Here is a 127,183-nt window from a genome sequence, read left to right on the forward strand (position 1 = left end):
GTTGTCGGGTTTGATCCACAACCAAGCACTAGTTGTGATATGACCGACACCTAGCTATCTGATCAGATCAGGATGGACCGGGTTGGAATGTTCATAACGTTACAATCGGCCTAATAAATGATCAATTTTAAAAAAAAATTAGGGGGTAGATAGAACTCTTATAATTAGTCAGTAAAATGGTAAAAATGGAATGAAGCGACAAGACCGGCTTAGATATGGTATGGATAAGCCCTCTAGATTGTGAATTATTACAATGGGACAAATAACGATTCAGGTTCGGTCATGTGTCACATTAGTTGACAGGACCCATGATGGTATTCTTGGGGTGATAGTGGCATTGGCTTTAATCTGACTTTTACTAAACTGGATCGCAAAAATTGGGAACCCATTAATGCATGATGCTGATTTGTCACATGTAGGCCTTTTAACCTGATCAATCTACCAAAGACTATCTAACAATACTAAAAGCAGGATATCAAGCCTTCTAAGCGCGTCCACGTAGGATTGGAAATTCAGACCAATAGTAAATAGCCAGCTGTCCCATCTCCAAAAGCCTCCTTCTTTCTTCAGTTTTTATCGCAGTAAAGTATACAACTTCTGGCCTTTTCGCTTCCTCCTTCGTCTCATCTCATTCCGTCTCTTTAATTGTTTCATCTACGTTTTTAATTCCCTTCTTTATTGTAACTGTATGTATATTGCATCTTCCTGGATCATCTATAAACCATCAAATTAATTTTTTTTCCCAAGCAAAACTCTTAGAATCACAAGCTCCGGAGAAGAGCTCCAAGATCTCGCCCGTGAATTTGTTCTCGGCTAAAGATAGATAATGTAGGCTTTTGAGCGGCAGTGACGGGATGTGTCAGACAACAAGGTTGCCGAAGATGATGGTGGCGAGATTAAGTATCTTTTCATATATTTGGTTTGGTTTATTGACTCTTTTTGACCTTTTGGATTTATGTTCATATTTTCTTTCATCAATTATATTGATCCTACATCTGCAAAGGTTACTTTCTCCGAACTACATCTGCATAGGTATGTAATCTTAGAAAACCTGTCTTGATGCGTTGTTCTTGCCTTCATTTTGTTAAACCAATCAGCCAAAAAAATCCTAAGAACACATGGTAAATATCTTATATATCTGATTGTTTAAATTAATTTTTCTTACATAAGTTTTACAGAATTGTGCCCAATTAGTTTTCGTTCATGCCCTATCATGGGGAAGGCCAACGGCTGAGTCTCTCAAAAAGGTTCATGAAAATGGCTTTTTTGAGATGAACAAACTGATCATTAAAGTGGAAGTAAAGATAGTTCAAGCATTTGATGAAAGAGATGTAAGTGGGAGGGAGATGGTAGATTCCAATGGTTTCCATGTTCTTTGCACTCAGGTATGGTTACGAGGGCGCCTCTTATTGCATTTATTTGGTGTTTTTTCCTTAAACTTTTACGTTATTGGATATATTTGAATATAGAACTCAAATTATTAAAAGTCTATGTCTTTATTGTTGACATGTTGTTTCAATAAACTCGCTTTACATGAAACCTCTGGTGTTCATATTGATAACTATTATCTCTCCTGCAGTGTTCATATTGGATAACTATTACCTTTCATGTGTTCACATCCTTGATACAGGTCCGAAAAGCATTCTTGAGTCACATCTTCTTTAACGTGTTCGTATCTATGTCTTCATATAGTTTCTGGTCATGTTTTCCAGATAGGTTTGTATGGAAGAAATTGGAAACTTCAGGGAAGCACCTCGATCTGGTCACGTCAGTGTTGCCAGAGCTAGCCTTGATCAAAGTGTGTTAACACGGAACTCTTAAGCCGGAATTGGAATCACTCAGTTGTTGTATATAGTTTTATTGCAGGAAAGAGAGAATATCCCTTTGAGCATAGGCTAGATTGATCAATGAAATTGATTTTCAAGCCATGGTTAGTGAGAACGTCGCTTTAGGTTGCACTATAGAAACCATCATTGATGGAAGGGTGCTACACGGTGTTTTACTTTCGAAAAGCCATATTCAAACGGTAGATCCAAGCGTTAGTTCTAGGCAAGTCTGGGTTATTGTTCTCTTTTTTTCAAAAAACAATTTCTTGATGTTAACGTGATGAAAAAAAATCACAAGAAAGTATCAAATCCGTCAATGCGTCTAATCTAGACATCTTCAGGAAATGCTTGCAGGTGCTGCATTTCTCTTTATTCTTCTGGGCGTTGTCCCATACAATTTCCATGTTTCAGTAATAGAGTCTGGCAAACAAATTTATTGGATGAGCTAATGGAGTTACAAATCAATCAAGAGATAGAGATAGTTGAAAAAAGGAAGCAATGAAACATCAACAAACGTGCTTCATCAGCAATTCTAAAGCTGTTAAAAAAGCGTAAGAGCATCACAATCACAGGTTCTTCATCTAAGAGGACCTAACAATAGTATATTTGTATAAAATATATACTTAAAATTTTAATATGTGTTAACTTTGAATCAATATAAGTTTTTTTTTGGAAAAACCAGTTGTAATCGTAAGATATATGTTTTGAGTTAACTCTTTTGTTTCAGAAATATATGTGTTTTTAGAAAAGTTTGTGTCAAAAGATACATATTTCAAGTTTTCTAAGCATTTTAATTAGCTAATAATAATATACTAGAGCTTGATCCGCACGGCCATTCTGATATTGGTTCTTACTTTTGTATACATTGATATTTGTTATTCACAACTGGTGTTATATATTGGTTCTTACTTTTGTATACATTGATATTTGTTATTCATAACTGGTGTTATATATTTTAAATGTATCGGCATATAACTAATTGTATTCAAAAGATCTGAATTAAATCAAGTAATATAGTTAGTTTTGATACAAATATCTAAACCCGTTTTAGATACATTGGTTATTTAAATATTTTTAAGTTTCTTCTATACATTAAAACCGAACTTATCCAGACCCGGAAGGACCCAACTGGAAACCACACATAAATTTAAAATATCCAAGCGGGATCTAATTCCAAATTAAAAAAACATACCGAGAAGGAATATCCCGTATCTGAATGGGTATCCAATGTTCATGCCTTACTGATTTGTAAACTAATAAAAAGATTTTTTATATGTTTCACTAAATTAAGTGAAATATAAAGAATTTTTTATTTAGTAAAATAGTTAATTGGAGTGAAAAATTAAGTGACAATAATTGTATTACATATTTATTACTTTTATTTAAGCTATTATTTTATTCACATAAACATGTGTTTGAGTTATGTAAACTAATAAAAATATTATAACCCTAGGGTTAACTAATCTAGACTTAGGTTTTAAAATGGAGGGGTGGGGTAGGATTTTTGGAATGTGAAATTTAGGATTCTAATAAATATATAAATAAATATTTAACAAATAAAAAAATTTAAAAAATAGTTTCAAAAATAATTTTTGATTTTCAAAAAGAAATTTTGAAAAATATCATTTTTTATATATAAAATTTGAATTTGAAAAAGTATAACTCGAAAATATTAAAAGTTTATTTTTATTATTATTTATTTAAATAATTATTTGTTAAATATATATATATATAAAACAAAGGTAGAAAAGTCTTTTGCTACTTAATGAAAAAAATATTTTAAAAAATGTCTATTTAGTGGTGGTAGCATGAATAATGATACCAAGAAAGTGGTAAACATGAAAATTCTTCTATAATTAATGAAATTATTAAACTGAGTGAAAAATAGAAATATAATTAATGTAATAGTTTGTTGAAAAGAAAGATAGTTCTATTTGTATTTCAGTTTTAATAGTATAAGTTACAAATTTTAAGAATATTTTTATTAAAATATTATTGTCAAAAGTTATTGGAAACTTGAAAAGTTATACGTTTATTATCAAAATAAAATATTTTTTACATGTGTAAAATATATAAATTAAGAGTGTAAACCGCGCGTAGCGCGGTTAAAAGACCTAGTAAATTATAATTAGATACGAATGTCTAAAACGAAACTAAACAATAAACCTTATTTGTAATTCGAAAAAAAAAAAAAAAAAAAAAAAAAAAAAAAAAAAAACCTTATTTGTAATTTAATATTTTGTATTGAACTCTATTTCTTATACTAGTTGTTAAAGTGTTCAGAGAACCTTCCTATGAGGTATTGAGGTCTATCGGATCCGAGTATATTGATTATGGTATCAAATCTAGAAATTTCATAGAAACATCATACAGAACTTTGAACACAATACATCTATCAAAGGGACGCTTTTGTACTTTTTTCTTCTTTTTTTTCTGGCTACTTTACTTTTTACACACGCAATCTCACTTTTTCTTCTTTCTGTTCTTTTATTTTTGCATATATTTTCTAGTAGCCTTTGTTTGTTTTGGGAGTGCAATTATTCCGATCCACTTTTACATGCATGTACTTTGAGTTTTATTTTAAGAGATGGTACGGATGGACCCCACCAAATGACAGGACACTTACAAGATTTGGTTGTTGAGTTACATTTTCTTAAATAATTCCCAACCGTGTGCATGCATATGTCCAGTCCATTTACGTTTCTTTAAATTATTGGAGAGTTTGTACCAGGCTAGCAGCAATGTGAACTCGACAGAATTAAATTGTTCAATCAATCACAAAATTTTACACCAACTTGATACGAACCATTTTTTACTATTCACTTGCTTTCTGATTTCTACCGAAGCAAAAATGTAAAGCCAAACATGAATCAGTCGCACATTTTTGCAACATAGAGTACTGATTTTACCAAAAAAACAAAAAAACATAAGAGTACTGTTTATTTACCTTCTCGGCGATGTGAATACTATACAGCAGGTAAGTGTAAACTCAATAGCGAAATCGATAAGAAAAGTTCTGCAAACTTGATAAAACTAATATTAGATCAGTACGATCACCCACAATCAAAATCTTGTGATATTATAAGAGTATCATAAAAGCTGATCGTTTCAGGCCACAATCAAACTCTTGTTGAGTTCATTTTGTTCGCCATTTTTAAGATCATTAGAATAGTTTTCATGCGTTTGATAATTGGTAGACTGCTGATGCCTTAGCAATGTTTCTCACAAATCTGGTGACACATTTGTAACATTATTTATCATCGTAACTTTGGGACTTAACCCTTTGTCAAAAAAAAAAACCTTTGGGACTTGTCTGTTTTTCTATTCCCATAGAAAGACTAATTAGTTTTTGAAAATTTATAATTAAATTTGTAACACTATATATATTCTGATATATTTCCGATGGTATATATGATTCTGGAAAACTAGTTTACATTTTGATCAAATTTTCTCAATATATTTGGAAAAAGAAATAATAAACTAGTTAGTAATTTGCTATAAAAGTTAGTTTTCAAAATATATAGAAAACATGTTGTAAATCAGCCATGAATAAAAGTACAAAATATATCAAAAATGTTCTAGCTATGAAACGAGTTTTTTAATAGTGAAAGTCATTATGTGCAATCTTCCCGAAAGAAAATCTTCCAGAAACTTGATTAATTATTAGCTGAATAACAAAATTTCGTATATTAATTATTAGGAACTAGATTAATAATTCAATTATTTTAAAACATCGCCATCTGGGTATCAAAATCAAATCCAGTACCTTTCAAAGTCAGATGGACCAACCATCTAATATGGGAACACACACAGACCTGATATTTGCTATTTTACTTATATTTGATATTTGACTTGTTTTAAACGAGTCATCAAAATTTTGATTTGTATTTTGTTTGTTAAAAACAATCATTTGTTATTTCAAGCACTTGCTTAATAATGATTTACTTGTACATTATGTCATGTTCTGTTACTTGCTTTGTAAATACTTGTCAGTTATTTAGAAGTATATAGAGTTTTTGAAAATTATTTGTTAAATAATACTATTAAAAAAATATGATTTTTTTTTGTTTACTCTACTATAAGAGTACAGGAATCACTCTAAAAGTAATATTTGTGCACATTACAGAAGATAATAATGAGCAAAAACATGGATGTTTCTATATATGAATATTATTTACTTTTCATAGCAATAATAATGTCTTCGAGTAATATATAGCCAGGTAGCAATTTTTTCATACTTGTTACTTGTTTTATATTTACAATTATTTTTAAATTATGCTATATTTAATAACAGATTTCACAACAAAGAGATTTAAAAAATCAAAACGGATAGGAAACAAAATAACTTAGCCGAATTCTTTACGAAGTCTCTTATCCTTAGAGCCTAAAATCAAATAATTGAAATAACTAGAAATACCTCTTTATTAAAATAAAATCAATTTGTAAAGTGTTTAATATACACAAAATTTAACACTTATATGCAAAATTTTAATTTCAAAAAATATTTAAGAATCCAAAATATAACTATATAATATTACTTGAATATGTAACAAAAATGCTAACCAATGGACAATAATGACTTACAATATATATTCACTTATATGTATCATAATTATTTATTCTTATTAACTTTCAATTTACATTATTTAGAATTTTTTATATTCACATGATTTCAATTTATTTCCAATCAAAGTATTTTTTTCTCAAAAATTTATAAAGTAATTATAATTAGATTTATAACTAGACTTCTCAGAAGATTTCATTGTCCCGTGCAAAATTTTCAAGACTATAATTTTAAAAGTCTTTATATATTTTTATTCATAAAAATAGTTGTAATTGCACTATTATTTTAGATTAATTTTACTTTTGATTGAATTTCAGGTATAGATTTTCATTTCTCAAAATTTGGATTATTTTTAATAAATTGTCCTAAACTTAAACGGTAACCCGGCCTATTGGTATAAATAAAAATACATAGACTTAAATCCGATCAAAATACCCCGGCCTAAGATAGTTTTTAATTGTCAACAGGAGTCCTATAGATATATGAATATTCATGCTCCAGAAAAAAGAAACGTCATCTTTCAATAAAAAATATCGTAAGATTTTTTCTAATAGTTTGACATTTACGTCACATTTTTAAAATTAGTTGTCTACGAATATTCTTGTTCCCACGCATGTATGATACATATGACCGAACTCCGAATGTGTATGGCTATTCCATAATAAGAAACATGTTAATGATAATTCAAAACTTGACTTATAATGTTCTTCGGTTGAAAAAAACCAAATTTATGCTTGTTCATTTTCCTTTCAACTCTTCTTTAAAAATGTGCCATCTGAGTTTCTTGTATGAAAAAAAAAACAAAAAAAAAGAGTCGTGGAACAAGGAAAATCAAAGGTAAGTGAACCAAGTGAATTGAAGTTCTGTAATTAATATTGACCTAATTATAAAGCGACATGGCTGAGTTAGGTTCACCACTAAATGGGTTGTTAATTTACACGTTAACCACATGTTTTTTTTGGTAATCAACGTTAACCACAAGTTAAAGGATTTAGCTTCAAAATCAAGCTGCATTTGCAAGAATTAAGACAGAGTTAGGTCTGCTTTCCAATTTCACACGAACTTCGCGTGAAATTTTATACTAAACAGTTTACACACTTTATGCGTGCATGTTGAATTTTGGTGAGAAAATGTAAGAAGAAAAGCAAGATTTATTCTAATTCAACCATACTATCAACAGATTCTCGTTATTAACCAAAAAGATGTAATTATTGTGCTTAAATATGTTTATTTGGAAATATTTTGTTGCCGACGTGTGGTATGCAAAAGATGGCATGATGCCGATAATATCTTGACTTGTCTATGCATAGCCGAGGGGCTTTCAGGTCCGTGGGTTCGGAAAATGAAGCTCATTTCATCTCTCCTGTGTGGACTATATATTGAAAGTATTTAGTCATAAGCTTTTGAAGGTTTGGTTTGACTTAGATGGGAAGAACCTTAGTGGGTGCAATTAATAGACCAAAAGCGTGGTCATCCTTTAGCTTCAAAGTGGTGGAGCTTAATCTCCTTTTGGAAAATTTGGATCAATGGAAGGTTGTATGCGAACATCATACTGCTAACAGAGAAGCTCATCTCATCGTTCAACATGTGATTTTTCAAAACCGAATGCAATCTTATGTTGCTCTCAGCCATCCTTCTGGGCACTCTTATCTTTTTGACAATGAGAGATCCTCCTCTGTTTTAGCTAGTTCTTTGTTTTGATGTTATGTTCCATTAGCCTTGATTATTCTTTTGTTGATATGCTAATTTTGCTGATGTATATTTCTTTCTAATCAATGAAATATTTTCAGAGATTTTTTTTTTGAATACTGGCAGCTGGATGAAGAACCCAAAAAAAGAATTATTGATGTCACCATTAAAATATTGACAAAGATATCTTTAATTAATAGTGACAACTTCTGTGTAATTTTTATATACATATATATATATATATAAATATTTATATATATATATAATGTAATATGCAATTTGCTTGGTTCTTATCTTAATGGTCCCAAGTTTTAGTGCACCAGATGGTTGTATCTCGACTCGAGGCATCGATTCTATTACGGTAGAAAAGCACAGAGTTAATTTTTATTTTTTATTTTTTCAAAAAAACATCAATACCAATTAACATATTCAAATATTCTAGTGTTCAAAAAATATTCTGTTTGTTTTAACGTCAAAAGTAACATATTCTAATTTATCACTGAATATAAACATAAGCATTGATCCATCAACAAAAAGAACTGTACTTGGGTATTTCAGAAGTAAGATTCAACTGACTGCTGTTTCAAATAATTTATGCATTTTAAGTTACTGTAGTTATGCAAATATTAAGACTTAGATGATTATACTATTGGTTTGCTTGAAGAATGGCAGATGAGTGATAGGATAAGTTATCTCTCTGAACGTGAACGAATTGGACTAGGATCCAATCTATCCATTTGATTTTCTCAATTGACTATTCAATTAAAAAATAGTTTTCTTGTCGTAAACGTACTGTGACCTGAGTTTTATGTAGATTAGATATAAGATAATAGAAGCGTCCATTCCAAGTTTTATAATCTAAAATACTTCTATCAAATTAGATATGTTTTGCAATAAAACTGATTCCATCCCATAACGGAAACCAAACTAATCCAAACAATATGAAATTTTATTTTTATATCTTAATAATACAATTTGAACCACCCATTTTTCACTAAAAAACTGTAAATGATAATGCGTAAAAACACTGACAGTTAAATGCAACAACTAGCAAAAAATTAACAATATTTATTTTTAAGTATTAAATCAAGGACTATTCTGAAAAAGAAGAAGAAGATGCATAACTATTTTAAATGATAAAAATTAGATTTATTTTCTTGGATGAACTTACCTATGTTTCCATATGCTAATTACTCATTCGTAGAAGTATACTGACTTTTCTTTGATGACAGAATCGAGATTTGAAAACCTATATTTGCATCTTCACTTGGATAAAAATTGAAGAATTCATCATTTAAGTTGACTGAACAATACATTGGGGACACTTATGTTTAGGGGCGGATCTAGGATCAAATGTAATTGGGGACACACATACATTTTCTCACTATACATATTTCTTAAATTGGGGGCACTTGTAAAATATTAAGCTAATTGTTAAGAAAATAAAAAAAAGCAAATGGGGGCACGTGTCCCCATAGGTCCTTTTCCCTGTCCGCCCATGTCTATGTTAGAGATCCGTAATTCAAATATGCTTGATGACTTTTTAAAAATATATAAAATAACCGGTTCTTGTCTCCTGCCCTAGAAAGAATTAGTCGGTCTATAAGGCCTGAATTACCTCTTGGTTCACAAAAGAAAAAAAAAAACATTTAGATATTTTACTGATTACTATGTTATCATCTATGTTATAATAGTAGACCTCTATACAATTGTGCGATAAATAAATTAAGACATTTATTTGTGAATAAATATCACGGTTAAGTAACGAAGATTACAGCCCACAATTAACTAGCCATCTTGTTACACAGCTAGGTGATGTAGTTAGGCTATTGAAGAGAATTGCTGTTCAAAATAGTTGTTTGCAACCTATGCTATATCATTAGAAAAATGATTATTAACTATACAAACAGTACTATCAGATGACTATATATAGATAAAATAATATATTAAAACTACATGAACTATATAAATTACACGACAATATCCAAGAATAATTATGTGTTATGTTGTTAACACCATCAACATAATTCTAAAAGCCATAAAATTATATTGGACTTATAATCCTATTATTTTCATGATGCTTAACATATTTTAACATATTATCTCATTTTTATGTATAAGATTATATTTTGAATATTTGATCTATGTATGTTTATTTTATTTTTGATTATATGGATATATGTTATGATTAGGTTTTCAAAGAAAATTTTATTGGGTGACAAACTTCAAATCCGACATAATTTATTGATATCAAAATTATATTTATGGTTTTAACAATATAACAAGAATTAGTTTATTGTTACTATCATGAAATACATATAGTTTATGTATTGTTTAATATAATATTTTTTCTAGATGTGTAACCATGTGGTTGTATATTGTTCGTGTAATTAGCAATCTTTTTATTTTTGAATCTGATTGGAAATTTCAAGCTTTTATGTATTTTTATTTTTATCACATTATTATTATTATTTTTTAATTTGGGGTATTCCATATTTATAAAATGATTTAGACTAATTTCTAAAAGAAAATGTAACCCACGGATGGACCTTCTTTTCAGATATTCAAATGATTCTAAGCAATGAAACTACATCTACGTGGTTATTTGATGAAGTATAATGGGGTCTATTCGAATATAGATTGCTTATCAATCCGAAACTCACATGCCATTAAACCATTATTACATGATTATTTTTACTTTATTTATTTTTTGAAGTGTAAATGTTAAATTTTATACTAAATTGTTTCTACAAAAATATAGAAATAATACGAGGAATACAAAATAAAACAAACTACAATGCTACAAATTAAGAAAAACTACAACAAAAAACCATAACTGAACCAAAAAATAGATACATTGTGGATAGATGAAACAACCATTCTAAAAACATGGCCAAAGGATGAAGTGTTTATGTCACAGCCCGAATCGTCGAACAAGCTGGAGACCTCATCATTATCGCCATCAGCAACCGCTGGCTAGATCATCCCTCAAAACTTCAATCCAGCAATACCTACAGCTTTTCCGACAACAAGCCCAAACAAACTCTTCAAACACAATCAAAATACGAAAACCAATAGAAGAGTTCACATGTCGGCAAGAAAGTAAATTGCTGATAACCTATTCACAGTTATATCAATTTAAAACATGTAAATATTTTCCTCATACATAAAACTAGCTAATAAATTAGCCAAAGAAAAAAAATGTTATAATTAACAGGTGTAAGTTACCAAAAAAACTTATTTATTTTCTGTCTAGCATTCAATAAAATATTTCTTAAGAGAATATTAGATATTACTATTTAGATAAAGTTTGTTACAAAAAAAAATATTTATTAGATAAAGTTTATCAACACATAATAATTTAAAGTTAAAAAAAAACTAATAAAAATATGTTTTTATTTATTTCGAAAATACTACAAAAAAGGAGAAAGAACAAAGCAGTAAATGAAAACCTGCAAAGTTTCTTCTTTGCACCAAAAACACACCACTCTTCCCCTCTCTTTCCTCACTCGCTTGCTTCTTTCTCTCTCTCTTCACATTATTATATTCTCTCTGTTTCTCCAAATTTCTCCTCAGAAACTAAAACTGAAAATATCAGTTTCCTTACGGCAATGAACCAATCACCCACTGTAATCGAACAGGGAATTACCCGACAGGTCAGTTTTTTCTTTTGTTGGGTTTCTCAGTGTCCTCTGCTTTTCATGTTCTGTCTTTACTCTGTTTTGATTCCTTCATTCATCAAAAACTGTTCTGTTTCTTTCTTTAAAAAAAAAGTTTTCTTCTGGATTTTTCATTTTCTGGACAATGCGAATTTAATTTAACTATTCATCTGCTTGAGATTAGGTTTCGTTTTTGGAAGATGAAACAAGTGAAAGCAAAGGGCTTTAAATGTTTTCTCTGTTTTTTTTTTCTTATGATTTTTGATTGTTTCCCAAGTAGGGCTGGGGTAGGTTCTTCTGGTTAACCTTATCGACTTTGTAATTACCAAAAATAAATAAAATCAAGACGTGAACGCTTAATTAGATAAGCACTTGTTACAAACTTGTGAAATTAAAAAATATCTAATTATGAATGTAAATGTAGAATTTATTTTGAAATAAAAGTCGGTATGTTTCAGGAAATATATTGACTTTAGATGAAAAATAAAACTCGTAATGGAACAGAACTCTTTCATGTGTATATAAAAAAGGAAGGTTCTAACTTTTATGCAATCTTTGTTAAAATGGTTCAGCACTTGAAGACTGTTTCTTGTGCCAATGTTCTCACTTTGGCTTACCAAAGCCTTGGTGTAATCTATGGTGATCTCAGCACATCACCTCTCTATGTTTACAAAACCACTTTCTCTGGTAAACTAAGCCTCCACGAAGACGATGAAGAGATCTTTGGAGTGTTCTCTTTCATCTTCTGGACATTCACACTCATCGCTCTTTTCAAATACGTTTTCATTGTTCTATCAGCTGATGACAATGGAGAAGGTAAAAAAAGAACTAAGCCTTTATTTTTTTCCAATATATATATGAAGTGTTTACTTATGTGCTCCGAATTTTTTTTTTTTGAAGGTGGGACATTTGCGTTGTACTCGCTTCTATGCAGGTATGCAAAGCTAAGCGTTTTACCAAATCATCAAGAAATGGATGAGAAACTATCAACTTATGCAACGGGAAGCCCTGGAGAGACTAGACAGAGCACAGCGGTTAAATCTTTCTTTGAGACGCACCCAAAATCTCAAAAGTGCTTGTTGATCTTTGTGCTTTTAGGGACATGTATGGCTATTGGTGATAGTGTCCTCACTCCAACAATCTCAGGTGCATCCATGAAACCTTAAGGCAGAGTCTTCTTCTTTAGATTCAATATCAGTTCTAAATTCTCTGTTTCTTGCAGTTCTTTCTGCTGTTTCTGGAGTCAAGCTCAAGATTCCTGAACTTCACGAGAGTATGTCTGAATCTGTTTAGCTTATTTACACAACATATATCAAAAGCTAATGTCTAGTTTTGTTTATTTTGTTCTTGTTTCCAGATTATGTTGTCATCATCTCTTGTATCATCTTGGTGGCGATATTCTCAGTGCAGCGTTATGGTACGCATAGAGTGGCCTTCATTTTCGCACCAATCTCCACTGCTTGGCTTCTCTCGATCAGCAGCATTGGAGTCTACAATACTATCAAATGGAACCCTCGTATAGTCTCTGCCCTTTCACCGGTTTACATGTATAAGTTCCTCAGAAGCACTGGCATAGAAGGGTGGGTTTCACTTGGAGGAGTTGTTCTTTCAATCACTGGTAAAAAAAATTAGTTATTTATCTTATTAAAACATTTATCTTATATGAAACTAACATTTAATTACCCTAAATAACGATTTGTGCCATTAGAACTATTTTTTAGATATTTATTAAAGATAATTTCGTCATATTAAATTTTGTCAAAAATATTTAAATATTTTTAAAATAAAATAAAAAAAGATATTTTAAAATATTGCTTTTCCATAAAATAAATAAATATCTTTTTTTTATTTAAATCTAAATGTATATTTCGTTTTTACTATAGTAAAATTGTATCATTTTCTAAATAACTGAATATTTTCGTCATAATTATCAATACTATTAAAAGGGAAGGAGTCTAAAAAAAATCTACCTATGAAAGTTGTTTGGGCCCTTTCATTTAACTCATTATTTTTTTGTCTAACCATAAATTTAGACTAACAATATGTTACCATATATTTTTCTAACAATAATTTATTCAATTCTTTTATTTATTCAAATCTCACTCCTAAATCATAATCATTACTATTACTATATTTACCATTTTGATTTTTAATCGTAAAAGTATTGAAACTAATGTTTTATAGTATCACTTTTATCATATAATATATGATTTAAAGCAACAGAAGTTACACGACATATATGTGTACATTCTAACTTCCTTTTTCGTTTACAATAAAATAATCATATCGTATATAAACTTTCCCACTAAAATCTCATATCATATACTAAACTTTCAACCGTCTATAGTTTGATAGGTATTTTCATATTTAAAAATGAGTTTTCTGAATATTCATGTTAACTTCACAAAAATGTAGAAATTCATTGGTTTTGTTAAAGCTACACCGACTTCACGATATCAATATTGATTATTCACGATTTTGAAAATTATTGGTTTAGATATTATACTTTTATATACTTTTCACTTAAAAAGAATCAATACTATTAAAAGGGAAAGAGTTTAAAAAAAATATAATATAAAAAAGTTGTTGGAGTCATGTATAACTATTTATTATTTTTCTGATAATACCATTAATCATTCTAAACATATAATATTTTAAATATTTTTAACAGATCCTAATATTATTTCTTATGATAGCTTTATTCAGAAAAATATATCAATCTTTTTTTTGTACAATAACGTTAAAAATCTATATCAAAAGGTTGTTGGACCTGATATGGACGTAATGGGTCCACATCTGTTCGGGTATTTAGAATCCTAAAAAAATTCAAAATATCTAAAAAATTTGAAAAATATCCGAAACACGAAAAGTATTTGAAACTCCAAACAAATATCCAAAAAATTCAAATACCTAAAAATTCAAAATCTGACACAATGAACTGAAAAATACCCAAAATTTTATCCAAACCAATTTTTTTAATTTGAAAAATTTACCTGAAATCAAAAACTATAATCGTAAATCAAAAACTTAAGAAAAAAATATTCATAATACTGGAAACATATTCGAAATATCCAAATATACCTAATAAACACATATTTATGATCGGATCTAGGGTAGGACCCGAACTCAAACAAAGAAATACGGGTCCAAAAAAAACCAAATAGGTTATCTTCTCTGGACCTGAACTAAACCTATATTTGTGGGTCGGTTCGGTTTGTTTTTTTGATCCGGATATAATTCTCATGCCTAAAAGAAATTTACGTAAAAATGTACATATAAAATCTTAAATAAACAAATTTGTAGATTATATAACTGTTAAAAATTTGTTTTTCGATATAATAAGACTTTGTATTATAATATAATCCAACAACTCCGCGCTTTCCAAGCGCGGGTCAAAATCTAGTTACATATTATTATAACTTAATTTTATACGAAAATATAATTGTTAATATATCTTAAAATTAGTAACTATATAATATATTTATAAAAGAATAAAATTGTTAATATATATTAAACTTTTACATCTACAATTATATAGTATCTAAAATAACTAAATAACTAAACATAAATAAAAATTGTTAAAAATATTCCCGCATTTTTAAAAAGCAGGTTAGAATCTAGTTAAACTGTTATAACATCATCATAGATTATCTTCCTCATTCTTCTATTGTGTTTATTCTTCTTAGGTGTTGAGACCATGTTTGCTGACTTAGGTCACTTCTCTTCCTTGTCCATAAAGGTAAGACCCTTAACTTTATTAGATATGGTTTCAAATGAAAAGCTTCCTCTTTTAGTAACACAAAGTGAGTTCAGGTGGCTTTCTCCTTCTTTGTATACCCATGTTTGATTCTTGCATATATGGGTGAGGCTGCATTTCTCTCTAAACACCACGAAGACATCCAGAGAAGCTTCTACGAGGCGATACCCGGTAAACAACAGAACAAAACGGTTTAGTGTGTGATTATAGTCAATTAGCTGATAACCCACAAGTTATGTTTTGCAGAGCCTGTGTTCTGGCCAGTGTTCATCATAGCTACATTCGCAGCTGTGATTGGAAGCCAAGCTGTCATATCCGCAACGTTTTCAATCATAAGTCAATGTTGTGCGCTTGATTGCTTTCCTAGGGTCAAGATCATTCACACTTCAAGCAAAATCCATGGACAAATCTACATCCCTGAAGTAAATTGGATGTTAATGTGCCTTTGCTTGGCGGTCACGGTAGGGTTAAGAGACACTAACATGATCGGTCACGCATACGGTAAAACATCATGATCATTAATATAAACTTCTTATTTCGTATATATATTATATAAACAACTCAAAAACGAGAATAAAGATCCAATCACAAGCCGACTCGAACAAAATTACTCAATTTAAAAGTTCATATTAACGTTTTTTAAATAATCTCTATTGTTTGTGCAGGGCTTGCTGTGACATCCGTGATGCTTGTAACCACATGTTTGATGACATTAGTAATGATAATCGTGTGGAAACAGAGAACCATTACAGTTCTTGCTTTCTTGCTCTGTTTCGGTTCCATAGAGCTTCTCTACTTCACGTCATGTGTCTACAAAATACCCGAAGGAGGATGGATCCCTATTCTCCTCTCCTTAACATTCATGGCTGTAATGTACATCTGGAACTACGGAACTACAAAGAAACATGAGTTCGACGTTGAGAATAAGGTCTCAATAGACCGGATCATCGCTTTAGGACCGAGTATTGGGATGGTGAGGGTTCCAGGGATAGGATTGGTCTACACTAATCTAGTGACAGGAGTTCCAGCTGTGTTCGGACACTTCGTGACGAACCTGCCTGCCTTTCACCGGATCCTTGTCTTTGTATGCGTGAAGTCGGTTCAGGTTCCGTACGTTGGAGAAGAAGAGAGGTTTGTGATAAGCAGAGTGGGGCCAAAGGAGTATGGGATGTTTAGAAGTGTGGTTAGGTATGGATACAGAGATGTTCCAAGGGAAGTGTATGATTTTGAGAGCCGGTTAGTGTCAGCTATTGTGGAGTTCGTTGAAACCGAACCGGGAGGTGGAGAAGGGTCTGAGTTGAGGAGGAGGAGAAAGGAGGAGACTTTGGAGATAATGGAAGCGAAAGAGGCAGGAGTAGCGTATATATTGGGACAGTCTTACGCAAAGGCGAAGCAGTCTTCTTCCGTGTTGAAGAAGTTAGCGGTGAATGTTGTGTTTGCGTTTATGAGCACGAATTGCAGAGGAACAGATGTTGTTCTTAATGTTCCTCATACTTCTCTGCTTGAAGTTGGGATGGTTTATTATGTTTAGAAGAGAGAAAGATGTTTAGGTTTAACATAAATTAGATCAATACAGTACAGTGTAGCGGAGAGACAGGAGAGTTCTAACAGAGAGGTCAGTGTGTTGCATTTGCTAGTGTTTAATGTGTAAATATACTTACAAGTAATGAATGAAATATGTTTGTCAATTGTGATAGTTAACAAAAGACTGAGGAAAAATTGGAATATATAATAATCATAACATTATAAAGTAAACTGAATTCTAATATGTTTAAAACCATATATTTATATCATAATGCTTCTTATGGTCAAATTGGTGTATAACATCTTCATTACGTCTCTGAGCACATAGTGGAGATGTGTTATATAACAATTTGGCCATAGAAAATATGGTTTTAAACTTATTTGAATTTGGTTTAAAATTTAAATTTATTTTTACATTTTCGTTTCAACTTTCCAATATATTATAAAAGTTCATAAAAATATTACTATTTTACATAAGAGTATTTTATAACCTTCGTATTAATATTTTGGTATAATTTATAGTTTAATATCCAACATACTACTTAATTACCATCTAACATATAGTAGAAACGATAAGAAAATGTGTTATATGTTATTAGATATTTTAGATATTATTATATTAACATTCTAAAAGCGTTGTCAACAAAAAAAACATTCTAAAAACCAAAAACCATTAATTTATATTTTCATATATTAGCCTATATATTATACAATTGTTTTTTTCATTGAGAAACCCACCTACACCTATCCTACTTGCACACCTATAATATCAAAAGAGGATCATACATCTCTACGCTCTCAGCTTGACATAAAACAAAGGCATTATTGAAGGTCACAGTGAATTTGCTACATAAAATATGAGTTTTAAGTGTATATGTATATTTACATAATGCCTTTGTTTTATGTACACAGTTCGCTTCATCAAGCAAAATTGGTGTCAGCATTCTTGCAATGTTTCCTTGTACCTCTTTCATTACAAGTTAATGATATTTACAATTATCTAGACATGTATTTCGACTTTTGTGAAACCAAAATATCTCCTCTCCCTTATATGCTTTATCCCACTCCTTTTTCAAAAATAAAACCCACTCGGTTGTGACATTATTCAAACTCATACCATGATCTAGTTTTGGCCCAACTTTCCTTCAGACCTCGTGTTATGGCAAGTAAACTATGTGAACCTTGAAGGTTTCTCAACCTCTCGCACTTGGGAAACAATCAGATTCCTCAGCCTGTAAACGACGGGACGTATTATGCCTGGTTCAAAGGAGGTGTTCCCAAACATGCATTCACTTTTCGGATTGCATATCATGATACATTGGTGACAACAGCTAGACTTGCAGTATAGGGACTAAATATCTAAACTGACTGTTGCCTGTTGCCTATGCAACTATGTTTTCCTCACAGGCGTGGCAATCAACATCAATCCATACTTGTGCTGCACTTATCGAACGGCTTGCCATCAATGCCTCCTCAACACTTATCTTACGCTTAGCAAAAAGGTTTATTATCGGAACTAGGGTTAAACCCGCCCGTACACAAATATACAAATAATTTAAATATATTTAAAATGTTTAATTCATTTTTAGCTAAACATTAATTTACTTTTTATATATTTATCATGTTAAACTTGTCTATCTATTTTACAAATCATAAATTTAATTATCTCTTAAAATCATAAAATAGATTTTTTGTTTAAGTTTACGATATGTCACCTCAATTATTTTTAACAAAACAACATCTTTTTTTTTCTGAACAATAACAAAAGAACATCTAACAAATAGTTGTAGACTTAATCTAAATCGAATATTAAATTTTCTAAGTTGCTCTCACTTTTATATACAGTCACATACAAAAAGTATTATCGTAAACTAAGTTTGCCATCATCTACTTTTATCGTGGAAAATCATCATCTGTCGACTTAAAAGAACCGTTTCTTATGTGTTTGCCTCTTAAAATTTTCCGACAAACAATAATGTTTTTTTTATTTTAATATATATGAAGATGTTTACTTATTATGTATTGTATATTTACTTATTCATATATACAAAATAAGAAACAAAAATGTTTACCTTATTCTCTAAATTAGCACATCTCATTTAATTTTCGATGATCCTAGACTGCTTTTGTTACAATGAAACAATAATGTGATAAAGACCAAACGAATATTATTAAAATTAATCACATGTTTTGACCGAGCTACGATTCATTAAAATAAAGCAAGTTTACCCACCACAAAGAAATATCAAGTTTAGAGATAAGAGAGTTGATTTTGCCACTGCATCAGCCTCTTTATTACATAATATAGGGATACGATGGAAACAGCAAGCTTTAAAGAAGCTGCTGAAATGGTCAATATCAAAGAGAATGCCATTACTCTCCTTGATGAGTCTGTAGCTTGGAGCAAATTAGACAACATGGATGCCTTAAAATCGAAGAAAAAATATGAACAATAGTTTGTCATATACTTGTGCAATAAGTTGATCATGCTAAGCGTTATCCCTATATACCTATAGATATTATATATTAAAATTTGTTTAACTTTATATATAATTTGATAGTAAATGTGACGTAACGTTTTACAATAATACAATGTTTTCTAAATTAAATTATTATCCTAAAAAATGTGTAAATAAGAATTATGATGTTAATATCTGAATGATGAAAATCAACTGATAAAATAAATCTTTATTAGTAAAGAAGAGTAAGCCAAACCGATGGTTATGTTTTTATACATGCAATAAAAACATATATTATAAAAGAAAAGTAAAACATATTTATGGATATTAATTATTAAGTAATCGATTAAAGTTAAACTTGTGATCACTCTAAAGTCTAATGCAATTGTGCTCACTCTAATTATTAATTATTAAATTATAAAAGAAAAATATATTTATGGATATTAATTATTAAGTAGTGCCATTGTGATTACTCTAATTAAATGGATGGTATATATTTTACATTCAGAAATTTCTTACTCACCTTTGTGAATAGTAACATATTTTGTAATTATTAGTGGTTGTGATAATGCTTATTAAGAGTCGGCTGCTATTCCGGATGAGTTTTAGTTTTGATTTACTTGCATGAGAAGTAAGGAAGAATATGTGTTTTAATTTTGTAACCATATATGAGAGTGAATAAAATAACATTAGAGAGGATGAGTTTAACATTTTCACCGAAGCAACATATAAACTATCCCTCCACAGCTTTAAAGTGATTTGTTGTCGTTCACGCATGATGTTATGTGTCATTCTTTTTTTTTTGCTTAATGTTATGTGTCATTCTTGCACTCCTAATGTTTTGTTTTCAATATATCTCGTGGAATGTTGTTATTATGTAGATTTAATGAACCATATGTAACTTGTTTGAGATGTTAATGATGGTATCGGAAGTGTGGTGTTGCAGGAATAAATTATTCATTTAGATAATAATGCTTTCGATGTGCAGACGATTTGAAGTGAAGTGTGGTGCTTATTTCTTAACAAATAGAGCTAAAGAAATAGATGTGCTGACGATTTGAAGTCATATGACTTTGTAGTGATTTGAAACTAAATTAAAAACTATAAGTCGTTGGGAGTGTAAGCCGGTAAGGTAAACTGGATAAGGCCAGTCTGGGTGGAAGTGCAAATTTATTAACTTGCAAATGTCTGAGCGGTGGAAATTTAGAAAATATAGAGCAACAAAACATAATCTATGAAAGACTTGAAGTGCTCTGACTTCGTTGAACTTGGAAATAAAATAAAAAAACTAATGCAACGGACAGTCCACATGTCTTGCAACTTCAGCTCCCTTTGTTCTTCTAAATTACTTATTGTGTTGTTTCTTTCCAGAGGACTCAGCTTTCTTCTCTTGTCATCATCGCTTCTGTTCCTATAAAGACAATGCTTTAATTAGATAATAACTTGCTTTTGAAATCGAACATATCAGACGAACAAAAGATCATAGAATGAGAGAACCACACAAAAATCCATTTTTAGAATGAGAGTTCAGAAGCCTGAAGTTTATAAAAAGTGACTCTTGGCTACCAAAAAAGTTTTGCAGAGAAGGTGAAAAAAGAAACATCAATCAATTGAGCAGACTCTTGGAAAGGAAAACACTTCAGAAGAGATTTTTCAGTGAGTAAACGCCTCCCTGTCAACCGAGTAACCGAGTAGTCGGTCGTCTTGAACGGTCGATCAATTATTTCAAGGTGAAGTAAGAGCTATCATCCTCATCTCAACACCATCTCCTCACATAGCCACGTATCTAAACACAGATAAAGAGCAGAAAAATATATTTTTGGCATCAAAAACACATATGGATTCAAACACTAAATTTCTCTCAAACAGAGCCACAAAACAATGTTGCGCTTGTGGTTAAACACAAACAATCCAAGACCTAAACTTTCTATGTTAAATAGACAAAACAATAAGCCTTACAGACAATCAAGCAATATTCAGGACATCAAGGATACACTTTCATTTCGAAGACGAACTAAAACTCCATAATCCATAATCCAATATCAAAGTTTAATTTCAAAGCCGATTCAAATCATAAGAAGAAGAAGAAGAAGAGAGTGACCATGATGACCGAGATCTCGAGAGAAGGAATGAGAGGTACAGAATCAGAGATCTCCACGACTCCTTCGTGCTTAGGGCTGATTCGAACCGATGAGGACTCTCCGTTCATTGCAGTTTCTTGTGTTGCAGCGAGAAGCCACTAAAGAAGAAGGATTGATTAGTTAGCCATTCACAGAATAAAATTAACTTAGGCGTTATCACGGATTGAGAGGATATGTTCAAGGAAAGAGAGCTTACCTTTTATAGGTGCAGAGAGACCAACTTGGAGAGCATCAATCTCAGATCATGTTCGACGCGGGTTGATGGTATTAAGAGGTTTGTTAAAGCGACGAATTAATAACCTCTTAACGTTTCGAAGGATTAGAAAGAAAGGCTTAAAGACGCAACCGAAGCTTCTTATAGACAGGCCGAAAACAATATATGATTGGGCCCATAAACAATGTCCAATTCGATGATCCAACATTCGGTGGTGATGTGGAGAGATGAAGCTATATGATTGGTTAGAATTAATAGTCCTACGTGGATAGGCTAAATGGGGTTTATATTTGGCTTTTAGTATTGTTAGATGGTAGGATTTGTGACTAAACGACCTGAACAAAAAAAAAACTATCTGAAATTAATGATTTAAATTAAATATATAAATCTAATTAATATCTATATATATAATTTTAAATTCTATATTTAATATAAAATCATTTTCATCTTAATTTATATATGAATTACATATAACCATATTAATTTAATATAAAATGATCTAGGTAGCATTAAATATATATATTAAAAATAATATTATATATCTATATATATATGGTAGATGCTAAATCTATTACAATAGTGGATAAATCTTATTAAACCGGACTACCCGAGCTACAAGGGAACTACCGAACTAGGGTTTTGGGCTTTTTCTCTCTATTTATGAGGGTTTTGTGTTCTTCTTTCTATAGATGTCTTCTTCCACAACTATGGCAAAGGAAGAGCAATCCTCGAAACCATTGTCTCTGATTACGTCACTTCCCCAAGACGTCATCGTTGACATCTTAGCCCGTATATCGAGATTCGACTATCCAACACTCTCCCTAGTTTGCAAGCACTTCCAGTCAATAGTAACGTCGCCAGAGATATTCACAAGACGAGCCTTGTTGGGACGCACGGAGCACTGTCTCTATGTTGTTCTATGTTTGCAGAACCATACGCGTATTTATATTCTCCGCAAGAACAAAACAAACGGCGATACCCCTTTGGTCTTGATCCCGTCGCTTCCTGCTATGCCTTTGTATCTAAACTTCGTAGCAGCTGGGTCGAGGATATACGCGTTTGCTCGGAAGAGCGATTACGAAATGATGACATTAAGCATTGACTGTGGATCTCACAGCGTGCAACCCTTCCCTAGTATACCTACACACCTGAATCTTATAGTGGCTGGCGTCATAGAGGGGAGAATCTACGGAGTTGGATGTCGCTTTTCGGAGGAGTGGGAGAAGGTGATGGTGGTGTTCGATACAAAAACACAAGTGTGGGAGCCTGGGATGATATCAGTAATGAAGGAGGGTTTTATGTGTGGTTGTGTGGTGATGGCTGACAAGATGTACACGAGGGATTATGCTAACAGCTTTGTTTACGATCCAAAAGAGAATAAATGGGAAAAGGACGAGATGCTGAATCTTCACAAGTGGGAAAATGCGTGTGTTATTGATGACGTGTTGTACTACTTAGATTGTAATGAGAAAGAGTTAAGGGCGTATGATAGAAAGCGGAGGTGTTGGCAAGTGGTGAAAGGTTTGGAAGCATTGTTGCCCGAGACGAGAAGAAGAAAAGAGTGGTCACAGACTGTGAATTACGATGGGAAACTGGCTTTGTTTTATCCTAAAGAAAACTGTGAAATTTGGTGCGCGGAGATTTCGCTAGAAACACGTCAAGGAGGGGAGATTTGGGGTACTGTTGAGTGTTGCCGTCATCTCGTGACTTCGCAATCATGCTTTATGAAAGCTCTAGATGTTGTTGTCTGATACCACACCTCTCCATATAATAAACTTGTGCTTAGTTCCTTTTTATAAAAGTTTCCTTGTCCTGCTTCACCTTAGACCCCGCCTAGGCGGCGTCTAGGCCCCGCCTAGGCGGCAACTCGGTCTTATCCGAAACGATTTTCTTAAAATCCGATTTATACAATTCAAATTGGTTTAAACTATCTTAAATTAATTAAAATCGATTTAAATTTGTCTAAATATGTGAAATTAAGAAATAATATTATTACAAATCTACAAATTTGTCTATTTCTTATTTTTTGTATATCTAATTTTCACAATTCTTCATAATAATTTTATAATTGAACACAAAAGCTAAAATATGTCATATAAATGTATAATATAAATAAAATAAATCAATAGTTTCCTAAAGGCCTAGGCTCCGAATAATCCGCCTAGTCGCTAATCCTCTATAAAGCGCCTACTAACCGCCTAGCGAATTTTAGAACATTGGTCTATAGTGTACTGTATCCCTCTCAATAAAAAAATATATAATGGGTATCTAGGGTTAGATGCTCAGTCCATTATAATATTAGAGAGGCCTTATCAAGCCATTCTATCCGAGCCAAAAGTAAACTAGGGTTTCCTGTATCTATTAGTGTTATATGCTCTTGTCCTCTTAGATTGGTTGTGCTTTCTAGAGATGTCTTCCAAAAAAACAATGGCAAAGGAGGAACAATCGTCTCCGATTATGTTACTGCCCCATGACGTCATCGTTGACATATTAGCCCGTGTATCGAGATTCGACTATCCAATACTTTCCCTAGTTTGCAAGCACTTCCAGTCAATAGTAACATCGCCTGAGATATTCACAAGACGATCCTTGTTGGGACGCACGGAGCACTGTCTATATGTTTTCCTCGTTGATGAAGACGAACCTGTTTGGAGGAAGCGTTTATATATTCTCTGCCCGAAAGCTAACGGGGAACACCGCTTGGTACTTATCCGGTCGCTTCCTGATATGCCTACATATATAAGCCAAACAGCAATGGGATCGAGGATATATGTGTTTAGCTGGAGTAACAAACACCATATGATTACATTAAGCATTGATTGTGGATCTCACACTGTTCAACCCCTCCCTGATGTGCCTGTACTCATGTCTCCAAGAATGGCTGACATCATCAAGGGGAGAATCTACGTAATTGGATATGATAATGGCTGGGAGAGGGTGATGGTGGTGTTCAATACAGAAACACAAATGTGGGAGCCTAGGATGATAAGACTAGACAAGGAGGGAAATAAGTGCACTGATGGTTGTGCGGTGATGGGTGATAAGATGTATATGAGGAATCTTTCTAAGACTCTTGTTTACGATCCAAAGGAGAGTAAATGGGAAAGGGACGAGATGATGAATCTTCACAAGTGGAAAAACGCATGTGTGGTTGATGACGTATTGTACTTTTACAATTCATGTGACTTTTATGATAGGGAAGGAGGGTTAAGAGCATATGATCAAAAACAGAGGCGTTGGCGAGTGGTGAAAGGTTTGGAAGCATTGTTGCCTGAGACAACAAGTTCAGCGTGGCCACACGTTGTGAATTATGGTGGGAAACTGGCTTTGTTTTATCTCAAAAGAAATGAAATTTGGTGTGAGGAGATTTCGCTGGAAACACGCCAAGACGGGGAGATTTGGGGTAAAGTGGAATGGTGCGAGCGTCTAGTGACTGGGAATTTTGACTTTATGAAAGCTCTAGACGTTGTTGTTTGATTTCTCCTTCATATAAACTAACTAGTGCTTTGTTTTCTTCAATGCTAGATTGACAAAAGAATTAACTAAATTGAAAATCCCAGTGTCCGAACGATAACATGTTAGAAGGAAGTTGAATCAGAAGGACGAGAACATATGTTTTGATAAGAAACATGGTTGACGTGTGCTTAAAACCACACCAGAAACTGTAACATTAACATAACAGAAGTAGAACTGAAATGATAAAAGTAGATTGGGTCTCTCTCTATCCCCAAGTAAACATCAGTCATCAGAAAAGTGACACAAACACACATAAAAAGAGTTTCTTCTTCGATAAATTCTCACCTGAAGTAGATGGAGACGAGAGGAATATCGACGTCATTGTCATCTTCATCCTCACAAGCCACCACTACATCAAGATGGTGGCGGTAAGGAGGCAACTCCACTTTAGCTATATCCCTAGCGAGATCAACTACCTTCTTGTCCATCCTCTCCTTGTGCCTCGGGAACATACTGTTGAATAGAAGACAGCTTCCACAAGATATGCTGTACGCGCTAAGCCCTTTCTCCTCCAGCCACTTCAACACCTCGCGCAGTGTCGGGTTTCCTTTTAGCACCCATCTGTCCCAAACGGTCCAAGCCGTGTCGCGGTGCTTCACCACCTTTGGCGGAACCGGCTCGGCCATTGAGAAGAGCGGAAGCGCCAGGTTGGCAAACGTGTTCCTGTAGGCTTCCACTTTGTGTCCTCCGTCGAGAACCTTGTACAGCTCGAGGCAGACCAGACCAGTTGCCATGGCTGTTGAGGTCGCAATGGCTGGGATGATTCTCCCTGCAATGAACTTGGCTTTCAGCTTGTCTACTTCAGGTATGCTGTAGTTCCTCGCCCTCATGTTGGCTAGACCCGCTATCACGTCCATGTGATAGTTTGTATCATCGTCCTACACAACACATCAGATTGGTTAACAAGATCTTTTGGCTAAGAACATTTTGACATGTTACTTTCAATAACAATTAGATCAAAGAGTCAAATCATTGAGAGAATAATTACCTTTTCGAACTGAATTGGTTTCATCCTAAAATCAGGAGACAAGTTCTGCCTACACTGCTCAAGCTTAGCAATGAGGTCGTTGATGACTGCAGCGTCATCCACCGAAGCAGTGGTTAGAGTGGTGGCTTTCTCATCAGTTACAATTTTTGCATCTTTTCTTGGCTCAAAGTCTGGGACTATCACTCTGTCGATAGCTTCAGCTGCTTCCTTTGGGCTTTTGGTCCACTCAGGCACAGGGATCCCAAATGTCTCTGCTCTTAAAATAGCAGTCGCCGTGATGAAGTTAAGGAGGCTTGGGTCGGACGAGGAGTACTGAAGCGGACGTGGGAATCTTTTTGGAGCAGACCAGAATGGAGCTCCGGTACTTGTCGCAGCATCTTCAGGAAATGTGTATATCAATTGCTTCACACGGTTAACAAAGTAATCCTCAAACCTGGTCACATAAAATAAACACACAGTAATGAGACTCCACAAAGGATAATGTTCTTCACACGTCACAAGCACAAAAAATAAACTATGGAAGCACTTAAGTAAGATACCAAACACTCTTTCGTTCCATCATTACCACTTGACTACTCTTAACCTAAGTACGACTTGTACTAATTAAGAGCGTTTCATTACCTGAGTCGAGCCCAGGTTAAGCAGTCTTGGAAGTCCTCACACTTCTCCTTTTCAAGGCACTCAACAATCCTCTCCAATGTGTCCCTTGCCTGAGCATCCCCAGCACTCATCATCGAGTTAGTGTACTCAACCGGGCTAGAGAGATACGCATTCACTTCAGCGGGAGTCTTCTCAAGCAGACCCTCAAACTCAGAGCGAGCCCAAGTTAAACAGTGATCAATGTTATGCGGAAACGAGTGCACTGTACACATGGGGGCCTGTTTCTCTGGTGGGTCCCTAGAGGCACCGTAATTTTCAGTTAGATGTGGAATAACCATCTGCGTGTTGCACTTTGCCCCAAGAGTCCCGGACTCAAGGAGAGGCTTCTGGAAATACAAGCACCTAGAGTCAACATAGAGCCTCGCATTGACATTATCCAGTGCATTGACGACAACAGTTAAGTTCTCCCAGAAGGCATCATCAAATACATTCTCAGTCTCAGCGCCAACACGGTTTTGCAGGGCCTCAATGTTGAACTTGGGATTTATAGCTGCAGCAGCGGAAGCAGCAACTGTGGATTTAGCCTGTCCAATGTTCCAGTCACGGAATAAGAATTGGCGACTGAGGTTACTCTTCTCGATTATATCATCATCTGTCACTGTTAGTTTCCCTTCGCTTCCACATGAAACTCCCATCAAAGCCATATTTTTCAAGAACTCGCAGCCAAGAGCACCAGACCCTACTGTGAAAACTTTAGCATCTTCGAGTTTCTGTTGGAACTTAGCCCCAAATACAGATATTTGGGCATCGTACCGGCTGTTCCTTGGTGCAACGTCACTGGAATCCAGAGGTTCAGAGGGGAGTGACTCCACTGAATCAAAGTAGAAAAACTGAAAAAGAAAATAAGAAGATCAACATCAGATCCCATTATGAAAGGAGAAACAACACTCATGTGTCAAAAATAGAGTAAGCAGGTGTATCTTCTTACGAAATAAACATTAGAAAAGGGGGAATGATCTTAGTGTTCCTTTAACATTAGGATTTCTAATTATTTTATTCAAACTTCCAAAACTGCTTCTTAGGGTTTTAATATATAGGAACGAAGGCTTGTGAGAGTCTGGAAGCTCACACTCTGGCTTGGAAGATTTTGTTCAATATTTATTATTTGTTTAGTTTTAGTTTTTATTTCTTGTATTCACAGTTCCTAGCATGGCATAAAAAAAAATAAAAATGTGTTCCCCAAGTATATGGAAAAGAAATATTACCTGAAAGAGGGGATGGAATTTTCCAGAGCAAGCTTTGACAACCTCCTGTCCAACAATACCGCCGAACATTGCAGCCATGGGATTAAGGACAGCCTTGGCTCCAAAGGAGAAGTGTCGCAGAAGCTTATGGTCGACATTCTCCACCTTTAAATCACCCTGCCCAGTATTGATGGATGTGGCAATGGATATAAGCTGCTGAGCGTCCTCTTCTGAGCCAGCAACAGGAAATCTGCCAGCTTCAGATGTAAACCGATCAAGTGCCTGGAATGCTAAGTGAAGGAGTGGAGGCCGGTCAAACTTGGCGAAATCACTAAATAGAAAATCCCCTGGATCTTTAAGAGCTTCCCTCAATGGCTTGAAATTCAGCAACTTCGGCTGTTTGACCTGAGTGACAATCCCACCCTTCACATATGTTCCATACTCTGTCGTGTCCTCTTCAAGGGTGAACGAATATGGCCTCGCACTTTTTATCTTCCTTAGTTTTCCATCGTTCAGTTCCGTCATACCCTCAACTTCAGAGAAAACGACTAGGTCACCATCTTCAAATTCAAGTCTCTCATCGTCAACACAGGAAATAAACGCTTGGTTCTCATTAGAGATGGAGGCAATGATGCCCGTGTGTGGTTCCTCTCCATCAACATCGAGAACTGCAAATTCAGGCCCAAAATCACAGAAGACGGAGCCAAAAAGACCCCTGACATCAGCCTTAACAAAAGCAATAGGAGGCTGATGGCTGTGGCAGTAGTCATTAAACTCGATTGCTTTTTCCAAGCTTATGTCAGAGAAAACAACAACCTGTTTCACACGAAAGTAGATGATTCAGCCAACAAGAACCACCCATAGAAAAAGTTGCACATCAATCTTCTACTTCAATATGTATAAACAATAGAACCACACTAACACCTAAGAACGATTTCCATTCCTATTTAGTTTAATTGATTTTCGTTTCAAAATAAGTGTCATTTTAGAATTTTAATGCAAAACTTATTAGTATTCTCCGGTTTATTTTTCTATTGGTCGAAATATGGTTAGTTATAATTATTGATATTTTTATTTTGGAAATATGCAAAAATAAGTATTTTTTAATCTAAAGTATAAGCCATCATAAAACTCACAAGTTCTCTAACTAACAATCCACTACACAAAAGATATAGAACCAAAGAGACGGAAAACGAGTTCCTCAACCAACCTCAAAACCAGAGAGCTGCTCTTTCGTCAAGCCTGTGGTCAAGCTAGAGACAGCCACAGCATTGTTAAGATCCTGCAACTTGTTTACAGAAGCATCAGCCCTATTCTTGCCAATATCACCCTCAGAGAAAACGAAGTTGCTAGACAAGTCCCACAGCTCCACCACACTCTCATCATGCAGCGTCACAGACTTCACACCAGCAAGAATCAGATTCTTCGCTGCAAACAAACCCCAAAAAAGCGTCAGTAACAACATCTGGACAAGAATCTAATCTCAGAAAACGCATACCGATCTCAGCGCCGAGGCCGTGCATCCCGGAGATGAGAACGTTGGAAGCGAAGAGACGCCTCATGGTCTCGCGTCCGTAGACGGCGAGCTGCCTGCTGTGGAGATCTTCATCGATCTCGTGACGGTTCGAATTACCAAACGCCATGTGGACGACGGCTCTATCGCCGGGAGCTGGAATCGGAGCGGCGTTTCTTGATCGGTGCTGAATCGGAAGTGATGGTTTGAATTTGATCGGTGTTTTCGTTAGCAACGAATCGCTTGTGAAGCTAAACCCTAATCTAGAATTGATTCTTCGGAGACGAAGAGGAAGAGAGAGAAGAGATCTGAATGATTTGACGGTTGGGATCTTGAAATGTCTAAGCGACGTCGTTCTCTGGGTTAAGGTTTGTTTTTTTTCTTCCTTCTTCACTGACGGTTGACGGATACGCGGATGTTCACAATTTCGGTTCAGTTAAGTCAACTCTATATTTATATAATGTGAACCGGAAACGTGGAAATATTGGGCAATTTCTTATTTAAGTTGCAAAACTTTAATAATATGTTATCATTTTCTTTTTAAATAACTATATAATCTACTTCTATAAATTAGTATTTTTAAGTTACAACTGATTTTTGGAGAAATTTTCCAACTACAGTTTAGTCCAAAACTCCAAAAAAATTTTAGATAGTGTGTTTGATGGGATGAATAATTCTATAAATTTTGTATTTTGTCTTATAAATATCGTTTCTTATAACTCTACAAACTATCCCTAACCTAATCAGTGCAAATGGACCAGAAATAACGCAAATGATTAAATTAGGCCCATATTTCCAAATGTAAATATAATGTCACTTCTCACATGAATATGATTTTGGGCCTAAACTTATCAGAGATATATCTTGCAATATGACCCAGTTTCCAAATAAAATTTTGTAGGCGTCGGCTCAATTCTGGTCCTAGTTTCCTCGCGTTCTAATTTCAAAAGTTTCAAAATGTATTTTGGGTTTTGCAATTCCATTAAATCGGTGTCTTACGCGGAAAGTGATTATTAGTTTCGTTATTTTTAATAAAAAGACATTAAATTTATTTAATTTGGATATTAGTTCGGTTTTAAGTTTTTTATTTTAGCTTTTAATCTTCTAAAATATAACTATTGTTTTAAATTAATATTATTCGGTTAAAATGTTTGATTTTTTGTTTTTCGGGTAAAAACAAAAAAATAATATTATTTATTTATTTTCAAGTTATGAATTTTAGATAGTTGAACTAATAGTTTCATATTATAGTTTCTAAACAGATAATTGTTTAAGAAAAAAAACTTATTAAGACAAATCATTTCACTACAATTTTACAATTTGGTCGGTAGTGAAAAAAGCATTAAGGAAAAAATATTTCAACTTTCAAAAAAATTAGATATTTCAGTTGTGGTGAATACTTAGTTACAAGGTGTTCACATCAAGATGTACATGTATGTGTATGTAAAAAATATATAAAAATAGTTGACAAATATATAAAGATATTGTTACTTAACATTAAATGAATTTTTTGTTCAAAATAATACATAAAATATAAAATTAAAATTAATTTAAAATAATAAAAAAGCTTTGATGTTAGTCATTTTTCATATAAAGAAAATAAAATTGTATTCGTAAATAGGGGTGGACACAGATCGAATATTTGGGTATTTGGAAGCGTTCGTGTCGATTTGATCTTTAGCCACCTAGATATTCGGTGATTCGGATATCCGAAATGTATATCTTTCTTTGCACCCAACCATCTCACCCTCCTCTGTTTTATTTATATAACTTAGAAAAGAGAGAAGATTGAGACATCGAGAAGCTAATAATTTTTCTTTACAAATTTTATACTAAAAACAATGAATAAAGATAATGTTAGGAAATATCAATGAATAAAGAAAGATAAGATGTTAGAGTAGTAATACGACTGTCGTGTGTTTAAGAAAAAGGAGAAGAGTCAAAGAACAACGTGGGGAAACTTCTCAAACTGCTTCGAACGCCAACCTATCACGCGCCTTTGCTGTGTCATCGCAGACGTCGCCATTTATAATTACCGTGTAATGTGTCTGTATACCCCTCTTACAGTCCAAATTGTGGATCTATTTACATGTTAAGAGGGAAAATACAAAGGATTTTACCAAAAGATAAATAATATAAAGAATATTCAGACTCTTCAAGAATCAGCAAAATGTTACGGCTAGATGTATAAATACATTTCCAATTAAACAAAGAACGGGATAACCACACAGTTGCCAACGGGAGCAAATGAATGAGCTAGCTGAAACCCAACTTTTATATATTCAAAGTTAGTTTCAATTAATATTTAATAATGATGAAATAATATGCAAAATAAATTTTAATCCAAGTAATACTAATTAGTTTTAAATTGCAATTTTATAATAAACTTAAACATTACATGGTATTAAAGTCACCCGATTGTTGGATCACTTGATATTAATTTTACAATTGTTCATAAATAAATATAATGAGATTTAAATAAAATAAATTTTCATAAGGATAGTAAGTGTAAATTCTCTCATTATCAAATGATCAATTAGTGATCAATTAGTTTTGAGTTGAACACTTATAATAAACTCAAATTTAACAACCAGTATTTGAATATTGGGACACAGTTGTGAAATATAATACTAATAAATAAGTGTTATGGAATTAGGTGAACTAATGTTTATAACAACTCAGACAGAATGCTTAATAGTAACAATTTAACAAACTAATGTAATTATTAAAGGAAACCCCCAACAATTTTAATTTAAGAAAAATACAGAAGAATACTGGTGAAATTTTTTGGCTAACTGGATTCAAGAAAAGCAATATGACTTTGTCTTTAAAAAAATCCAAAAAAGAACTAAGGATGGACGTTGTTTTCATAATAATCAAGTCAAGAATATATCTTCTTAGTTCGAGTTTATAAGCCTTCAAAAACCTATTATAAATACACACCTCTCAAACGATTAGTCAGGATTAAATGAACACATGTGAACACCAACCTAGCTCGTTCTCCACAAAGCCTTCAAAAACCTATTATAAATACACACCTCTCAAACTCTCTCCCTTCAACTCTAAGCTTTGCTTTCTTCCTTCTATATTCTCAAACTTCCAGAAAACCTCAAACTTCGAGACGTACGGTGAGATCGTGATCAAAGTAGACATGGGAGGTCCAGGATCATCACCATGTGCTTCGTGTAAGCTTCTTCGAAGACGCTGTGCCAAGGAATGTATCTTTGCACCTTATTTCCCTCCTGATGATCCTCATAAATTCGCCATTGTTCATAAGGTCTTCGGGGCAAGCAACGTCAGCAAAATGTTGCAGGTTCTACTTCGTTCCCATTTTGTTTTATTTTGTTCGGTTCAAAGCTTTCAAAGATGTACACGATCACTTGATATCTATCTAAAACACTTTACTAATATAAACGTATTTTACTCCCAGAATTCACTTTGATACTCTTTTTAATTATGCTTCCAAAAATTATATGAACATATACAAGAAGTAGTAATTAATGGCAACTTCCTTTATATATATAATAAATGGTTACATTACATGGTTGGTATGAATTGTCACAGGAGCTACCGGTTCATCAAAGAGCTGACGCGGTGAATAGTCTGGTTTTCGAAGCAAACGCACGAGTTAGAGATCCGGTATATGGCTGCGTAGGAGCAATCTCCTACTTACAAAATCAAGTCACCCAGCTTCAAATGCAACTAGCAGTGGCTCAAACCGAGATTCTCTGCATCCAAATGCAACACGAGCCAACTTTACAATCTCATCACGAAGTATTTGAACTAGACCAAGACGACAAAGCTCACTTGCTACACAGCAACAATAACAGCATCAATAACTGCAACAACAACTATAACTTGGCCTATGCAATGTCTTCTGGGCAGTTGAACTCTAATTTTGCTTCTCCAAGCAGTATAATACAGATGCAAATGCAAGACCCTCTTAAGCAAGAATCTCTTTGGACTTGACTTAAGCCATTGTTATAAAATTAATATTTGTTGATTGGAAAACTCAGTGAAGGCTCGACAAGTTTGCTTCGTGGCTATGTTGAAAAAGAAAATTTCTTTTTTTGAGCAACGTTGAAAAAGAAACTACGGGAACAAGTTTCGTGTAAGAAAAGTAATATATAAGTCAAAAGCTTAAATGCATGCATGTGATGGTGATGAGATGTAGTTAGAAGCTTTGAGAAGTAGAGATCTGTTTATTTCTCTTTTAATTTTGTTTCTTACTTTTGTTCCTTTTCGCATCGTCTGAACAATGAAACTTTAGATCTAATTCCAATCCTAATTTAATCTTTTTTAGTCTTCTAGTTTTTTTCTTTACCAACTATACACTTCTTTCCCAAAAAAACCAAAAATTTTGTCGCTTTCAAACTATGAGAAAATTGCATGGGTTAATATAAATACTTAATAATTTTTAATAAAGTTATCGTAGAAAACAAAAGCAAGTTTGCTTTTGCGGAATATATATTCTTATGTATCCTAAAAATGTAGATTTAGTTTCTACTTGCGATAAAGTGAAGTTGAAATCCACTTTTTATACAAAAACAAATCTACATGATTCAACCTTTAAAATTTGTTTGACTTACTATATATATTAATTCGACCGACCTCATTTGATTAATCATAGCAACACGTTAGAACGTAAAGTCGCATGTACTGTTGCCTTTGTACTAGACCTTTTCTTAAAAAGAAAATATAATTTTTAATTGATCAAACTCAATTAGAAAAGAGGAGGAGGTGACGTTGAATTTGATTATGATATCTCCATGACTCCATCGCTAGTGTTCATGTGATCGGTAGACGAAAAAAATTCAAAAATATTGCCTGTCGACAAGGGAAAGAATCTTATGACTAAAAACAATCGATCATGTTCTTACAAAAATTATTATATCATTTTCTAATGCTCTTAACTTGTTTCTAACGATCGTTCCAAGCGAGAGAACTTTTTTTTTTTGATCAACAGCGAGAGAACTTATAACTGTCTTATTCATATCATAAAATTATTGGGATGATATAAATAATATATCTTCAACTTTACGTAACATTTTTTAATAAGGAAAATAATTATATTTGTCTGTTTGTTGAAACTCTCTTAACTTTTAGTATATTATATAGTACATTACACTCATGTATACATCTAGTTAATTATGCATGTCTAAATTTATAAAAAACAAAAACATCAAATTTGGTTAAAAAGAAACAAAATTTATGAAATATATATATTGGCCATGTGTTATCTAGTTTCTTTAATCTGCCAAACTTAAGTTAATTAAAAAGCAGAAGAGAGAATCCAGATAAATGATTTGATTACAATGACAGAATAACACTAAGCTTTTTTGGACTAATAATAACACTAAACTTTACACACATACTTTCAAAGTTGTTGTCGCTTAATTAATTTATGCAGACCTCAACAAACTTTCTGTTGAGGGCTAACATATTCAGATTATGAAATTTAAAGCGTATAAGTACGTGGAAATCAAATTATATAGAGCTTCACATTATCACATACTCGCTCTTCAAATGTACTTATGACAGAAGGATGCTAACAAAATAGAATATTGTACGAATGACATGAGAATGCTAATTAATTAGTCTAGTGGCATCTTTTTTTTATATAAATAGAGTCTAGTGGCATCTTCAATAATTATATATCTTTATTTTTTCAAAATGAAATATTATAAGTATATTATGTTATTATTATTATTATTATTTTAATCATGGGTTATAAAATTTTAATTTTATTATATTTTCTAAAAGATGCAAAAGATTATAATTTTATCTTAATTAAAATATCATTATATAAATAAATATAAAATCCAATAAACATATAATTTATCTATGAATGTATAGTAGTCTTAGTAAAGAATGAAACCTTTTATTTAAGTATTAACAGGAAATATTTAATTTTAGGTATAATATTAATTAATTACATAGAATCATTTTATAAATAAAACAGCTTAAAATTCAAAATTTCCTCTTGAACCACTGAAAACACATTTCTCACATTTTTTTTTATGTTCTCTCAAAATAATGGATCATTTAAAATGGTCTAGATTGTGTACTGAACTTTTGGGTTTATTAAAAAAAAAACTGAACTTATATGTGTATGTACTTTATAGATGACATACATAGGAATAATTAATCGACCATGTGTAAATGTTTCGTCCAACACATGCAAATGCTTTTTTTTTTTAAATCATTTTACATACAAATGCTTTTTTCATGATAAACTACAGTTATCAAACAACGTAGAAACTGAAAGTATATTTAAAGAACATAAAACTACATGTTATAAAAAATATTTCTGAAACAATTAGGTGAAACGTCAAATACCTAGCTAGTCCATGTAATAACTAAAAGTTCTAAATTCTCAAACCAAGATGATATGATATATAAACACGTTTGCTAACATCATATGATACATCAACAATGTAGAACATATTATTAGCTATAAATTTAAAGAAATTTCCTATGATAATTTCTTTTAGTTTATTTTCACAAAAATAGCTCTTAAAAATAAAATGACCAAAATTTTTTTTATTAAAGGATAAAAATATATTTATACTCTTTGATTAATTAATTTAGACATAAATTTAAAATTAAGAGGTGAAATTTTATAGAAATGGTTTCACTTAAAAAAAAGAATTAACTCTTTTAAAACTAAAAAAAATTATTTTAATATTATTTTTTTATTAAATATTATTTTGTGACAAAAATTTTAAAATAATAATTCGAAAAATTGTCCATAAATCTATCTGAGCCGAGCCTTTTCAGTACAACGGGGTATAAATGGAGGCCCATTACTCTAATGTTAGGCTTTGAAATAGTTACAACGAATATTGCGGTGCTGGCTTTCGTACTTTTCCAAATCTTTCGAGAAGTGGACCGCCACCTCTATTTAGTTGACATGTAATAATGAAGAAAGATCATTCTTGTCCCTTAACTTATCACGTGTCCAAATCTGACCCACACCGAAAGAAGAAGACGATTCGAACTTCGCAATGATAAAGACTTAACATTTGACCACGTTTCTTTTTGTCCCAAGGTTGCATATAAGTAACTCTCTCACACTGACCATAATCGCTCACTTCTCACCCTATGGATCCAACTGATTCTCACCCACTCAGATTCCGCCACGTGGTGGCCATGCCTTGGCCCGGAAGAGGCCACATCAACCCGATGATGAACCTCTGCAAACGCCTCGTCCTCCGCGACCCCAACCTCACCGTCACCTTCGTCGTCACCGAAGAATGGCTCGGGCTCATCGGATCCGACCCGATACCCGACCGGATCCACTTCGCCACTCTCCCCAATCTCATCCCTTCCGAGCTCGTCCGCGCCAACGACTTCATCGGCTTCGTCAACGCCGTCCACGCCACGCTGGAGGTCCCGTTCGAACAGCTTCTTGACCGCCTCAACTCGCCGCCTCCGACGGCGATCATCGCCGACACTTACGTCCTATGGGCGGTGCGCGTCGGAGAACGGAGGAATATTCCGGTTGCTTCTCTCTGGACCATGTCCGCCACGATTCTCTCCCTCTTCCTTCACTCCGACCTGCTCATAAGTCACGGACATGCTCTGTTCCAACCTTCAGGTAGAAGCTTCACTTTCAGACAACAAAAAGTCTATCCTTTATTACAACGGTAACTGATTATATTGAATCTTTTTATTATTATTATATTGCATCTTTTTTTTTAATTATTATTATTGAATCTTTAGAATCAAAAGAAGAGGAGATCGTTGACTACATCCCCGGTTTACCTCCGACGAAGCTCCGGGATCTACCGCCGTTATTCAAGGACTACCAAGTCTTCAAGAAATGCGAGTTGTGTTTCGACGAGCTCCGGAGAGCTAAGTGTCTTCTCTTCACTACCGCATATGATCTCGAACCTGCAGCCATAGACTTCTTAACCGCCAAGCTCGATATCCCGGTTTACGCTACCGGCCCATTAATACCCTTTGAGAAACTCTCCGAGGGCAGCCAACCGGATTACATCCGGTGGCTTGACGAGCAACCGGAATGCTCTGTTCTATACGTTTCGCAAGGGAGTTTTCTCTCGGTTTCTGAAGCTCAGATGGATGAGATAGTGGCAGGAGTCAAGGAGAGCGGAGTCCGGTTCCTTTGGGTGGCTCGTGGGGGCGAGTCGAAGCTGAATAAGGCCTTTGAAGGAAGCTCGGGTGTAGTGGTGAGCTGGTGCGACCAGCTTCGCGTGCTGTGCCACGTGGCTGTAGGTGGGTTTTGGAGTCATTGCGGGTTTAACTCGACTTTGGAAGGGATGTATTCAGGGGTGCCGATGCTGGCGTTTCCTTTGTTTTGGGATCAGATTCTGAATGGGAAGATGATTGTTGAGGATTGGAGGGTTGGGATTAGGATCGAGAGGACGAAGAAGGCGGAGGTTTTGATAGGAAGAGACGAGGTCGAGGAAGTAGTGAAGAGGTTAATGGATAGAGAGAGTGAAGACGGAAAGGAGATGAGAAGAAGAGCTTGTGACCTCAGTGAGATATGTCGAGGGGCGGTTGAGGAAGTGGGGTCGTCTAATGCTAACATCGACCATTTCATAAGGGATATTAAACAAATAAAAATATATGATACGAGAAAGCAGTTACTCTCAGGAGATAGTATAAATAGATGAAATTGTTATTGAAAGAGTTAGATGGTTAGTTGGAGCCTTGTGGCTTAGGCATGTTCTCCTAGGAGATTCAAGATAGCTTTCCTTTGTAATCCTCCGTTCTTGATAGAAATATACTTTTCTATCAAAATACAACTTAAGTATTATTATTCGTAGTGATATATCTCTTATTAGTCGAAATTGTTCTTTGTTCTGTTCTGTCGAGTCTCCTTCCTACCTTGTATATATTTCTAAGAGGAAGGTTCTTGCTCGGAGGTAATGGAGGAATCGGACGTGTCAGGGGTCTTTCAAAATGGTTCTAATATTTTTGAAATGCATAAAACACACTCACACAACTTAGATGAAGAAGAAACATCAAGTTATAACTTAGATTACGAGGCTAGACAAAATATACCTTTCCAGGTCCCAGTTCATAACTGCTCTTAAGTCCTTTGGATAAGAGCGTCTTTAGTCTTTACTGTCGTCTCCCATTGGATTTTCCATTTTGTTTAGTACATAACTCCTTCACAACTTTTAAATAACGAAACTAAGACATTTTATTTTTAGTCAAATTCTAATTTTGTAATAGTTTGTCCAACAGAGTGAAAATTGTTTTCACCGAGCGGATTAAGATTTTTTTTAGAGTGGGTTAGAAAATAAAAAAGTTGTCCAAACGCAAATTCGTAAAATGATTGATCCAGCGATTCTCTAGAATATATTGGATTGTGGGAACAAAGGCGGATTTTGTTATTTTCCTTGGTGACTACGTTATTTTTTTGGTTGTGAAATAGAAAAAGGAAACTGAAACTTGCAAAAAAGGAAATTGGAAGTTGTCGACTTCCTTTGGAAGAAAAACTCTTTATCATGACTTGCTTTTGGCGGAGAACAACAGACGCGACAAGATTGTTAAAGCATATTATATTCGTGCGTGGAGATGGGGGAAACAGCCTTCTCCTGTGACTGTGAGTGATAATATTAACGCTAAAATAGCTCTTCAACTCGAAAACTTTGTTAGAAGGAATGTTTCTAAAACCCAAAGCATTCATGTACCTGCTGCTGCTCAACTCATGCCCAACAAGACCATCATCGCCTAGTTCTGCTCCTGTTTCCACTACCCCATCTTCTTTAATCTGTGAATCAAGTTCTCTTTATTGATTTTGTAGAGAATTATGTATATTGACTTTTTGTTTTAAAACTATTCGAGAACTTATGCTTCTGCATCTTGCATATAAATCTGTTCTCCTTTTACTAGTTGAATTAAATGTGTATGTGTACAGTTTGAATTATGTTAAACTCAGCCTTGGGTTGACGAGTTAGTAAGTCTTATCACTTATGGATTTAACAGTGTAAGTTTTGTAGGTTGTAGCTAACTATATATATATAACACAATTCACTGATCTTTTATAGTGAATAACTTGACATATATTATTTTATTTGAAGTTTTTTGACATGAATTAACTTGAAGAAAATTCTCAAAATCTCACGATAAAATACAACAACATTGACGACTGCGTCCGAAAGGTACACATATAGCATTATTAAAAGGTGGTCTGTCCACTTCACATCTATCATAACAATCTTCTTTCTTCTTACAAGGTCCTCTGAAATCACAATCCGACCAAGCATCCATAATTCCTGAATTAGCCACCACTAGTGAATGTATATTATATATACATGGTAAGTCATTATTTTAAGTTTCTTACTAATATGTAATACAAATGGTTTTAAGAGAATACTAAGAGGAAAAAAATTGAACTTACGAGTGGATTGAACATCAATGAAAACTGAAGCAATGATTAAAAGAGCAACAAAGTAAAGTTTCGATGATGCCATCCTAAAGTTAAAATTTAAGAAATATAAAATTGATAATGATTATTTTACTACTCACAACATGAATTATCTATCTCTGTGGTTATATATAGCCAAAATTTTAAATAATATAAAGTAACTGTAAGACGTTATAAAAGAAGTATCTTTAATTAAAGTTTTGGTGCGTTTTTGGATTGTACTACACCTATGTATAGTAACATACCATTAGAAGTTAATACCAATTAATTACATTCATTGTCAAATTAGTAAAAACGTAAGTATTCATTATTTTATACAAGAATATACATTAAGATCTAACAAAAAAAAGTATCTCATATATATATATATATATATATATATATATATATATATACTATTAAAGTATATGATCCTATTGTCTTTTTTACCTTAGCATACCCTTTTATTTACTAACATTGCATATTTCATCAAGAGCAATCAAGTAATATTAATAACACATCTATATTTGGTCATTTTTCGGATCCAGCCTACATCACATCTCTTTTGGGCCATTTTGACCGATTAAAAAATCAGATCCAATTCTCACATTTTTTTTCTTTAGACCACTGAGTCCAAGTTCAAATAATTTTTTTTCAAATATTCTTAATTATTATTTTTTTTTCTTAATATAATTTAAGCATTCATAAAAATATTAATTTTTTTCATTGAAAAGTATAAATCTTTATTAAAAGTATATAATTTTTTTATTAAAATATTAACCACATAATAAAATAAATTTATCAGAATTATACCAACTTAATTCATTAAAGAAATAAAATTTAATTTTTTAAACATAAATAGTCATTTAAAATGAAATACAATAAATAAAAATAAAAAATTTAAGTTTTTTATAAAATAAAACACAAATATATGAAAATATGACATTTACAAGGCTAGACAAAATATACCTTTCCATGTTCCAGTTCATAACTGCTCTTAAGTCCTTTGGATAAGAGCGTCTTTAGTATTTACTGTCGTCTCCCATTGGATTTTCCATTTTGTTTAGTGACAACATAACCCCTTCCCAACTTTTAAATAAGGAAACTAAGACATTTTATTTTTAGTCAAATTCTAATTTTGTAACGACAATAGTCTAATACAAGTCCAACAGAGTGAAAATTGTTTGGGAAAATTGTTTTTTTAGAGCAAAAAAATGGTAATTATGTCCCTTTATACTAATCTACACTACTTTATGTCCCATTAGACTAATTTTTTTCAAAATGGCAGTAATGCCCTTAAAATTGTAATTTTTTATTTTTTTTCATTTTTTTTATTTTTTTGTTCCTTTTTCGTTTTTTTATTTTTTTTAAAAAAAATCGATTTTTTTTTTCAAAATATAAAAGTGAATATTCTCAAATATTTTGTTTCCATATTTTTAGGAACTGTTTTTTTATCCGTAGAATACAACTAATATGTAGAAATCGGTTTCTACAGTTTTTTAGAATTATAGTAATGTTTAGAGTTTGATTTCTACATGTTTTAGATTTATAGTAAATCTGTATAAGTCGGTTTCTACGTGTTTTAGATTTATATTAATGTGTAGATTTTGATTTCTAAAGATTTTAGAACGATAGGTTAAGCGCGGAATGTGTATTCTAAATATTTTTAGAATACTCCTATTTACGTAGATCACGTATTCTAAACATTGTAGATTCAATGAAAAAAGTGGATTTCGTTTTCTACTTCGTAGAATGTCATTTCTATTTTATTTAGAACATAATATGAAACTAGATTTTGACCCGCACGCCCGTGCGGGTCTATTTTTTTTAAAAAAAATATGATGATATTTGCTTCTTATGTCACTATTTAGGGTTGAGTAAAAAACTTGAATTCGAAGATTCAAACCGATCTTAATCCGAATAAGTAGTACTAAATCCGAACCAGAATTGATTAAATATCTGAATTATTCAAAATTTTGGTATTTGAATAATTGAAACCTAATCCGATCCGAACCGAATTATTTTGGGTATCCAAAATAGATTTATATACTTATATATATGATACTTTTAAGTTCGCATAAATGCTTGAAAATATATACAAATAATTAAACGTAAATATCTTAAATAGTTAAAAAAATACTCAAAACTCTAAAAATACTTAAATAATTATTAATTCTCTATCCAAATATTTAAACCAAACCTATTTAAATTGGTTATCCAAATCAGAACCAAATCTTCAAAGATCTGAACTGAACACGAAATCCCAAAAAGACCCGAAAACGAATCCGAACGTCCACCCCTAATCACTATTATATATATCCTATATGTGTTATCATAGGTTACAAAATATGTGTTATCATATAACTAATCGTATTTTATACGTACCATCAAATAAGTTTTCTTATAATTAATAATATTTTATACGTACAATCATATAAATAATCACATATTATATTTTAAAACTTAATGTGAAATATAAAACCATAATTTAAGTTGGTGTTTGAAATTGGATTTTGTATTGTATTTTTATTATATATATTTAAAAAATTATAATAGTTATTGGAAAATATGTTAGTAAAAATCAAATTTTGAATATATGTATATTTTTGAATGAATTTTTGATATAAATTAATTTTAAATTATTATTTTGATTTGAATATATATATCAAGTAACATAGATCCATTACTTTTTAATATAATGTAATGGACTTTCAATTTTTTTTAGTAGCATAAGCCCTTTATTGTTTTTTCTAATTTACTGCTATCCATGTTTCCAAACAGTACTATTTTTTAACTACTATTCATATTGCCAAACAATCCCAATGTGTACTTCAACTTTAATAATATAGATTTATAATTTTAACTTTTTTATAATTAGAAAAAATATCACTAAGTTCATATAGGTATTTTATCAAAAGTTACAATTTTTCCAAAATTTTTTTGTTTGTAAAACTATTTATTAAATTTATTTTCAAAAATATTAAAAGGTGTTATAGGAAAATATGACACAAAATATAGATTAGTCTAAAGAGACATAGTTACCATTTTTTTGCTCTAAAAAAAACAGTTTTCCCAAATTGTTTTCACCGTGCGGATTAAGATTTTTTAGAGAGGGTAAGAAAATAAAAAAAAAAATTGTCCAAAAGCAAATTCGTAAAATGATTGATCCAACGATTAGAATATATTGGATTGTGGGAACAAAGGCAGTTTTTTTTTTTTTGAAAAAGACAAAGGCAGATTTTGTTATTTTCCTTTTTGCTTGGTGACTCCATAATTATTTGTTTGTTGTGAAACAGAAAAAGGAAATTGAAACTTGCAAAAAAGGAAATTGAAAGTTGTCGGCGCGTTATCCGTATATGTATGTGTATATATTTGTTGTGACGCTTTCTAAACAAACATTATTCGCTAATTCTCTCAGATTTCACTTCACTTAGGGTTTCTTTCTTCTAAGCTTAGAGAGGCCATCTTCAACTGTTTGCAATGGCAGGACCAGATTTGTTCTTTGTTAAGCTTCTCGGCAAAGGTTCGTTTGGTTCGGTCAGTCTCTATCAAGGCGTACGCTACGACGGCGCTATGGTCTCCGTAGCCGTCAAAACCTCGGACAGTCAACATGCGGAGTCTCTATTCAGAGAGGTTCAAATACTGTCTGAATTCAAAGGGTGTCCGAGAATCGTCCAGTGCTACGAGACAAGAGTGGAAGCAAGTCTCAACCGATTTAATGGTAGCGTGGAGTACAAGATTCCCTTGGGGTACGCTCCTGGTGGAAGCCTGATGAGTTTCATCAAAAAATTCAAAGACAATAAGCTGCCTGATCCTCTGATCAGAGACTTTACTCGTATGCTTCTCCAAGGCTTAGCCACGATCCACGCACACGGTTACGTTCACTGCGACCTCAAACCAGAGAACATCCTCGTTTTCCCTAGCTACGCCTACAAGAACGGCGCGTGGAGATCTTCTTTCGAGTTGAAGATTTCTGATTTCGGCTTGTCGAGAAGGGAAGGAGACAGTAGCTGGTGGGAACCTAATCATCCGTTCGCGGGAACATCGATCTACATGTCTCCGGACTCGGTTTCTTACGGAGAGACAGGGAAAGACCTCGACTTATGGTCGTTGGGGTGCTGTGTACTGGAGATGTACACTGGGGAGGGACCATGGTGGCATAAGCACTATGAAGTGGATGATCTCATGAATGGCCAAGAGCCGCTGATTCCGAGTTACCTTCCTTTCGAAGCAAAACTCTTTATCATGACATGCTTTGCGCCGAGAACAAAAGATGCGACAAGGTTGTTGAGGCATATCTTCGTGCGTGGAGACGATGAGAAGAAGATGACACAGCCTTCTCCTATGAATGATAATAGCAAAGCAAAAATAGCTTTGCAACTGGCGAACTTTGTCAGGAACAATGTTTCTAAACCCCAAAACATTCGTGTACCTGCTGCTGAAGTCTTACCTGACAAGACCATAATGGCCTAGCTTTGCTCCCTGTTCCAATACTTTTTCTTTAATCAGTAGTTCATCTCGTTTATTTTAATTGATTTAGTAGAGAATTGTGTATATTGACTTTTTGTCTACAAACCAATCTGATACTGCATCTTTTCTTCTTCTTATTATATATATATATCTTTTCTCCTTTGATTAGTTGAATTGAATGTGTATGTGTATAAGTTCGCTTGGAGATTGTTTATTTCTTTAAATTGTATAACTTCCATGATTATCTGTAATCACACTTAACTTAAGTTTATCCTAGCTTTAACTTGGAGGTAACAGAACTGTTGCAGGAGGAATACTCAATCAACTATTTCTTTAATGGGATGTTGGCAAGTAGACTAAAAGTTGTATAATACAGATTCATATTCAACTGTTGCGAAAAATAACAATTTTTGAGCATTGATATAACAATTTTCCAAATTTGGGGTTTTGTCGTTTACAACAAGTCAACAACATAAGTTACAGAACACCCTGAACAGAGTAATTTTCACAAACTTGTGCGTAACCTTAAGAAGCATCCAACTTTATTTTGTCATGAAACAACGAGATGTACCTTAAGGTGAATGAAACGGGTTGATTTTTGGTATACAGAATGTTCTGTACTCAAAGTAGAACACAGTATCTTCCAACAATGCATGAATTTTTTTGCTGTAGCTAATCCTTCATTGGGCATTAAAACTCTCTATCCCCTTGACATGGTTTAGAGGCATGAACCTTTGCTGCAGCTAATACTCAAATGGGCATAACCGCTTTAAACACATGACCAAGAGATCCTTGTCCGAGAATGGCTGTGAACTTTTGTGTTGCCTTTTGAATATCCCTAAAGAACTTTTGCAAAAATTATTTTGTTTTTTAATAATAAAATTATAATTAATTTTGACAAAATAAATATATTTATATAAAATTTTGTTAACTTTTTTTCTAAGTTAGAATGAAAACTGGGCAATAATTTTAAAATTGGACATTTTCATTGTTTTGGAAATACTTCACTAATCATGGCCGTTCCAAAAAATGATTTGCCGGATTATTAAATCACTTATTTTAAGTTATATTTATTTTATGTTTTTTTTTATTTTAGTTTGGTATTTTTATTAGTTTACGCAAGTTTTATGTAAAATTTCTTATGGAATATCATATTTATTTTTATTATTTTTGATATTATTTAAATATAAAATAAAAAAATTCAATATTTAAAAGATTATTCTATAAATTAAAAAGTTTAACTCCAAAGTAGATTAATTGCTACATATGGAGTAATTTGAATTATTCTATCCATTACTCTATTTTGAAATTAAAAATAGAAAGTGGTTGGAGTAGGGGTGTCAAAATGGGTCATGACCATGGGTTGACCCAACTCAATTTGACCCATTAACCCAAATGAACTGTTTATTTTTGATCCAATGGGTTAATGGGTTAATAGGTTAATGGGTTAACAAGTTAATGAGTTTATTGGGTTGGGTCAACTCTGGCCATTTTGTTTTCAATTAAAAAAAAACATGAGTAAACCGCTCAATTCTAAGGTTTGATAGAATTGGAAAATCATGAGTTTCTCAAAAGTTCAATCATTTATTCGGTGGTAAAATGCGTTTCCCGCCAAAACCGCGAAAATACGTTTTTTCGCCAAAACCGCAAAAACGCGTTTTCCCGTCAAAACCGCAAAAACGCGTTTTTCCGCCAAAACTACAAAAACTCGTTTTCTCGCAAAACCACGTTTTCCGCCAAAACCACCAAACGCAATTTTCTGCCAAAACTGAAAAACCAGTTTTCCCGTAAAAACGCGTTCCGCCAAAACCGCGTTTTCCAGCCAACCGTTGGAGCATATTTTATTCTAAAATGGTGTTTGGAGTAGAAAATAAAGTAATTTTGGAGATATCCTAAGCCATGATGTGGTGATTACATATAAACAATTATTAAAATTTAAATAAGTTTAGATAAATTTAACATTTTGGAATCTTAACCAATAGTCTTTATATGATGATTTATGAATGTAAATATTTTTTAAAAGATTTAATTATACATAAATATGATTTTAATTAAAATTATCTTATTTTGTGGTTATTAAATAAAGTTACAATATTTTTTTGAATAAGCTAAATATTTATAAAAATGTTTAAATTTTCCTAATTTAAGCTAGAAAATTTATTATACTTTTAATTTTATTATTTTTAGTATATTAACATAATTATGTATTTTGATTTAAAATTTTTGGTATGTAACCAAATTTATCTATTATCTTATTTTAAGAATATTAACAAAACCAAAAAAAAAACATTGTTAAAAAAAATTTAGCTATTATTTTATTTTATGAATTTTACCAAAACAATTATCATTAAAAAATTGTACATGTCATAATATAATGGAAACATGTCATTTTCACTAATCCATGTCATTTTGATAATGAATGTGTTGATGGTACATAACTAATAACTAAAATAATAGTCAGAAATAATATTTAGGGGATAACTTAATATATTTTTATTAGAAATTTTATTTTAACATTAATTAAATATAAGAAAATCTTCAAAAACTCACGATAAAATACAACAACATTGGCGACTGCTTCCTTTGTGTACACATGTAGCATTATTAAAAGGTGGTCTGTCCACTTCACATCTAGCATAACAATCTTCTTTCTTCTTACAAGGTCCTCTGAAATCACAATCCGACGAAGCATCCATAATTCCTGAATTAGCCACCAAAACATTAAATGTATATATGTAAGATACAAATGATTTTATATAAAATAAAAAGAGAATACTATGAGGAAAAGAAAACTTACGAATGGATTGAACACTACTAACAAGAGCTGAAAGGATAATTAAAAGAGCAACAAAGTAAAGTTTCGATGATGTCATCCGGAATTAAACGTTTTAGCAATATAAAATTGATAATGATTATTTTTTATTACTCACAACATGAATAGTCTATATATCCGGTTTTTATAGCCAAAAATTTTAAATAATTTATAGTAACTGTATCTTTTAAATTTTAAAATAGTATAAATATATTAAATTTAGAGATTGTTTTTTCCAATTGTACATACACATCGTATAGTAACAAATATTAGAAGTTAATTAATAGAAATTATTAAAGAATCATAGTCAAATTATTGAAAAATATAAGTACTCATTATTTAATACATGTATATACATTAAGATGCATGCACTTATTGCTATAAATAATCTATATTTAAAATATTAGTAATATCATAATATTGTATATCCATGTTTAAAAATAGTTAATAAAACATTGCCATACAATTTCCGTATATTTCCAAATACTTTTAAGTATTTTGATTTATCTATCTATATATTATTTGAGAAATGAATTTACTTAGTTATCATGTTCTTCATGATTTTAGGTTGAGTTATTATTTTTAATAAAAAAAATTAAACTCGATGATATCTTTAGTGAATAATCATATAATTTATTATTTAACTGATTACAAATTAATATTATAAAAAAAGATCTCAAAAAATAAAAAAATCACATGTTGAAAAAAGAAAAGACAATTCCATGTATTTATTCTGTGTTTATCTACATATTTTTTCTTATTATTAATTTATAATTGATACTATATATACACATATAATGATTAGCTTTATAATTATACTAAAATATTTAAAATAGTTTTATAAGAAATAACAAAAAAATATTTATATTTGTTTCTAAATATAATATGTCACGGCTTATTTACTTTTACTAAATTATTAAATTTATTTGAGTATTAAAATCTATATTATTATTTGAAAAGTGAATTTGCTTAGGTGTCATGCTATATATACACATATAATAATTAGATTTATAATTATTCTTAAATATAAAAAAATAGTTTTATAAAAAATAAAATAAAAAGTGATTTATATTTGTTTGTAAACATAATATGTCATGACTTATTTACTTTTTCTAAATTATTAAATTTTTTTGATTATTAAAATCTATACTAGTATTTGGAAAATGATTTTCTTATTTTTCATGTTCTTCATGATTTTAGGTTAGGTTATTATTTTTAATAAAAAAATTATTCAGACTTATTAAAGCCGTTGACATCTTTAATGAATAGTCATATAATTTATTATTTAACTGACTACAAATTAATATTAAAAAAAAGATCTCAAAAAATAAATAGATCACATGTTAAAAAAGATCTAAGTATTTACAAAATAGAAGGACAACTAAAAAAAAAGCCTTTTATTTTAATAGTATAGATTTACATTCATTAGAAATAAAAACTAAACTAAATTATCATTATAATTATAGAATAATAAATTTAATATAACTATAACTACTATTTTAGGGTGGTTTCCCTTCTTTGTCATGAATCTAAGCATTGTAAATAAATATTTTCCAAGAGTAAATTGAATCTAGGTTATAGTAATTATAGCTGCGACCCCTTTATCACTAGACCAATTCTACGTTGGTAACTATCCATTTTAGTTATATACATGTTACCAATTTTGGCTATTTAGATTTTTTATTCAAAAATGCTTATGGACAATAAATACAATAAGTCAGCTACTTTATCGTCGGGCCACCTGTGGTCTAGTGTAGTCGTAGAATAGTATCCTGCCACAAAACAGATATGGGTTCGATTACGGCTGGTGCATGAACTGTTGTACAGCAGTGATGATACTGGGCTTTAGCGATGGTTGGTCCATCGTTTTAAAAACAAACAATCTTAAGATTTTGTCATCAATGAAGTGTTGCCCTTTCACTTTCAATAACTGAAATTTTAAACAAAGATACTTCAAACATATATCGTCGTGCTAAGTGTTACATAAATATTCGATAACAAAACATTCAAATTCCAAACATAGCAGCAGAGAGAGTCTCAAGCACTGATGTTTTCGACGGTAGCACTTTTATCTACTCTCTTGAATATCCCTGCAATCACCTGTTGTTTGAAATGCATAAAACACACACACACACAACTTGGACGAAGAACAAGAGACTTCAATCTATAACTTAGATTACGAAGCTAAGAAAAGTATACCTTTCCAGGTCCCAATTCATAGCTGCTCTTGATTCCTTTGGATAAGAGTGTCTTTACTGTTGTCTCCCATTGGACTGGAGATGTCACCTGGCAGGTTTCAACACCCTTTTGAGTCTTTGTTTTATAAGCAATACATAGAGCTCTAATGAAGTACTGCTTTTTTTAACCTGGCGTGCAAGTATCTTCTTGATTGTGTCTGGATCTGCATGAGGCTGTGCATCCACATTGGAGATCACTGGGATCCTTGGACTTCTGATCTCCGTCTCCGCCAATGCAGCTTCTAATCTAGACACTGCTGGTTCCATGAAACTTGTGTGGAAAGCCGCTGCAACAGCTAGCCGAACCTACGCACACCCCAACAACCATCATGTTTCTTTTTAGCCTCAATGAAGACGGGCATAACATAAGATAAAGCTGAGAAGATACCGTCATTCAAGCCTTGAATGACTTAGCTTTGGCTTCAACAACTTCGATTCCCTTAAGACCTCCAGATACTGCGTAGTTACCCTGTATTTGAACAAATGATTTTCTACAATTCTAGAATGCAAAATGACTTCATGAAGGATCTATATATATATATATATATATATATATATATATATTACCGGACATAAGTAATTTGCGATCTGAACTTTGTCAGCTTCATCTACTTCCTGATTTGCTGCATCGCATAGCTGTTGAACTTTTTCTGAGTCCAGCCCTATGATACTAACCATGGCACTCTTAGCAGCATCCGCAGCCGCCTAAAAAAAAGGCATTTAATTACAGACTAAGTGAATAAACAGCTGTTCAGCAAAACAAAACACCAACCTATCAATATGCAAAAATAAAGTTTATAAAATCTTTACCTGCATGGCTTCTCCTCTAAGTTTTACAAGCTTTAGCCCATCCTCAAAGCTTAAGAATTAAAAATAGAAAAGTAAGGCAATGGTGCAGACATGACAAAATAACATGTGTTTCATACAATAATATATGGGAATCTCACCACCATCTTTCAATTTAGGAGATATTGATTCAGCTATTAACAAACCATTTTTTATAACCCGATATCCAGCGAGCCTAGGCCCAACCGACTAATCCCATGAGATTTATCCACCGGCGCCAGACACCCATTGTTCGCAATGGAAATTAGATACCAATGTCGTCTCGCCACACAAGCGGGTACATCTGAGATGGTAGGTTTGCAAGCCCACCTTACCACTCGACCACGCTTGTGTGGAGAGACGGCATTGACGCTTTTCATAGGCTACTTAACCTCATAATTAATTATGTGATTTACTTTGGTTGGAAGTATTGTTCACTTGAGGCAAATGACAGACGTGGCTCACGTTCTTCAATTAATTGACCCTTTTAATTAGTTTCATACTTAATTAAGTTTCAATCATAAGTAAAGACCAAAAGAATCTTGTGGCACGCACGAGGCTTATTCATTTATAGTAGAATGTAAATAAAAAAAAAACTAATTTCTTAATTAATCGATTTCGGCGCCGCTCGTACGTAGTCGGTGCCCGAAACCTCCGTGTTATGAAGCTTCCTCATACGTCCTTACTCCATTCTTTTTGGGGCATTAATCATTTGAAGAATGGGTTTTAATCAAAATAATTGTAACAGCGTCATAATTAACATCGAATATAACGTACTACTATACTATACATGGTGTAGTTCACATCTTACATTTTTTTTGGTTAAAACACATCTCACATTTTTGTCTTTTCGAGATGAAAGATGTGATAAAAAGCTTGATAACTTTTTAAAAGACAAATACTTAGGTTCACCCCTATGGTGAATGGTTAAATTCACCTCACTATTTATAACCAACCAAAATGCCATGTAAGATTAATTAAAAAAAGTAATAAAATTAAAAAATAAATAACTCAGAAAAACAACACCGATATTAAAACCGTCCGTAACAACCAAAACTCTAAAAATCAAAAATATAAACCCTAAACTTTAAACCCCAAATCATAAACCCTAAACCCCAAATCCTAAACCCTAAACCCAATACCCTGAATCCTAAACTCTAAACCCAAAATCCTAAACCCTATATTCTAAACTCAAAATCTTAAACCCAAACCCCAAAACTCTAACCCTAAATCCTAAATCCTAAACCCTAAACCCAAAACACAACCCTAAATTAATCCCTAAACTCATTACTTGATCATGGTTCGGGTTTATGGTTTAGAGTTTTGGGTTTAGGGTTTAGAATTTAAGGTTTAGAGTTTAGGGTTGATGGTTTAGGGTGTATGGTTTAGGGTTTTGGGTTTAGAATTTAGAATTTTAGGTTTAGAGTTTAGGGTTTAGGGTTTATGGTTTTGGGTTTTGGGTTTAGAATTTAGAATTTTAGGTTTAGAGTTCAGGATTTAGGGTTTATGGTTTAGAGTTTTGGGTTTTAGGTTTAGAAATTAGGGTTTAGATTTTAAGATTTAGAGTTTAGGATTTGAGGTTTAGGGTTTAGATATTAGATTTTTAGAATTTCGGGTTTTGTAGACGGCGTTAACGTCGGTGTTTTGTTTTCACCAATTTTTTTAAAATTTTATTACCTTTTTAACTAATCCTACATGGTAATTTGATTGGTTATAAAAGGTGAGGTGAATTTAACCATTCACCATAGGGGTGAACCCAAGTATTGTTCTTTTAAAAATTAGAAAATGAGGACAAAGCACTGTTTTCATAGATTCTTCAAATAATTCGACTTGAATGATGTTTATGTAATATTCTACTATCTGTAAACTTTTCTTCTTGTGAATTTAATTAAAAGGTTGAGAGTATCAAACTTGTAAACTTTTCTTCTACTATCTGTAAACATTTATAAAAAGGTTGACATTGTCTAAACAATGATACTTGATACCGCACAAGTCACAACTGATTTTGAGTTATTCGTGTTGGCAAAGAGCGCATTAATTAGGTACACATGTAAACCTTTAAAAAGTATGTTTATATATCAGAATATATTCGTATACTAAACTAGCTCTAAGTAGAATCTATTTGTTCTACAACATATTTCCATAGATGAATTAGTTCACCACAGGTCCACAGTTACAAAAAAAAAAGCTCACCAGAAACTTTATATTTTTCTAACATGAAAAACTTTTTGAAATACATAGGTTTCAATACGTATATGTGTTACATAGGTTCGTATTTAATATTCACAAAATAATCGGATATATTTAGTATGAGTAGATCTGTATTAAATATCTTATAATTTTTAATTGGCTTTGTGTATTATCGATATAAATATTTATATATCTATATAGTATAGAGTAACAGTGTTTTGCGTATAAAAAGTTAAAATTAAACACTCTTAAAAATAAATTATACATTATAATTTCAAACTGTGAAGATGCTGAGGGTCCACAATTACTTGTAACGAATTCATTATTGGATAAAGCATATATATGTTTAGTATAACTTAGACCATCTCCAACCCACCCTTATTTCTATCTCTATATTTTCCCCTAAAATAGAGAAACTCTATTATAGAGGTGAAAATGCTCCAATGTATGCCTCTATAATAGAGTTCCTCTATTTTAAAGGAAAATATAGAGGAAAGTTACTTTTTGCCTCTATATTTAGAGGTGAAAATAACATATCTCTATATTTTCCCCTATAAATAGAGAAACTCTATTATAGAGGCATACATTGGAGCATTTTCACCTCTATAATAGAGATTTCTATTTTAGAGGAAATTATAGAGGTGTACATTGGAGATGCTCTTAGTACGTACGTAGTTAGGTATAGAAAATAGGATGATTCTAAATTGCTAGTATTTCTTTTTGATTAGTTTCGAAAATAATCATATGGCTTAACACCTTCACTTATTCATCAAATGATAAAATTATAATAGTTTTTAGTAGTCAAGAGATTAGAGATGAAAGGTGTGTTATATATTGGATAGGTCGATTAATTGAGTGGAATAAAAGATATACAAATAAACACTAGTAAGGACATTTCAGTCAATAAAACATCCTTATATATATAACGTGGTCTTTCTCGCAAAGACAACAACACATAGAACAACAAAGAACAAATTTAAAAACTTTTTGAAACACTTACCTCTCTTTTTTCGTTCTGTTAAGAAAACTTAAGCGATTTGTTAGCAAAAGAGATATGGGAAACAGTTTACGGTGTTGTTTAGCTTGTGTACTTCCATGTGGAGCTTTAGATTTGATCCGAATCGTACATCTCAACGGCCATGTTGACGAGATTACTCGTCCGATGACCGCAGGCGAGATCCTTCAGGCGAATCCTAACCATGTCTTAAGCAAACCATGTTCGCAAGGAGTTGTTCGTAAGATCTTGATCTTATCTCCTGAATCTGAGCTTAAGCGTGGAAGCATCTATTTTCTTATACCGGATACTTCCTTGCCGGAGAAGAAGAAGACAAAGAAGAAAAAGGAAGTCCAACGTCGGAAAAAGAGTCCTGAAAACGCCAATGACATCAAGATTCATCATATGGTGAGTACTAGTAAGGATCTTGATTTGACGTTGTGTGAGAAATATTTGGAAGATGTTATGTTGTCGTCGTCGAAGAAATGTTTTCCGGCCGGTAAAGAAAATCGTCACCGCCGGAGACATAGTCGGCCGGCGTCGGTGTCCCTGTGGCGGCCTCAGCTTGCTAGCATCTCTGAGGATTTTTAATGTCTTTTTTTTTTATTCTTGGTTAATACTGTCTATTTTTCTTAAAATTTTTTAATCCGGAAATCGGATTTTATTAACAACCCCGATGAGAATATTTTCATTTTTTAAGAAAATAGTTTTGGTAAGAAGTCGAAAAGAAAAACTTTGTAATGTACTAATGTGGATGAGATCTATGTTAAATTGATGATCTAACTTCAGTCGTTCGTGGCAGAGGACAAAATCATATAATCCTTATACAAAACACTAGGGCAGGAATCGGATTGTAGTATACAATTAAGATTTTTTTTTTTTTTTGAAACAGTATACAATTGAGAATAAAATTCGAAAATATATAGAAAACAGAGGCTTTTTTAACGTGAACCAAGTAGTAATAACACGGAATGGTAAAATCGCGTGTGGGTTAAAAAAATTAATAATTTAGTATTTACTGAAGAATTATTTGGGTTGAGACAAACTGATTAATGGTTAATTAATGTCAACTAATAATGAAAGATGTGGGAATTTAAAGAAAACTGAAACTGAATCATAGTACGAGACAAATTATTTCAATTATAAACTTCACGACTTTTTAAACTGCATGTTCAGCTGTTATGCAACGTATTTAGACCAGTTGGTTTTGTTTTAGAGTTTCGGTGGTTAAGTTTACATGTTATTTTGATTAATAATGTGAACTTAAGACGACTAATAAGAGTTTAAAAAAAGAGTGGACCAATCATGCAGGTTGTCACATGTAGATGTAGCCACGTAGGTGGACCAATCGAAAAACCCTTTTAAAGCTGAAAATTTAAAACATATGGTTCAAATAATACAAAATGTTCAATCATATAAAGGGCAAGAAATATTAAGACATTTACTGTACATCGACAAACTAATAAAGGCCTCAATGATATATAAATGAGAAATAATAATAATTGTAACTTGCTTCTGGATTTGTGCACCCTTTCTGTTAGTGTTTTCTTGGAATATTTTTGGCAGATTTAACTATGGAGAGGGTGGTTATTCATGGGCAAAACCCAAGGAAATGTTGACTTCATCTTTAAATTTAATAGAAATAATATATACGTTGTATAGTTCCTAATTTTTTTTTTACAACATTATTATAATTTACCTTAAAATATATAAAGCTTCTTAAATCTCAAGATCTGCCTGCTTAGAAAATGTATATGTTTTTGATGGTGCAACTCCACCAAGGGCAATATGATACTGATAAAAGCATTGACAATAGTTAGGCCTAAAACAATTCATGGCAAGCTATTTTCTAAAGAAATTATATATGCATCAATGCATGTCATTTACCAAAAATAGTTATTTCTTTTTTGGGTAAAAAAGTTACTTATTTTCTCTCTCTCTTATTAACATCAAACTAAAAAGTAAAGGAAAAAAATCATCTAGAAGTACTACATGACATGTCTTGAATCGTTATCCTCAGGCTCAACTTAAGATTCCAAATACATCACCTCTTATATAAGAAAAAAAAAAGAAAAGAAATATATCTCTATAGGTATGAACTTTTGATTTAAAAAATATAACTAAATCAGGATTTAGTCACTTGGTTACTCTAATTTTTGCTGAGATCAATGGTAGTGAAACCTTCTTCAGCAGAGAAGCGTGGCTGTATTCGTGTATCTCCGACCTTTTGATGTTCGACAGGCAATTTATAACTATCGTCAATGGCCAGATCAGCATCTCCTTGCTGCTGATGAACAACGAGTACCGAGAAATGAAAATCCGGCGACGTCAACATATCTCCAATCACACCTAACTCAGGGCACTCGCTCCAGTCAGTAAGTCCGTACAAGACCGAAGACTCTAGGTCATGGTCTCGACCCACTAACACCATGTCATAAGCCTCTCCAAGTGAGCTAATCACTTGCGTTGTCTCCACGCCATCTTTCACTATCTCCTCTACGTAGTGGACTTTCCCTTTGTTCGCTGCATGGCTCTTGAAATCCTTTATTAGATTGTACTCGTCCATAGCGCTGTAGTCCTCGTCCTGAAGGGAGCTCTTGTGACGGAAATGTATCATTGTCACGTTAAGCTCCGGTTTTTCAGCCATCCTCATACATAACGCGAGCGCCTCCGCGTCGTCCCGGCCTCCGATGAAGAGCACCGCCACGTTCTGCCACGTATTGCTCATCAAGACGGAGCGACGTCCCTCGCATTCCCCTCTGTCGATGAATAACGCGACGGAACAAGGTGCTGCTTCAAGGACGTTGAGGTTTATGTTCCTGATGGGCCCGTTGACGCGTCCGACCGTCCCGTCAATCGCGTACTGCTTGTGGAACGGAAGTACGATTAACGTCGCCTTCTTGTCGAGTCCCAATGTACATACGTCGTTGTTTATACTCGAGAAAGGCGCGGCTGCTGTGAAATGTTGGGCCATGAGAGTACTCTGATGCATCATAGATTTAAGTTAAATAAATGTGTTATTTCTAATTCATATTCTATCTATTAAGACCATTTAGATTATGTGTTTTTTTATTTACCTTTACCTTCATATTTACTATGCATATTTTCTAAAACCAAAAAGGTTTAAATTTTTTTGTTTGTTAGTTGTAATTGTAAACACCAAACGCAGATGTACCATCTCGTTTACTTTTGGTGTTTATATTTGCACATTCAATTGTTTGTTTGTGTATACTCTTTTAATATATTTCAATTTAACTTTTAAGTATTTAACGCAATTGTTTTGTGTTAAGTTGTAATTAAACGTAAGCATTTGATGTAAAACGAACACAATGTTTACTTGACTTTTCCGTTTACACTTTCAGTTGTTTGTTTTTGTGTGTATTTGCATCAAGGTCTATGTTTAGTATGTTTATTTTCCAAGTAGAACAAAGTTTTTAATTTGTTTTTCTCTAGTTCATGTGTGTATAGTTTACCTGATACTTTTGCTCAAAACGTTGGAATGCATTGACAATGTGTGTGGATTGAGCGGTGTTGGGATCAAGTTTGTTCATCTGGTGGTGCGGCGTGAGGACAGCATGAGCTCGGCCTTTAAGCTCGACAAGGTGCAACGTGAAGAATGATATTGGGTTAAACCTTGTCGGGTAAGTAGCTTCTAAAAGATTCACCATGGAAGGAACATTTTCAACATTGTAGATGCAAAGAAGAAGACGGAGCTGAAGATTGCGTTCTCTCGTGTTGATGATCGTTCGTTTGCTTTTGCTTTTGTAGCGTTTAGATGGATCGTAGAGGTACACCACGAGAAACCGCGAGATCCCGGTAACGATCAAAATCGTGATAATCATCAGATTAAAGCATTGCGTGTCAACAACCTGTAAACAAATATATTCTTACATTAAGATTAAAGAAAGTTTAATTAGAGCATGAAACACTAATCAATGAATAATACATTTTCATGACACTAAACATCCTATCAATTACCAAAATAGCCAACATATGTGTTATTCCCTCCAGTTTTATTGGGAGACCTTTTAAGATTATGCATATAAATAAAAAATATATTTTACAATTTATAAACAAAACATCATCAATTATCCATTTAAACCACAATCTAATCAATTAAAAATTGAATATGTCATGTTAGTTGGAACAGAATAAACTTTCTAAAACATCAATTATTAAAAATGGAGGGAGTAATTTATTTGGTACCTGAGCGTCTTTCCACACAAGAGTAGTGTAGACTTCGATGATACCTTGGCAACACATCAAGAAACCCAAACAAAGCGCGTCTCCAATCGGCGTTTTGCAGTAAGCAGACGCAGCTGCTGTTCCAAGGAACTTGCAGCCATAGGTGACCAAGAGAATGACTTCAATCATTAACACATGGTTCTCATGGCTCTCAGTGATCTCAAAGAAGTTAGTATTTAACCCACTAATGGCGATGAAACACGGGAGTAGCATACTCGAGGCGATCATATCGAGTTTCGTAGCAAGTTCTGTGCCCAAAGGCGGACCGTCAGGGAGCGAAACGCCTAGCCAAAACGCTCCAAATGCAGCGTGGACGCCAAAGACCTCTGAGGCAATGCTAACTATAGACAAAATCAAGAGTATTGGATAAAACGGGACAACGTCTTTGTTATCCATAGATTTGCTTTTCCTCTGGGTGAGCCATATGATCGAAGGCCTAAAGATGCCAGCAATCGACCCAAGAAGACATGAGATCATGACAATCCCCCAAACGCCATTCATAGTTCGCTCTCGCGTGTAGAGATTAAACGCTAGAGCCACCAAGCAGCCACAAGCTTCGCAGACTATTGAGCAGTTGGTGGCTAACCGTCCTAGCTCTGAGTTGAGAATGTTAAGCTCCTCTAAGACCGTGGTTGTAACCGGGAATGATGTCATGGAGCTCAAGGAGATCACAGTGGCTGCGCAGTGAACCACCTGTTTGGGAAGTCCTATAGTACTGTTAATGAAGAAAACCGTGAGGCTTCCGAGGGAGAAAGGGAAGGCGTAAGAGGCAGCACCGATTAATATCGCTTTGGAACCGGCTTTTTTGATAATAGTCCAATCGATTTTGAGTCCAAGAATGAAGAGATGGATGATGAAACCAACGTTTGAAATTGTTTGTATTATGACCTTGCCTCCAGGAGGAAGGAACGTATCCAAGTAAGCAATGTTACGTCCTAAGAAAGACGGTCCAAGAACAACACCAGCCTATCCATTACACAATAACGTTTTAGTTAATAGGAAAAATAAAAACAAATCAATTAAAGACATGTAAAAATGTAATAATATCAGAAATGGTATATACCAAGACTTGAGCAGAGATCATTCCTTGTTTTAAAGGTTTAAGGACACCGAAGATAATCCTAGAGGTGATAATGATGACTGACATTTGAATCATGAGAAGAGGCACTGCGTATTGGAGAGGGTCACTTTTCATGAAAAGTCCCTTTGAGGTCAACATTTTTTCCCTCTGGCATACAAGCTGCTCCATCATGAATGGACCGTGCACTGGCCCAAATTGCGATGAGTTGATCTCTGCATAACCTAACCTCGACAAATCCATGGTCTTTTCTAATCTGTACAAAAAGAATGCAAGAAGAGAGAAAGAGAGATAGAGAGTAGGCTTGGGTTGGGTTAGACTATGAAGGTTATGTTTTCATTTTTTTGAGGAGAAAATGTAATGGAGAATGCTTTAAGAATGAGAGTGGAATGTGGATGTAAAAGGAGATGGAGAAGAAAACAGAGGACTCTGTTTTTTACTTGACTTTGTGAGGTCAAAGAAAGAAGATACAGAGAAAGGTATCTGAGAGAAGAGAAGAAAGATGAACCTGTCTTTGTAGTTTCTATTTATTGTTTCTTCCTATTTTTTGTTTGGTTAAAGTTCTTTGCGCATAATCTCCACCGTTCTAAATTTGTGGTCATGCTTTCGCTTTTAAATTCCAGTAATATTTTATGGATTTAGAATTTAATTTTAAAAAGAAAAAAATTGGGGTGGAAACAATACACAATCTGAAAATAACATGCACAATGGATTACATACCATTATTATTGCTTTGAATCTTGAATGTGAAATGTACTCAAACACAAGATATTAAAATGGACTCTAAAGTATTTGACACACACATGAATATTGAGGTTCTCTATGCCCAAGAAGATATTAAGAAAAACTACTAATCACCACTCTGTACAACACAAATGATATAAAACTAGTGACTAAGTCCCCAAGAATGTTTTATTTTTCATGAGCGGCGTAGCGTGGTTGGGATATCGTGATTGTGTCTTCCTTCATAGGTAGTGAGAACCGCTCTCTCATCTTCTGCAGATCTTTCTATTTGCTTCCTCACTCCACAACCTTGGAATGTGCACTTGTAGTAGTTCCTATCATAACAAAGAGTATCAGAAACATGAAAACACCTAAAGAAATTTGATGAAATTTAGTTAAACATTTGAAATAACCTTGGATTAGTATTCCCCTTGACAACTTTTTGACCATACTTCCTCCATCTAAAGCCATCTACAAGAACATCAATGTCACTTATTGTTTGGACAACAACTTTTGGTTCTTTCACTCCTCTGCTTACTTCTATAGACATTCCTTCATCTTCACCTTCTCTTTTCCTGTTCCACAAAAACTCGAAAACGTCATTTTTTTCTATTTTAAAAACATTTTGCTTCCACTATTAAAAATAATACTTACAGTCTCTTCATCTCAGGTTGTTCCTCCTCTTCATCTATCTCACCATATTCAGATTTAAAACTTTTCTGCTCCAGATCACTGTAGTCAAACGAGATCGACGAGTTCTCTGACTGATCGTGTGTTTCACTAACAACAGAAGAAGGATTAAACATTCTTCTCGCATTAGCCGATGTTGATCCTGATGGTCTCTTGGTGAACTCAGGCTTAGGATGGTTATGATCTCCTTTGTAGATGATCTCAGTGACCTGTCCATCAGAAGCAGTCTCAACGATCTTCTTGGAAAAACAATTGGGATACGTGCACTTGAAGTAACTCCTAGGGTTTTCGCTCTTCTTCACTTGTTTCTGACCGTATTTCCTCCAACCATAACCATCATTAGAGTTCCTACTCACCATGTACGATGGTACCTTAACCTGGCGATCTGATCCCAAACTGTGTGCTGCAAACTCACGAGGAACCGGATCCTTCTTCTTGTGGAGATCTTGAACAGCATATCTTTCTTGCAAAGCCTGTGAAAAAAAGGAAACAAGTTTGATTCAGTAACAAGGTAGTATAGTTGTCTAAGAAACGCTTAGGGAAACACATACAGAAGATGCGTTTGACGGTTGCGTTTGCGGTTGTAGCTGCCAGGGAATATCTGAGTGATTGTTTGTTCCATTGAAGCCTTGATATGGAAACGCTCCTGTCGTTGGAGATATTAAACTCTGTAAGCAAACAAAAAGCCAGAGAAAATTTTAGATTAGTTAGTTTGAAGACAGAAGTAACAAGTTAAAGCAAAAAAATAAAAAGACAGAAGTAACAAGACAGAACATATCTATAAAAAAAAAACATAACTAAGTGAAAAGGGTTTGAATTTGTTTTCTTTTTTCAGTTTTGTAATAAAAAGATGAAATGATTAATAAAAATGGAAGCTTTACATGAGAGGAGCTGAGAAGAAGAGGAGAGTCAAGTAAATCGGAGAAGGCGAAAGATTGGGAAATGGGAAGAGGAGGAGGCTGAGCCGTCTTGAACTTGGGTAAACCCGACCCGGTTCTCTCCGGGGAAAACCCACAAAGAAAGTCTTCGTCTTCTTCGTAACAGTCAACGCCGGAAGAAGCAAGGAGATCGGTGAAGGAAGCAGACGACATGGTATTAATAAAAGGAGACAAGTTTTAAGCTCTGGAGAACAAAATTATTTGCTAAAGAAAAAGGAAAAGACAAAACAAAATCTTTTTTTTTCCAGAGAAATGATCTAAGAGAAGAGGATGAAGACGACGACGATGGCGTATAGAGCAAGGATATTCTATCTTTCATATTTTGTCTTTTTCAGCTTGGTTTAAAATATCATTTTTATTTAATATTTATATAAATAGTTGACCAATGCGAATGAGATATTCTTGTTTGGTTGGGTCGTCTCCGAGCATCAAATGTGAAACCGCGTGTTAAGGTGTCTTTCAATGATTAAGACCAGTAAACTTAACCAAACCGGACTCCATTGAACCAGATCATTAAACCGTCAGTAATACCCATCAAGTCTAATCACATGTTACAGAAAGTCTTCGTCCTCTTCACTTCTTTTTTATTTTTCTAAACGTAAGTAAAAACGAAAAACCGTAAATAACTTTTAATATTTATTAATTTTATAAAATTTCTTTACATATTCTTTAATGAATATGTTTTTGGTAGCTTACATTGTCAAACTTTTTATTAAAATTTATAAACACTAATATCAAAAATATGATTAGATTGAAAATGTATCACAAATTTAAAAAATCATTTATGGACAAGTTTAATATATTTGATTCAAATAATTGAAAATGTGCATTTTTTAAAAATTATGACATTATATTGATTTATAATTTCTTATATATTATTTATTTTAGAAGGAGTGGAATTCCACCTCATCCTTACCACCACAAAACGTAGTTACAATTTTTTATCATGAATTAAACAATTCTATAATTTCTTCTAAATTAACTATAATAACGTTAAAATAATTATTTGGAGTGGAATTCCAGTTTGTAGTTGGTTTCGCTTCTGATATTTTTGTTGGTTTTTGGATTCATGGAAAGTAAAACCAAAGAAATCATTTGTAATTTTATTTAGTTTGATGTAGTCTTCTTAAATTTATGTTTATTTGGTCCAGTTACATTGAAATTGGTTTCATATTTGATTTCTATAAGAACAACAATACTAATCTAATCTATTAAAACTAAAATATAAATTAGAATTAACCCTAATTTCTCCTTAATATTTACCAAATTGTGCCACTCAACTTAACTATAAAAAAATTCTGCAACGCCCATTAATAATACGAAGATAAAAATTGTTTCGTTGATTTTTATAAATATTACAAATATTATCCACTAAACACTTAGATTAAATTAAACATCCGCAAGGGCGTGCGTTCTAGTTAATGATTTATAAACAGATATTCTTGTTTCGGTCTCGATTTGAACAGTTTCGTTTGGTTCGATTACATCTTTTTTCTTCTTTCCAGTACCCCTAGTTCCTTCTTTCCCAGGGTGTAAACCTACGAAAATATTCTTAGATAAATCAAATGTCGTAAATACCCAGGATTAATAGTTTTCTTAGATCTACCCCTGTTACCAAAATTTCTACTCATGTATGTTTGAAAGGAAAGAGAAAAAAACAAAGAGACTACAATGTTAAGGCAGATAATAGAAATGAGAACATGTAAAGCTCATCGTATTTACATTTTCACTTCGGAGCCTATTGAATCAAAAGGCATTGAGAATGCAATGTACTAAGATTAATGCCTTTTTTGTCACATTTTCCCCTTTACAATGAGAAACCAAGTATGAAGATGTATTATTGTCAATTTCTGCCTCGAAGAAACACGGCGACCATGGCGACTACTAGAGAATGATCAATGGATCCAGGAAATATAGTTAGCCGGAACTTGCTCCTCCCTACGTAAATCTGCCTCAGCTTGTACATCAAACTCGTCTGCCACCAAAAATCAAAAAAAGGAACACTGATCAGAACTGTGGAAGAGCTGACTTCAGATGAACTAACAAATACTGAATGTGTTCCTATACAATCGTTAGGCTGAAAGCTTTGCCATAAACTACATCTCACATGATCCAAACAGTATAACATGTTCTTGTCTTAGCTAAAACTATTGAACTCACGACAAAGTTCTTGTTTTTACCTGCGCAACAATGGAGTCTTGACTGTAAATAGTACATGATTTCTGAAAGGGGCAACCTTTGATGACAAGACGCTGCTGCGACGAAGATTCTCCAGCAAAAGAGACATCTAACTCTGTCTTGCTGAATCTGTTGGATGTCCGCTTCACCGTCAGGACCAGCTCCTTACGCTTCCCGACATCTCCTTTGTGCAGTTCCCACATTCCATTCTACATTCCAAACACACAGAGATAAGTTGAGACTCAATGTTTTTTAAGAGCTAAAGGATAAGATCGTGGGGGGGAAGTGCTTACGTGGAGGCGGGAGATGGAGAAAAGGGGAACTCCGGAGGGATCAAGGAGGAATCTGAGGGAGGAAGAAGATTTGCGGAGGACGAAGAGGAGATGGTCGGAGGAATCGGCGAAGCCTAGATCTCCGGGAGAGAGGCCGGGGAGCTTTTTGGAGGCGAAGAGATCGACTGGGATTCGAAGGAGATCCTCGGGGTCGGGGTGGTAGGGAGTTTCTGGATCCGCCGCCATTCACACATAGTCTGAGGGATTCTAGCAGTTGGAAGATGAAGGTGAGACAAGACCAAGTACGGCTGCTTATGTTCAACGCTAAATTGTTTTTTTGGTCAACGCGACAAATTGTCGTTGAAAAGTATCGACCAAAGTTCTGGTAAATTCTGCTGGTTGCTTAATTTTATTTAACTCTAATAACAGCCTGCTCCCCCGTTTATCCCAGTCCGTTTTGAGCTAAGTTCACGAGAAGTTTTTAATTTTGAAATGGGTCGGGCCCAGATTTTTATTGGACAATTGCATACTTATTTTGAGAAAGACTTAATTGGTGACATTTTGATCTTTTGATCCATTTAACTTTGAACATTTGATCCATCAATAAATATGTATGTTTTTTTGCATTAAAGTGAGTATCATCATCCCCGAAGAATTCATAAAATTTTATAAGAATTCATAAAATTAGTGGAGTTGTTTTCCCATCTTTTACTTATTCAGAGTTTGTAGGTTCATAAATTCATAACGTAACTAAATTCAAATTTTTAGTGTAACGATATTAAAATTTGTAAATTGTCTCCAAAAAGGGGCTGAACTTGAAGATAAGCCGAACTGGCAACTGGAGTTGTTGTTGATCTGAAATTATTGGAATTTATCTGATGAAGAACGAACAGTTGGATCTATCAACCAACGAGGAACAACTTCTTGCTGTCTTTTAACATTCTTTCTCGTACTTCCTTCATACTTTATTCGTTTACTTCCTTGGAATGAGAGAGAGTTTCATTATCTTAATATTGCATAGATTCCACGTAGAAATCATAGGACAAAGTGACAACAGGCAATACAGTAGGTCAATGACGGGCGAGTCGGTTTTGATCCTAAACCTTTGCAATGGTGGGCGTTTCCGAGAAACAAGGGCATTATTTATTAGTTAGCATTTCTTCTTTTTATCATAAAACGTGAATGAGAATGAAAGTAGGCAAGACAGTATAGGCCAATCACGATTTTAATAGTTGTGGACATTATATAACGTATTTATATGCCAATTGTAAATTAGTGAATTTTATTATATACTAAGAAATTGAATAATTGTGCGGCTATACTAATTAATGGGTTAGACTTTCATAAAATAGTAGTTGAAGATAACCTACCATTGTGTAAAGTACAGATGAATGATGAAACTTAGGCGTTGAATTATAGCGTCGTATTTATTCCCTACAAATTTATTCACAATACGTGTTTTGTTGTAAGTGTTTCCAATAATGTTGAATTTAGAAAGCATTTTTCGTATTATTTTATTATAATATATATTTTGTATAGTTGGAGTTTTAAATTTTATATGAAAACGAAAAATAAACCAGAAGCAGTTCATATATATAGTAACATCGTTGCATTATCTGTATTTAAATTCGATAGTATGCATAAATCATATATGAAAAGATACTGTACAGTATATCTGTCAAAAGTTTAAGACATAAATTAAAAAGATACTAGCATGGTATTTTCCCAATTTACTTTATCTTTTATCTATAAAAATATCATTAAAATATAAATTAAAAATTATTTAACCAATCACAAAACAGATTAAAAATATGATTGGTTACACAATTTTTGATAAAATTAAAAAATACATTAAAATATGAAAACATCATCTATTTTAAAACATCAAAAACTCTCTAAAACATCATTTATTTTGAAACGGAGGGAGAATTTCACAATTTTAGAGATCTATCAGGTATAGAACTTCTTGAGTACCTCAAAATGGAAGATATATATACAAGTAGTTTTTGAGACAGAATAAATATTTATGAGATAAAGAAAGTGATACCTGGTTTGGTGATTGTTTACTGTCCTCAATATTGTCTATTGTCCTCTCCGCGTTATTTGATGAAACAAGTTTACTTGGTTGCGAGTCTTCGCCTATCCTTGTAGAACCCGATCTGAATTTTAGAAAGATGGTGTAGACCATCTCACCGACCCATATCTCACGATTTAATACTCGGATAAACCAATTTTCATCAGTTCCTTGAGTCCACATGATCAAACACCCTTAAAGGTACGTACTATATTATGTGAAAATGAAATGCTGCGTAGCGTCTAAAAAATGATGCTTTGTGGACTCCTCAGTAGAACTCAAAGGTTGTACACACGGTGATTATGAGTCTCTTGTTTAGATACTAGAAGGTTTATGCATGTCTACTAAATGTATCTCGGATATTCATTGAATTCTTAGAAATCACTAAAGTTCCATAATGTATCAATATCTTCTGTAGAAGTTGAATACTGCATTTTGTACTTGATGTTTGCGTGATTGTTTGGTCGCGAAGCTCACTGGTGTTTATGTTATCTTGAACATAAGCACTTCCGGCTATACGTACTAGCAAATAATAACATAAATATACAAAAAGATTAAAACCTAATGAGATTGGTTTATGATGTGTCACGAAGAAGTTGTTTAACTTTTCTTCATGATTTTTTTTCTTCTTGAAATCAACCTTTCTTCATGTTCGGAACAGAGTTACAGTTGTTGACGTGCAATATACGAGTTTTAATATTTATTTCCATCTTGAGGGCAAATGTAAATTACGTAATGAGGTTTATGTAATTTCAAGTTTTCAACCATCTTCTGGAATCCATTTTTTCATCCTTTTAACTATGTTATCAAACTGTGGTATTGATCGAAGTCTCACACAAAGGTAAATTTCTCTCTTAAGGACATGAATTGTTAGATGCCGGCTTGATATAAGCGTTCTATTTAAACATGTAGTTTAATGAAAATATCAGATTCATATCTAATTATATACTTCCTCTAGTAACACTCACGCCTAAGTTTATATTTCCTCTAGTAACACTCACGCCTAATGTTTTGCCTAGATAGGCTTTCTATCTAATTAGTAATCTCTCTACCTCTCCTATTTTCTGTTCCTTTCGTTTATTCATGACTAAGTTTGTTTTTGTTGTTTGTAATGAAGTGAGAGACTAATTGGCTATTTTTTTTTTCAAAAGATGGCTGAAAATGAACGTGGATAATACCTAGCATGTAGATACAACTCATAGAGACAATACAAACAATGAGGAATTCTCATAGACACAATACAAACAATGAGGAATCTCACAGAATTCTCACCTTATTCAGAATCTAAACTCAATCGCCTCTGAAGTTGCACATCCATAAAGAGATCAATGTGACGCTCTTCCGAAAATGTAGATTCCAACCACTTAAGTAAGGTTTCATATGCCATTAGAAGGAAACAAAAAAGATCGAAGTAAAGAGAAACCGAAACGCTAGGATTTCTTCAAAAAGGCACTATCTCATAAAAATATCTAAGAAGAAAATTCACTATAAACAAAACAAAAGACATAATCGGAGCAAAGAGGAACAAAGTGAAGTTGAGCTGCTAATGAATGACATGGACACACCCACACGCGCAGACCATACGTCAATCCCGCCTGAACCAATAACTTGTTCGTAAGGACAATAGTGTGCTCCAAACCCGTAGAAGTGTATGCCAATAAATGCCAAATCTAGCGGAATAAGTGGAAAAATGAAACGTGATTTTGATTTATAAAAACAAGATGAAAGATAGAAAACGAGGACATGATATTTTCAATTAATGCATACACTCAATATAATTTTCGCTAAATATTTTTTTTTGAAAAATTTTCACTAAATATTTATTTTACCTTTATTTTGATTCTTGTAAAAGTTGTTTGCTCCTCCTACTTTTATTTCAGTTCTTTCCTCATTTAACTTATTTCTTCACTTGGTTCAAACTCATGAATATTTTCTCAAAAGTCTATTTATTTTTCTTTATATACCGAGACGATTCTAATTACTCTTATGGTTATTTTATTTTTGTTTTCATTGTATAAAAAATTTATTAAACCATATAATTGTTAGAGTATAAGAAGCTCAAACAAAGTAGTACTTTAAGAAACAATTTCTTAAGTTTTTAGTTAAAAGTTAAGAAACAGTTTATTATATTACTCTAAGAATCCCGCCCTAAAAAATCCTGGATAATGATGTTCTTGTTTTGTTATGTTCAAATCTTAGAATTTCTTAATTTACATAAATTTGCCTTCCATAATTGTTCAAGTTCCATATAAGTACTTATATTCATTCATTTTTAACTATAAATAATCACTCAAAATTATTTTAATTTTTTTTTAAAAGAAATCTTTATCTTCTAATGAACGGAGATTTTGAAATGATTTGAATAGTTTTTGCAAAAGATGAATACACATCAGTACAGGACTTTAAAGCATTTTACAAGGGAGGATTTGGTAAGAAACCAAAACTCCTACCAAATCATTGAACCAATACCTTAGATCATTCATTATAAATAGAAAATGTACATAGACGCTAGTAGATACTGAAACTGAGCGTTAAAAGGCAACATCAGCATTAGTTAAGCTAGCTCCAATTTTCTCTCTTCTTTCTTTTTCTTGATTACAAAACTAACCACACCTTCCTTCTCACTATTACAACACTAATGCTGATTCCCCATTAAATCCCCATTAAAAATATAAAATCCCTGATTCCCCATCAATTATAAATACAAATCCCCTCAACGAGTGATCTTCTAACCATACACCATCTCTATTTTTCCAGCCGCCTTTTAAGCACTCTCTCAAGGAACATGTCTCCGAACGTTCTCCGGTGGTTTAGCCTCGTCGCTCTTCTCTGGCTTCAATCTATCAACGGCACCAACTTGAGCTTCCCTGCTTACTCTTCACAGCTCAAAGAGTTTCTCTCGATCTCTCAGTTCAAACTCAACTACCTCTCTTTCGCCTCCGACGCCGGAAAAGTCCTGGGATTCATCTCCGGTATCGCCGCCGTTCACCTTCCTCTCCCCCTGGTCCTTCTCGCCGGAGGCTCTTTAGGTTTCGCCGGCTACGGTCTTCAGTATCTCTCCATAGTCAAAAAAATGTTCACGTTATCGTTTTATCAGATATGGGGGCTGAGCTTCTTGGCCGGAAACAGTATCTGCTGGATCAACACGGCTTGTTACATCGTCGCGATAAAAAGCTTTCCGGTGAACCGTCAAGTCGCCGTGGGGATCACGGCAAGTTATCAAGGTTTGAGCGGGAAAATATACACCGACATAGTCCACGCGTTCTTCTACTCGTCTCAACGCGAAGCCGCTTCAGGTTATCTTTTGCTCAACTCTCTAGTTCCTTTGGTCGGTTGTGTCGTGACGGCTCCTATGTTGATGAGAGAAGCGAAAGCTACGTCGTATTCCACTCGGGATGTTAAAGTGGGTTTTATCTTTCTCTTCGCTGTGACTATAGCCACGGGGATTTACGCGGTGGCTACGAGTCTTCTCCCTGCTCCCGCGGTTTTAGTACTCGTAGGCATTGTTTTGTTTCTTCTTGCTCCTTTGGCTATTCCTTTTGGAGTTAGGCTCGAAGAGGTTATGACTTGTAGGAGAAGTCAGCAAAAGGTGTACGACTTTGAATCTCCTTTTGAAGAAGATGAAAAGAAAGAGGAAGAGGAGTTTGATGATGAGAAGGCGATAGTTGGGGTTAAAGAAGAGGTCGAGTGGACAAAACTATGGATGAAACTCGATTTTTGGACATATTTTGGACTTTATTTGTTTGGTCCAACGGTCGGGCTAGTGTTTATGAACAATCTCGGTCAGATCGCTGAGTCTCGTGGCTGCGCCGCGACCAGTTCATTGGTGGCTCTCTCGTCCTCGTTCGGGTTTTTCGGCCGCTTGCTTCCTTCGTTACTCGACTACTTCCTCTCTAGGTCAATATCCACTTACTTTTTACATTTTACTCTTGGGAATATTACCAACCTAAAACATAATCAAAATTTTGATAAAAAAAACATAATCAATTATTCCATAATAATACAACTACGTTGACCTAGCACGTCCAATTATAACATACGTTGCATTCTTTCCTTTCCTTGCATCTACGCGTTTGGTCTAATTCATCGAACAACATTCGACAAATCGACCAGAATTTTATAATTATTTCCCCCAATTTCTGGGAATTTATTCTAATTTTATTATTTTATTTATTTATTACAGGAACAAATACATGCCATCATGCCCGGTTTCTATGGCGGTCTCACTGGTAGCGATGGTTGCTTCGTTTTTACTCCTCCTCGTTGACTCTGACGTCGCTCTTTACATCAGCACGGCGATGATCGGTGTTTTCTCCGGAGCATTGACTTCTCTCTCCGTCACAATGACTGCAGAGCTTTTTGGGACACAACACTTTGGAGTTAACCACAACATTGTTGTCGGAAGCATTCCTATTGGTTCTTTCGCTTTTGGTTTATTTGCCGCTAAAGTTTACCGCGATGGAGCTTCCTTCGACGGACGTTTTGACGGAAAGTGTTACGGGATGTATTGCTTTCAAACCACTTTGATCTTTTGGGCAATGCTCAGTTCTGTGGCCGCCGTTCTTGCTGCCGTTTTATATCTACGGAATCGCAAGTTCTACTCTCAGAAGCCATGAAGAGAAACACAACAAATGCACGCAAGCTCTCACTTCATCTAACGAATCAATTTTTTGGTTCCAAAACGAAATTTTTGTGTGTACAGTTATGCGTTTTGTGTTACACCAACGGTGGGAAAGTAAATTTTTTGTATAGTAACGTGCAGTAAGAAATAGATAGAGATATATTACACAATGATGTAAAGATCAAAGTTTTATTAAAGATCCACTTTTTTTATTTGTATGGTAGTAAATTCAATGTTTTGCTAGATTAGTGTGATCATTTATTAACGCTGAAGAATTTAAAACGACTTTGCTTCAATATAAGTGGTAACTATGACAATAGCAATTTTCGGGTGAGTCCAATTAATATATCCCAACATAATATTCTGTTGGTGCGTAGTTGATGTTCGCTGGTTCGAACGTGTCCAAGAATCTTGATCATGCGGCTGTTATTCAAGTGATTTTAATTCTGATGTGAATTTTTTTTTTGTATGGGACCCCAACACTAATCAATATACTCTCACCTAAATCAGATTATTTGGATTACTCTATGTCCATATATTTTTATTCGTCTGTGATTACTAGACGTCATTTAAAACATTTTGTGAGAGAGAGACGACGGGAACGTATTCAACCACGAGAAGGCCACCTAAACCAATATATGGTCGAGATAAAGACATGCATGATTTACGGCTATGCAGAATTTAAGATTTGAGCTTCATACCTATATTTATTCTATGCATTAAAGCATTTTATTCACTATTACTGATGTATGACAATTTTTACGTGAAAATAATTTTTTTTATTGTGTTTTTACGATACTCGTTTTGCAGCATTTAGGTTGGTGATTTGTACTACTATTACCATTTTTTTTTGTTAAATATGCGAATTATTCTAACTTATTTGCTGAAGTCATATATAATTTTTTATTAGCAAAATATCTGATTTTTTTTTATTAAGAATTATTTCACTTCTATATGTTGGTAGAAATGGTACCATATTTTACATTTATTTAAAACCCCGATGAATGAATTATTGTACGACTACACTTACTTTCAAAATTGATTACTACGCAAATAAACCCTTTCTAGTAATAGTTCAATTTTTTTACAACAAAATAATGGTTCAGTTTGATAACAACTTATCTAGCTATCTAGTATCTATCAACTCATCTCGAGTGAACGTGTTAAAATCTCCAATCTGTAAAATCATAACTTAAAATATATGAACACGAACCAATCAATTTTCTACTAAATAAGTTTTAAAATACCATTAATTTTTTACTATAGTACATAGAAATTATATATATTGGTTTTATATTAAACATAAATGAGAAATTAATTAATCAAAACAGTTGTTCTAATATAATCATCTCCTAGTTAAACTGGACCAACTGGGCGAACCACATTTTATTTTAAAACAGATGGCAATTTTCTAAAATCAAAAGTAAAAGACGGAAACGAAGTACTTCGAAAGAATGTTCTCGAACTTATCGTATGAAAAGTCAATAAATTCCTGAAGATGAAGATTTGCTGCCTCGTCAAAAAGTAGTTTCAAGACAATTTATAATGAAGATTTGCTGCCTCGTCAAAAAGTAGTTTCAAAACGAGTATGATTGAGAGAAACATGGCAAAGCAAATTAAGCTAATAAGGAAGATTACGCGTCTTCATGTGCACGGTCATGTCATCATCATCAACATTTACTCATTGCTTCCTTCCCTACTTAATTGATTGTGACATTGATATTGATATTTATAGTTTAATGATACAAACAAGACTAATCTGACGCATGCGTAACGTCAAGTATGACGCCACGGGAATAGGTCTCTATCTCCCAATTCTAGGACAACTCCAAAAAATCCAAATTAAGCATGGCATACACATCAGATCATCTATTTGTGTTGCGTGGTCCTTACTTTATTTAGATACACAACCTTGATTAATTATACACCAAAGCTACTCAACAGATATGTAGCCACATTTTGTGACAAATGATACGAAATCATTTTTAATATTTGAAACAAGACCCTTTAAGTTTTCTTTTTTTGACATCAAATAGAAACTTTAAAACAGTCCCTTGACCAGCTTGAACTAGCTAATTCGGTGCAAAGCAGTTGATAAAAGGAAATCCAAATACGCGTGATCTTCCACCTTTAGTGAGGGTGTCGGCACGGACATTCATCGATCTTGGAATATGAAATATAGAGAATTCTGTAAAATCTGATGACCACCCTTTAAGTTTAATGATGATATTTTCAAGTTAATCAAAGCTTAAAGCCTTAAAATATGGAGGGTGTAACTTGTTTCTCATTTTTTCACAAAAACTTGTTACCATTTATAAACCATCACTATTATACTAAAAATATTTTAATATTTCAGATGGTTTTAAAATGCTTACCCAAATCCAAACTTTTATTGCTCGGACTAGGACATGATAGAACAGAAACAATGAAAAACTCTTCTCTTAGAAACCAATTTTTTTTTTTTGTTAAAATCAACAAAACGAAAACTTCAACATTATTAACCTATAAAATAACAAAATACAATACAGAAAATCATAATAAATAAAAATACATAAAATATAATTACTACATAATTTTCTTAGCAATTTCATTATATGTAGCATCAGATCTTACCAAATACAAATGCTAATAAAAACAAAACTTGAACATTATTTGTTCATGGTCTCCTTCTGCCAGAGCTTCAACTACCAGAAAATAGACTCGACTCCCACGCAAAGTTCGAACTAAGGGTGCAGATACAACAACCTCAAGAGAACGAAAAAAACAGTTTAACATTAATTTGTGTTGAAACAGTGGGAGCCAATGTGAATCAAACAATAATCATCAACATAACTTTGGTCTAAAATATAAATGTGACTAATGCATAGCTTGATGAACAGGTACTGAAACAGAACCAAACTCTTTATCACCTTCTGTCATCCTCGTCATAACCCTTGGCTTTGCTTTCCACTCCTCCCAACCTCTTCTCACATCTTCCAACTGCTCATCAATCATACCATCGTTCCTCTCCAAATGCTCAAGCCACTCTTTCCACGGAGCTTCCTCCGAATCCAAGAATCTACTCACCTGTGGAACCATCACCCCTCTGTAAAACTCCTCCACTTCTCTCTCCACTTCTTCTGATTCCCCCATTGCTTTTATCTCCGGCCTCCTCCGGAAATTCGCAGGCGATTTAGGCACTTCGAAGCTGTTTCCTCTGAGGATCAGTACTTCAGATGGAGCAAGAGGCAAAACGATTCTTGTGAACTTGTTGAGAGATAGTCTTATGATGTCTCTTGGAAGCAGCTCTCTCTTCACCGCCACAGCTGTTCCAATCATCTTCCGGATCTGATGTAACATGAATGATTCTCCCCATATGGAGATCTCAACAAAGCCGAATCCTAGTGAACTCTCCAGGTTTCCGCAACTGCATCTAAACACTTTTCTGAAATGAGCTGCACTCAGCTTATCCGTTTCATCTGGCTCATGCAGCCATTTTGCACGAATGTAGGCCTGAGAATCAGCAACATCTTCATTAGATTCTTCACCACCTGCTTCTTCTTCTTCAACTTCTACAACTTCAACTTTTTCTTCTTCATTAGACTCTGATGCTTGGATTGATTTTGGTTTCTTTGGAGGGCGTCCGTTTCTTTGTGTGATCTTATGTTGTGCTTTCCTTCTGTACTTTGACCGTTGCGTATAGTTATGGAAAGGATAGTCACCCTACAAGAAGCAAAAACTGTAAGAAGAAAGTTTCTGAAACTAAAAGAAGCAATGGCATAGCTCTCTTCACCTCAAACTGTTTCAAAATCTCGTTGAAATCTGAAAGGTGATGGTCAATCTCATCTGAAGAAAAGCTATTCTTGACCCCAATAACATCAACAGGAAGGAGGTAAGAATACATCCGAAGCGTACACTCCCTTCGTGGATCAAATCTCCTACCAAAGATGCAAAAGCTTTTCAATATTATCTTTCTCCAACTCTTTACGATCATACATTGCCACTCACCTTTGCGAGGGCAAAACGCTGAAGACTCTGATGTTGTCAGGAAGATGTTTGCTAATGCATTTAGCAAGAGCAGTGCCGTGAGGATCATCCTTCCACGCAGTCTCAGGTATCTCCATCTTCAATGATATTGTTGTTGCCAGAGAATGAACCTACACACACACACACATAAGTGAATCTATCCGATTAGAAGATAATCATCCAAAACAGAGGGAGAAGAAAGCTTACTCCTTTATCGGTTCGGCTACTTCTAGCCCAACCAATCTTGTGAAGATCGCCATAGTTACTCTCTAGAATTCCACCAGCCTTGTATATAGCAACCTCAAGTTCACCTTCAATAGCTAACATTACAAGGTCTTTTAATCAAACATGTTTGATGTTTTGTCGGAACTAGTACAAGAACTGAGGGTTTAAGCTGAGTTTGAGAGATAAAGGTTGAAACTTTATAATGGGAAACTTACTTTTGAGAGAAGGGTCGTCTCTTTGAATCTGTAGGCCTCTGTAATCGGTGCCCACGTAGCCAATTCGGATGACCACTTTCTTCTTTCGATAAGATTCCCATTTATCGGGGAGGGAGTGGTCGGAGGGAGTAGAGGCGGCGGAGGAAGAGAATCGCGCGAAAGTGGGTGTGACCCGGATGAGCCGGGTCGGGTACCAGAAGACCCGCGAAGGAACTGAGTATCGTAGAAACGAGACTGCTGCCATGTGTGAAGGGAACCTGTGGCGTCTTTCTAGAACTGGAGCGCAGATAACAAGCTCCGGCGATTTTCTTATTTTAACTGCTTGCTGTTTGAGAAGAGTTAAGCAACGCGACGTTTTATATAAATAGTGTAAAGCGACATGGTGTTCACAGAAACTGCCATGTTTTTTGCTAGCAAGGCTGCTGTGTGACGTTTTAAGTATCATCACACACTTTTGACAGACCACTTACTTTTACTCCCTTGTTAGAATTGGTATTTACACTCTTTAGTATTTGTAAAATGTTTAGAGATTCTAAAAACCGTATTATATATAGTGTGCCTCTCTAAATTGCTCTAACCACTATTTCTATGGAAATTTCTTAGAATCAAAAACTCTACTCACTTCTTGAAACATTCACCATTCTTTATAACTTCTCCACTTCTGAAATATATCTCTTTCCTCTGGAATTTTCAAGGCAATCTAGGCACTCTCCAAACACAGTACTTCAAATGGAGCCAAAGGCAAAACGATTTTTGTGAACTTTTCAAACATTAGAATCACATTTTGACCACATTTCTTGTGATTACCACCAAAGCTTTGACATGTGTCTAACTGGGATATTTCCATATCATTCTCAACAACAATGAGGGCAAGCCAGAGGGATACTCACGAAATCATCAAACTCAGCAAAGGTCTCCAAATGCTTTCGATATTCAAGAACTATTCTGTGCTAGCATCTTTGCTACACGACATGGAGTTGTACGAAAAAACCGGCCACTCTCAGTGGCGGAGGCAGAAAATAGTTTTGTTGGGGGCATGAATACTAACCTACAATATTTAGAATGAGTGCATATAGCTTAGGCTTTAATAAATTACACGAAATTTTCAAATATTGTTGGGTTCAGTGGTCCCCGTCTTGTTACATGTGGCTCCGCCACTGGCCACTCTTCGCATGGATCTCTTCAAAGAGAAAGGCTATGATGTAAAAATGCTTATGACCTCTAAACTAACTTATCATCCTTGTTATATAACTTCTACTTTCTTTTTTCTTTCAGTTATCTAATATTCTGTTTTGTCTGATACATACAATAGTTCTAGAGATTGACCTTGAACAAGTTAACAAGCGTCCTTAAGCACTGGACCGTCTTGCTCATTTTGGATACCATCACAAACATTAACACACCTTACCAAAGTAGATGTTTCCTCAGTTAGACTGATCCTACTACTATACAGAAAAACTCAAATTTTCTAAATATCTTTCTTCAGGGTAGCAATCAAATAAGATTTTAGAAACCATAAACAAAAGAATAATAAAAATTCTCCTAAATCAGTTACATAAAACAAATATTCAAAACAAAAACAGAACAAAGAGAACCAAATGTAGCATTTTAAACTGATATAATATCCAAACAGAAGAGTTCATGAATCAAACCATAACAGCAATACATTTGCTACCGATAAAATTTCCAGCAACCATAACCTGATCACACCACTCAACTTTACCCCAAATCCCTTCTCCTTCTTGTCTTTCCAGTGAAATCTCCGCACACCATATCTCTTGTTTTTCCAGTGAAATATCCACACCCCATCTCTCTCTTGTCATTTCTTCTTTAGAAAAAAACAAAGCTAGCTTTCGACCGTAACCCACTATCTTAGTCCATGAAGCTGGTGAGCATGATTTCATCTCAGCCAACAGTTGTTCCACACCTTTCACCGCTCCCCAGAGCCTTTGCTTTGGATCATACGTTCTTAAAGAGTTCACACAAAAATCATAGCAGTAGAACACATCATCAAGGACGCACCCTTTCTCCCAGAATTTCAGCTTTTCGTCCGTTTCCCATCTACTTTCCTTTGGGTCATAAACATAGCTTCCACCTATCGTATACATCTTACCAGCCATCATCACAAAACTAGGAGGCCACATGTAATGCACCGTCTCTGGTATTGTCATCACAGGCTCCCACGTTTGTGTTTCTGTATTCAACACCACCATCGGCTTCTCCGAGTTAGTATTATGATATCCAAGTACGTAGATTTTCCCATTGATGGTGTCAGCGACTGTAGTATACACGTTTACGTCAATGCTCGGGAGAGGTTGCACCGTGTGAGATCTACAGTCGAAGCTTAACACATTTGTAGTCACACTGTCATCTTTAGTGCTATCAAAGATGTATATCTTCGAGCCCACTGCAGCATAGCTTTGCGCAACAGGAAGCGAAGGGATAAGGACCAAACGGGAATTGTCTTTGGTTTTCTGGCGGAGAATAGACCAACTTTCATCTCCGCCGGTTTCTCTGTTGTGAAGGAGAACATAGAGACAGAGTTCCGCGCATCCCAACAATGATCGTACAGCGAAGAGCATAGGCGATGCAATAAGTGATCGGAAGTGCTTGCAAACGAGGGAAAGTCTTGGATAGTTACATCTTGGTACACGAGCTAAGATGTCAATGATAACGTCTTCTGGAAGTTGTGTAGTCATGGAATCAAATATCGTCCAACACCAGAGCGTAAATCACAAAAACCCTAGTTTTTTTTGGCTCAAATCTAATTTCCAAAACTCTAATTTCCTAAAGTATATAATCTGTTAAATAGGCTTAAAAAAGAAAATAAAAGAAATGATAATACTGCATGTCTTATTGGTTTGTGTCTTTAAAAATAGTTTTAAGGCTGTTTCAATATATTAATAATTCTTAGATTTATTATATAAAAATATCCAAAAATATATATAATATTTTGAAGTTGTTTCCAATATTTGAAAATATTTACAAATAATCAAAAATAAATGTCTAAAATAGATAAACAATACTATGTAACATAAATATATTTAAAATATCTTTTGATCATCTATTCAAATATTCAAATCAAATCAATTTATATGTTAGGTTGTGTTATTTTGGCATATAGCATTCAAATTTATATGTAATATATTATTTTATTTTTAGATTTCAAAAATCTTAAAATATATGTGAATTCAAAATTTTAAAAATAATTTAAACGCCGAATCCAAGCCAAACCCGCAAAAATCTAAATCAAATCCGAACCAAAATTTATAAACATCTGAATTGGACTGAGATCTTTAACACCAAAAAACTGAAACACTAATAAATTCAAACTGAACTCGAATGAATATGCTAACGTCCTTCCCTAACCCATACTGAAATATGATCTAGGATTGTAAATCCGAAAATCAAAAATACCCTATCCGAATCCTAACGGATGCCTCCAGTCCTAATCGCTAGCAAGGCTGTGTGGCGTTTTAAGTATCAACACACTTGACTGACCACTTAGTTTTACTTGTTTCATAACAGTTTACTAGAATTAGTTTATATTTAGAAAAGAAAGAAAGATCACTTTCTCGTATATGCAAAATGTTTAGAGGTTCCAAAACGTGTTATATATAGTGTGCCTCTCTAAATTGCTGTAACCACTCTTTCCATGGAGATTTCTTAGAATCCAAAACTCTACTGATTTCTTGAAAAATCACCATTCTGTATAACTTCTCCACTTCTGAAATATATCTCTTTCCTTTGGAATTTTCAAAGCACTCTCCAGAACAGCACTTTAGATGGAGCCAAAGGCAAAACGATTCTTGTGAACTTTTCAAACATTAAAATCGTATTTTCACCACAATTCTTGTGATTATAACCAAATCTTGACATGTGCTAATTGGGATATCCCCATGTCATTCTCAACAACAAGGAGGGCAAGCTAGTTACTCATACGAGGGATACTCACGAGATCATCAAACTCAGCAAAGGTCTCCAATTAATGCTTTCAATATTCAAGAACTATTCCGTGGTGTGGCATCTTTGTTACACGACATGGACTTGTACGAAGAACGAGTCTAAGCCGACCACTCTTCGCAAGGGTCTCTTCCTAGAAAAAGACTTATGTAAAAATGCTCATGACCTCTAAACTAACTTGTCATCCTTGTTATATTTTTACTTTTTTTTCTTTCAGTTATCTAACACTTGGTTTTGTCTGATCTACTTTATCAGATACAGTAGTCCTAGAGATTGACCTTTAACAAATAACCAGCTTCCTGCTTCCTTTAAGCATTGGACCGTCTTGCTCATTTTGGATACTATCACAAACATTAACACACCTTGCCAAGTAGATTTTTCCTCAGTTAGCCTGATCCTACTACTAAACAGCAAGAGTCAAAATTACTAAATACTTTCTCCAGGATAGCAATGAAATAAGATTTCAGAAACCATAAAACAAGAATAATAAAAAAAAATCTCCTGAATCAATTACATAAAACGAATATTCAAAACAAAAACTCAAACAAAGAACCAAATGTAGCATTTTTGACTAATAAAATATCCAAGCATGAGAGTTGATGAATCAAACCATAACAGCAACACATTTGTTAACGTCAAAATTTCCAGCAACCATAACCTGATGACACCACTCAACTTTACCCCAAGTCCCTTCTCCTTCTTGTCTTTCCAGTGAAATCTCCGCACACCAGATCTCTCTTGTCACTCCTTTAGGAAAAAACAAAGCTAGCTTTCCACCGTAACCCACTATGCCCGTCCATGAAAATGTTGAGCATGATTTCGTCTCAGCCAAAAATTCTTCCAGACCTCTCACCTTTCCCCAGCGCCTTTGCTTTGGATCATACATTATTAACACGTTCCCATCATAATAATAGCAGTACATAACATCAGCAACGACGCACGGATTGATCCAGAAATCCAGCTTCTCGTCCGTTTCCCATCTATTTTCCTTTGGGTCATAAAGAAAGGTTTTATTAGAACACCTCAAATACATCTTACCATCCATCATCACACAGCTAGAAGGCCACGTGTAATACGCCATCGTCTCTGGCAGTGTCATCACAGGCTCCCACGTTTGTGTTTCTGTATTCAACACCACCATCACCTTCTTCGAGTTAGTATTACGATACTGATACCCAAGTACGTAGATTTTCCCATTGATGATGTCAGCGAGTGTAGTATACACGTGCACATCAATGCTCGGGAGATGTTGAACCGTGTGAGATCTACAGTCGATGCTCAACACATTCGTAGTCACACTGTCATCTTTAGTCTTACTCTTATCAAACACGTATATCTTCGAGCCCATTGCGACATAGCTTGCATCGAGTTGCGCAACGGGAAGCGAAGGGATAAGGACCAAGCGGGGATTGTCTTTGGTTTTTTGTCGGAGAATATACCAACGATGATCTCCGCCAGTTTCTCTGTTGTGGAGGACAACATAGAGGCAGTGTTCCGTGCATCTTAACAATGATCGTACAGCGTAGAGCTTAGGCGATGCAATAAGTGATCCGAAGTGCTTGGAAACGAGGGAGAGTCTTGGATAGTTGCATCTTGGTACACGCGCTAAGATGTCAATGATAACGTCTTCGGGAAGTGGTGTACTCATGGATCAACTATCGGCACCAATATCAGTGCGAAAATGCCAAAAACCCTAGTTTTTGGCTCAGATCTGATTTACAAAACTCTATTTTCCTTATTATTTTACTAAAGAGGACTAGGGTTTTAAAACTTGTTAAATGGATTTTTTTTTTAGAAAAAAAAGGATTCTTATTTGGTTTGTGTTTTTTTCAAATGGGTTCTTATGGCTACTGGATTTGTTTTTTAAAAATGAAATTACAGAAATCATTTGTTTTTTTTAAGATAATTACAAAGTTTTACAGAGCATATATTGCATAATATCATTTTGTTATATTTGTTATTATTTACTACTTATTCTATTGACTTTTATTCTGTATTAATTATTTTTATATTGTATAATATCTATTGACTTTTATTTTCTATTAATTATTGCAAAATGTGAGTATTGGACACAATATTTCCGAGAGCAAAAGCGTAAAAAACGACTTATTGACAAAAGCATTAGATGCTTCAGAGCTGCTATATCCCTTCCCATCAAATGGATTCATCAGGCAGAAACTTATATTAAAATATCTTCACTAGACAGAACATTTTGAAATATACATGGAACCATGTAACTCTGATCACCTGCATAGGACCAAAAGAATTGATTCGGGCAAATATTTCTCAAATGAAGTGTTGAGCTAAAGCAATGACTTATGTGGCTTTTTTTAATCGATCAGTGCGAGATCAAATTTTTCCTGATCTACTGTAACAAACACAACAGGACTAGACTTGTACCAGCTTCCTTTTCATTTTGGATACGACCACAAACATTAGCACACCATAACCGCCCGCAAGAATCTTTGTGGCTATCTGCACATCAACTAGATGTCCTTATAGTTTCTCTTGAATCCGGAGTTACCAGTCGATAAAAACTGCTTGAATATTTGAGAACTTGACCACACCACTCAACTTTACCCCCTTATGGACGTCTTTCCATCGAAATCTCCGCATGCCAAATCTCAAATGCTCTTCTTTAGGAGATGGGCAAGTGACAAATGCTCTTCTCAAACGAGTTTAGGTTTGCCTCAACAGCAAGCAGAGAAAGTGAAAGCAAGAATACATAAAACAAATACAAGGAGACTGACTGAACAAAAAAAGAGCTCAAGGAGGCAAATGACAACATGATCTCTGTACATTTTTGAATTTTGAGACAACTTGTTTTAAGAAACAGCATTCAGACAGGAAAAAACTGTTCACGATCTTGCATTGCCACTACTCTCAGACAGAACCTTAGTGATCTTCGTGAATGTTACGAATCGCAGCAGTTATTTTCTTGCAATCAAACTCCATCGTCTTCATCCAATTCTCAAAATCTCCAATCTCCTACCAAAACACACACAGATCCACCGTGAACACACAAACAAACAATCAAAAGACATAAACGGGAGATAAAAAAAACCTTGACGGCGCTATTAACGGCGTGAGTTGCAGCAAGCCACTGATCCGTCTGTTTGCCGAACCGCGCCACCGTAACCGCAAGCGATCTTATCTCCGCCTCGATCCGCTTCTCGTTGACGAAACACTCCTCCACTCCTCCGTTCACCGCCTTCACGAGCAGATCCGCCGTTCTCGCCGCGTGCCTGATCGCCTCCTTCCTCGATCTCTCCGTCTTTTCCCGGAGCTGTAACGACGATCGACGGTTGTCTTCGATAAGCTGCAGGAGGCTCGATTCCAGTGTTCCGGTCTCTTCTTCCGTTCTCTCCTTCTCCGAAAAAGGTAGCACGCGCCCACGCGACGTCAGCATCGACATCGGCGTGTTCATTCTTCTTCCACCGGTTAATTGGTTCGGTGATGATTAATAAAAAAAAAAGGAATATTCAATATTATTGCACTACGCGCCGTTTATGGCTCAAGCAAACGGCACACATTCTCTCTTTCGAAATAACACGATTTTTGTAGATTAGCCCGTTTAAACCATTTGAGCCAGTGATTAGACTCTTTTTGTATGTTACGTGACAGTGAGAAATAATGGTACTGTGATACCTTTGTATAATTTTTTTCCTTTAGTCGAAACCTTTTGATGCTACTACTGTTTAAAAAAAACATCTAATATTACAACTTTGTGTAGTATTATTATTTTACAACTCTATGAAACTAGGAGACCTTGTCAAATCTATAAACTCAGAAACTCTTGGCCTCTTCATAGAGGATCCAACTCTGCAGCTGGGTGAGGGAGTCATCAGATCTATCACTTCAACTTCAGTGGTTGATGTGATAAGGTTGCTTCTTCTCCAACAATCTTTCCCCATATTGATGTATGATACTTCATCATCATCAATCTTTTCAAAGCTAAAACCGTTGAAAGTTGCTACTCTGTGTTCTTTCTCCACAGCTTCAGTGCTACCTGATACTTCATCTTCATCTTCATCACTCTCATCTAATAACCCAAAACCAGTGAAATTTGCTAATCTGTCATCAAGTACAGCTTCGGGTTCTTTCGCTTTCTCAAAATGTCGACCATGAAGATCTTTTTTACCCGGATAAAAGTCATCCAATGAGATTGTAGTTGGATTCCTAGGCTGGATTTGGTTGCTGCTATAATCATCCTCTTCTTCATTACTATCAGTACTCTCTTCATCTTCGGGCTGAGAATTGTTGTCTCCTTTAGTGAAACATGGAAGATCACCCATAGCACAAACTTGGACTTTCATGTGAGGAGGCAAACTTGGAGAACCACCGCCGTGATGTGCATACTTTGATGAGAAATAGTTGACTGTCAGGTTCAAGCTGGTCACCAAGACACAGAGAGAGAGAGATATATAAGTTATGTCGGTACGGATACAGCAGCATAAACAACAACAAGAAGCTTTATCTTTCTTTACCTATTCCAAGCTGGAAGAGTTAGCATTGTGTAAGCAAGCTTGATCTTGCGTGCAAGTCCAGAGAAGGACTTAAAAGCAGCAGCAGCTTCTCTCACCGCACGAGATTCTCTGGGATGCTGCCAAGCCCACTCAAACTGCAACACGAGTCAAGAAAGCAAGGAGCTTTAGCCAGGAATTGGTGATTATTATTTTAAAGACTGAAGCTTGGCGGTGTCGAAGATCAAAGGGAACCTGAAGGGCAGAGACGTTGGTAGGGAAACCAAAGATACAGAGGACCATTTCCCAAGGACGTTTCTTCTTTGTTCTATATGCACCACTCCTTATCTCTCCATTGTGCTGCCTTATTCTCCGCTTTGGGTTAACCGTGAACCTGTAATACCAAACCGTTACTGAACCAATTTCAGCAGTAAACCAACATCTTGAAGTCTAAATTCAGATTTGACCAAGAGGGAGTAGCCAATTTGATCAGACAAGCATCAGTTCATTTCAGATCGGTAACTTCATAACAGAACATGATCCTCTGTTTCGAGGATTTGGAAAGAAGGACAGATCATAGGGAAGAGAAAGTAGAAGGAGTACCCGATATAGGTGTGACCCTTGTGACGAGGGCTAAGGGAGGTCAAGATGTAGCAGGCGAAGAACCCTTTTCCATCTTTTCCGGTGACTACACGCGACTCATCATCCTCACCGACGGGATCTAGGGTTTTCTGATTTGGATCTCTTCTTCTGCCCCTTTTCTCTCTCATCTCTCCTCTCAGCGTCAATTCGACCGTTGACGAGACGATACAGTTCTAAAATCCCGTTATCCGGAAGGACGGTAGTGGGCCTATTCAGTCAAGGTCCATTATCTCAGTTTATTTTTTATCAAATTTTTTTTATCAAATTTTTTTTTTTTATCAAATTTTTTTTTTATCTCAGTTTATAAAGTTATAGAATTTGTCTCTCAAATTTGGCAATTAGTGTTACAGTGTGGATTCACCAAATAGGTATCACACTGCGTGAGAATGCCTTCTAATTAATATTAGGACATAATCAAATCGTCCGCTACTAAGCTACTAAGAGCATCTCCAAAAGAAACTCTATAACTCCAAATATAGAGTTTTTTGCTCTCCAAAAAGGAATTTCAAAACTTCAAATTTGAAGTTTTGAAGATTGAAACTCCAAATATAGAGTTTCACTTTTCAAAACTTCAAATTTGAAGTTTCATCTTTTATTTGCATTTTGGTCCTTACAATTATACATCATATTTATAATTCTTAAATATTTTTTTGTTTATTTTTTTAATCCTTAAAACTTTTATATCTCATAAATATTTTAAATTTATTTTAGAAATTTAATTTTTACACATGAAATTAAATAAAAAAATTTAAAACAAGATTTATAATATTTTAAAACTAGAATTAAACAACAAGAATATTACAAAAAACCATAATACAAACTTATTAAAAAGACACATGAAGACATAATTATTACTCAAATTTAAATATTATAACAACACTAATAGTATGCCAAATTTGCTCCGGAACCTCCAAAATCTCCAAAATATTGTCCAAACAAATTTGTGTAACCAAAGATGATTGTTGTTGTTGCTCTTGACGCATTTTTCGTATGATTCTTTCTTGTTCAGATCGAATGTATTCACGAATATTAACATCATTGATAGAAGCTAAGTTTTTTAGCAATATTTTATTTTCCTCTTTTACTTCTTTAAAAGCTAACTTTTTTGCTTCATTTTGGAGTCGTAATTCAATCATCTCATGACCTTTTTCCCTGCTTGTTGTACTTTCGTTTAAAAGATCAAGGATTTTTTCGTTTGATGATATCAAACTATCAGCAGCCATATTATGAGGATATCCGATTTCAACAATTTTGGGCTCGTAATCTACAAATAAAAAATAAAGAGAATCATTTCTTACTTCGAAATGCACTAGTTGATCATATATGAGAGCATTATGGAAATAATTTTATGGAATAATGTAATATTTGCTTGCAGTTTAATATTTAATTATGTACTTTTATTTATAATTTTATATTTTAGTGTAAGATTTTTTTAGTTAACATTTCTCTAATATTTATATATATGTACTAGTTATTTATAGAAGTTTTATGAATTTACATCAACTATGACAAATATAAGGACCATAGTGTAAAATATAAATAATTTTGAAGTTAGGTTTGAAGTTTTACTTTTGGAGAAGAACACGTTGAAACTTCAAATATAGAGTTTTGGAAACTTCAAAATAGAGTTCTTTTTTGGAGATGCTCTAAGAGCACCATTAACCAAGGGTACTTAGGGGTTGCTTAAAATTTTTTAAATTAGAAAAAAAAAGAAAAAAAAGAAGAAGAAGAAGAAAGAGGAGTACTTAATTAGGCATCACAAGCACCTGTTGCTTGCACTATTCGCGGGCCCCACTGACACGTGGCGGCCCACGATTAGTTCGTTTTTTTTTTAATCAGAGAAAAAATTAAAATAATAATAATAATAATAAGCATTCCAAATGGAGTGCTAGGGTTAATGGTGCTCTAAGACCATCTCTGATAGTACATAAAAAATTTCTCTATAATTCACATTAAAATAGAATAACTATATGAGAAATACTCTAGGATATCACTAAAAAAGTTTATGTCACAAAAATAGATTCTAAAAATCAAAATGATAAAAATATTTTATTAAAGAGGTAAATATACCCTTACACCACTAAGGTTAACTAATCTAAATCTTAGGATTTAGAGTTAAGGGGTGAGGATTTGGGATTGAGATTTAAAATTTTATAAAATAAAAAATAAATATTAAAAAATTGAAAATAAAAATAAAAATTTTAAAAATAGCTTCAAAAAGTAATTTCGAATTACAAAAAGAAAATTAAAAAAAAATTGAAAAAAAAATATAAAAAAGTTAGAATTTGGAAACATGTAAGCTAAAACTATAAAAAAAATATTTTTTATTTTTTATATATCTAGGGTATTAAGATCCTTTTACCTATTAAATGAAACATTTTGGTCATTTTCCTCTTTGTGGTCTATTTTTGTGATCAAAACTTGAAAATAATCTATCTAGGAGAATTGTCCTGACTATATTGTAGAGTGAATTTGCTCTAATAGTTCACTTTATAATAGAGTTACTCTATAATAAAATAAAATATAGAGTAATGTTGTTTTTTACTCTATATTTAGAGTAAAGTAATGTGCTTATTATAAAGTAATGTTGTTTTTTTACTCCAAATATATTGAGTAAAAACAATATATATATATATCTATTTTAGTGTGAAATATATATAATTTTTTTGTCCTATTGGAAATGTCCTAATATATCATATAAACAAATTAGACCGAAACTCAAATTCAAATTAGACAAATTAGTCTCCTAACTTATACCAACAACCTAAGTTCCCACTTTCATCCCCCTCCCCCCCTCCTTTTGTCTGAAACCAAATGGTTGGCATGAGCTGTTGTTTGAGCTTGGGACATGATCATACGGAAAATCAAATAATATTGTTATTTAAGAAAGAATCAAACCAAAACAATGATGAGATGAATGCATGAGAAAAGACTGGTGCTTATGATGATTTGCTTTAATAATGAAAATGATTCCTTTATCCTTCACTCTTTTTGAGTTTGAAACATGTAATTAAGTGGACAATAATAGCTTCTTATCTCAATAGTAATAAAAAGCTGCATTGTCTTAATTTTTAAGCTTTGTAAGGAACTGTACAATAACCCTTTTATCCTTTTTCATCACTTGATGTGGAACTTCCATTCAATCATTTCATATACTACATAGTAGAAAATATATTATTGAATCAAAGAAGCCCAAAATAGGATAAACCGAATTCTAAAACCGGCAAGTGCAAAGTTGGATAAACCAATCAACCATTTTCCATATTATACAAAGAGTAAAATTATATACAAATGCAATTTAGTACTTAGATAGTGAGTAGTGATACATTTTTTTATTATCAAAAAAGCACAAAATAGATACCTACAATTTGGTACAGTAAATAATAGATATGTAATATGTTTATAATTTTTTTTTCTGGGTGATAATTCTAAAAATGTAGTAAACGCAAATCAATCCAGCCGATTCAACCACAGCGATTAGGCGTTTGATTTGAAGGCACATCATTTCAAATAGTTGCGATTGGCGTTTGATCGCAAACACTAGTTAGCTTAAGCCTGAGCTTGTTATTCCAAATCTCCGTATAGCAATCAGCGTCGCCACCTCTCCGCCTTGCCTCCACCACCGCGAGCAAATCGTTCAGCCGCGAAATATTTATCTCAATCATGAAGTTCCCGTTTTGCCCTTCCATGTCAAACCCATATTCTTCCTTCTTCACCTTCAGCTTCTCCTCCTTCGCGAACTCCTCCACCTCCTCCGCCAACTTCTCCGGCGACTTCTCCGACAAAAACCTCTCAGATTCGCTGCAACCGGCAAACAAACCGGAGAGATCTAATCCCGACGAGAAAGAAATGAGATCAAACGCGTTTAAACTCTTCACCCCCTCCTCCACCTCTCCTCCTCCTCCTTCTTTCAGATCAATCTCATCGTGTAACCTGACCGGTTTAAAACCTCCTTTAACGAACCAAGGATCCTTCACAATCTCATCAACAGTGATCCTCGTCTCAGGATTAATATCGAGAAGACGAGAGATGAACCGTTTCAGATCTTGAGACATCCACTTAGGGCAACGATACTCTCCTTTATAAATCTTCTTGTACATGCTCATCATATTCGGATCGTTAAACGGTAAATAACCCGCGGCTAGAACGAACAAAACGACACCGCATGACCACACGTCGACCTTCGCGCCATCGTACCCCTTCTTGGAGAGAATCTCTGGCGCCACGTAAGCAGGCGTGCCGCACAAGGTGTGTAACAAACCGTCGGGTCGGATCTGATCCGTCAACGCGCTGAGACCGAAGTCGGATACCTTGAGGCTCCCGTTCTCGTCGATTAAAAGATTCTCCGGTTTGAGGTCGCGATGGTAGACTCCCCGCGCGTGGCAGTAACCGACGGCGGAGATCAGCTGCTGGAAGTAACGACGGCTGAGATCTTCGCTGAGGCGTCCGTGTTTGGAGATTCTGTTGAAGAGCTCTCCTCCTTTGACGAACTCCATCGCGAAGAAGATCTTTGTCTTCGTGGCCATGACCTCGTGGAGCCTGACGATGTTGGGGTGAGATAGACGTCGCATGATGGAGATCTCGCGTTTGATGTTGTTGGCTAGGGCTGGGTTTGTGAGTAGGAGTTTCTTCTTGTTGAGGATCTTGATGGCGACGCTTTGGCCCGTGCGGAGGTCACGTGCATGGAAGACCTTGGCGAATGCGCCGCAGCCGAGAAGCTTCCCCAGCTCGTATTTTCCGAACAAGGCATTGGTGTTGCTGCTGTCGGAGAGAATCGGGATCTCCGGCATAGGTTTAGAAGCTAGAAGTCGACTGAGAGATGATTGGTTTGAATAAGCTTGTGAACACGTATGCTAACTTGTCTTTTTTTTTGTTTGTTTGCTTTGTATGTAACTGGGAATAAGAATTTTAAAAGGGTTTGATTAGGTATTTAAGAGGAGGAAATGCATATGGTGAAGCGCGTGAATATTCGTTATTTGTCTTAAAATAATTAATTAAGAAAAAAAAGGATAAGTTCTCAATAGAATAAAGGGTAAAAGCAGATATAGATGATGCCTAAAACAGGAGTTTAACTGAAGCTAAAATCATGTCTTCAAGACAAGTAAAATAGAAATGGTCCGATGTTTCAAAAAAAAAAGAAAAAGAAATGGTCCGATGTCTCATCCCATTCTCGTAGTCGTAGATTACGAGACCAGATTATGGAGTATTCCATCCAGCTGCGTAATTTTTATCTCGATGTATGTATTTAATTATTTACATCTTACTATAAAATTTTAAAATTGGTGATTTTCGTTCTTATTCTGATATAAAAACTAATAAATTTGCACCAGTTACACAAATTATTACGTGGTCTTTGTCATCCCTCAATTATTATGTTGTCGATGGTTTCTACTTCTTTTTATTTGCATTACGCGTGATTTTTTCACCTAACAATACCTCATAACCTCTGGAACTATTTAGAAGCTTGTACAATATGGTAAAAATAGTAGATCAATAAATGAGTGTTTTGTATATGCGTGCCTCATCTCATGTGATTTTTATTGGGATTTTTGGGAATTCGGCCGCACGAACTTTACACGAATTGCCAAAATAAACATGTGACTTGTTGAATGAATTAATTTTAAACAAAAAAAAGTTGCATGGGATGGTGTCAGGTGTTATTACAATAGGAAACGATTGCACGTGGCAATATCTGAACGGTGGAATAAGTTGACGCCGGCTTCCAGCTGGACGGTTCAGGATATGGGCCGGCAGCTTCCTCCATATATCCCGTTTCCAAAAAAAAATCTATTATTATTTAATCTCACCTGAGGCGCTGAGACTAATTATTTCTCTATTATATAATCTGATTAGAGACTAAATTATTTCTCTATTATTTAAGCAATTAGACTAATTATTTTTATGATTATCGTCTACATGTATGTATTATTGTTTTCGACGGACCAAGAAAACATACATTTTTTTATTAGAATAAGATAGAACATGCGAAGTATTATTTTCACATTTTATTAAAGTTTTACATTAAAATCTTCCTACATTTAAACAGGAAAAGAAAAAGAATCACTCAGTTATTACCACGCTTTGAAATGCTTGAAAAATATTTTATGGCTTTGTTTGAAGATAAACTATATCCGTATAAAACATGTTGTCTAAGTAGTTCGTGGGTTTGGATACCTCATACCTTACCTTAGCTGCTTAGAGCACCTTCAATGGTGGAGTTACCACATCCAAGTCTTAATGATAAACTATTAATTTTTTATAATAATTTAATTTTTCTATATTGTACAAAAGGTTATTCATTAAAAATGACATTGTAATGAAAATTTCAAAAGGTAAGAGCCTAAAACCATGATTAATCCGGGTGTTTAGAATAAGGTTCTTAGCTTCGGTTAAAAACTGTTGCGATTCTTTTAACTAAGAAAAATTAAGAACCGTCTTTTAAATAAGAGATATAAGACTATGATTAATCTGGATTTTTAGGATGGAGTTCTTAGCTTCGACTAAGAATCGTTTCTTAACTTTTAACTAAGAAAAAGTAAAAATCGTTTCTTAAATAAAAGATATAAGAGCCAGTTTTTAGCCTAAAATTGTAAAAAAAAAATGTTAAATCATGAGTTAAGAATCTCAAATTAAGAATCCAGGTTAATCATGCTCTCGGAGTCCGGGTTAATCATGTTCTAAGTATACAAAAAATAAAAAAATAAATGACACCATAGTTAAAAACTTCAAATTAAGAGTCCGGATTAATCATGCTCTAAAGTGTTTATGCATCAAACTCTTCAAACGTACTCTTTTGCTTTTTTATTTTTTTAATTTGTTAGAAACATATCCTAAACTCACTATTGGAGTTGCCTTAAGCATATTATTTTTTGAATATTATATCACTGTCACTATATATGGATAAATTATCCGAGTGATAAGTTGACATGATATTCTTTTTTTGAATATCATTACCCGAGTGATAAGCACAACCATATCTTCATCCCGGCAACCTCGGTTTTCAAGTCTCTTGGAAGATCATTCTTGGCAGTCGGCACATGAAGGACTTCTCTGTGCTCCTATCTCCGTGGCTGCGGTTAAGCTGATTGGCCATGTCTTTTAAATTACCTTCTTAGATGTGTGTAGTGTTTTCCTTGTTTTATTTTTCTGCCTCGGAAACATTTGGCTAGAACTCTTTGTAAGTTCTTTTGTTCATTTTATATGATATTAACATTCAAGCAAAAAATAAAATAATAAGTTGACATGATTACAAAATGTAAGGACTTATGGGAATAGATTGTTTATACAAGTTTACTAGGATGCATGATATCGGTTTATATATGTGCTAAGGGACACAAGGTTATTGGGCTTTTTGCTTATTATATTAGACAATATACTATGAGCCTAAACCTATGTGACATTAGGAAGCCCATACATTGAAGAGAACAATAATATAGGTTTTAGTCATCTTACGAACAAGACAATAATTCATAGCAAGTAATGCTCATTAATTATTTTTAACACAACTCCACCAGTATACATAGGAGTAGGAGTGGACATTTTATCCGATACCCGAACCTGATCCAAAATCCAAACCGAAATCCAAACCGAAATAGCAAAATACCTGAATGGGTATTGATTTAAGAGAGATTGGATATCCGAACCTGAACGGATAATATCCGAACCGAATGGATATCCGAAAATAACCAAACATATGTATACTTACTCTTATATTTCTTATTTACATCTCTCATTTTATTTCAAATATTTATATTGATGTTACACATACTTTAAGATCATATAATATATATAATTACGGAAAAAATGATTTGTTACTCAATTAAAATACTTGTCAAGTTTTTTGTTTCGTGTATTAACAAAAGTTACATTCAAAATTTCAAAACAATAGACAAATTAATGTTTATTTATTTTTGAAATGTTATCTCTAAATCTATCAAATATTAAATCTATTAAAAAATAAAATAAAAATCAGTTAAGTGAAATCGTATTTTTTAAATAGAATAAACCCAAAATGAAAATTTTTTTTTTTTTTATTTCAAAATCTCAATATCTGAACCTGACCCGAAATAATCAAAACCGGACTAAAAATACCCGAATTTGAACGGGTATCCGAACGCTCACCCCTAAATATACATGTATGTACTAATTAATGTACATATTATAAATATATACTTCATCCGTTCCTAAATGTAAGATATTTTTCAAAATATTGATGTTCCAATATATAAGAAATTCTCATATTTCTAAATAAATTTTAACTTTACTAAAAATTACGTAGTCAATCATATTTTATAATCTATTTTATAATTGGTTGAATAATTTTTAATTTATAGATTTAATTATAGTTGCAATGTAAAAAGTAACTTTATTAATACGTGTGTTCTACTTATAATATCTTATATTTAGAAACGGAGGGAGTACAAAATATTAAGAATACTCCATCCGTTTCACAAAAACAAACTTTTTAATATTTTTATACATATTAAAAAAACACATTAAATCAATATAATAAATATATTCTTTTTTATAATTTTTAATAATTTTTAACCAATAGTAATTGAATAAAGTCAATTAATTTTCTTGAATATTATAATTTTTTTATAGAAAATACAAAAAATCTATATTTGTGGAACAATTTTTGTTTTAAAATGTCTGACTTAATGAAACTGAGGGAGTGCATGCTACCAAAACAAACATCGTAGATACGGACCTATAAACGAGCATCATCAACATCAATCAATCATTAAAGCTTCACGTTGGGTTTGTCCTCGAAGCATGTTTAAGATATAATAAATATTTGAGTAGAGACATTACATATGATCATCAACCTGCATATAAAATCATATATATAACGTGTATATATATATATGAGTATATATTCGTTTATAAAAGATCATGGCATGTACAACTTGTTGCCGCATTTGCATCTCCAAGCTTCAGGGTAGTATTCAGCGGTGACAGGAGTGCCCGAAGATACCGGGACGTGCACAGGCTTGCACGGCGTGCATCTTCCACACTTGGAGGTGCACCGTGGCGGAGATGACCCCAATCCCTTTAAAATCCTCCGTAGCTCCGCCTCTTTGGTCCAGTCACCGATCCTCATCTTCTTTATCACAAGTGTACTCTTGCCTTCCTCCTCCTGAATTATACAGTTACCATTAAGAATATGTTGTATTTGTTTTTCCTGTCAACCAAACTATTACGATGAAATATATATTTTAGAAAATAATAAATTTCAGTTGCTATCATTATTACAAGACAGAGAGTGAACTGTGTTACTCAAGTACGCATTTTAGCAAAAATGTACACTATTGAGCTCAAATGCGCGTGTGCTTGCTTAAATGCGCACTTTAGCTAAGAAATTTTTTCGAAGATAGGGCTGGGGCTGTGAGACAAGAACCGTGATTAGCGCTCCAAAAAAACGCTACGCACATTACCAAAAAAGGTGGAGAGATTGAGAAGTTCCAAGAGGCTTATCATACGTTAACGTGCGCCGTGGGGTGAGTGAACTGATAATATTACCAATTTAATACTCGCTCGAGATCGAAACACAGACAAACGCAAGGCAGGGACCCATATGTGGTGAACGGACCAAAGTCGATTACTGTACTTGTCCTCGTGTGCTGAAGCGAATCGAACGGCTGAGATTCTTTTCAGGAGTACATGGCATCTCTGCTGCTCAGTCCATCTCAACATGCCGTCACAATCGCTGACTGTTCATGCGTATTTTAGTCACACGCCCCCCCCTCTCTTCTTTTGTTTGTGAAGTCCTTTTAGAGATCCCCACATTATAAGCTTATTTAAAATGTCTTTAATGATGATGAATCAACGTCAGTCTTATCCTTCAAAGATACTTGAATCAAGAGAGGATTTTGCTAAGCTTTGTGGACTTTATGTGGTTGGTTATGCTTAGATATATATAAACACAGTATTTGACCACTTAAGCTAATTTTTGACCTATCATTAAAAATAATATTTTTAATGTTGGAGGACTGCAAGAAAGTAAAGGGTAAAAAAGCTTACGAACCTGTGCATAGAAGTGCCCTAATTTCCCAGAATTAGAGTTCCTAATATCTGCATTTTAGAACAAACATAACATATATAGATTGTAAGGTACTGATTCAATGCTACGTACGAACCAAATATTAGAAGATATTTATGTTTGATTTATATGATATTCAAGACAAATAAATATATCTTATGTTAACCGGAAAAAGAAAGAGGGCTTACATGGAGAAGAAAGTGAAGAAGGGGGTATGGAAGTGGCCAACACATAGAGGACAACGCAGAGTAGGAATATATAAAAGAGACTGAATTTAGCTCTCGATTTTTCTGATGATGGTATTGATGATGATGATGATGGTGTCTGGGATCCCATGATTAAACACCCAACTTGTGAAGAAGCAGAGATCAGTTACGACTCATCCATCTCATGAAAAAAACTTGGTGGGTTTACAAAATCAGAAATAAAAATGGAAACCAATATAAGATCAATCAAACGGATTATAAGTGTGTTTTGGTTTCCTATGATTTGGGTTCTCTCAAAAAAGGAGAGGGAGTAGTGGTGTTTGAGAAAGGGAAGTTAAAAACAAAACGACTCTATTATGAGCGAACAAGGAGGGGTTTACTAAAAAATGTGCAATTAAAATTTGGGGGGTGTAGAGATAAAAGGAGAGAAAGAGTGTAAAGAGAAGTAATTAAGGAAGGTACCTAAGCATTGCTAAGTTTGGGAGTTAGATTCTCATGACCCTATTCTCTCTGCCATTGTACCCTTCTTCTTTTTTTTTGGGTCAAATGCCATTTCTTTTCTCCAGAATTTGCTTTAGCAATTTTCCAAGCTATTTGTTTTATATATGTGTGTATATATATATATATATTTTTTCTAAGTTCTTTTTAATATGGCATTTGTTTTTAGACGTTTGTGCTGTGTGTCACATCACATGTTATATAATAATAGATGATTTCACGTGATTAGTAGTAATACTATATAATCTTCAGTTCATTGTTACGAGGGGTCAATAGATGATTAGAGGAACTCTCTGTTGTGATTTTAGATAGTTGGTTATAAAGTTTTGGTAAAATGATTGTTTATTAGTAACGTTGATTATAAGTTCATAACTAGGATAAGACCCACGCCTTGCGCGGGATTAAGTTATTCTTTTTATTATATTTTGGAGAATGAAACAATAGTTTGGCTTCATTTGGATTAGGGGTGTTCAATCCGAATATCGGGTTGGTTTCGGTTCGGTTCGGTTTTTTTCGGTATTTCGGTTAGTAAAATATAATTACTATTCTAAAACCATATTTACTTTGACTTTAGTCTTTCACATACTTTTGAAAGATTTCAACTGGACGACTAAATTGATCAGCCAATCTTGTTGCTTTAGATCATTAGTATTTATATATATATATATATATATTATTTAGTTTGAATATTTATTAAATAAAAATTCATATGCGTTATATTTTATGATCATTTGTAACTTATTATAACAAAAAAAAAATCTATTGATCAAAAAATTTTCAGAGTGGGAATATTCAAATTTCTAATAATATATAAACGTTTTGAAAAATTCAAAATATAACATATAAGAAAAAATATAAATTTTTTATTATATATTTAATGTGATTTTTTAATATCTTTCAATAATATAAAATTAAAAAAAAACTAAGATACCAAAATTGTTATCAAATATTTATTATTCATAATAATTAATTTTCATATATACGTTAATCATATTAGGTAATTTCGTAGTTTCTAATTAATGAAAGTGCAAAAACAAATTTGATAGATTATTTATCAATTCGATAGTTAGTTTAATAAAAAATATAATGTAAGTTAAGATAGTTCAACCTATTTTTCTAAGAATAGTATATTTTATATAGTCATTTATTAAATGAGAATTTATAATCATACAGTTCTATGATCATTCATATCATTTTATAACTGAATATTTAAATCATCGATAACAAAATTTTCAATGTGAAATCTTTAATAAGTTTATAATTTATAAATGTTTTTGAAAATTCATTGAAAGTTTTAATATTAAAATATTTATGTAATCTTATGGTACATAGTATAATCTATATATATATATATGTGTTTTATTTTTAAATGATATTTTTTACTCATATGGTTTTAAAATCATGTGTATCTTCTTATAATATTAAATAAAAGTTCATATTAATACAATTTTATGATCATTTGTAACTTATTATGACAAAAAAATAATCTATTGATCACAAAATTTTCAGAGTGGGGATCTTCAAATTTCTAATAATTTATAGACGTTTTGAAAAATTCAAAATATAACATATAAGAAAAAATATAAATGTTTTTATTATATATTTAATGTGATTTTTAAATATATTTTAATAATATAAAATTAAAAAAAGAACTAAGATACAAAAATTGTTATCAAATATTTATTATTCATAATAATTAATTTTCACATATACGTTAATCATATTAGGTAATTTCGTAGCTTTTATTTAAGGAAAGTGCAAAACATTTTTTGGTACGTTATTTATCAATTCGATAGTTAGTTTTATAAAAAGTGTAATATAAGTTAAGATGGACCAACCTATTTTTCTAAGAATAGTATATTTTGTATAGTTATTTATTAAATAAGAATTTATAATCATACGGTTCTATGATCATTCATATCGTTTTATAACAAAATATTTAAATCATCGATAACAAAATTTTCAATCTGAAATCTTTAATAATTTTATAATTTATAAATGTTCTTGAAAATTCATTGAAAGTTTTAATATTAAAATATTTATGTAATCTTATGGTATATAGTGTTTAATCTATATATATATTTATTTATTATTAAATGATATTTTTTACTCATATGGTTTTAAAATCATGTGTATTTTCTTATAATAAAAATGTTAAACCATTGATCATTAATTTTCAACATAATAATTTTAATAGTTTTAGTCATTTATTGTCGTTTTTAAAAATTCAAAATATAACATATACGAAAAAATCTAAATTTTATTTTTATAGCTAATTTGATTGTTTAATTTATTTTAATAATATAAAATTAAACAAAAAATGATGGAGGAGATATAAATTGTTATCAAATCTTTATTATTAAAAGCATTAATTGTCATATATATATTAGTAATTTATGGTAATTCCGTAGGTTTTATTTAAGGAAAGAAAATAACATATCATATCATTATATCATATAGTTTGACCAACTTATGTATCTAACAACATATAAAAATCGAATGTGGACCTACTTATTTTTCAATTGAATGTAATTGACTACCTAATTGAGTGCCACCTATGCATTGGGGCCTCTTTTAATTAATACAAAATTGAGGTTACATCTTTTCAAATGTTCCTCAATTAATATATAGGGGATTAAGGCATATAGATGAGACATGACTGATTTGAAGAGTAGGAAAACGGCAAGGAGGTGTGGACAAACATCCCAACAAATCTGTAAGAAAGATTCCATGTATTAACACATTTATATCAAAAGTTTTTATCAATAATTATTTATTCATATCAATTTACGCAAAGGTTACATTATTCTATTAAAATATTAAAACATGAATATGATCTATTGATATTGGTGTGATTTAACTATTTTAATACAATTATTAAAAAAAATTATTAATCATTTAAAAGAAATATTATACAAAAAAGACAAATATAAAAATTATTAATCATTTAAAAGAAATATTATACAAAAAATACAAATATAAAAATTAAATTTCTAAAAAAATGTAAAACAAAAAATATATCCGTACTTTTAACATAGAGTCGGAATCTAATATATATATATATACTAAGGATTCTTAACAGTAGGTGCAGTAAACAATATCAGTTAAAAGGTATATTTGCAGTTGGAACGGCATATTGTAGTATAGAACTTTAGCATTGAAGATTATACATGTACTCAAATATAGTTTTATCACTTTATGATAATGTTGTTGCCATCACTATCAAATTTAAAACCAAATTTGAAATTCGTCCAATGCATGTGAAAAAGATGTCTTATAATGAAACTAGGGATACCGGCTATATTCCTTAGTTACATAAACGATTCTGTTGACAAAAATAATTAATTATAATTGATGAATCCTGATGAATTGTGACATTGAACATGAGTGAAACAATATATTAATGAGTGACTTTTTCATGGAAGATACATTTGACAGTACTTGCAATCTAGTAGTATTTTACAACAACCATATAATCATTGTAATAACAAAATCCTCCAACTAATAATGGAGAACTTGGAATGGTATGATCTCTACGATGTATTTCCTGCTAATGAGGATAAATGTTTGGTAAATGCAATAAGTATGATACGATCTCACGGACACTCCTAGTTTCCTACCATGTATTGACAACGTAAATTTGTATTCTTTGTACGTACTGTAGTTCAATACTATCTTTTGTGTGTTTAAAAAAAAAGATACTGTCTTTTTTGTAGGTCAATCAATCATAGTATTTGTTAATATCAATTTTAGCGTTTGTAAAATGATTATGAATACAAGTGAAATGGCGGTTAGAAGAAATTTAGTCTATAAAAGCACAATAACAAAGAAGTGTTAAATGCTGATTTTTCTTTCTACATTTTTATATTATTACGGGTATCAAATTTAAATATAAAATATTTCTGTTAGTCCAACAATTTTTTTTAATTGGAAACATAAATCCCCACAAATACAAACACCTCAAAAATATTTGTATAATCAGTCATATTGGTAAAACATGACCTCGGGAACAAAATTTTCAGAATCTCATTTTTGTTCGAATACCACTGCATTGCATCACAAATTTGGGTTGATATGATGTACCCACTTAAACTACATTTGTGTTAAAAAAAGATTGGACGAAAATGATCATGTTCATAAAACAACACATGAGCAGAAAAGCTATACGCAGAATGGTAAGAGAATATTTTCTCACCAAAATAGTCGACGAAGAGTGAATACAGAAATATTCGTCCACAGGAAAATATCGAGAGGGTCACATGCCATGGTAAGTATCTCCATCCCTGACACACCACTTCTCAATTATTTTATAATAAGGTTTAATACACACACCTGACACACTGTATCCTTTACTCATTTCACCATGTTATTGTTATTGAAATTTCATTTATTCGTTGACTGAGATAGATGGGACTTGCATTGTTTCCTATCTATTATGTATGTTTCAAAGATATGAAAAATCACTCAGAAAGACAAACACTATTTTCTTAAAGTCTGCATTCACCCCAATCAAATGCAGAACGCGTTACCATTCGTTCAAAAATCATAATTCAATAATATGTCCCCGTATAGAAGAATACTTCATTTTCACATCGGAGGTACCTTTTTGACCGAAAACCGGAGGTACTTGCAGTAATAGTGAATGAGTTTCAGTGGCCAATATAGGATTATATTTTAGTGTGAGCAAATCCTATATAACTTTATAATATAGCTAGAAAATGTTAATTACAAATTTGATGACAATGAAACATATTATTAAATGAAACATAATAAAATATGTATTTTAAGATTTGGTGTAATACTATTCACATTACACTAAATTTGGTGGAATGGTGCCAAATTTGATATCTTGTTAGGGCATCTCCAACCCATGACACCATTTTAGTGTCAAAATTACACTATTTTAGTGTAGTTTTAGCACTAAATGTTTTTGTGTCTCCAACCACAACACCAAATGTTACACTAAAAAGGAATATTCTTCATTATTTTATTATTAATCAAATTCTTTTATTTTTAATAATTTTGATAAATATTAATAGTTTTATGACTAAAATATATTAACTAATATTAAAATTGTAACTAAAATAATAATTATATTTAAGTGTATTTACATTATATAATAACATTATTATTAATACATACTGTTATATTAATTAATTAAACACACAAGCAAAAGTTAAATTATAACATACTAGATCTAAATATTATAATATTCCAACTACAAATGTTTGAATTAAACTTTGTTATGTATTTAAAATTTAATTTTATATTTGTTTTATACACCCTAATATTTATAACAATTAAAATATAACAAAACAATGGTGATATAACTTAAAAAAATTCATTCAATTATAAACTAATCATACAAATCAAATATAATTAAACAATACATAAATAAACAGTTTTAACAAAAAAAAAACAAAAAAAAAAACTTTTGCCGTCTGCTACAGTGTTGCACCAAATATGGTGTGTCACTGTAGCAAAAAGGAAAATGACACTAAAATGCAGTTTGATATACCGTTGGGTTGGAGAGAGGAAACATCAAATCAATGCACTATTTTGCTGTTTTACCGTGTGGTTGGACTTGGCCTTAGAGATGAAATTATACTAAATTTAGTATTTTGATATTCTGTTGGAGATCACCTAACAATTTTTTTCTTTGATAAAATTACATTAGCTCGTTGGGATCTCTCACCACTCAGGCCCAAAGACAGGCTACCAACCCCCTCTTGCCATTTTTCTGACAAAAACCATTTACGAAAAGATCTTTCTTTTGAGACACTTGGGCATTTAACTTTTTTTTAAGACAGGCTACAAATCCCCTCTTGCAGATTTTACTTGCACTATTTTACTTGCACTATGTTAAATATTACCTCCATTTCTTAAAGATACATATTCTAGAGAAAAATTTTGTTTCTAAAGATTTAATTTTTATATTTTCAATGCATGTTTTATTAACTAATTGCAAACTTCAAAAATCTTAATTGCACTAATTAGTTTTTTATTAGCTTAAAATTGTGGAAAAAAGATAAACACAAAAAATTATGCAAATTTAATATGTTTTATTAAAATGCGTGAAAAAACTAGAATATGAATCCTTAAGGAACATAGATAGTATTAAATATCACGTATGCATTTTCTCTGTTAGTATGCATGTCATTTTTTCTAGGATTCAAAATCTTGTCTTCATAAAAGCATCAATAAACATTCAATCAAACCATTTGAATAAAAATACTTCCGACATTCCTAATATTTTCTTATGACCAAACAAAAACAAATCTACCACTTATTAAATTAATATAAACAATTTTTGCATATTGTAAATAATTCTACCATATAACTTTTAAAAATTCCAAAACATTACCATCATTTTTTGTTGAAATTTGAAGCATCATACCAGTAGTTTCAGTAATTAATTAATTCACAAATTATTAACTTTACCATATCAAATTTTAATTATTATGTAGTCAGTCTATATTAAAATCATCCAATTTTTTTAAAATTATTCAGTAGTCAACCTTTTCTAAAATTTAGCATAATTATCTAGAGTTTCATCATTAACAAAATTTTAGTATAACTGCTAAAAACCCAAACCCAAGTATCTTAAGTAAGGTTAGGTATTTGGGTATCGAATCGGGTTTGAATCTGATATTTTGGATATCAACTATTTCAGATCTAGAGAAATTAATACATATAGATTAGTATAAAATTTTAGATCATATTCGGTTCAATATCTGTTGGGATCGGATTGGTTTAGTTACCAAAAAAAATCGGATCCATTCTTCCTATACCAAAAGATACATTCAGATATGTCGGATCAAATTTGACTTGGTATCTTAAAATTTGGATCAAATCCAGTTTAGAACTTTGGATCCAGATAGTTTGTCCACACTTAATCTTGAAAAGATATCTTTTATGTATTTCACCAAACTTTTAAGAAGGGATTTAGATACGCTCTTATATAACACACACCTATATATATATATACACATAAATGTGAATATAATCGATTGGTACTGATAAAACAGGTCCGAAGAGAGAAAAAGTGAAGATGGAGTGTGTCAGATGGAGGGAAGCCAAAAGTTGAAAATAGAAAGAGATAAGAGATGCACGAGTGTTTGAATTCATGCCTTGTGTGCTTTCAGTATTTGGACCACTTCCTATTGTCTTCTTCATCATCAAGATAGAATTCAAACTAATTAATTACTATCAGGATATAGATGGAGTCTAGTACGATTTACAAAACTTCCTCTACTTGGATTTATTATGAATATTGTAATTTGATCATAGACATATATATGTTAGATTCGAGTTTATTACGAGCTTCAAACTTAAAATCGATTGGTGATTAGTGGATTGATCCAAATTTTTTATTTATTACTCAAGTCTCTTACATATTTTTAATGTGAGATATTCTCTCCAACATATTTATGGACGAATTACTACGTGAATGGTATATAAATTTCTATTCTTAATTAACAAAAAACAGCGTTCCACAGATAAGTGTTTGGAAAATCAAACGAATTAGATATTTTTTTCAAAAAAATGTCAACACAAAACAGCGTTCCCTCTCGCTCCCTCAGCCATGCACGAATGTCAACACATTTTTTTTTTACAAAAATCACAAGCTATTTTTCCGAAATTGGCCGACTAGGTAAATAGAATAAATGTGGCCATGAAACGAAGCTCAGCGAGTATTACAAACTTACAACGTTTGTTGGGACAAGCACTTTGTTTTCCAGTTTCATGAGAGCCGAGACAAATATTATGACAGAAAGATAGAAACTCGTGTGCAAGTCAGCTTTAACCTCTTTTGGTACCCTTAGAAACTATTGTCTGTATCGTTTGAGAGATGAAACCGACGAGGAGCATTTGGGGAAGCTCAAGTCGCAAATAAAAGGAAAAGAGAGTGAGATTCACTCTCTAAAGAAGAAACTAGACTGTTTGGTTGCAGAGAATAGGAAACTCGAAGAGAGGATTATGAGTGTTTCCTCGCTTGAGTTCACGTTCAGAGCTGCTTCTAGGTCGGTTCACGACTTTGCCAAGTCATTAATCAGTCTGATGAAAGCAACAGGTTAGAATCTTGAGAAAGCAGTGGAAACTATCTTTGGAAACGTAACATACGCCAAGAACTCAGACAAGAAGGTTGATTTTGAGTCATATATTGTTCGTAGAATGTTTCACGGCATGAAGCTTAACCCGTGTGATGTGACAAAACTCATGAGTTTCGATGATCCATTAGACACGTTAACAGCGTTTCCAGATTCTGCGGTCAGAAGTATCTCTTACTTGTTCATCCGTCTATGGAGGCTTCCTTCTTTGGGAACTTGGATATGAGGGGACTAGTTTTGCTTGGTAAGCATCCAAGAACCTTGTTTTATCGAATCTTTGCGAAAGTGGCCAAGTGATTATGGGTTCTTGGATCGCTAGCAGGTTCCTTGGATCCGAAAGCAAAGATCTTTGGTGGTCAGAAGAGGAACTAGGTACTCAGGTGTATGCATGGAATATTTAGTAAGTAATGAACATGAAGAAGGCGATTTAAGCGTTGAGTTCGTCCACAATGCCAGGGTTTAAGATTGGAGATTCAGTGATTAAATCACAGGTTTATCTTTCTAAAACAGAATGGTGAATGATCATTTGCTTTATATCTATGTTCACATTCAAGAGGAGCTTGTGGAGTTTGGTTGGCTCATCTCATGGTCTTTGTTTGTGCTGCGGAAGAGAGAGACAAATCTGTTGCATGATTTGAAAGCTTTGATTTAAAGTTAATCAAATTTGCTTTCACTCTCATTATCTTGAAGCTTTTCGTTGTTGTTGTTGTTGTGATGTGGTGATCCTCTTTAGGATTTTTGTTTTGTTTTGGTGTGTATAAGCGTTAAGAGGATTGGCTTGTGTTGCGTTGGGTTCACGTCTTTAAGTGCAAAATTCATGATGGTGAAGTTTTAAAAAAGTTTTTCAATGGTAAAGTAAAACTCCTCTAGACTATTTTACAAGTCTTTAATGATCTCTAAGATATAATAACTATTTTCCATCCAAAATATTTAAAATTATAGACGGAAGATAACGTATGCTAGTATGTTAACGGTTTATAAGTTAAAATTTTAAAACGTTAAATATTAGTTAATGGTTTTTTTTCCTTATTCATTTTTTTTTTAAAACAGAAGAGAATAAATAAGTTTTATTATATATGTGTTTCGTGGAGCTCTTTCTTGTGAACATGGCTCAAGAATAAATAAAATTGGTTTTGTTGTGTTCTTCTTTAATTTTTGTAAAGATCATTTATTGATTATATGTTGAACATAACCCGATTGCAAATCTAGAGAAAATGCATAAGTTTGTGAATATGAATGTTATATGTAAAACTGAACTTTTCAATAGCCATAAAACTTGGGGATCATTCATATTAGAAGTTTATTCAATTTTCTCTAGATGTGCAATCGGGTTATATATGTTGCAAATGTTGGAGAATTCAAAATTTGAATATTTTCGGTTAAATTCCAATAACTTAGTTTAGTTGAAGTATAGGTAAAAGTCTGTCTAGTTTTGGCTAATTTCTGTGGTATAATTTTTGTATCTTGCATTATTTTTTTACGTAGCTAGAAATATGTTGCACATATTTTTGATGTTGAATCCATTTCATAGATTCTGGCTTGTTAAAAGCAATCACCACCAATATATATGTCTAATTCAGTTCTTGTTTCAGATTCATGCCTCTCTATTCACTTGTGCATATTTATGTAACTATGGAATATATTCTATTTATAAAGGAAATAGAAATAGTTGACAAAAATGTTGATTTGGAAAGGGAATGATGAAAAGAGAAAATGGTGTCCCTCGAAGTGGTCGGCGTTAGTGGACATATTGGACCTATTGTTTCTCAAAATCATCATTACGACTCAAAAGCTTCTCCTATTTTATTCAAACATTCAAAGATATTCAAATGAAAAAAAGGGAAAACGTTGATTATCCTAATCTTATCATTTGCACACTTGTAGCACCTAAAATATAATTATAAAAATTCGACATAAGATCAATACTAAACTATTTATACACATAAGATAACCATTTAGATTTTACCAAATTTAAAGAAGCATCGAAATGAAAGTATACAATTTCATGATTACTATGTGTACTAAGTAACCAAGATAGATTCACAATTTCACATTTGTACAAGTTTTAGCTAAATGTTTTTTTGTTTGTATTATACTTTTGATTTTTTTTTAATTAGGACTAAAGCTGCAAATGGTGCGAACGTTTTTAGTCGAAAGGCTTCTTTCTTTTGAACAAAGGCGTATCGATATTAAAGCTTATTTAGAAGAGGAAGAAGAAAGCTGCTCTTTCTTTTATGTCATTGCCATCTGGTCATAATAACTCACACACAACTTTTTAATGGATTATCCCTAAAACTGATTTTTGTTCCAAAATATATAAATGGACTTGTTACGTTTTTTGGGCAACACTAACGTTGGTTTCCATAGACATTTTTTCTTTTAATCTTTGTTTTTGTAAAATTAAATTATAAATTTGTATAAACAATAAATATAATATACTAATCACTAAAATCAAAACATATAAATCAAAAGCTAATTTTTAATCGATAATTTTTGTTCATTTGCTACTTTTCTTATAGCTGAATAGTTATCCTTTCAGTTTGTTCAATCAATAAATAAAAAATGCTCTCCGTTAATTCAGATTTACATAGTTCTTCTAACTAATCAACTGATTGATGACTGATGAATAATATTTATTCTATTCTATTCTATAATATAATTTTGCATTAAAAGTTAAATCAATTGTATTTTTGTATCCAATTTTACCCACCCTGAATCAACTATACCGCCATATTCCACATTACTTTATTCAAATAAATCCTAATGAAGTAAAGCGTGTGAAAATGTGATGTCTCAAGTAGTTCATGCTGATGCTGGCGATGATGATTCAAACAAAAGTCATTCTTTAAGCTTTTTCAGAAATAGGGGCCCCATAAATTCCAATCTTAGCATCTTTTTTACCTGTCACATAGAGATTTTGCTTCCTTCTGTTTTTCTTTATATAAGGAAACAAAACAGAGTTTAAGAAAGAAATCTTGTGAAGAGTGGGAGATTCAATGGGAAATTACAAGTTCAAAATTTCAGATATGATCCCAAATGCATGGCTGCACAAGCTCAAAGACATGACTAAGCAGTCTAAACCCAAACACAAACCTTCTTCTTGTTCCTCAAACACTTGTAATAAGAAGAAACCCTCCTCAGATTCTCCTCTTCTTCATCACTCTTCAACCTTTCGTTTTTCCAACAGCTTAGTACCAAACAGTCCTCACCGTAACTCACCAAGAAGCTCTCTTTACACCAAAAGGAAGAGTAAGAGAAAGACACTTTACAAGCTATCTCTTAAACCAATCACTCCTCCTTTTGCATCTGAAAGTTCCACTCAGAGCTTGTTTCCAGCTCTTGAAAGCTCCCCTGAGTATTTTTTATTTAGTTTCTACGGAAAGGAGGATGGTGAATCCGTTGATCCTTCCAACTTCAAGATCGACAGAAAGGATAAGGCTTTCACCAAGTACAAGGTCAAAGAGTCTCATTCCACAGAGAAAACTTGTCCCGCAAGTAACCTAATCAAGAAACCAATAAGATGCCATCTTTCTGTGAAGATTAATAAAGAGAAAGAATATGATGAATGCAGAGCAGAGAAGAGATACCAAAATCAAGTTCCCAGTGGAAGAAAATCGTCTTCAGGGATAAACCTCAGAAGAGTAACTTCACCAAGAATTCAACTCTCAGGTATGCGTCGAAGCACGTCGAGATCAGAGAGCAAACAAGTTGTTCTTGAGAGTTTTGCAGTGGTGAAGCGTTCCGCTGATCCAAAGAAAGATTTCAGAGAATCGATGGTGGAGATGATAGAAGAGAACAACATAAGAGCTTCAAAAGACTTGGAGGATCTTCTTGCTTGTTACCTTTCCTTGAATCCAAAGGAGTATCATGATCTTATCATCCACGTTTTTGAGCAAATCTGGCGTCAATTTACAAAAACAAAGTAAAAAAAAAAACCTCTTAATATAATGTTAGTTAACGTCTGGTAACATTAGTCTAAGTACCATTCTGTCTTGTGACAATTCTAGTTGTTGTTGATGTTCATTAAGAGGTTAGATGAAACTGTGGAGATACTTCTCTCTAATTAATAGAAACAAATAATAAAAGTAGTTATCATATTGTCGTTTTAATTAAAAAATGAACACTTATAAAACTTACCGCAGAATGGATCACTAAGCATATTCTTGTCTTTTTCTGTGATTATGACATATAATCAGAGTTACTGTACTTACGAAAGTTGTTTCAAGATTTATTAATCAGAGTTACTAAGCATATTCTTGTTTTTTTAATGATTATGACATATTCTTGTCTTAGAATTTAAGGATAGATTGCGCACTATCCTTTGATTATTTTGAAATTACAATTAAAATGGCGGTAAAGAAAAGCTTCAACAAAACCAGAAATGCCAACAGTGAAGAGACATGAACAGTTTGAAACACAACAAGTACGGAATGAATATGAAGCGCATGATCACTGGAGATAGAGAGGACCACTGACACAGAAACTGAGATTTAACTAAAGAAGAATGAAACAGAGATGAGATTTAATCTTTAAGGTTTACTTTTTTTTTTCTATGTGAAGAAGGAAGAAGAAAAAGAGGACCACTGTGCAATTCACATCTCCTACTCTGTTTGGCTTATGAAATTGCAGCAAAAGACATGTGAATACGATACGGTTTCTAAGTGATTTTCTTGATTAGTGAGCATAAGTATTCAAAGTAAATCTAATTAATAACTTAAAACAAAGTTAATTTAAAACACATAATAATAAAATAATCAACATCATAGTGGTCAAAATTGATGTATGATGTAGATTTTAATGAAACTTCGAATGAATTGGCTGCAATATTAATTATTCTCTGCATTTGTCTATCCGTTAATTGCCGATAATATGCATATATCATTGACCTACCAGAATACTTAATTTGTGATTCAGTTTGGGATCGATTCCCAGTTATAATAAAAAAAACAACAAAAGAATATAAGGATTTAGTATAAATGGATAGTAGGAGTCATGCATTATTAGGTCAAAAGATTTATCATTTATTAATTGGTAATAGGAGTCATATGCATTGTTAGGCCAATGACGACACGGAACGGTCCGAACGGGTTGCACTTGCTGCCTACCGTAGTCTAATAGAAGCCATATGCTTTGACGTCTCGCTATGCATGTACATGTCTTTGTATCCTATGTTTATCTCTTTCTACAGTGGAAGCCAATGAAAAACATAGTGGAAAGAAATTAAATGCCTGTAAACGTTTCTAACCTTCCCTTTAATTAGGATGATTTTAAGGCTGTATCTTGGATCGTTCCAAGATGATTTGCGTATTATGTATCTCGGTGTTTTATTCTACGTGTCATGTTTTGCCCTTACTTGATTTGAGTTTAAACCCAAATAAATGGAAAAGTCAATTACAATTTAAATAATACACATGTAATTTGGGCCGCGTCAAATGTGGCGCGCAAAAGATATTAGAAGGCGGCATAACTTAAACGTATATTTTTATTGTACAATATTTTTTAATGTTCGCTAAGAGCATCTCCAACTCCACTTTATTTTTCACTCTAAAATAGAGTTTAAAGTAAAAAATGCTCCAATGGTACTCTATTTCTCACTTTATAATAGAGTGAAAAATAAGTTTACTCCAAATATAAAGTAATTTGTTTTTTTTGGTTCATCACTCTATTTTCTACTCTAAAATATAGTACCATTGGAGCAAACTCAAACTCTATTATAGAGTTACTCTATTTTAGAGTAAAAAATAGAGTAAGCCATTGGAGATGGTCTAAGGGAAGTTTGGGCGATCCACTCCATGCAGACGAATATTTGTGTTTACCAATCATCATCATTAATAACTTCTAAATAGATTGAGTTCGTCTGCCATGACGATTTTGATATACATACGTTAAGATTATTATTAAATTTGAGAATGCATTTGTATGAAATACTCAAAAAAGAAAAAAACTCCTTTTCAAAAAAAAAAAAAAAAAGAAAAAAACTCCCGTTACGCATAGCAGTATAGCACCGTGCATAATACTAGTGTATTACTTTTTTTTTGAAACTGGCTTCAATAATACTACTGTATTACTATTGTAACATATTTACGTTGCTTGAATGAGTAAATCGAATTGTTGGACCGAGTCCACAATATTAATTTTAGGAAAGAGCTAGACTAAAAGTCAAACTCGGTTTAGCTAAATCTGTATTATTAGAGAGAGAATCAATTATTTCTGCGCATACCAGAGCAAATGATCAAACTATCCAACATTTTCCCCTCTATATAGAATACATCTCACTTCTTCCTTCCCATCCACAAATACAAAATATGGCTCTCACAAAAATCTCTTTAGTCCTTCTCCTTTGCCTCTTAGGTTTCTACTCTGAAACAGTCAACTCTCAGAACTGCGGTTGCGCCCCAAACTTATGCTGCAGTCAGTACGGTTATTGTGGTACCACTGATCCTTATTGCGGTGCTGGGTGTCCATCAGGTCCTTGTATAGGCAGTGGAACCCCTTCTAGTGGTGAACCGGTCGGTACCATTGTGACACAAGGCTTCTTTAACAACATTATCAGCCAAGCCAGTAATGGCTGCGCCGGGAAAAGCTTCTACACCCGCGACTCTTTTTTCAACGCTGCTAATTCATTCCCAAACTTTGCTAGTTCCGTTACTAGGCGTGAAATTGCAACCATGTTTGCTCATTTCACTCACGAGACCGGACGTAAGATTCCTTTCTTTCTTTTATATTTTATAATATTTTTTTGGTCTGTACATCTACTCTAGTCATTATTACTCATTCTAACTTTTAGTACTATAGCATAAAAATGAGTGAGTTATTCTCAAAACCCAAGGATTGGAACGATTTTTTTAAATGTTTGCATTACAGTTCACATATGATGATTGTAAAATGATACTAACAAGTTAAGTGTTAAAAACAATAATGGACTTATGTGCCAATACATAAAAAATTCAAAATTTCATCTTATAATAATTAAAATGAAGGATTGACTTTATCTCAACTAGGTAATGAACCCGTGCGATACCGCACGAGAATTTATTTTTTTAAATTAAATTCCAAATTATATAATTTCTTTTGAGAAATATTAAAAACTATATTTTGTTTATAGGTTGACTGTATTAAAATTACAAATATGTTAATACTATACAAGATATATGTCTTATTATCTGTTTATCTAAATTATTTAGGAATCTCTGAAAAAACTAACACAAATTAATAGTAAGCACATTCCAATCTAATTGTTTTACTAAATTAAAAAAGGTAGTTTATAACGACTAATCGAAGAATTTTTTTCTAATATAAGAAAATTAAAACTAAGAATTTTATTATTTCATTTTTATATTATATTTTGCTATCCAAATCCGAATGACCCATCTTAACATCCATTGGTTACAATATTTCATTTGAAAATATTCTAAGAATTCAGTTAGGTACCTGCATACAACTTTTTCTATTCACTATTTTAATAAATTTCTGAAAGATTTACAATAAAAAAATATGTACATGACCTATTTATAAATTTTCAAGAACTATACGAATAGTCATAATTTTTAAATTAGATATAGTTATTATCTTAAATAGTAAACTTACAATATATTTGAATAGACACATTATTACAAAAGTCACCTTGTTGCATAATGAAAAGACACAGCTCTTTAATTTTTAGAATGAGTTTTAAGGATATTTTAACTACTTTTTAAAGTTAATTGAAAAACACAACTCTTAAAACTAATAAATTTTAGAGATGATGCTTGAAAAGCACATATATAATTTGACAACTTATTAATGCAACTTTTAGGATGAAATAACATAACCTAATGAACAGACACAATTCCTTAGTTTTTAGAAAGACAATTTTGGAATATTTTAACTATTTTTTAGACTAACTAAAAAGACACCATTCTTAAAACTAATGCATTTTAGAGATGATATTGATATATATAATTTTAATTTTTTTAATTATGATTTCCAATTCCCACAACCTCTTATGCAGAGAGTTAAAAATTACAATGGTTAACAAACAAGCATTACAATGATTAACTAAGAGTTATAATTGTTGACACTAAAATTTACTATAGTTCATCACGAAAATATATAAATACAACAGTTGCAATGATGTATCAAAGATATAATAGTTCATCACCAAAATATTGTAATAGTTTATAAATATATGAAATTATAAAAGAATTAAAAATTACAATGAATTACTTTTAAAAATGTACTATTATATTCTCTCGAAAATCTATATGAATAGCCATTACTTTCATATTTGAAATAATAATTTTTAGATAGTACATTTAACATCAAAAACATATATTTTGGATACAAAGACACATTCTTACGATGAAATGCACATCTACACATATTTTCATATTTTTTCAATAATTGCATATCGAAAAGACACATAATATAGATACATGCATCATTTGAAAGCTTTTTTAAATCTATCTTATTTTATAAAGAAAAGGTACATCTTAAACATTTTTAAGTTTTTGTTATATATATTTTTTTGAAATATTTTTATTATTTCTATATATAATAGCAGACCCTTTTTATTTAAGAAAATATAATTTATAACCAAAACAAAAAAATTATCAAATTTTTATAACAACAAATTGGCGAAAGTATTATGTATAGTTATATAATATTAAATTGCTTACTTTTAATCAACCGGGGTTGGTTGATCACACATGCATTGAGTCTCCACATGAAATCTCTCATCTTCTTCTTTTTTTTTTTTGCTTTTTTTTTCTTCCCTCCTCATTTTATTTTATATGTATTTTTGACCAAATATAGGTTAACCAAATAATTATATTGATTCATATTTTTCTACATATGCCAGAGATTGAATTTTGGCTTGGCAACTTTAATTATTCTAACAACATTTTTAAACTTAATCTTTTCTATTATTATACTTTTAAAATATGTAAACTAAGCATTATCTAACAGATTTTCTTGCAAATTCATTAAAAATGAGTTTTCAAATGGTTACTGTGTTTTTTTTTGTTATCTGATCTGAAGAAACAGGGAAAAAGAAGAACAAAGGGAGTTTTTGCGTATCTTATTCATAACCAAAACTTTGTTCCATACACATGCATGCATATTATACAAAGAGATTTTTTACATACCTACGTCCACTTTTCGTAGTAACCATGACCTTGGACAAAGATAAAAGTGGAGGGACAGGGACAGGGACAGCAAATAGCAAAGAGAGAATGGTTTGGAGATAGGGCTTTCTTTTGGATGATATGGCACTGTGTGTTAGCTTTAATTGATTTTATGACCGGCGAGATTAATAACACTGGAGGAGATAACTCCCTGATCACGTCATGTGTGATACACCCAACATTTGATTTTTTTTTTGTGTCTAAAATTCCACCCAAGATTGTTTAAATAGAATTGAAAAGGTATGAAGGGCAAAGTACACAATCTTTTGAAAGTTTAACGGTTTAAAACGAACAGGTATATATAACAATTAATAGAAATAAAGTTGCAATGGTAAAACATTTACGTACAACTGATGAAATTGAAAATGTATAAGTATTGAGTAGTAAAATGTGCAACTTCTCAAAAGTTAAGTGGTTAGGTAAAATTGTAGAAATAGAATGATGCAATCTTGGTGACATTTTTCACAACTTTTTATAGTGAAAAGATAATTGTTAGGATTTTTATTATTATTTCACAACCTTTTATAATTATTGCATGTGAAAATTCAAATAATTGTAGGAAGATATATTTTTCCAAAATTTGAGAAATTTTGAGGATTGATAACATTTTTATTATTGAAAAGACATAATCTTTCATATTAATGAAGATGTTTATAAAATATTTTTAGGATGAAAAGACATAACTATAAAACAACTTTTAGAAAAGATACAATCTTTCAACATTCAATTTTTAGAAAATATACAACTTTTTTGACAACTTTAAAAAAAAGACATAACTATTTAGACAACTTTTAAAAAATACATAACCTTTCAACATTCAATTTTTAGAAAAAACATAACTTTTTAACAATTTTTAGAAAAGACACAACTTCTAAGATAAGTGAGATTCACAACCTTTGGAATTAATCAGGATTGTTATTATTAGTAGATTATAGATTAGGCTGATCATTATTATAAATCACTTTGTTTCATGTACATCTCTATATCGTTTAGACTTCTGCTACATAGAAGAAATAAATGGAGCGTCACGAGACTACTGCGACGAGAACAACAGGCAATACCCATGTGCACCGGGTAAAGGCTACTACGGTCGTGGACCGATCCAACTATCATGGAACTACAATTACGGACCATGCGGCCAGAGTCTCGGCCTTAATCTCCTAGGCCAGCCAGAACTAGTGGGTAGCAACCCAACTGTGGCTTTCAGGACAGCTCTCTGGTTTTGGATGAATAGCGTAAGACCGGTACTAAACCAAGGGTTTGGAGCGACCATTAGAGCCATCAATGGAATGGAGTGTAACAGTGGGAATCCGGATGCCGTCAATGCAAGGATTATGTACTACAGAAACTATTGTGGACAGCTTGGTGTAGACCCTGTTCCTAACCTTGGCTGCTAAAGACTCTGTGCACACACATGTAACGTGGCACACGATGTGGGACGTTTGTGTTTAAGGTGAAATAATAAGTGTCTAAGTGAGATGATTAAGTTAAATCTCACGTATGTATTTTGCGTTGGGTTTCAATGTCTTCTGCTTCACAAGCAAAGGTTGTTGTAATAATCTTGGTGAAAATTGATTTTCTTTTGTAACGTCTTGTAGGAGTGAATTTAAGATTAAAAAGTGTGTTGAGTGATATTTATTGTCTTATATAATATTTTAAGATGCTGACGTAGTGGTTGTTCATTTTTTCTTTGATTCCTCGCTCATCGCCGCCGCGTGCTCCGTCGTCGCCTGGTTCGTTTCTAAAACGCTTCTTCCTCTTCTATGTACGTTATAAATGGTTTTCTTTTTCTCAAATGTTAGATTGAAATCAAGTAAAGAAATCGATAGAAACAACTTGTAATGCACGGCTCATATATCGAGATTGAGTTTAAATGAACTGCAATAGGAATCGTCGTTGGCTGGTGATGTTATACACCCTAATTACTTTTGTCTAGGAAGGAAGTGATAATAGAAATGATTAGGAGTTTGAAGATAAAAACATCAACTTTTAAAAGGATTGTGAAAGAGCTTCACTCCTATGAGATAAAAACATCAACTTTTATAAGACTGCTGCTATGAAGGACAAGGGAGCTGACCCTTACGACCTTAAACAGCAGGTACAATAGCACTGATGATTAAGAGCTAGTCTTTTGTTCTGTGATGATATTATGTGTTTCTATTGTGTTGTGTTCTAAGTGTATGTAGCTTCCTTCTTTTTTTTTTTTCTTTTGGAAACTTGTAGCTTCATTCTCGGTTGCATTAAACTTATATGTATCATGAGGCTTACAGTATACAGATATGCAGATACCCTAATAATTTTTTTTTTCCTGATAATCTATATATACGTGGTCGACGCAGGAGAATGTGTTGGGTGAGTCAAGGATGATGATTCCTGATTGCCACAAACGTCTCGAGGCTGCCTTAGCTGACCTTAAATCCACTTTGGTAAATATGACAATCGATGTAGAGAGTGATCTGAACTTTGTTAGAGAAAGTTTAGTAGCAATTTGATCCTCAAACTTGAACTTTATGTATCTATTGTGATCCCATTAATCACATGCATGAGAAAGTCCCCTTGTTGAAGACAAACAATGAATATAATACACACATAAGAGGAACCGTGTAGTTCATGTTCTGTGTTGTCTCTTATAGAAACTGAATTTTGCAGGCGGAATCGGAAGTGAAGGAAGGTCCAGAAGTTGAAGATGCAAAGAAGACAGTCGAAGAAGTGGAGAAGCAGTTTCCCACAGAAGATGCCTGATTTAGCCATCCAGTGAGTAAGTGATTTGGTGTGTATTCTGAGAATGCTAAAATGCAGATTCTGACGATTGTAAGAATCTTCTTCTTTCATTGCTATCTACTGCTCTTAATACATTTTGGTGATTTTTCTTTCTTTATTTCTTTCTTTACTCCTAAGAGAAGCAATTCCATCACAGAAAATTTACACCTGCAGAACACACACTTTTAGAATTTGTGATTTACACAAGAAGACACTTTTGTGTTTTTGACACACTTTCTATGAAGTCAAAAACATTTCTACCCTCTAACTACCCTTGACAATTATCTACAACACTTTCGTGTAAGGATTTGAACATCGGCACACAAAGCATTGAATATCAGACAATCATGTATCTTAGCGGAACTTTATAAACAAAACAAGCCTTCAAAGATAAACCATCTCATTTAACACCAATGTAGTGTAGGTGGGATTTGAAAATTTAGGAGGATTGATGTGAAGCGTTCTTGTGTTGATGTGGTCTAGATGGAAAGGTGTTTGGTGAATGTGTTATGTGGATGCATTTTTGGTGGACATGATCTTGATGGAGAAGCTATCAGTGTACAAGTATTAGTAGATAAGTTTATAATGAAAAAGTTATTTTGGACATATTTCGATGAATAATATGTAATGGATGACCAAATTTTTCTCATATATTTCATTGAACATCATAAATGCTTCTTTTTTTTTCGTTTTTTACAGTTATGAGCTCTTTTCAAAAAATCCAAAGAAGTTACCAATTTGAATCATTGATAACACTAGACCGCACCATCAAATCTTTCACTCTTGTTTGTGAGCACAATATTAATCTCTCCCTTCATGATTTGTTGTTTGTTGACTTCTTCTTTGATTTGATTTTTTGGGTTTTAGTTTAAAGAAAAGAACAAAGATGCGAGTTTTATCTATGATGGAAGAAGGTATGTTATGAAGTGTAACATTGAGAAATAAGAGGTAAATATGAGAGAAGATCGAAGATGCGAAAGTGGTTTGATAAATTAATAAACAAATAAAGATATAATAAAAAAGTGAGGTAATAGTTTTTGATAAAAAAGAAGTGATATGCATGTCTTTAACCTCATATAAAATGTGTGATAAGTATTCAAAGTGACTTATTATGTAATTGCTATTAGAAAAAGTGTGTATAATTCACTTTGAATACTTATCACACATTTTATGAGGTTAAAGACATGCATAAAATCATTTAGTATCTACAGAGCCGTGCGAGCACTAACACCTGCCCAAAGCGATAGAAAATATTTTTCTTATGAATCTACAATAATAAAAGCTATCCTAGCTTAGTGTAACAGAACCATGGAACAAATCATTTTTCATCTAAATGTAAAAGAACCATAGAACAAATAATTTACCCAATTTCTAGAGAAAAATAACTGTTTCCATATTTTGCATTTTTTATTCTAATATCTGTTTTTTAGCTTTCTGCTTACACATAAAACTATTAACGAAGCTATGTTTTATAGTTGTTTTCTATAATATCTAATTAAATGAAATAAATCTTAAGAAGTGCTTTAAAACTTTTTTTAAAATAGATGCCCTTAAGCCAAGTTACAAAAAGAAGAAATATTTGATGCCCTAGGCCAATGTTTATTTTTTCCTAAGCACGGCTCTGAGTATCTACTATGGTGATTCACTGTATTCCAATATCATTCCGTGTTTTCCCCTATTTTCTACTTCGTGTGAATTGAACAAAGTCCTAATAGTTTTGCGCTGTCACAGAGTTATGTTGGGTCGTAATCGAAGTTGTAGCGCCTAGCCAGTGGCCACATGCAGTGATCCACCAAGGCACCAACTAAGCTTTTGTTTTCTTGTACCCTTTAAAACAAAAAATCAGTGTTGGTATTCTAGACATATATACACGAGAAGTACTACTACAGAAAACTTCTATTGTTTTAGCTAAGTTTTCCTATTTCTTTTACAAGAAAACTGTACCTGACTATGTTTCAGGTCAATTATTTGTCTCAGTGATGATAAATTAAGTTACTGTCGGAAATTGACGCATCAATTTCTTGTCTAGTTAGTTCTCAAAAAAAGATCCTTGTCTAGTCAAGGCTAAACTTGGCTTTTTTTTGTAACAATAGTCAAGGCTAAAGTTGTTACATCTGGTTCAGATCAGATTCTTAGGTGCTCATCAGAGCTTTATCTTCGGGACGACGATCGATTAAACTCTACGAAGTGCTTTCGGATATCGAAACGATCCTCTATATTTTCTTCCTGTCGTTTTAGCTTCATCAAGAGAGATCTTAACGGACCCGCGGACTTATATGCTAAGGCCTGCTTACTTTCTGGTCCAAATCCTTATTATCTCTTAAACTCTAATTATTAATGAAGCTGTGTTGTCCAACAAAAAAAGTCAAGGCTAAAGTTGCATGTACTGAAACCATAAAGAATAATATATATTTCATTCCAAAAAAAAAAAGATACGTTATGGTAGCTGCTAAATTATATAGCTGTATTAAGGACAGAGAAACTGACCCCTACGTACGACCTGAAACAGCATGTATAAACTGTTCACTCTTTACTACTTCTTTTTTAACATAACTATTTACTGTTTCTTACGATGATCTTCTGAGTGTCAGTATATTCGTCTTTCTTAATTAGAAGAATATTTAATCTAGAAGTGCCATTTTCTGGGAAGATAGAATTTACTTGTACGGTGTTCTAAGTTACATTGAATTCTTTGTCATTATACATTTGTAAGAGTAAGGTTATTCAGAATTTCTAGCGTGGTTGATCGAATATTAATCTCCCGATCTCCGCGCTAATTTTATTATTATTATGGAAAAGAAAAATCGAAATCATTGAATAGAAAATAATTCTTGAACCTTGAACTTCAGCAGAAATCTTGTTATAGATTTGTATTCATCAGAAAATAATATTTTCATCTCAACTGACCACATTTATGGCTAAAATATTATTCCATTCTGTAATATTTAAAATTCATGGTATATATATTTTACTCCAGCACATAATTTATTCTGATGTAATATTCAAAATTCATGTTTAGACCATCTCCAACTCAAACCTATTTTTTTTTCTATAATTCTCACAAAATAGAGTAATTTTATTATAGAGGAGAAAATAGAAGGATTTCACTTATAGAATGAAAAAGTGAAAAAGTGAAATCCTTCTACTTTTTACTTTATAATAGAGTAACTCTATAATAGAGTAAACCATTGGAGCAAAATTTATTTTCTAATATACTTAATTCTATTGTTGTGAGAATTATAAAAGAAAAAATAGGTTTGGATTGGAGATGCTCTTACACTCGAGGTTCTTGTGGTTTCCGCTGTAGATTTGTAAATATACGATGATAAGATAAACACAATGAAGCTTTTACTGTCCACAATAACAAAAATTATTGTCCATAACTTCAGTTTTTTATTTTCCAGTAATAACAAAAAGGAAGGAAGAGAAACAGAAGAAAACAAAACATGAAGATTTTTAGAGAATAGAGTTGACTTTATTTGTTTGAGAAATAGTCATTATTTTTCATTATCCAATATCTTTCTATCTCACTTGCACTTCGTCCTGCCACTCTTCCCGCTATTAGATCCCACCTGGTTCAGTTTAGGTCAAATATATTATCAGTTCTACTTTTTTTTTTTGGGTCTAATTATCAGTTCTACTTCATTATAAAATTTTGGACTAATAGTGTTAAACCTGAAGTTCTGTTTACAATTATTTAAAAGTTTTCAAGTCAGCACTATTATAAAGTGGGACATGCTCATTTCAATTATAATTAATATTAAAATTAATGAGCTAACCAAACATCTTTGGAAGTGATAAATAGTACTCCTTCCATTTTAATTTAATTGTCGATGTAAAGTAAAATTTTCGTTTCAAAATAAGTGTCGTTTTAGAATTTCAATGCAAGACTAATTAACAATATTCTCCAGTTTATTTTTCTATTGATTAAAATATAGTTATGTGTATAGGTAATGATATTTTATTTTAGAAATATACAAAACTAAATATTTTTTTAATTTGTGCGCATAGACCTAAAACAACAATTAAAATAAAACGGATAGAGCAGTAATGTTCTAGTTAGAGGTATCATAGTCTTTCCTCCAGACTAAAGATTAAATGTAAGCTACTAATTATGTGGTAAAACTTTTCCCTGTTTTAATGAACAAGGAAACTCCTATCAGATTTTTGAAAAAATTGCTACATATAGTGTAATATCATAAAACCGGTAAAATTTAGTATACATTGTCAATATATCTACTGTTTAAACAAAATAATTGGTTTGAAAAATGTACATGATAGAATACAAAGAAAAAAAAATATAGAAAATCATAAATGTGTTGTGTTATTAATAAATGGTTCAACATATTATTTTACTGAGATAAAAATATAGAGACTAGAGAGTTGCCATTTCAAAGAACTAGAAGAAAACACTCTATTAACAAAACAAACAAAAGACTCTCTAAACTTACGACAAAAACTAAGAAAGGATTACATTTGACAAACTAACCACACAGAGTGGCTTATCTGGATTCAAATCAACTTTACAGCACTAAACATGTGTAGCTATGCAGATGTGAGACTATGTTTTAGACTTCATTTGAATATCCAGAGTGAGAATCCATTCATAGGCCTTATCATTCTTTTGGGATTAGTCTGAACCTCTCTATAGATAAGGGAAAATTAAACAAAAAAATCATTTGACAAACTAGGTTTATAATTTAATATAAGTTTGTATAAATATAACTTGGTACAGTACATGTATCTTTAAAAATAATATGGTGGACGCCATTGCTTCACGTTACACATATTCATACACACACATATTACCGACAAGGGATAAAATATGTAAACAGAAGAAGAGATTGTTACCTATTACCGACAAGTCTGTACATTCGAGAGATGAGGTCTTCTTCTTGTTCGGTCATATTGATAAACTCCCATTTGATACTAGTCACTTCTGCATTTTACTTAGTTTTATTCAACAAATAATCAAATATATAAAATAATTTAAGGGAGGGAAGTTAATTTAGTAAAAAGAATTTAGGTAAGAAAATAATTCAAAGTAGTGGATGAGTACAGACCTAAACGAAGAACCATTAAATATTAACTAAATCAAAGAGAGACCTTCGGAGTTATATCGAATGAACTTGGTTTGCTTGTGACTTCGAAGGCGATGAAGACGGTTGGTATCATCCATTAGTATTGGAAACTCGAAGAAGACAAAGATTATTTAGAAAACTAAAAATAAGGAGTTTGGAGAGGTAGACAATACTTATAGAGACAAGCCCTGAAGGGGATAACAAAGAGGTAGATAAAAGTATATAGAGAGTAAGAAGAGGAAAGAGGCAGACCCACACCCCCACCCACTGGCCAATGAACATTTTTTTGGTATTGTTAATATTTAATATTTCTATATTTTTTTTAAAAGATACGAAATGTGTTAATTGTTTCTAGTTTTTAGAATAATTTACGGTTTTTATTTTCCAAAAACTATTTTTCATCCAATCAATAATTTGGAGAAAGAAAGAAAAAAGTTTCAAAAATAATAATTAGGAGAAATGGATTTTTCTAAAATTTAGAAAAAAAGCTTTTGTTGTAACTACCTAATTTTAGAGAAATTACCTAAATTACCATATTCCTGATATAATTTTTCAGGTTTACTTTAACCACATTTATATTCGAGGTAAATAGACATTTTCAACTCTAGTGTTAATTAATATATATTTAAAGTTTAGATTTGATGGATTGGGTTTTCGAACGTGGGATACAAGATTTAACAATTATATAAATAAATATTTAAAAGTTAGTTTTCTTTTGTAAAAAATAGTTTCAAGAAGAACTTTTGAATTTTAAAAATAAAATTTGAATAAAATCAAATTTTTTTTTAATAAAATAGTTTAAATTTGAAAACGTATAATTCGTAAACTATAAAAAATATTATTTTATTTATTTAAATAATTAATTATATTTATGTATCTATAAAGCAATGATAGAAAGATCTTTTATCTTTTTTTAATGAAGAAATTGTGTATGAAAATATCGATTTAATGAATATAAACATTAATTTTGGTACCAAAAGGAATGTAAAAGTAAAATTTTTCCTTCAGACTTAAGGTTTAGAGGTAAGAGACGAGGGTTTTGGAGGTGGAGTTTAAAATTTTTAAAAATAAATAAATTCATATTACAATTTTAAAAATAGTTTCAGAAAATATTTTCGAATTTCAAAAAGAAAATTAAGAAAAAAAATTCGAAATTTTTTAATAAAAAAATTGGAATTTAAAAACATATAATTCAAAACTATAATTTTTTATTATTATTTATTTATATTTTTATATCTATAAGACAACAAGTAGAATGATCTTTTGACGATTTAATAAAATTTATTTTGGTTATTTTCTTATTTGTGAACTCTTTTGGTGACAAAAATCTTAAAATTGGCTATTTGAGATAATTGTCTATTGCATTATAGAATTAACTCATTAAGGATATTAACATAACTGACTCTTTGAAAATTAACATGAGCACGATATGTAGAAAATTGACTTCTCAAATAGTATTGTAGATATATTTTTAACAATAAAATTAAAATTGGTAAAAAATACAAAGGAATTTAGAGCTTAGAATTTTTTTTTTTAAAACATGAGACATAGGTCACTTCAACAAACATTAATTCTTAGAGTTTGACGAGACAAAAGGGCATCTTTTATATATGTGACAAAAGGACATCTTATTTCTAACGTATCATTTCTATACGAGTCATGACAAATTTTAAAACCAGATCAATAAATATGAACTGGACAAAAAATGCAAATTTAGCTGAATGGTAGTTGTTTGATTAATTAACTTGGTCCACAATGTATATCTTAAGTGGTCCAACGATTATAAATGATGTAATAACAAATAAATTCACGTACCAAACCCCATTAAAACGATGTATGAGTGAAAATAATGGGTTTGTTCATCTTAGCTAGGCTCACCTAGACAAAAGAAAAAACTCAACATGTGATTGTGAGATTTTACTTAGCCGTCGTCCTTGTTAAGTGTCAACATTAAATTATTTCTCTGGCCAAAAGATGTACTACTTTTGTTTAAAAGAACATCATTACTTTCCACTCCATAATTTACTGCAAAATGGAGTGAAAAATAGAATAGTGAAGAAACAAAAAAGTGATTACTCCATAAATAGAGAATTTTTTATTTTTTGTTCATACTCCATTTCCCACTCTATTTTTGGAGTAAATTATGGAGAGGAGATGGAGATGACCTTAGCTCCAATATCTCACTTTTTCATTGTAACCTAATTTGATACTTAAATGCTAGCTAAAACGTAAATTAGTTTCTATGACCGCAAGTCATAGCTTTTTAGTATTAGTTTTATGCATTCACTAGAAAATTCTTTATAAAATATACATAACTAATACTTGAAAACAAAAAATTTCAAAGAATTAAAACTAACACGAACATGATTCACACCTAGATTTACTTACATGAGTAATTTTAGGTTTTGATGGTGTCACTTGGAGATAATAGAATACAAGAAAGCACTACAAACAAGAGTGGTACAAAAGAAACACGATGCTACTTTTTTTTATCGAATCGACGCTACATTTTTTGTTGCAATTAAACTGGACTACACAAAGTGTAACATGATGGTACAAAGTAAAACCATCTAACTGTGAGGGTAAAAAAATATATACATCTTCAGTGATCGCGTAAGGGCCGAGAAGGTACTGTTTCTGAGCAAGCTCTTATGATAAAGGTGGCATCTTTAGGACTGTAATAGTTATCTTTAGGACTCTTTACGTTTATTAGAACGTTATTGTTATAGCTAAGCTTGATTGATGTAGGTTGTTCTGTAGGTAGTAGTTATGCGTTAGTTACTCTTATGCTTTTATTGAATATGTACAGATTCTTATAGTAAACTTGATTACACTGATGTGAATGTTGTTCTACTTCCATGGTCTAAAACTCTGTGTGTGTGCCCAGGTCTCCTACTTATTCAGGAAGCCAGAGGTTTCAGATATAGTAATCTTCAAGGCTCCTCCAATTTTAGTGGTAGGTGACAGTTTCAAAGATTTTGCTTCAACCTTTGTGTGGTATCTTATATTCTTGATTAAGTATTTGATGTTATCTTTTGAATTGCAGGAACATGGTTACAGCTTGAATGATGTTTTCATAAAGAGGATAGTTGCAAGTGAAGGTGACTGGGTTGAAGTAAGCCCCTTTAATCCAATCCACTTGTTCATTGATCCTATTTTCATCTCATCCATTAAAGTCTTTGTTCGCCTCGGGTCGGTATTTTACTTTAGAGGCTTTCTTGGAAAGCAAGTTTTCTCAGAAAATAGACTTAACCTTTTTCTCTGATTTTTTCTTTTTATTAGGTTGTTGTTTTTAACCTATGGATATGGTAATGCAGGTTCGTGATGGGAAGCTCTTTGTGAATGAAAATGTGCAAGAAGAAGAGTTTGTCTTGGAGCCAATGTCATATGGAATGGAACCAATGGTGAGCAAATTGTACTTATTATTACCACATGTTCATCCTTGTTTAAAGTAATAGATTGTTGATAACGTTTTCTCCTCATCTGCAGTCTGTTCCCAAAGGTTATGTCTTTGTACTCGGAGACAATCGCAACAAGAGCTTTGATTCTCGTAACTGGTAAATCTCGAAGCGTATCATGAGCATTCTTGTGATCAGTTTTTAATTGTTGGGGATTGTGTATGCAGGGGTCCTCTCCCAATAGAGAACATTGTTGGAAGATCTGTTCCGGTATTGGCCACCGAGCAAAGTATCAGACACCATATACCATCATGACCAAGCTGTTGTGACAAAGGGACAGGTTACTGTTTCATGATAAAGAATGAAACTTTTGTTTGTATATTTACAGTCTTGTAAACATGTCTTGTTTATTATAAAAAAAAACTACAGTATTATATTAAAATCTAATTAGAGGACCCATTATTTTGAGACATTGTTATATGTTAAGGACAGAGCGGAAGAAAGTGTTAGAACCAAAAAAAAAAAAAAAATCTCTGGGACATTGTTATATGTTAGAAGAAAATGTTCATAATTAGAATACAAAGATAACACAATGAGAAGAGAATGTTAGTTAAGAAAAAGTTTGAAAAATAAACAAAAGAAGAGCTCAGTGGTGGCATATCTCATCACATTAAGCAGATGACTGCGAAGGACCCAACCAACGCTATTGCCAATTTCTTCACAGCTCTTTATGCACCAGCCGGGAATCGAACCCGGGTCTGTACCGTGGCAGGGTACTATTCTACCACTAGACCACTGGTGCTGATTGATTACTTGATTACAGAGATGTTATTTACCCTCAATCTTTATACATCCACAAGACGGAAACAGAATGGGAAGGAGAGAGAGAGAGAGTTTGGGGTTTCAGATCTTATTTACAGAATGATTGTTCATCAGGCAAGCAGAGTTGATCATGATATTGTTTTGATAGTGACCTAGCAAGAATAAATATGTGGCAGAATCACCGAGGTTTGTAAACCTGGTTTGGGTAGTTAACCATAAATGGAGCTCATATACAATGCCTAGATGATTATCTTGATATAATTTGTTTACCTGTTCAGGGTGTTCTGTAATCTTGTGTTGTTTCAAAGACAAACACCCCAATTCTGGGAAACTGTTATATCAATGCTTGAATATTGTAAGCCAGTTATTTTTCTTAGTAATAATCATGGAAGTTATAAAAGTTATAGTAATAAACAATCTCCAAGCGAACTTGTACACATACACATATATACAATTCAACTAGTCAAAGGAGAAAAGATATATATAGCATAATAAGAAGAAGAAACGATGAAGTATCAAATTGTTTATAGACAAAAAGCCAATATACATAATTCTCTACCAAATCAATTAAAATAACGAGATGAACTACTGATTAAAGAAGATGAGGTAGTGGAAACAGGAGCAAAGCTAGGCCATGATGGTCTTGCTAGGCATGACTTGAGCAGCAGCAAGCACACGAATGGTTTTGGTTGTAGAAACATTCCTTCTAACAAAGTTCGCCAGTTGCAGAGCTGATTCTGCCTTTATATTATCACTCACAGGAGAAGGCTGTGTGATCATCTTCCCTCGTCTCCACGTACGAAGATATGCTTCAACAATCTTGTCGCGTCTTTTGTCCTCGGCGCAAAGCAAGTCATGATAAAGAGTTTTGCTTCGAAAGGAAGGTAACTCGGAATCAGCGGCTCTTGGCCATTCATGAGATCATCCACTTCATAGTGCTTATGCCACCATGGTCCCTCCCCAGTGTACATCTCCAGTACACAGCACCCCAACGACCACAAGTCGAGGTCTTTCCCTGTCTCCCCGTACGAAACCGAGTCAGGAGACATGTAGATCGATGTTCCCGCGAACGGATGATTAGGTTCCCACCAGCTACTGTCTCCTTCCCTTCTCGACAAGCCGAAATCAGAAATCTTCAACTCGAAAGAAGATCTCCACGCGCCGTTGTTGTTGACGTAGCTAGGGAAAACGAGGATGTTCTCTGGTTTGAGGTCGCAGTGAACGTAACCGTGTGCGTGAATCGTGGCTAACCCTTGGAGAAGCATACGAGTAAAGTCTCTGATCATAGGATCAGGCAGCTTATTGTCTTTGAATGTTTTGATGAAACTCATCAGGCTTCCACCAGGAGCGTACTCCAAGGGAATCTTGTACTCCACGCTACCATTAAATCGGTTGAGACTTGCTTCCACTCTTGTCTCGTAGCACTGGACGATTCTCGGACACCCTTTAAATTCAGACAGTATTTGAACCTCTCTGAATAGAGACTCGGCATGTTGACTGTCGGAGGTTTTGACGGCTACAGAAATCATAGCGCCGTCGTAGCGTACGCCTTGATAGAGACTGACCGAACCAAACGAACCTTGACCGAGGAGCTTAACAAAGAACAAATCTGGTCCTGCCATTGCAAACAGTTGAAGATGGATTCTCAAAGCTTAGAAGAACGAAACCCTAAGTGAAGTGAAATATGAGAGACTTCGCAAATAACGTTTGATCAGAGAGCGTCGCAACAAATAAAATATATACGGATACGGATAACGCGTCGACAACTCCCAATTTCCTTTTTCTGCAACTCTCAGTTTCCTTTTTTTTTATATTTTCACAACAAAAGATAATGTAGTCACCAACCCAAAAAGGAAAATAGCAAAATCTGTCTTTGTTCCCACAATCCAATACAGTATATTCTTAAACGTTGGATCGATTATTTTATTTTTACGTAATTGCTTGTATTAGGACTATAATCGTTAAAATTTCGATTTTAACTAAAATAAAATGTCTTGAATTCCTTTTAAATATACACAGCATGTGTTATCAACTTATCACTAAGCAAAAAAAAAAACTATACCAATGGATATTCCATTTATAACAAGAATAATTAAATAGAGAAGTGTGAATCTAATAGAACTGCTTCGGCTTTATTCATTCACGTATAACAGTATATATACAACTTCTCATAACCGATTTTGGTTAGAGATAACTCTTATCTCTAAATACATCATTATCTCAATATTATACATGATTATCCATAACCTCCAATACTCTCCCTCAAGTTGGGAATATGAAAGTTTCTAACACCCAACTTGATACCATGTTAAATTCGGGTTTATTATGGGCTTCCAATTCAAAATCAATTGGCAATTAGTGGATTGGCCCTATCCCTTTATATATTACTTAATGTCCCATTGATTTTCTAATGTGGGATGCATATCCCTTAATACACCTCCTCGAGATGATGGCTCTTATCGGCCAGAAATTTCGAAAACTTTTTAAGACAGTTATACTCGGTCGAGCGAGTCAATTACAACCTATATACCCGGTCGGGTAGGGTTAATATTAATTAGGGGTTTAACTTATTAGGATCTGGGCTCTGATACCATGTTAATCTAATAGAACTGCTTCGGCTTTATTCATTCACGTATAAGAGTATATATACAACTTCTCATAACCGACTTTGGTTAGAGATAACTCCTATCTCTAAATACATCATTATCTCAATATTATACATGATTATCCACAACCTCCAATAAGAAGTGCTTTCAGTACAGTTATTTATAACCTCAATTCAAAATGGATTCAATTTATATAATTCATGAACAGAGATTAAAAAAAATTGTAAGAGCTCAGTCACCAGGCAATGACATCTGAGAGAGTCAGAAAGAAAACACGATGGACCCAACCATCGCTAAGCCAATATCATCACAGCTCCTCTACGACAAATCTGCCACCAGCCGGGAATCGAACCCGGGTCTGTACCGTGGCAGGGTACTATTCTACCACTAGACCACTGGTGCTTTGATGTGCAAAGAAGACCATATAATAAATAATTGAAGATCAAAGGTCTAACGTTTAGCTTAACCGCTGGCTAATACAAAAGACAAGGAAAGGGAAAGACGGCATAAGATACAACTTAGGGGAACACAAAAGTTCTGATAAAACAGCCAGCATATAA

General features: G+C 33.0%; 25 protein-coding genes, 1 long non-coding RNA gene, 3 other non-coding genes and 4 pseudogenes across 31 annotated transcripts; 13 read left to right on the forward strand and 20 right to left on the reverse strand.

Annotated features, from left to right (window-relative positions):
- The first annotated feature begins 11,453 nt into the window (after positions 1-11,453).
- On the forward strand, positions 11,454-17,183 carry LOC106437605 (potassium transporter 1). The gene is made up of 9 exons (XM_013878513.3): positions 11,454-11,735; positions 12,311-12,554; positions 12,639-12,884; positions 12,961-13,011; positions 13,096-13,356; positions 15,425-15,477; positions 15,552-15,666; positions 15,742-15,996; positions 16,161-17,183. The coding sequence occupies exons 1-9, from the start codon at positions 11,469-11,471 to the stop codon at positions 17,024-17,026; spliced, it is 2,358 nt and encodes a 785-aa protein (XP_013733967.2). The 5' UTR covers positions 11,454-11,468; the 3' UTR covers positions 17,027-17,183.
- A 3,448-nt stretch (positions 17,184-20,631) lies between these two features.
- LOC111212296 lies at positions 20,632-21,809 on the reverse strand. Its single transcript, XR_002662914.2, has 2 exons — positions 21,580-21,809; positions 20,632-21,264 (listed from the first exon to the last, which is right to left on the reverse strand). It is a non-coding gene; the product is annotated as an uncharacterized LOC111212296 (long non-coding RNA).
- Positions 21,810-21,827: 18 nt separating this feature from the next.
- LOC106443408 (F-box/kelch-repeat protein At4g38940-like) lies at positions 21,828-23,646 on the forward strand. Its single transcript, XM_048774434.1, has one exon. The coding sequence runs from the start codon at positions 22,523-22,525 to the stop codon at positions 23,582-23,584; it is 1,062 nt and encodes a 353-aa protein (XP_048630391.1). The 5' UTR covers positions 21,828-22,522; the 3' UTR covers positions 23,585-23,646.
- A 614-nt stretch (positions 23,647-24,260) lies between these two features.
- On the forward strand, positions 24,261-25,310 carry LOC106443407 (F-box/kelch-repeat protein At4g38940-like). Its single transcript, XM_013884976.2, has one exon. The coding sequence runs from the start codon at positions 24,261-24,263 to the stop codon at positions 25,308-25,310; it is 1,050 nt and encodes a 349-aa protein (XP_013740430.2).
- A 124-nt stretch (positions 25,311-25,434) lies between these two features.
- Positions 25,435-30,093, reverse strand: LOC106437603 (ubiquitin-activating enzyme E1 1). The gene is made up of 6 exons (XM_048774430.1): positions 29,680-30,093; positions 29,392-29,609; positions 28,203-28,997; positions 26,959-27,827; positions 26,338-26,770; positions 25,435-26,227 (listed from the first exon to the last, which is right to left on the reverse strand). The coding sequence occupies exons 1-6, from the start codon at positions 29,822-29,824 to the stop codon at positions 25,631-25,633; spliced, it is 3,057 nt and encodes a 1,018-aa protein (XP_048630387.1). The 5' UTR covers positions 29,825-30,093; the 3' UTR covers positions 25,435-25,630.
- A 2,489-nt stretch (positions 30,094-32,582) lies between these two features.
- Positions 32,583-33,982, forward strand: LOC106347800 (LOB domain-containing protein 12-like). The gene is made up of 2 exons (XM_013787400.3): positions 32,583-33,007; positions 33,259-33,982. The coding sequence occupies exons 1-2, from the start codon at positions 32,663-32,665 to the stop codon at positions 33,661-33,663; spliced, it is 750 nt and encodes a 249-aa protein (XP_013642854.1). The 5' UTR covers positions 32,583-32,662; the 3' UTR covers positions 33,664-33,982.
- Positions 33,983-36,737: 2,755 nt separating this feature from the next.
- LOC111214027 (UDP-glycosyltransferase 87A2-like) lies at positions 36,738-38,489 on the forward strand. Its single transcript, XM_022715873.2, has 2 exons — positions 36,738-37,294; positions 37,420-38,489. Exons 1-2 carry the CDS (start codon positions 36,799-36,801, stop codon positions 38,331-38,333), a joined length of 1,410 nt encoding a protein of 469 aa, XP_022571594.1. The 5' UTR covers positions 36,738-36,798; the 3' UTR covers positions 38,334-38,489.
- A 1,219-nt stretch (positions 38,490-39,708) lies between these two features.
- Positions 39,709-40,394, reverse strand: LOC111199690 (putative defensin-like protein 271). 2 transcript variants are annotated; one of them, XR_002653499.2, is made up of 2 exons: positions 40,070-40,394; positions 39,709-39,959 (listed from the first exon to the last, which is right to left on the reverse strand). XR_002653499.2 is itself a non-coding variant. In XM_022689804.2 (2 exons), exons 1-2 carry the CDS (start codon positions 40,140-40,142, stop codon positions 39,790-39,792), a joined length of 228 nt encoding a protein of 75 aa, XP_022545525.1. In that variant the 5' UTR covers positions 40,143-40,394; the 3' UTR covers positions 39,709-39,789. The 2 variants fall into 2 exon arrangements, 1 of the variants encoding a protein (XP_022545525.1); XM_022689804.2 differs by having other exon boundaries at positions 39,709-39,944.
- Positions 40,395-43,381: 2,987 nt separating this feature from the next.
- LOC106350356 (mitogen-activated protein kinase kinase kinase 20-like) lies at positions 43,382-45,034 on the forward strand. Its single transcript, XM_013790252.3, has one exon. The coding sequence runs from the start codon at positions 43,556-43,558 to the stop codon at positions 44,546-44,548; it is 993 nt and encodes a 330-aa protein (XP_013645706.1). The 5' UTR covers positions 43,382-43,555; the 3' UTR covers positions 44,549-45,034.
- A 1,980-nt stretch (positions 45,035-47,014) lies between these two features.
- LOC111200030 (putative defensin-like protein 271) lies at positions 47,015-47,485 on the reverse strand. The gene is made up of 2 exons (XM_022690709.2): positions 47,343-47,485; positions 47,015-47,246 (listed from the first exon to the last, which is right to left on the reverse strand). Exons 1-2 carry the CDS (start codon positions 47,416-47,418, stop codon positions 47,092-47,094), a joined length of 231 nt encoding a protein of 76 aa, XP_022546430.1. The 5' UTR covers positions 47,419-47,485; the 3' UTR covers positions 47,015-47,091.
- A 1,756-nt stretch (positions 47,486-49,241) lies between these two features.
- On the reverse strand, positions 49,242-50,786 carry LOC106443406 (annotated as a pseudogene).
- A 2,588-nt stretch (positions 50,787-53,374) lies between these two features.
- On the forward strand, positions 53,375-54,391 carry LOC106443405. Its single transcript, XM_013884974.3, has one exon. The coding sequence runs from the start codon at positions 53,664-53,666 to the stop codon at positions 54,192-54,194; it is 531 nt and encodes a 176-aa protein (XP_013740428.1). The 5' UTR covers positions 53,375-53,663; the 3' UTR covers positions 54,195-54,391.
- Positions 54,392-55,589: 1,198 nt separating this feature from the next.
- LOC106437599 (cation/H(+) symporter 13-like) lies at positions 55,590-59,406 on the reverse strand. The gene is made up of 4 exons (XM_013878507.3): positions 58,912-59,406; positions 57,810-58,814; positions 57,077-57,472; positions 55,590-56,586 (listed from the first exon to the last, which is right to left on the reverse strand). Exons 1-4 carry the CDS (start codon positions 59,167-59,169, stop codon positions 55,753-55,755), a joined length of 2,493 nt encoding a protein of 830 aa, XP_013733961.1. The 5' UTR covers positions 59,170-59,406; the 3' UTR covers positions 55,590-55,752.
- Positions 59,407-59,622: 216 nt separating this feature from the next.
- LOC106437598 (probable WRKY transcription factor 25) lies at positions 59,623-61,615 on the reverse strand. The gene is made up of 5 exons (XM_048774444.1): positions 61,221-61,615; positions 60,891-61,007; positions 60,304-60,812; positions 60,063-60,224; positions 59,623-59,984 (listed from the first exon to the last, which is right to left on the reverse strand). Exons 1-5 carry the CDS (start codon positions 61,428-61,430, stop codon positions 59,846-59,848), a joined length of 1,137 nt encoding a protein of 378 aa, XP_048630401.1. The 5' UTR covers positions 61,431-61,615; the 3' UTR covers positions 59,623-59,845.
- A 1,329-nt stretch (positions 61,616-62,944) lies between these two features.
- LOC106437597 (protein LURP-one-related 7) lies at positions 62,945-64,143 on the reverse strand. The gene is made up of 3 exons (XM_013878505.3): positions 63,749-64,143; positions 63,458-63,664; positions 62,945-63,252 (listed from the first exon to the last, which is right to left on the reverse strand). The coding sequence occupies exons 1-3, from the start codon at positions 63,971-63,973 to the stop codon at positions 63,121-63,123; spliced, it is 564 nt and encodes a 187-aa protein (XP_013733959.1). The 5' UTR covers positions 63,974-64,143; the 3' UTR covers positions 62,945-63,120.
- A 3,255-nt stretch (positions 64,144-67,398) lies between these two features.
- LOC106443404 (protein NUCLEAR FUSION DEFECTIVE 4-like) lies at positions 67,399-70,635 on the forward strand. The gene is made up of 2 exons (XM_013884973.3): positions 67,399-69,698; positions 69,985-70,635. The coding sequence occupies exons 1-2, from the start codon at positions 68,587-68,589 to the stop codon at positions 70,415-70,417; spliced, it is 1,545 nt and encodes a 514-aa protein (XP_013740427.2). The 5' UTR covers positions 67,399-68,586; the 3' UTR covers positions 70,418-70,635.
- A 2,538-nt stretch (positions 70,636-73,173) lies between these two features.
- Positions 73,174-75,178, reverse strand: LOC106437596 (putative tRNA pseudouridine synthase). 2 transcript variants are annotated; one of them, XM_048774449.1, is made up of 5 exons: positions 74,868-75,178; positions 74,635-74,738; positions 74,410-74,558; positions 74,195-74,339; positions 73,174-74,124 (listed from the first exon to the last, which is right to left on the reverse strand). In XM_048774449.1, the coding sequence occupies exons 1-5, from the start codon at positions 75,109-75,111 to the stop codon at positions 73,279-73,281; spliced, it is 1,488 nt and encodes a 495-aa protein (XP_048630406.1). In that variant the 5' UTR covers positions 75,112-75,178; the 3' UTR covers positions 73,174-73,278. The 2 variants fall into 2 exon arrangements, with proteins under 2 accessions (XP_048630406.1, XP_013733957.3); XM_013878503.3 differs by having other exon boundaries at positions 74,635-74,747; positions 74,868-75,175.
- Positions 75,179-76,068: 890 nt separating this feature from the next.
- Positions 76,069-78,734, reverse strand: LOC106443403 (F-box/kelch-repeat protein At4g38940-like). The gene has a single exon (XM_013884971.3). It carries the CDS (start codon positions 77,564-77,566, stop codon positions 76,514-76,516), a length of 1,053 nt encoding a protein of 350 aa, XP_013740425.1. The 5' UTR covers positions 77,567-78,734; the 3' UTR covers positions 76,069-76,513.
- Positions 78,735-78,824: 90 nt separating this feature from the next.
- Positions 78,825-80,552, reverse strand: LOC106443402 (F-box/kelch-repeat protein At4g38940-like). Its single transcript, XM_013884970.3, has one exon. It carries the CDS (start codon positions 80,476-80,478, stop codon positions 79,435-79,437), a length of 1,044 nt encoding a protein of 347 aa, XP_013740424.2. The 5' UTR covers positions 80,479-80,552; the 3' UTR covers positions 78,825-79,434.
- Positions 80,553-81,484: 932 nt separating this feature from the next.
- LOC106437595 (biogenesis of lysosome-related organelles complex 1 subunit 1) lies at positions 81,485-82,297 on the reverse strand. The gene is made up of 2 exons (XM_013878502.3): positions 81,895-82,297; positions 81,485-81,818 (listed from the first exon to the last, which is right to left on the reverse strand). The coding sequence occupies exons 1-2, from the start codon at positions 82,255-82,257 to the stop codon at positions 81,726-81,728; spliced, it is 456 nt and encodes a 151-aa protein (XP_013733956.1). The 5' UTR covers positions 82,258-82,297; the 3' UTR covers positions 81,485-81,725.
- A 230-nt stretch (positions 82,298-82,527) lies between these two features.
- Positions 82,528-84,155, reverse strand: LOC106437594 (structure-specific endonuclease subunit slx1). Its single transcript, XM_013878501.3, has 4 exons — positions 83,897-84,155; positions 83,549-83,687; positions 83,318-83,451; positions 82,528-83,222 (listed from the first exon to the last, which is right to left on the reverse strand). The coding sequence occupies exons 1-4, from the start codon at positions 84,061-84,063 to the stop codon at positions 82,574-82,576; spliced, it is 1,089 nt and encodes a 362-aa protein (XP_013733955.1). The 5' UTR covers positions 84,064-84,155; the 3' UTR covers positions 82,528-82,573.
- Positions 84,156-87,175: 3,020 nt separating this feature from the next.
- LOC106437593 (CBL-interacting serine/threonine-protein kinase 11) lies at positions 87,176-88,871 on the reverse strand. Its single transcript, XM_013878499.3, has one exon. The coding sequence runs from the start codon at positions 88,723-88,725 to the stop codon at positions 87,442-87,444; it is 1,284 nt and encodes a 427-aa protein (XP_013733953.1). The 5' UTR covers positions 88,726-88,871; the 3' UTR covers positions 87,176-87,441.
- A 3,804-nt stretch (positions 88,872-92,675) lies between these two features.
- On the reverse strand, positions 92,676-94,771 carry LOC106443401 (EPIDERMAL PATTERNING FACTOR-like protein 6). Its single transcript, XM_048774475.1, is given in 5 exon segments — positions 92,676-93,074; positions 93,492-93,616; positions 93,619-93,650; positions 93,919-94,009; positions 94,166-94,771. Coding segments are annotated over 5 exon segments (642 nt in total). The 5' UTR covers positions 94,314-94,771; the 3' UTR covers positions 92,676-92,828.
- Positions 94,772-98,188: 3,417 nt separating this feature from the next.
- LOC111214383 lies at positions 98,189-103,647 on the forward strand (annotated as a pseudogene).
- Positions 103,648-105,212: 1,565 nt separating this feature from the next.
- On the forward strand, positions 105,213-106,901 carry LOC125603573 (transcription repressor OFP2-like). Its single transcript, XM_048774476.1, has one exon. It carries the CDS (start codon positions 105,789-105,791, stop codon positions 106,716-106,718), a length of 930 nt encoding a protein of 309 aa, XP_048630433.1. The 5' UTR covers positions 105,213-105,788; the 3' UTR covers positions 106,719-106,901.
- A 2,003-nt stretch (positions 106,902-108,904) lies between these two features.
- On the forward strand, positions 108,905-113,639 carry LOC125603597 (endochitinase At2g43590-like). The gene is made up of 2 exons (XM_048774479.1): positions 108,905-109,491; positions 112,950-113,639. Exons 1-2 carry the CDS (start codon positions 109,098-109,100, stop codon positions 113,351-113,353), a joined length of 798 nt encoding a protein of 265 aa, XP_048630436.1. The 5' UTR covers positions 108,905-109,097; the 3' UTR covers positions 113,354-113,639.
- LOC106441709 lies at positions 113,457-115,418 on the forward strand (annotated as a pseudogene).
- A 2,621-nt stretch (positions 115,419-118,039) lies between these two features.
- Positions 118,040-120,261, reverse strand: LOC106443398 (MYB-like transcription factor ETC2). Its single transcript, XM_013884965.3, has 3 exons — positions 119,823-120,261; positions 119,568-119,655; positions 118,040-118,288 (listed from the first exon to the last, which is right to left on the reverse strand). Exons 1-3 carry the CDS (start codon positions 119,893-119,895, stop codon positions 118,192-118,194), a joined length of 258 nt encoding a protein of 85 aa, XP_013740419.1. The 5' UTR covers positions 119,896-120,261; the 3' UTR covers positions 118,040-118,191.
- A 1,696-nt stretch (positions 120,262-121,957) lies between these two features.
- On the forward strand, positions 121,958-123,667 carry LOC125575700 (annotated as a pseudogene).
- A 170-nt stretch (positions 123,668-123,837) lies between these two features.
- LOC125607332 lies at positions 123,838-123,922 on the reverse strand. Its single transcript, XR_007338492.1, has one exon. It is a non-coding gene; the product is annotated as a small nucleolar RNA snoR114 (small nucleolar RNA).
- A 4-nt stretch (positions 123,923-123,926) lies between these two features.
- On the reverse strand, positions 123,927-123,997 carry TRNAG-GCC. The gene has a single exon. It is a non-coding gene; the product is annotated as a tRNA-Gly (tRNA).
- Positions 123,998-124,793: 796 nt separating this feature from the next.
- LOC125603589 (mitogen-activated protein kinase kinase kinase 20-like) lies at positions 124,794-125,788 on the reverse strand. The gene has a single exon (XM_048774477.1). The coding sequence runs from the start codon at positions 125,637-125,639 to the stop codon at positions 124,794-124,796; it is 846 nt and encodes a 281-aa protein (XP_048630434.1). The 5' UTR covers positions 125,640-125,788.
- Positions 125,789-126,953: 1,165 nt separating this feature from the next.
- On the reverse strand, positions 126,954-127,025 carry TRNAG-GCC. Its single transcript has one exon. It is a non-coding gene; the product is annotated as a tRNA-Gly (tRNA).
- Between the last annotated feature and the right edge of the window lie 158 nt (positions 127,026-127,183).

This window comes from Brassica napus, chromosome A3 (genome assembly GCF_020379485.1).
Source record: "Brassica napus cultivar Da-Ae chromosome A3, Da-Ae, whole genome shotgun sequence".
NCBI classification, from domain to species: Eukaryota; Viridiplantae; Streptophyta; class Magnoliopsida; order Brassicales; family Brassicaceae; genus Brassica; species Brassica napus.

Excerpts from the sequence above, each read along its gene's own strand:
- LOC106437605 (XM_013878513.3), top strand. The coding sequence starts at position 11,469 with ATGTTTTTATTTATTTCGAAAATACTACAAAAAAGGAGAAAGAACAAA. Across the intron at positions 11,736-12,310 it reads AACAGGGAATTACCCGACAG|CACTTGAAGACTGTTTCTTG; the intron begins GTCAGTTTTTTC and ends AAAATGGTTCAG. Across the intron at positions 15,478-15,551 it reads TCTCTTCCTTGTCCATAAAG|GTGGCTTTCTCCTTCTTTGT; the intron begins GTAAGACCCTTA and ends AAGTGAGTTCAG.
- LOC106443408 (XM_048774434.1), top strand. The coding sequence starts at position 22,523 with ATGTCTTCTTCCACAACTATGGCAAAGGAAGAGCAATCCTCGAAACCA.
- LOC106443407 (XM_013884976.2), top strand. The coding sequence starts at position 24,261 with ATGGCAAAGGAGGAACAATCGTCTCCGATTATGTTACTGCCCCATGAC.
- LOC106437603 (XM_048774430.1), bottom strand. The coding sequence starts at position 29,824 with ATGGCGTTTGGTAATTCGAACCGTCACGAGATCGATGAAGATCTCCAC. Across the intron at positions 26,771-26,958 it reads TTAACCTGGGCTCGACTCAG|GTTTGAGGATTACTTTGTTA; the intron begins GTAATGAAACGC and ends TTATGTGACCAG. Across the intron at positions 26,228-26,337 it reads AACCAATTCAGTTCGAAAAG|GACGATGATACAAACTATCA; the intron begins GTAATTATTCTC and ends TGTGTTGTGTAG.
- LOC106347800 (XM_013787400.3), top strand. The coding sequence starts at position 32,663 with ATGAACACATGTGAACACCAACCTAGCTCGTTCTCCACAAAGCCTTCA. Across the intron at positions 33,008-33,258 it reads ACGTCAGCAAAATGTTGCAG|GAGCTACCGGTTCATCAAAG; the intron begins GTTCTACTTCGT and ends GAATTGTCACAG.
- LOC111214027 (XM_022715873.2), top strand. The coding sequence starts at position 36,799 with ATGGATCCAACTGATTCTCACCCACTCAGATTCCGCCACGTGGTGGCC. Across the intron at positions 37,295-37,419 it reads TGCTCTGTTCCAACCTTCAG|AATCAAAAGAAGAGGAGATC; the intron begins GTAGAAGCTTCA and ends TTGAATCTTTAG.
- LOC111199690 (XM_022689804.2), bottom strand. The coding sequence starts at position 40,142 with ATGGCATCATCGAAACTTTACTTTGTTGCTCTTTTAATCATTGCTTCA. Across the intron at positions 39,945-40,069 it reads CATTGATGTTCAATCCACTC|GAATTATGGATGCTTGGTCG; the intron begins GTAAGTTCAATT and ends TGGCTAATTCAG.
- LOC106350356 (XM_013790252.3), top strand. The coding sequence starts at position 43,556 with ATGGCAGGACCAGATTTGTTCTTTGTTAAGCTTCTCGGCAAAGGTTCG.
- LOC111200030 (XM_022690709.2), bottom strand. The coding sequence starts at position 47,418 with ATGACATCATCGAAACTTTACTTTGTTGCTCTTTTAATTATCCTTTCA. Across the intron at positions 47,247-47,342 it reads TAGTAGTGTTCAATCCATTC|GAATTATGGATGCTTCGTCG; the intron begins GTAAGTTTTCTT and ends TGGCTAATTCAG.
- LOC106443405 (XM_013884974.3), top strand. The coding sequence starts at position 53,664 with ATGGGAAACAGTTTACGGTGTTGTTTAGCTTGTGTACTTCCATGTGGA.
- LOC106437599 (XM_013878507.3), bottom strand. The coding sequence starts at position 59,169 with ATGGATTTGTCGAGGTTAGGTTATGCAGAGATCAACTCATCGCAATTT. Across the intron at positions 58,815-58,911 it reads TGATCTCTGCTCAAGTCTTG|GCTGGTGTTGTTCTTGGACC; the intron begins GTATATACCATT and ends TGTAATGGATAG. Across the intron at positions 57,473-57,809 it reads TTGTGTGGAAAGACGCTCAG|GTTGTTGACACGCAATGCTT; the intron begins GTACCAAATAAA and ends ATTTGTTTACAG.
- LOC106437598 (XM_048774444.1), bottom strand. The coding sequence starts at position 61,430 with ATGTCGTCTGCTTCCTTCACCGATCTCCTTGCTTCTTCCGGCGTTGAC. Across the intron at positions 60,813-60,890 it reads AACCGTCAAACGCATCTTCT|GCTTTGCAAGAAAGATATGC; the intron begins GTATGTGTTTCC and ends TTTTTTTCACAG. Across the intron at positions 59,985-60,062 it reads AAGGGGAATACTAATCCAAG|GAACTACTACAAGTGCACAT; the intron begins GTTATTTCAAAT and ends TTGTTATGATAG.
- LOC106437597 (XM_013878505.3), bottom strand. The coding sequence starts at position 63,973 with ATGGCGGCGGATCCAGAAACTCCCTACCACCCCGACCCCGAGGATCTC. Across the intron at positions 63,665-63,748 it reads TCTCCATCTCCCGCCTCCAC|AATGGAATGTGGGAACTGCA; the intron begins GTAAGCACTTCC and ends TTTGGAATGTAG. Across the intron at positions 63,253-63,457 it reads AAGACTCCATTGTTGCGCAG|ACGAGTTTGATGTACAAGCT; the intron begins GTAAAAACAAGA and ends TTTTGGTGGCAG.
- LOC106443404 (XM_013884973.3), top strand. The coding sequence starts at position 68,587 with ATGTCTCCGAACGTTCTCCGGTGGTTTAGCCTCGTCGCTCTTCTCTGG. Across the intron at positions 69,699-69,984 it reads CTCGACTACTTCCTCTCTAG|GAACAAATACATGCCATCAT; the intron begins GTCAATATCCAC and ends TATTTATTACAG.
- LOC106437596 (XM_013878503.3), bottom strand. The coding sequence starts at position 75,111 with ATGGCAGCAGTCTCGTTTCTACGATACTCAGTTCCTTCGCGGGTCTTC. Across the intron at positions 74,748-74,867 it reads AGACGACCCTTCTCTCAAAA|CTATTGAAGGTGAACTTGAG; the intron begins GTAAGTTTCCCA and ends TTGTAATGTTAG. Across the intron at positions 74,340-74,409 it reads AGCGTTTTGCCCTCGCAAAG|GAGATTTGATCCACGAAGGG; the intron begins GTGAGTGGCAAT and ends CATCTTTGGTAG.
- LOC106443403 (XM_013884971.3), bottom strand. The coding sequence starts at position 77,566 with ATGACTACACAACTTCCAGAAGACGTTATCATTGACATCTTAGCTCGT.
- LOC106443402 (XM_013884970.3), bottom strand. The coding sequence starts at position 80,478 with ATGAGTACACCACTTCCCGAAGACGTTATCATTGACATCTTAGCGCGT.
- LOC106437595 (XM_013878502.3), bottom strand. The coding sequence starts at position 82,257 with ATGAACACGCCGATGTCGATGCTGACGTCGCGTGGGCGCGTGCTACCT. Across the intron at positions 81,819-81,894 it reads CCGTTAATAGCGCCGTCAAG|GAGATTGGAGATTTTGAGAA; the intron begins GTTTTTTTTATC and ends GTGTTTTGGTAG.
- LOC106437594 (XM_013878501.3), bottom strand. The coding sequence starts at position 84,063 with ATGAGAGAGAAAAGGGGCAGAAGAAGAGATCCAAATCAGAAAACCCTA. Across the intron at positions 83,452-83,548 it reads CCAACGTCTCTGCCCTTCAG|TTTGAGTGGGCTTGGCAGCA; the intron begins GTTCCCTTTGAT and ends CTCGTGTTGCAG. Across the intron at positions 83,223-83,317 it reads ACTCTTCCAGCTTGGAATAG|CTTGAACCTGACAGTCAACT; the intron begins GTAAAGAAAGAT and ends CTTGGTGACCAG.
- LOC106437593 (XM_013878499.3), bottom strand. The coding sequence starts at position 88,725 with ATGCCGGAGATCCCGATTCTCTCCGACAGCAGCAACACCAATGCCTTG.
- LOC125603573 (XM_048774476.1), top strand. The coding sequence starts at position 105,789 with ATGGGAAATTACAAGTTCAAAATTTCAGATATGATCCCAAATGCATGG.
- LOC125603597 (XM_048774479.1), top strand. The coding sequence starts at position 109,098 with ATGGCTCTCACAAAAATCTCTTTAGTCCTTCTCCTTTGCCTCTTAGGT. Across the intron at positions 109,492-112,949 it reads TTTCACTCACGAGACCGGAC|ACTTCTGCTACATAGAAGAA; the intron begins GTAAGATTCCTT and ends TATATCGTTTAG.
- LOC106443398 (XM_013884965.3), bottom strand. The coding sequence starts at position 119,895 with ATGGATGATACCAACCGTCTTCATCGCCTTCGAAGTCACAAGCAAACC. Across the intron at positions 119,656-119,822 it reads CATTCGATATAACTCCGAAG|AAGTGACTAGTATCAAATGG; the intron begins GTCTCTCTTTGA and ends AGTAAAATGCAG. Across the intron at positions 118,289-119,567 it reads TACAGACTTGTCGGTAATAG|GTGGGATCTAATAGCGGGAA; the intron begins GTAACAATCTCT and ends AAACTGAACCAG.
- LOC125603589 (XM_048774477.1), bottom strand. The coding sequence starts at position 125,639 with ATGGCAGGACCAGATTTGTTCTTTGTTAAGCTCCTCGGTCAAGGTTCG.